Consider the following 144,179-nt stretch of genomic DNA (forward strand, 5'->3'; position numbering starts at 1 on the left):
GAAATAAAAATATAAAATAATATAAAATATATCTTACTTATATTTATAATTATCTTAAAGTATATTTATTAATTTAGAATTATTTTAAATTAATTAAATCAAAATTAAATTATTACATAAAATTTCAAAAGATTAAAAGTTATCTAAATTTAAATCTTCAAAATAAAATTTTAATATATTAAAAATTAATTTAAATGAAAATTTAAAAAATTGATATATTAATTAAAAAAGTAGTTGGATAAATTAAAATATCAGCGAACAAATAACACAATTTAGACATGTGATTAGGAGAAGAAAATGAGTGACTTTTGACAAAATTAATAAATAAATTAAGAAGTATTAACGTTCTACAAGTTTGAAATGTGTGCACTATGTTTGGGCTCTGCATTAGCGGACTTTGTGATGATGACGGTGGGATATGGGATCATGCCATAACTCTAGCAAGTAGAATATGATTTTGAAATCTAAAACACCTTTCAAATTTATGCAATTTCTCTGTTTTGATCAAATATTTTTTTGTCGTTCTAAAAACTTTCATTAAATTTACAGGAAAATAGTGCTTACAAAATATGTCTCAATGACCCCCTTTCTCTCATTCTGACTAGACTTGTTGAGATTGGGGGCCAAAGGATACCACTGACAACATCATATCAAGGAGGGGGGTGGAGAAGGAGTACAGGAGGAGATGCAAAGTAACTAGCATGATCATGCTTATGAAAATCAATATGTTCCACTTGTTCTTCTAGGTTGTGAAGGTGGTCATTTGTGCGACAATGGCTACAACAGAGACTATCCAATTGTTCCAATATTTCATTATGACTATGTTGAATAGCATTTATATAAGCCACTAACTCATTGCAGTCTTCATACATGTGGTCCCTGAGAATATCCATATTAATTTGGATGTTTTCGAAGTTGTTCTGATATGGATTCCATGGTTGTTGGAGCCACAATACGACCTGAGGAACGAGCAGGAGAAAGAGACAACTCGCCCTCAGGTTCCATGCTGGCCGAGTTCCCGTAGGAAAAGCTATGGCTCGATGTTGGATGACCCAAATTGCGTCGTTGACCCCCCTGGCGATGAGTCCAGCCTCATTGGTGAGGCATTGCGTGATCTGCGTATATTGATGAGTAGCTGGAAAGCGGGGTCGTGAAGAAACCTTCCAAAAACTTGCAAGGAGAGGGACATTCACCCGAACCAAAATAAAAATAATCTAAACTAAGACACATCTGAACCCAAGCACAGCGGACTCTGGACCAGGGTGTCCAAGCTTCCCTTGAGGCTAAAGAACTACCTAGGATAGATGAAGCCTGCCAATCTACTAATGCTATGAGAAAAACGACATTTCCCCAAGCAGTCAAAGAGCCTATCCCAGTGAGACCCAGCCCAAATAGACACCAATGCAGGCAATAACAATTACTAGAAGAGATGTAACATTATACTCAACATCTAAACTGAAATCCAAGTCTGTACGATTTGCCATTGAGAATATAGTAGTAAATGAGCAGATACAGCTCATAAATGTAGTTGGTTATATTTTACATGATCCCTTTTGGAGGACTGCGCGGGAATGGCGGACTGAAACCTCTGATCGACCTCCCTCGAGCCTCTGCCCTCGCCCCCAGGCTCCGCCTGGTCGGGCCTCTGCAGCTTCCTTGAACTCTTTGCTCAGCGCGGACCCCACCTCTGGGGTCACGGCCGCCTGTCGTTTTTCCCTTCTTGTCGTTCTCTGCGGGCCTGCAATGGCAGGATCCGCCTCCCCTCCCCCTGCTTCAAAGAACCCAGAGGTTATCTTTGCCTCTCTCCTGTCAGAGCATCCGGATGCCAGACCCCGCCCCTCATTATCAAAGTTCATTAAAAAGTTGGATGAGATCCTTGAGGTGATCCTACCTCCTTCCCTCCCAAGGAAATCGGCAATAGCTTTATCAGAAAGAAGTCTTGTTGGTCAGTTCACGGGACTCTGGCCATCTCCAAGAACTGTCCAAAAATGGGTGGAGCGCAACTGGAGCACAATGATCCAAGGAAAGATCGCCATCAGATTCTGTGGGCGAGGATACTTCACCTTCCTGTTTGAGACTAAAGAAGATCGGCATCTCATCTTCCGCAATGGACCTTACTTCATGGACACAAGAGGTCTTTACCTGAACAAATGGACCCCGGATTTCGATCCGGAGATGGACATCCCCAACGCGGTCCCAGTCTGGGTGCGCCTCCCTCATTTGCCTCTGCACTGCTGGGGGGACGAATCGGTCAAAGCAATTGGCAATGCAGTTGGAAAATACATAGACAGATCGGAACCAAGGGAGAATATGCATGCATGTGCAAGGATCTGCGTTGAAGTTGATCTTGGCAAAGGATTGCTAGAAGCCATTAAGATAAAGGTGGACCAATGGATGCACATCCAGCAGCTGGACTACGAACAGCTGCCCTTCAAATGCAAGGTATGTCACAAGTATGGTCATTTTTCCAATAGATGTAGCAAGTTAAAAGTAAATGAAGTAGAACATAATGAGGAAAATGCAGAAGCACCATGGGAACAAGTCAAAAGGAAAAAGTCCTCCTCTAATCCGGGCTCTAGCGCCACAGCCCCTCCGGCAACAAACCAACCTAACCCTCCTCCTCCTCCCTCCTCAGCATTTCCCTCCTCCTCCTCCCTCCTCAGCATTTCCCTCCTCCTCCAACCCCTTCGAATCTCTAGCAGCTGAAGCTCCGCCCTCCCCTCCGCAATCTCCTCGCCCAGTCTCTCCGTGCTCCAACCCTCCTCCCTCCCCCCCTCCTACCATCGAAAGAATCCTCACTAGAAACAAAGCAAAAGAAGCCAACCAGCCTTCAGATCCTCCGAGAAAAGTTGGTCGAAAATCGAATAAAGAGCTAAGGGACGAAACAGCAGCCAAAGAGATGGCAACCGGCACCCAACAACCCTTGGATTCATTCCTAGGCAAGCTAAAAGGAAGCGGCGAAAAGGCCAAGGAGAAATCAGGATCCCACCCCACAACTGGTAAATAATGAACTTGGTCTCTTGGAATTGTAGGGGGATCGGCTCTTCCTTAAAGATGAAAGCAATCAAGGACCTTATAAATCAGGAACAGCCAGACATTCTCCTAATCCAGGAGACCAAAACCACCGAGCAGGACTTTCTAATCCAAACCCAACGATTCAAAAACTACACAGGCATCTCAAAAGGTTCAGACGGGGCCTCAAGAGGTATAGGAACATTATGGAACAAATACAAGTGGGAACTCATCAATTCCCAGCTATGCAACTGGTGGATCAGAACAGATCTAAGGAATAAAAGCAACCAAGAAGTTTATCACATCTATAATATATATGCACCTAACCACTACAGAGACAAAGCCAGCTGCTGGAACTCGATAGAAGCGGATCTCACCACTATCCATAGCAGCAGGATAATACTGGGGGGAGATTTGAATCTAATTAGGCAGGTGGAAGAAAAATATGGCGGGAACTACCATGCAGACCCATCGAGAGACAAGTTAGAAGCCATCATTCAGCTCTTCAACTTGATAGACACTCCTCTGTCGAATGGCAAATATACTTGGACCAATAAGAGAACAGGATCACACAATATAAAAGAGAGGTTGGACAGGATCCTAATACAGGAAGGTGTAGCAACTAATTTCCAAGCAATCAGGAGCCGCATTGTTCATGGCACAGCTTCGAATCATAAGGCCGTGGTCCTCACCTTGGACAAAGGAATAAACTTAGGCCCTCTTCCTTTCAAATATAACAAAGCCTGGGACTCCCATGAGGACTTTTGCACCCTTGTACGAAATCAGTGGGCAAATGAAGTACTAGGCTCGCCACATTTCGTATGGGAAACAAAGATAAAACATCTCAGGACAGCCATAAAGCAATGGGCGAAGGAGAAAGCAACCTCTGAAAGGAAAAAGAAAACAGAATTGTTAACAGAGATGGAGAGCTGGCACAAAGAAAAAGAGCAGATGCAATACACAGCAGAAGATCTAGAGAAGGAAAAAAACTTGTACAAAGAGCTGTATAGGCAAAACCGCGTGGAAGAAGAGGAGCAAAGAATGAAATCCCGCTGCTTATGGTTGAAAGCTGGGGATAAAAATACCTCTTTCTTCCACAATAATGTCAAAATTAGAAGAGCCAGCAATCAGATAGACAAAATAGAAGTGGAAGGGAGGGAGTTGAAGGAGCAAGAAGACATAAAAAACGCAGCATTTCATCACTTCAAGGCTCTTCTTTCGGCAGATCCCCAACAATATGACAGCGCTGCATTCCTAAGTGTAATAGAGAACAAAATAACAGAGGAACACAATAACAAGTTGGAGCAAGAACCTACAGCAGAAGAAATCAAAGAAGCCATCTTCAACATGCAGCAAGATAAGGCCCCGGGACCGGACGGTTTTACAGTTGCATTTTACAGGCAGCATTGGGAAACTATAAAGAAAGATTTTGTGAGAATGGTAAAAAATGCATTTAGAAAACATAAGTTGGGGGACAACACCAAGTCTTCGCATATAGCCTTGATTCCCAAGCAAGCAAACCCCAAATCTTTCGATAGGTTCCGGCCCATATCGCTCTGCAATGTTTCATACAAGACCATAACAAAAATACTTGCCAACAGGCTAAAGAACTATCTTCCTCTTCTAATTTCAGAGAACCAGGGCGGCTTTGTCCCAAAGAGGCATATCATTGATAATGTTATTCTAATCCAGGAAGCCATCCATAGTAGCCACAATAGAGGAGAACGTGGAATGATCATCAAACTAGAGATGGCCAATGCATTTGACCGAGTGGACCACTCCTTCTTAAGTGCAGTCCTAAAAAAATTTGGCTTTTCCTCCAACTTTGTTAGCATCATCAGCGAGTGTATCTCCAACCCCTGGACCGCCCCGCTGATCAATGGTCGCCCCAGCAATTTCTTCAGAAGTTCCAGGGGGCTAAGGCAAGGGTGCCCCCTCTCCCCCTTTCTTTACATTATCATGGCGGAGACTCTGAGTGTTCATCTAGAAAATCTTCGAATCAAAAAAGAAATCACAGGCATTCGCATTGAAAGAGGAATAAAGGAGATAAATCATTCGCTATTCGCGGATGACACTTTACTAATTGGGGGAGCCTCCAGTCTGATGGCTAGAAGGTTCAAAAGAGTTCTGGATGCATTCCTTCAAGCTTCCGGAGGCAAACTCAACAACAGAAAATGTAAACTGTACACTTGGAACGTGCCCTATCAGACACAGCAAAGAATAGCCCAAATTTTGGACATTACATTTCAAAAAAATTGGAGCTCATTTCCTTACTTGGGTCTGCCCCTGGCAAAGAACCACATCAAAGCAGAGGTTTGGACAAATCACATTGAAAAAATGAAAGGCCTTCTCTTGAGCTGGGGCGCCTCTTGGCTTAACCTAGCTGGCAGAACCATCCTCATAAAGTCTGTCCTTTCAGGTCTCCCAATTTACCAATATGCGGTCATTATGGCACCTGCAAGTATCCACAAACATATGGAGCTCATAATGAGAAGTTTTCTCTGGCAGGGAGGTAAACAGGACACAAAGAAATTCAGCCTTGTCAACTGGGAACAAGTCACCCTTCCTTATGAAAAAGGTGGTCTCTCCATAAAAATTCCAGGCCTTTCCAACCAGGCATTGGGGCTCAAACTGATCTGGAGGATCCTCACAGGAAATGGCTCATGGTGGGTGGAGACAATAAAAAGGAAATATCTTAGAGGTCCAAACTCCAACATTCTCAATGAACCAATAGCAGACAGGCCATGCACTCCGATGTGGCGCCTCATTAAGAAAGTCTTGGCCCACTTCAGAGAAAATGTCTCCAAACTCCCAGGCAATGGAAAGAACATCAAAATATGGTCTGACAGAATAATGAACTCTAATCCCAGAAACCTACTCCAAGAGCTCAGGCCCCTGCAAGATTGGATGGAGGAAAGAAAGATAATCACCCTGTACGATATATCTCTGTGGAACCAAAATAGATGGCTTGCCTGGAAAGATCTGCAACTCCCTCTGGATCTCAAAGAGCTCTGGCTCACACTAAAGCTGTCACTCTCTGGATCAGCACCAATCAACAAGGAGAATGAAGACAGACACATCTGGGACACTAGTGGAGGGCCCTTCTCAGTAAAAGAAGGATATAAATCTTTACAAAATTCAAACCCTGCACCAAAATGGAACCTCCATACAGCTGCCTGGAAGACAGAATGCCTCCCAAAAGTAAAACACTTCAATTGGACCCTTTTAAAAGGGAAAATCCTCACAGCTGAGAATCTGCGAAAGAGAGGAATTCAAGGCCCTTCGATCTGCTATTTCTGCCGATCAGAGGAGGAGTCTATCCAGCACTCCTTCCTTCTCTGCCCCTTCGCTAAAAATTGTTGGAAACAGTTAACAAGGCCCTTGGATACTCGGGGAATCCCCGACCAGATGCACAATCTTCAGAAGAACTGGAAGAAGGATTTCCCTTACTCTAGAAAAGGCAAGAATAATCTCATTAGAGTGTGGAAGTGCATCCCTCCTACCCTATGCTGGAATCTATGGCTAGCTAGGAACAATCACGTCTTTAACAACAAAACGCCTAAACTAGTCAATGTCATAGCAAAAACAATTGCTAACATCTCTGAAGCTGTCAGCGCTAACTTCATAGCCCCTCCAGACCAGACGAGCTGGGCACAAGAGGAAAGGGATTGGTATAGTAAATTCAACATCAGCCACTCTCAGAGTCCTCCCCCCCAGAACAAAGCACACTAGAAGCCTTCCAACTGGAAACTCGGGGGAACTAAAGAAGAGGTAAGCCAATGGATCTTCAAACAAAATCGCCCCCTTCTATTCTTTGATGGCGCCTCAAAGAGCAACCCCGGAGAAGCAGGAGCAGGAGGCATAATTAAAGACCATAAGGGGATTTCCATCTGTAGTTATGAATGGGGACTTGGACAGGCATCGAACAACATAGCTGAAGCCTACAGCCTATTCCTAGGCACTGAAATCCTCTCCAGACTGGGACTAAGGAACGCCATCATTATTGGGGACTCGGCCATCATCATCTCAGCTATGAGCACAGACAAAGAATTCAACAAAGCAGGCCTCAACAACATAAGGAAGAGAATTATCGACAACATCAGAAATCTGGGCGAAGTAACCTTTAGGCACGTCCTAAGAGAAAATAACGCAGAGGCGGATTCCTTAGCCAGCAAGGCAGTTAACAGGCAGCAAGGACAGGTTTGCGAGAATGAGAGAATATATGAAAGGGCGATACCATAAGAAATCAAATAGCCAGACAGCACACAAGAACAGCGTCCTCGGAATCTGTCATATCAGCAATCACTTCATCGGTCTCTCATCCTTCGTTTCTCCTTTCCCCCTCACTCCGTCGTCTTTCTCCCCTCCCATCGATCCCAGAACAATGCACTCTCATTCCTCTAGTGATCTCCCCTCTGACTCATCAGGCAGTCATCATTTCAGCCCATCTGGAGAGCGCACTTCGAACCTGAAGCAAGATTTGCTCCCTCATCTCAGATTCCGCTCTGCCCGAGATCGATACCCTATTGATCCTTCATTCCTCCTGCTTTATCCTCTCGATAGTCCAAATCGGTACTATACTACTCTGAACAGGTCCCCAATCCCGTTCCATGCCATATCAGTCATCCTTTCACATGAGTCTCAGATTCTCTCTGCAGATATTCTCTGCATCGACTCTCTGTTTCAACGCCTCGACATCCATCCCGTGTGCAGCAAGATCTTATTCGAAGATCTCAATCACTTCATGAGCAGATCATCACAGACCTGGCTCAAGCAAGGGGGGGCACCTCATCAAACTATATATAGAAGCTCGGATCAAAGCGATCACGCACACTTCACCGTTTCTGGGCTCCTTCAGTGCGAAATTCTCAGGCGTCGACATTCTCCTGAAGTGGATCGCTCCCATCGAAAGCGTGTCCAGCGCTCCTTGATCGAGGTAATCTCTGTTTTAGTAATTTTTGTGTGCAATTCCACTAACAGTTGGATTAACAGGGGCAGCAGAGCTCCTCAGGTCTCCTTGGTCCTCTCCGGCCCTCCCTGTGCATCTCCGCCATCCTCACTTCTGACTTATTCACTCCCACTCACAGCTCTCCCCTCTGGTTTCCCTCTCCCATCTGATCTCGGCTCGCCTCCACATTCACAAATTCCCCAGCATCAAGTAGCCCGGATGGCAGACCAACAGGGTCAGACTTCTGCTCAAGACAAGGCCAACAATCCCCTTGACAAGATCTTCAACAATAAGGATTGCACCATGTGCAAAACCCACACTCTCATGATCAATCGCCTGACTAAGCAACTCAATGAGTTGAAGGAAGATTATCAGGCAGACAGGAATTCGAAGCGCAAGAAGTTGGAGAAAAGAAAGGCTGAGATTGAAACGCTGAAGGAAAGATGCAGCCATTTGGAGGAGGCCATCGAGCACATCCGCTCCCTAACTCAGAGCTACCAAGCAGAGGCTTCAACTAAAGCCAGCTTCAGGAAAGACCCGCTTCCTGATGATTCCGCCACTCAAAAACTTCCATAAAGGTTATGCATTGTAAATTTTGCTGGATAGGTGGCTCCTTCGTTAGGCAATACAGTCGTCTTCATTTTGCTTTCTGTTTAACTAAGAGAAGCAACGAGGAAACTGGGTCTGCGAACCCGCTTTTGATCCTCAGCTCTCAGATCTATTTCCCTTATGTACTAGAACTCTGTTTTGTTGGCTTTTATAATACATAAGTACCCGATTCCGTAAAAAAAAAAACAATTACTAGAAGACATAATACAACAATCTTGAAGCAACTAAACACCAGAGACAACTTTCAGCAAGAAACCAGTGGCGGGACACCCACAAGAACCCAATAATTGAGCCCTCCAACTGAAGCTATGAGCGGGGTAATAGATAGAAGTTATGGACACAATTACCTTTTTCCTCACGGCGGAAGAGAGCTCCAGGGGCCTGTTGCTCCAAATTGTATGATGATGGTGGGGCTTCCAGACAGAGGTGTGGAGCTGACCCAAAACACCGTCCAAGGAGGTTCCCGGATCCCAAATGCAGGATTGAAGGCCAAATTCAAACCAAACCAAGGTATATCGGGCTTCCACTTCACTTCTCATCCAAGGCCATGACCCCAACGAGTTTCCATGGACCTTGTCTCTCACACTGCAATACTCCACCCTACCCAAATTCATTGCCCATAATTCCAAACTGGAGAGGAATGCTTACTTTCCCTTTAATAAAATTGATGCATTAGTTGTAAGGATCATCACGAGAATGGAGTAAATGAAGGCACAATTCATAAACAGTAACATAATGATCGTGTGGAGGAGGGGGGATCCCTTAGGGCCTCTCCTGTGCCAAGTGTTCACTTAGTTGTTCACCCCCAGTGGGGGGTCTGTTTTGATCATTTTAACAAAGAATGGTAATGGGTATGGGAAAATTTTGGTTGTATTTGATGGGTACATTACTTTGCGATGGGTAATTTGACTGTCAAATTCCATCCGAATGTTATCCCAAATCTTCTCCCATGCTTCTCTGTGTATCTTCAATAAAATATTAAGGTGCATCCATAATCAACATTTTTATTGTTGTTTTATGCACAAAACTATATGCACACAATTCACCTATACAAAGAAGCAATGACATGCCACCACATGACTCTTGTTACGTCGAAGGTGTCTACTATGCGGGATTGGGATGAGCAAACATTGTTCACCCCAACCAATAAGAGGCCCTCAATTTCGTCCTCCTCGCACCTATTTAAATTTGACACGTGGCTATTTTCACATTACTCTTGTTCCTATTCATTTTCTTCTCTTTACGGAAGGTCCTTACGTTGACTTCAGGTTTGAAGGTGCTAACGACCACAAGCTTCTACAACAGGCGATGTTGCATGTTTTTGATACTCCGATTGCTCTATTCCTTGGGTTTTTATAAGGCCTCTCAGTTAACTAGGAATGCACACCTGGACAAAGAATAAAGTTACTAAACTTTGATATACATGAAGTAGTCATTTGGCTCATTAGCAAGCTTGGGAAATGCTTTTTCATATTCTACGTGCATAGAAATTGACACTCCCATTTCAATGTCTGCTTACATTTTCATGGGGTGCTTACTTTATCTGGAAGCTAGCTACATAGAATTGTAGAAGATCCTTTGCTCCTATAATCAAATGTCAGTCCTTTAAGCATCATAATGTTGTAGCATGTAGCTCAGTGGCAAAGAAACCCAATGACCAGGAGGCAAACCCTAGGTTGATTCCTATGCTGTTCAATTTTCATTGAGAATAAAAACCGGGTGCTAAGGTGGATTGATAGTGGCTAAGAAGTCTCAACCCAAAAGTGGCTTGAAGCAGGGTTTTAGAGATAGAAAATCACAACTTCATGTTGAAACCGTAAAGGACGCCCATCATGAAATGGTCACATAACTCAGTGACAGAGCAACCCACCAGGTTTGGGTTTGGATTACAAATTCACTTCCTTTTTTTTTGGTTGGAAATTGCTTCAAAGAGCGTACATGAGGTTGGGAGCTGCATCCCACGAAACATATGGAGTCCCTTCAGCTTCAATGCCAAATCTTGGACTAATTATTGTCCATGGATTGTGGAGTATACGCACCAAGCCTAATCCCTTTTTGAAAAAAAAATCCTTTAAAATCGAGTAGGCCATGGCGCGAATAGAGATTTAAAGGACGACCTAATACTCTGTCAATCCCAACTATGAACCATAGTTACAAAACTTGAGTAATGTTTCTATGCAAAATGGCTCTTTTTCTCGTATTTGTGCTATATAAATTGATGAAATAGGCCACCACAATTTTCATCAGGCTCGCAAGTAAAACACACGAACATGTGAAAAACTAGAGCTAATAGTCACAGGTCATCTTTGACCCATGGGGGTAATTAGAGCAAAACACACTGCCATCAACTTAGACACCAGTAACAAGGCAATTCCACTTGATTTCTTAGCCTTGTTCTGTGGCTAGTGATTGAACCAAGAACACATTGGAAATTCAAGTATATTTCACCACACAGACATTTTAGATACATCAAAAGGAAACATCACCTCTCAAAATTCAGGAAGAACTCCTACGTCAGGAAGTGTTGCAATAATCTTCCAAGTCCAAACTGCCTCCAACAATTCTTTGGAAACATATCAACTGAATTGAGACACCTCTTTGGAGGCTGACTTGGACTGTAGTCACGAGTTTGACTCATGAGTAAGACACTGAAGCGAAAAAAGTTCCTTCTTCAGATTAATTACTCCAGAAGACTTGGAATATAAAGATATCCATGAGGATACAAATATTATATATTAAATGTGTTAATAAGATTGATGATACAATGAGAACGAGAGGCTTACTTATATACCAAGCAAGTGTCTCTTCATGGAGATTCATGTCTCATTTAGACGTGACTCTTCAACCTAATTACTAATTAACTAATCATTATTTATGATTATTATCATGTACATTATTTCCTATATATTTATTCATAACATTGCCTTCCTCCTAAAAAAGCTTTGTCCTCAAAGCTTGTTAATGAAAAAGGCTTGATCTCTTTTTCGGCTTCGAATGTCTTTCTATATTGGAATTGTCATCTTTGTCGATACATGTTGATATGATCCTATAAGTGACAAACAAAATTATTGCATTGAGAAAGGATTAGACCATCCTAGATTAATCTTATGTGGAAAATTCTGATCACTGAAATTTTCTAACAACTTGTCATCATAAGACTGGATTGAGGTTACATCATTATTCTCTGGAACATCAGTTTGTTGTTTATGTTCTGAATGGTCCCAATACGTAGCATGGTTGAGTTGTCTACTCTCATGATTTGGATGTCGATAGGGAACTTTTTTGGTTTGACTTTCCCTTATTGAGTGTGTGATTTTTTTTATTATTTACTTCTGGTGACGACGTTGTTGAGTTGGTTATAGAACCTTCACTTGGGGTGTTTATCATCTGAACTACAACATCTAAGTGTGTTTTTTCTTCAACTAGTTTGCATTCTTATTGAGTTATGGTATTCACTGGATCAGTATTCGTTCCCTTATCTTCAACTTGGACTATTACGACGAGAGATTTCAATACTTCTTCTTGAGTAAATTGTTCCCACTTGTCTTTTAGTGCTTCCTTATCATCCTTAAGTTTCTTAATTTGAGTGAGTAGATTTTGATTATGGTTTCTCAGACGTAAGAGTTCTTTGGTTTCTGATTCATCACCCTTATTTTCAATGTTTTGACTTTTGACTTTTTCATCTTTTAGATCTCTGATTTGTTCTAATAAATTTTTATTAAGGTTCTTTAAACGCAAGGTTTCCTCTTCTTGTTTTGATAAGTGCTTCTTGAGTTCTTTCTTTGTGACTGTAGTCTTCTTCACTTGTGCTAGTAATTTTTCGACGTGGTCCTTGAGGCGAGAAATTTCTTCGTCTTTTTCTATTATTTTTTGTAATGCATATCCATAAGATTTTTATGTTCATGTTGTAACGCTTTCTTGTTTCGCTGAAGTTTGGCTATTTTTCCATTCTCTTGATCTTCTAGCTGCACTTTCTCGGTAGACTGTATTACATCGTTTTGTAGGAGCAATGATGGACGTTCAACTTGCACTTTGGATTCCATTTTTTTTTCTCCTCATTAAATCTACATGTTGTCGCTTAAATATTGCCATTAATTGTCTTATATCTCTTGCAATTAAGTTTTTTTGTTCATTACATTATAAGAAATAATGTAAATGATAATAATGAGAATGAGAGGCTTGCTTATATACCAAGCATGTGTCTCTTCATGGAGAGTCATGTCTCATTTAGACATGACTCTTCAACCTAATTACTAATTAACTAATCAGTATTTATGATTATTATCATTTACATTATTTTACATTATTTCCTATAATGTAATAAACAAAAGCAATTAATTGCAAGAGATATATGACAATTAATGGCAATATTTAAGCGACAACAAGCAGATTTTAATGAGGAGAAAAAAATGGAATCCAAATTGCAAGTTGAACGTCCATCATCACTCCTACAAAACGATGTAATCCAGTGTACCGAGAAAGTGTAGCTAGAAGATCAAGAGAATGGAAAAATAGCCAAACTTCAACGAAACAAGAAAGCGTTACAACACGAACATAAAAATCTTGCGGATATGCATTACAAAGAAATAATGGAAACATTGAAAACAAGGGTGATGACAAGGGTGGTTTCTTCTCAATACCATGGACCAAAACCACTTAGGACCAATACCTTGGACCAATACCATGGATCACAATAGCATGGACCAAATACTTCGGACCAAAAACTTAGTTTTCCAAGGAATACGCGCTTTTCCTTCTGTGAAAGTGCATGTGTATGTATACGCGACTTGTATACAATGAACCTGCGTGTATACACAACTTGGTCAATGGTGAACCTACGTATACCTTTCTTTCTTCATTCTGTGAAGACTGATCTATAATTCTTTGTTGTTTACCTGCTATACTGTGATCTTTCATCTGAGTGAGTTGCCATCAAGGACAATACCTGTATCATAATGCCAACAATCTCCCCCTTTGGACTTGATGGCAACAACCACACCAAGTCACTCTCCCCCTTTGACATCAAGGGCAAAGGGTCATGCTCCCCCTGAGTACATGTTGAATTCTCTGATATGCTGAAGTGTACTGATTGAGCTCCCATGATCGAGTCCATGCTCCCCCTGAGCACAAGCAAAGTCTGCAAAAAGATTTTCTAAAAGAAGAACATGACTCTATACCAATGACCTTCCTATCACCAATGATTCATATATACATCCATCTCCCAACCAAGTGGGGATATATCAAATTTGACGCATCCACCCAACCAAGTGGGGATATACCAATTGTTTATACATGACAAAAACAAGAAACATTACATCATCCATCCCATGCAGTGGGGTTACAAATTAGGTCTTTTCATGACCTTTACATATGCATGACATATATAATAGAGACCAAATATCTTAAACAAGACCATGATAGTCATCAGTAACTATCATATGATCTGTATCATCAGCATCATCTGTCAACAGCATCCAGACCAGCAACCTGTATATGTCCATCATTAGTTCCCAAAATATCATCAACCTGTATCAAAGTATGTCAGCATATATCAAATCATCCTTTTGATCACATCAAGATCAACTTGCTTCATTCCCTTATTATAACCTTCCATGAATCAACTAAGAATATGTCATATCTCCAAGTGGTAGCACAAAATCATGCACATATGTATGTGAAAACACCATAGACATCATTATCAGGAACTGCATGATCTTTCCATAAGAACCTTCATTATATCATCACTAGGGAACATCCCACATCATCAACCATGATAATCAACATATGTGAGTATCAACCTATCATCATAAAGTAAGAACTCATCATCATTGATTAGGTACCAAAGACTTCTAGACATAATGCCAACAATGCTTTATTAGAAGCATACCATGTTCTCCCCCTGAACCTGTTCCACCTGTTCACTGTCAGATCTGATCATTGCATATGTCAGTAAGAGATATCAAAGGATCATCATCAATCAGATATATATCAAGTTATCAACAACTTTATGAGGCCCAATATATTTCCACATGTTATCAACAGATTGTAACCATCATCAAACAGAGCAGATAATTGACAGAACCATAACAAACCCCTTTTTCTTGAGTCTGTCCCATTGCTTTTCTTCAAACCAACATATACATGACTGTGTCCACAAAAACCCACGTATGTACATGACTACGCTTCATGAAACTCGTGTATAACAAGATTTCTCTAAAAAATAGAATTTAAAAGCAGGATGATGCAACAACTACTCCCAGCTTTTATCTGAGATATTCAAATGTCTCTCTGGGCAGTGGTTTAGTGAATATATCAGCAACTTGTTCTTTGGAGGGAACATAATCCAATTTGACCTTTTGTTCAAGCACTTGTTCACGTAGAAAATGATTTTTGATGGGTATGTGCTTGGACTTGGAGTGCATGACTGGATTCTTTGAAATACTGATGGCACTTGTATTATCACACAGAATGGAGATGGGTGGAGTACATGTGATCTGAATGTCTAGCAAGGTTTGCATCATCCAAAGTAGTTGTGTGCAGCAAGGTGCAACAGCCATGTATTCTGCTTCAGTCGTAGATAATGAAATTGAACTTTGTTTCTTGCCAAACCAAGACATTAACTTGGAATCCATATAGAATGAACCACCACTAGTGATTTTTCTGTCATCAACACTTCCTGTCCAATCTGCATCTGTATATCCATGAAGTGTAAGATCTGTATCTCTAGGATACCATAAACCAAAGTTTTGTGTTCCTTGAAGATATTTGAAAATCCTTTTGACTGCCTGAAGGTGTGATTCCTTTGGATTTTCTTGGAATCTTCTAACTATTCCTACTGCATGCATGATGTTAGGTCGGGTACCTGTTAGATAAAGCATACTCCCAATCATGGATCTGTAAGTTGGTTGATGTACTATTGTTGATTCATCATTTGAGCTGAGACTGCATCCTGTTACCATTGGGGTACATACTGGTTTAGAATCTTCCATGCCGTACTTTTTCAAGATCTGTTTGAGATATTTGGTTTGTGAAAGAAAAATACCATCTTTATTTTGTTGAACTTGTAGACCAAGAAAATAGGTAAGCTCACCAAACAAGGACATTTCAAATTCTTGCTGCATTACTGAAGAAAAATTTTGACTCATGGATTCTTCATTGCTACCAAAAATGATATCATCAACATAAACAACAATTATTAGCAATTTATCAGTGTTAATCTTTGTATATAGATTACTATCTGTTGACCCCTTTGAAAAACCTTGTTGGTGGAGATATTTGTCAAGACGGTAATACCAGGCCCTTGGAGCCTGATTTAGACCATAACGAGCCTTTCTGAGTCTGCATACAAGTTTTGCATCATTTCCAAGAATGAATCCTTCTGGTTGTTCAATATAGACTTCTTCTTCTAAGTCTCCATTAAGAAAGGCAGATTTTACATCCATTTGGTATACTTTGAATTTCTGAAAACTAGAAAGAGCAAGAAACATCCTTATGGCTTCAAGTCTAGCAACAGGTGAAAAAGTTTCTTCGATATCTGTACCTTCTTGTTGAGCATATTCTTTATAAACAAGTCTAGCCTTATTTCTAATAACTTCTCCATTTTCGTTCAGCTTGTTTTTGGATATCCATTTAGTTCCTATGATATTCTTATCATGAGGTCTAGGAACTAATTCCCAAGTATTATTCTTTTCAATTTGCTCAAGTTCTTCATTCATGGCCTTGACCCAACATTCATCTTTGCATGCTTCATTTACATTTTGAGGTTCAGTGGAAGATAGTAATGCTAGATAGATTGAAGCTTCTGTAATAGTTCTTCTTGTCTGCACACTTGCCTCTTTCTCCCCTAAAATTTGAGTTTCTAGATGATTTTTCTGAACATACCTGGATGGAGTCTTTTCTTCTACCGTTATCTCTTCTTCTGGTGCTTCATTGGTTTCTTCTTCAGAATTAGTGTGATTTGATGTGGGAAGATAATACTCATCTTCTTCATTGTCATAATCTTCGGTTTTTATTAGTTTTGGATTTTTGCATGCTTCATCAACCACAACATCAATACTTTCAATAATTTTCCCAAGTATTTTATTATAACATTTATATCCTTTACTTCGGGAAGAGTAACCAAGAAGAATGCCTTCATCTGCTCTAGGTTCAAACTTACCAAGTTTTTCATGAGTCCTTTTGATGTAACATTTGTTTCTAAAAACTTTGAAGTATTTTACATTAGGAGTCTTACCATACCAAAGTTCATGTGGAGTTTGAATGCTGTTTACCCGAACATTTTCTTGGTTGAGAATAGTGACGGCGGAAAATGCAGCTTCTCCCCAGAAGGTTGTAGGAGTTCTAGATTCATCTAGCATAGCTCAAGCTATTTGTTGAACAATTATGTTTATTCTTTCTACCACTCCATTTTGCTGAGGAGTCCTTGCGGTGGAGAACTGCCTTTTTATTCCATGTTGTTCACAAAAGTCAAAGAACTCATCTGAGGTAAATTCCCCTCCTCGATCATATCTGAGGCATTTGATTTTGCGATCTGATCCATTTTCAACCAAAGCTTTGAAGGCTTTGAATTTTTCAAATGCTTCATCTTTATGCTTTAGAAGACCTATCCAACACATTCTGGAAAAATCATCAATGAACAATATAAAGTATTCTTCTCCACGAGGTGACTTTTTCCTTGATGGTCCACATAAATCAGTATGAACAAGTTCAAGAGGCTTACTAGCTGACCCTCCTTTTTCAAGAAGTGAGATCTAGTTTGCTTACCGAATTGACATGATTTGCATATTGTATTTTCAAAAATGTTGATATCAAGAAGATCACGAACAGCCTGGAATCTGCATGCTTTTCTTATTTGAGAAAAGCTTAGATGCCCCAATCTTCTGTGCCATAGCCAATTTTCATCATTTTTGCTTAGATAGCATTGTTGTTGTCCTCCCTTGAGTATGTATAAGTTGTTTGGAGTTCTTGTACCTTTGATCACAGTTTCTCCTGTATCAAGCTCACAAACAACACATCCGTTTGATCGAAATACCACTTCATTTCCTTGATCACACATTTGACTGACACTCAACAGGTTATGCTTTAGACCATCAACATACATAACATTCCCAACTTTAACCTTTTCTTTCAAGAAAATAGAGCCTTTACCTTTTATGACAGCAGGAGTGTCGTTTCCAAATGAGACATTCTTTTCCTTTTCTAAGGCATTATATGAGTGAAGTTTTTCTTTGTCACATGTCATGTGTTTTGAGCATCCACTGTCGATGTACCACTGATTTTCTTGTCCTTCTGCATACAAGGCTATACCACATCTTTCTATTTGCGGTTATTTCTTTCTCCATATTTTTGGATTTAATGGAGTTTGCTCCTTTTGAGATATTTGCCGAAATTTACTCCTGCATTTAGATTCTTCATGGCTGAAGTTGTTACAGATTGAGCATTCTATTTCATTTTCAAGAAGAGAAAAGTTATTGTAGGAACTTTTCTTGATCCCTGTCACATTCCTTTGATTTCGTGCTTCTCTAGTCATGATGGTCTTGTAAGCAACACATTGAGCAGCTTTGTGTCCAAAGTTATGACATGAAAAACATTGACCATTAAAGAAGTTCCTGCGATTATCGAATCTATTGACCTGGTGATTGTAGTTTCTATTGATATTCATATTTGAAGCAAATTGAGTATGATTTACTTGAGGTTGGTTGTGGCTTCTGTTCATCCTTGAAGTAAATTGAGCCTGATTTACCTGGTGATATGCTTTATGCCTTTGTTGACAATTGTCATACTGTTCACTGTTCTTTGCTGCATCAAGATAGCTTTTAGTGGAGGTTGATGGCTTCTGTGATTGAGATGTTTCTTCAGTATATCCAAGATCTGTCTTTATCAGAGGATAATTTTGCACTTTGATAATTTCATTTAAGGTTTCTGATCCTTTAGCAAATCTAAGATTGAGAGTTTTTGTTTTCTCAAGATCCTTTCTTAGATCCACATTTTCACATTCTAATTTTTCATTGTGTTTTTCTCTTTCAGCAAGTTGGTATGTCAAGATATCTATAATCATATTCTTTTCTTCTAAACAGATCTTGAGTTTAGAGATTTCTTCATAAAGGTCATCTTCATCTAAACATCCCAAAAATTATCATCTTCATAAGCCATCAAAAGTCTATAATCATTACAATTTTCATCTTCATCACTATTTGATAAACCATCGCTATCTTCATGAGTATAGTAGCTGTTTTTACTTACACTTTTGTTTTCTATTACATTTTGCAGATTCCTTCCCTTTATCATATTTATCTTTATGAGGGCATTTGGCAACATAATGACCGACTCTACCACAAGCAAAACATTTGAAAGGTAGTTTACCCCTGAATCTTCCGGAACCCCGTTGAAGCTTCTTGACAAAGTTTACTTCATCTTCTTCTTCTGAAATATGTCCTGATTCATTGAGTTCTTCTTTTCCTTTTTCTGAAGCTTTAAATGCGACTTCTCTCATATCTGATGGGCCTCCTTTTCTCATCTCAAAGGCAGTTAAGATTCCGTGAAGCTGTGTCATAGTAATAGTCTGTAGATCCTATTTTTCTTCTATGGCAGATACTTTTGATTCAAATTTAGCAGACAAGGATCTTAAAACTTTCTCAACTAAGGTAACTTCCTTTATCTCTTCACCCAGATTCTTCATACAACCACATCTATACGTAAGAAGTAACTAGCTATACTTTCATCATTGTGCATCTTAAGAGTTTCATATTGAATTCTGAGAGTTTGTAGTTTAGCACGTTTTACCTCAGAGTCTCCTTCGTAGCTTAGAACGATTTTGTCCCATATTTCTTTGGCTGATTTGAGCTGCATAACTTTGACAAACTCTGATTGTGATAGACTTCCCAATAATGTATTGACAGCTTTGGCTTTAATTTCATATTACTTTTTACCTGTCGTATCTATAGGAATTGTTGATGGAAATGTATATCCTCCTTCCACGATTTCCCAGACATCTGTTCCAAGTGATTGAAGATAGGTTGTGGTTCTTATCTTCCAATAAACAAAGTTGCTCCCATCAAAGATTGGCGGTCTGATGGATCCCCTGCTTTCTTGATTACTCATGATGATGGATCTTCCTTCAAGCGATCAAGCTTCTTCTGAAGGACCTGCTCTGATACCAATTGTTGGAAATAATACTGGGGGGGGTGAATCAGTATTATCAGATCAATAATTTAATTTTCAAAACAGATTTGTATACGCTACTTCAGCTAAGTGAACTAGTGTGTATACACAACTGTACTTAAGGCAACCAACGTATATGTAGATATCTTTTGATTTACCCAATTTATCATGCATTTAACTTTAACCAGTATATCAGGAATTCATTAGACAGTGAAATAAAAGCAGAATAAAGCATCACACATAAGCAACACACATGAACACCAAGATATAAGGTGGAAACCCAATGTGGGTGAAAACTACCTACTATTGTCGTCTCTGTCTTCTTTTAATAATAAGAAAATCTGTTTACAATTTTTGTACTGGTGCAGACTTATACCAGTATGCAGGCTTCTACCTGCAAAAGGTTACAACCTTTCTCGTTCTCCAACTTCACCTAGAAGGGAGCTACAACCCCCTAGCTCTTGTACTAGCTGATATGTTTGTTAATACGTAGGCGCCGACCTACAGAAGGCTATGACCTTCTCTCTTCCTCTAGGGACCACATTTCATAAATTTCCAGACTCGATCCATCAACAACATCATTCAATCATCAAATACATCTGCATCAACCAATCACCTTTTGAACCAACCACAACCGAATCAATCATTCACTTAGACAACCCATCAATCTGATCATTCATAATACTATCACCAGAATATAGTAACCAGAACCCAGAACTCTGCAACAGTAAAGAGAAACAATTGAAACATATTTTATAAGGTATATGCTACTTCCATGTGTCGAACCTGCGTGTACACGCGCTTTTCTCAAAGCCAACCAGCGTATACATCTGTAAATATTAATTCATAATTCTGCAGCTATTCCAGACTTTAGTTATACCCAGATCATAATATTTACAAAACAACACATGCGTCAGTATACAAATCTAGAATAAACATGATCAAACCATATAAAGATAATTCGTTCCAAGCCTTAAAATCTCGATCTATCATAAGATCTTATTCTCCATCAATCACTAAGGTTCATCCCTGGTTCAGATCAAGCAAAGCACCATAACCCAATAACCTGCATATTAGATCTCACACTTCATCAGATATTCGATACTTGCACACCTTGGCCTAATGATCTTCCCCTCCTTTTATAATCTTAGGCCTTTCTCAATACCATGGACCAAAACCACTTAGGACCAATACCTTGGACCAAATACCTTGGACCAATACCATGGAGCACAATACCATGGACCAAATACTTTGGACCAAAAACTTAGTTTTCCAAGGTATATGCGCTTTTCCTTCTATGAAAGTGCATGTGTACGTATACACGACTTGTATACAATGAACCTGCATGTATATGCAGCTTGGTTAATGGTGAACCTGCGTATACCTCTCTTTCTTCATTCTTTGAAGACTGATCTGTAATTCTTTGCTATTTACCTGCTATACTGTGATCTTTCATTTGAGTGAGTTGCCATCAAGGACAATACCTGTATCATAATGCCAACACTTAGAGGATCATATCAACATGTATCGACAAAGATGACAGTTCCGAGACAGAAAGACATTCGAAGTCGAAAAAGACATCAAGTATTTTCATTAACAAGCTTTGAGGACAAAGCTTTTTGAGGAGGAAGGCAATGTTATGAATAAATATATAGGAAATAATGTAAAATAGTGTAAATGATAATAATCATAAATAATGATTAGTTAATTAGTATTAACTAATCATTATTCATGATTATTATCATTTACATTATTTCCTATATATTTATTCATAATAGGCACATCTCAAACTCACAAGTCAAACATTATTTATAATAACTTAGTTAGCTTGATTCACATGTTAAATTTGTTTTTCTGTAAGGGATTCACATTAAAGAGGATTTTACAAAATCAAGTGTGTATGCCGTCTAGAATACTAAATTGACTTGGAAATCTTGATTGGCAGGTTAAACTTGCTTTTATGTAAGGGATTCACAATAAACAAGATTTCACAAAATAAAAAGCATATACCATCTAGAATACATGGAATTTCGTAGTATGTGATATCCTCTTTGTACTTTAAAATGAAGGCAAAAAAACATTACTCTACTTATTTATTAATTCCCCAAGTTAACTTCGAAGTTAAGATTGGAATCTTCCATGCTAATAATCTCAATATTTTCTTAGAGACTTGTCATTATTGTACGCTCTAGAGTCATGATCACATGAATTCCACTAATTCACAAGTGGGTCAACCTTTTTCTAAGTGATTTCTTGTAGACTTTTTAGCAAGAATTCTAGTAATTCACATATAATTAGTAGACCCTTTTCTAAGTGTTTCATAGTGGACTTTGCTGCAAAAATTATATGCCAAATCTAAGAGGTCCACAACTTGCTCTAGGGCTCAATCCCTTGAAACATCGAGAGAGGAAAGTGCTTTCCTGTGTGCTTCGCTACAAAGATTCAAATATTAGGCAATCATGATTCCTAACAAAAGCTTGAGGATTATGCATATACCCTATTTTAAGAATTTGATTTTAGGGATTCCAAAATTTATGAAATAAGCTTGCAAATTATTTTCCTAAAAGAAATATATGATATTCTAGGCATTTCATTTTGAAAAGCAATTAATATGACGAGACTTACTTTTTTGCAAGTTTTCTTAAATTTTCTTCACTATATGATTGATTAGAGGGTGCCAATTATCTAAGGCTTAAGCTTTCCATTGCCATTTTAAGTCTACAATAGGGAGGTTGGCTCCACCTAACAATTTAACATTCATGAATATGCTAAGGCGTAAAAAAAAGATGTTTAGTGGTTTGCCATGACTCTGAAATAGTTAGGCATTTTATTCAAAACTGTATGCTTTTTTTAGCTTTTGAAGTATATAATGTTGTCGAAAAAATTACCTTTGTTGTTCAATAGAAGCTAGATGGTTTAGTAAAGGGAACCAACCACCGAATTATCTTCCATAGAATCATGGTCTTCTATATAAGTAGGAGTGCAAATCAATTATTAATACATTGTTACAATTGTTCTACGACATTTATGTTAGTGTAACTTTCTTCTTAAATTTAACCTCCTGCTACACTTTTTAGAAGATATGTAGAAACTCAAATTTTAATTGTATTTCATAGTCCATATATTTACATATCCCCACTCCTCCTTTGGCGTTCTTGTTCACCTTTCGGTGCAATTGCTAGTTATAGTTGTTTGGGTTGAGTTTGATTTTATTCAAATGACATATTATTATAGTTGTTTGAGTTGAGGTTTATATGATGATGATGGCGATTAATGTCCATCAAGACCAATGTGGTCTATCAGACCTTAAGAAAGAAAGAGATTGATTGACACCCTTTAATATTTTATTTTTGTGATTAAAAAGAAGAGAAAGAAGCGTTCCTAAATCACTATAGTTTTGTTGACTTAACGAGTCAAGAAGGTTGGCAGTGTGGCAAAAGATTTGGAAATGAGAATGCATGTGAGTAAGAGCCAGTCAATCCAAGATAGAGTGTTTTTCATATAAGAGTGGAGTGAAGTCACTAGAAATCATTTAAAAAATATTGGAGAATTTGTTGGTTGAAATTAAGGAATTGGTATAAAGTGTTGTTAAAATTTGAGTTTATATTTAAATGAGTGTAAATTTTGTTGTGTGTTGAAAAGGTTGTTTGACTTTTTGGATTACTTATTGTTATTTTTTTATAAATTGAATTTCACATAAATTATCTAATTATTATTTTTTAATTATAAATCGAATTTAACATAAATGATCTAATTATTATTTTTTAATTATAAATTGAATTTAACATAAATTATTTAATCATTTAACTATGGTGAATGTGAAATTTGGTAATATTTTAAAATTATTTATTTTAAAAAACTAGGTTATAAAATAAATTAATAAATAAATTTATATCACTATATAAAAAAATTGAAATTTAGAAATATTTTAGAACAAAATATATATATTTTTAAATTTATTTATAAAATAATTTAATAAATACATTCATATAGTTGTATAAAATAATTTAACATAAATAATTTAATCGTTTAACTATGTAATGAATTTGAAATCCAGTAATAATGTTGAAATTGATTTAAAATGAATTGAATTAATTAAAATCAAGTGAAATTTTAAAATATCATTCTATAATAGGCACAATTTTAATAAATTTTTTTTTTCAAAGCCATGTTCATATTGTAATAACAAATATTTATATTAGATATCGTAATGCTAAGATTATTTTCTTTTGCCCGCCATCTTGGAGTTCATAGGAGAGATACTTAAGTAGAGAGTCAAAAACTAACAAAATTAAATCAATGTTCAAGACTAACAAAGCCCCAAAACAATGGTTGTTGTATTAGGGGAACCAACAACAAGAGTCAAAATGAGTAATTGTATTGAACTCCAAAATTTAAGACAATATGAAGCACACACTAAATAGAGAGTCAAAGAGAAACATGTCTATGGCGGTAACGTCTAGTTGGAATTTGACATGAGAAACCCCTGTAGCTAATCGTGAAGATGCATATGCGTATTTGTACAATCCAATCACAACGATAACTTCCTGGTGAGGGGTTTGAAGCCTGAGCGGAGCCGCGCCGCGATAGCAACCAGTTATCACTTTCACCCCATGGAGGACCAACCAATCACTTGCAGGTGCGAAAGCCAATCCTATTTTTAGCAGATTATAGGGCTTTCCATTTTCGAGCCTCTCCACTTTCTCTAGTCTGCATGGCCCTTTCTACATTCGCTCGCCACGTACCTTCCCAGACTATTGCCTCCATTCCGAGTTTTTTGCTTGCACCACAGCGTCCTACAGGTGGCAGCTAAAAGACTATACACTTTCACTTTGCCTGTTTTACAAGCTTTTCGGTTTGCAAGCTCTTCATCCCCGCGCACTCTGATGCGGGGAGTCTGTATCTCCTACTAGCTTTGAACTTCCCTTAGTTTTTTCTTGAGAGCCTGGTTTATTTTCCTGGTACTGGGGCCGCTAAATTTCAGTGAATGTACCAAGCACTTCTCACGGGCTCAGGTCCTCTGGGCACTATCGCGGCGTTTATCTCCCTCGGCTCTCGCTCTATAAGAAGGTTAGTATATTTTCCCCGATTTAAAAAATATAAAGATTTGGATGTGTGCTTTTATAAATTCTGTTGCAGTGATGTTTTTTCAATGGAAATGAGATAGCACAGAAAAATGAAGTTTCATATATTTGCAGAAGACTGAGAATAGTGACTATTTTTAAGCTTTATATATTCTATGATACAATCATGTGATGGACTATCTAATAGTTTTCTAATCGGGGTATAGCTAAAGACATAGAGCTATAAATCTTTCACCTCCCATGTCCTGGTTTGATATTTTTGATCGTCTATGGTCGTCTTTAGAATACATCACAAAACACTTTATGGTATATAGACCTTGCACTGACGTTCGCCTAAAGATTGGCCACTAGTGGTGCATTTTCGGGATTGTTTGCTATTGCATTGTCTGCCCGGAGGTCTCCTCTTGACTGTAATTTTCTTCGTTTCGAACCTTTGTTGGTTTTTCCATCGCCGGGCTTTCAAATTCAGATCATTTTCCGTCGACCTGACGTGGCTCCGATTAGCTGTTTTTCAATTTTCTATCCGCCGTAGTGCTTCCTTTACTCTACCTGCCTACCCTTCTGGGCGAAAGGACATCCTCGAATGCCACCCCCGACCTTCTATTAACTTTTTTTGGTCCTTGCCTAAGATTTTTCGCCTCTTTCTAATTAAGCCTGGAGAATTCTAGGCTTCCCAATACAATCTTCTAGGATTCTGTATGTACTTCTGGGTCTTTGCTTAGATTTTTCCTTTTATCGGAGCACAATCAAGATCCCGAGGTGGCTCTTTTCGGATAAGGTTTTTAATTCGGCATGCTTTGATCGTGTTTCATCCTCTCCCTCAATCCTCGATGCAGTTGACCTTTTATTGCTGAATGGATATCCTCCACGCGGAATCCGACACGTCGGATATGGTTAGGGCAGCTTTGGAAGCTGAAGCCAAATATTGTGGTTCTTTGAAGGCACCTGAATGGCATTCCAGGCTGGCAGAGCATATCCAGTCTTCCCATCTTGCTTCTGATCTGAATTTGGAATCGCCCGCTGCTCCCCGCCGCAAGCACAATCATCGCCCTGCTAAAATTACTCCCCCCCCCTCGGCCATTTGTTTGGATGGTGTTAAGCTAGCGGACCGTATAGCTAGCTTGCAATCACGGGCCCTGATTGGAAAGTGGCACTTCCCAGATATGGACGATAACCAGATCCGGAAATGGCTGGGTGCTCGATGGGGTCCTCTCATTGGGTACACACCCACCATTGTCTGTTTAATGCGTGACTGGTATAGTTTTCATTTTTTGAAGGCCAAAGACCTCAACATCATTTGGAAACTCCCATGGGTTCATGGACAGAGTTATTTGGCTCTTCACAGGTGGTACATAGGTTTCGACCCCCTCCACAACACCCCTCAGAATAATTTCATTTGGGTCAAATTACCTGCGCTGCCTATCGAACTGTGGACGAAGGAAACACTTTCCTTCATTGGCAATGCAATCGGGAGATTTGTCTACGTTGATCCTGGATGCCTAGGAGCAAAAGATAAGAGGGTTGCTTGGCTTCTGATTGAAAAGGATTACAGGGGCGGTTTTCCGGATCGCATCGACCTGATTTGGGGCAATTTAACTGCCTGTCAAAGACTGGACTACTGGGGCGTTCCTTTTAGGTGCGCTCAGTGTCATAGAACGGGACATTTAAAGGAAAAATGTCCTCGGGTGTTTCAAGGTAAGGCTTGGAAAAAGGTCTATAAGGTGAAAAACAATGCCAATGTCTCTGCTGTGTCTCCCAATTATGATAACAGTGAATTTTGAAATTTCAAAGAAGTATCACCTTCTGCTGCTTTTCCCTCTCAATCTTGTTATCATATTTTCCCATCTTCTCCTAAACACATGGGGGACCTAAACCATTGCCCTTCTCTATCACCCAGGTATCACAAATCTACCATCATTCCTATTTTGAGATCGAATTTCGTGGGGAATTTTAAAGCGGTATGTGACTTTTCTCCCCTGCATCCCCCTCCTGAACCATCTCACGATATCTCGATTGCCTCTCTCCCTCCTTTGCCCAAAGATTGCTCCCCATCCCTAAAGGAAGGAAACATCCACATCATCCCCTCATCTTCCCCGTCACCTTTGAGACCTGATCATTCCCCTATTGATCTTGACAATTCCCCCCCCATACACTCCTCTCTGAATCGCTCGGTTTCCAAAGGTAAAGCCCCCATGAGCTACATATCCCCCCCTTTCTCTCCTCTTCCATCCCCTACCAACTCCATTGGCAGCGACCTGGACATGCTGCTTCAGAAGAATTCGCTCCACTTACTTCCCCTGACTATCCATAAACCCCGTAGATCTTCTTCTCCTATCATCAGTCCAAATTCTGCCAATAATATTACTGTTCGCCGGAAAAACAATAGGGGAAGTAGACATTTTAGGGGCCGCAAAGGATCTCGGAACCTGGACTTTCAAGACTCCTCCCTTATTGATATTCCCATTTCTAACTTCTCTAGAACCAGGCCTCTTAGAGCAGAATTGCCCGAGAATAGTATCAAATGATGAATATGTTATCCATCAACATAAGGGGGCTAGGAGCAAACCCCAAGTATATTGCTCTAAAAAATTTATTTTTCTCATCTTCATACAGGTTGATTTTAATTCAGGAAACAATGCATAACAGTCAGGACACTATCTCATTCTTCAGGAGAATGTTTCCATCCTGGTATATAGCGGCAACGGAGGCATCGGGCCTCTCTGGAGGACTAGCGGTGATATGGGATCCGAGATGGATCTCTGCAAGAACTTTCAGATGCCTTGGGGGAATCTTGATCACTGCTAAATTTAGAGGATGTGCTGACAAGATTCATATATTGAATGTCTATGCACCTTACAAGGATTGAGCTTCCTATTGGGAATATTTCATTACCTCTGGTATCTTGGAGAATGAAGTGCTCCTCATCGCGGGAGATCTTAACTGCACAATGGGACCAGATGAAGTTTGGGGGAAGGGGAAAAAAACTGACTCTATTGGGGAAAAAATTAAGGAAGAAATGTTGCAATACAACTATGTAGACATCTGTCCGAAATCTTTGTCCCCCACTTGGGACAACGGTCGCTTGGGTGAAGCCTATATTGCTAAAAGGCTGGACAGATTCATCATGCATGAACAACTGATGGAGAAACATGGTATCCCGAGCTCTCACACTCTCCCTGTTTTTATTTCGGACCATAGGCCGGTCTCTCTACAATGGATGAGTTCAAAATCATGGAAAAGTTACCCATTCAAGTTCAACAGGTATTGGCTAGAAGAAGAAGCATTTAACAACATGGTTCGGGAATTTTGGATGGTGAACAATTTTACAACAGAAGCCTCTCCATCGGAGTACTTGATTGGCAAAATGAGCAATCTTAAATCCAAAGTGAAGGAATGGCAAATTCAGAAAAAACGATCAAATTGTGTTGAATTGAAGAAGATTGAAAAAGAACTAGCTGATATAGCAGATGGTATGACTTCCCATTCCATTCCATGGAGCACTCGGGCACGGATATGGGAACTTGGAAATAAGAAACAGAGTATACTAAAGATTGAAGAGATCTCATGGCGGCTCAAAAGCCGAGCAACTTGGCTGAAGGAGGGTGATAAGAACACAAAGTTCTTTCACCGATTTGCAAGCAAAAGAAGAGTTTCAAATTCTATTTGGCAAATAAAAAATGAAGAGGGAGATCATCTGTTCTCCCAAGAAGACATATCCAAAGAAGCTGTCAACCATTTTAAAAAAGCTTATAAACGAGAGACTAATAGGGAGATAAATGATATCTTATGGGGCATAGATCCTTTTCCAAGAATGTTCAATGATGAAGATAATGAAAGAATATTTGCTGTTGTAACGGAGGAGGAATTACTCTCTGTAATGAGATCATTTAAGAAGGACAAATGTCTCGGCCCAGATGGCTGGACCATAGACATTTTCATCCATTTATTTGATATTATGAAAAAAGACATCTTGGGGATGGTGGAAGAGACCAGAATCCAAGGGAGAATACATCAAAATATTTCATCCACCTATATAGCATTGATTCCGAAAAGAAAGGACTCCTTTTCTTTTGCAGACTACAGGCCGATTTCTTTATGCAATGTCATCTATAAAATCATTTCTAAAATTATAGCAGAGAGAATCTGAGGAAATTTATCAGTCCATATCACAAAAGAACAGCATGGGTTCCTAAGTGGCAGAAACATTCTAGAAGCTGTGGCCATAGCTCAGGAAGTTTTGCATTCTATGCAAACAAAAAATATTGGGGTTGCTATTCTTAAAATTGATTTTAAAAAAGCCTATGACTGCCTAGACTGGAGCTATCTCAGATGTTTACTTATCAAAATTGGGCTAAATGACCTATGCACAAAATGGATCATGGCGTGTGTGGAAGGAGTCAATTACGCGATTCTCATTAATGGATTTCCTACAACTTTTTTTCTGGCTGAAAGGGGTCTCCGTCAGGGGTGCTCATTATCTCCAATTTTATTCATCTTGGTCATGGATACCCTTAGTCTTCACATCAAAAGAGCGGTTGTTGCCGGAAAAATTGGCCCCCTTTCCATCTCCAGAGGTAACTTTCTTACGCACAACTTATTTGTGGATGACATTCTTCTGTTTGCTAGGCTTTGCAGACATACTTGGCAGATAATGCATGAGATAATAAATTTATTTCAAAAGGCGACTGGCCTATATGTCAACGAAGGTAAATCCACATTTCATTATGGTAAGGTTAAAGAAGAGGAGATGGAATATATCTCACAGCTATTTAACATTCAGGCTGTTTCCATAAAAGAGGGGCTAAAATATTTGGGGTATCATCTTAAACCCACGGGATATAATATTTCGGACTGGTCATGGATCATTGACAGATTTTATAAGAGAATATCAGGGTGGGAATTTAAATGCTTATCGCTTGCTGGCAGAATGATTTTAACACAGTCGGTTCTTGCTCAAATCAGTGTATATTGGGCGCATCTGTATTACATTCCATCGGCTATAGTTAATAAGTTGAACAACTTAATGGCAACCTTCATCTAGGGTGGAAACAAGGAAAAGAGAAAATTCCATCTTACTAAATTGGAAAACATCTCCCTCCCAAAAAAAAAGGGAGGCTGGGGCATCATGAATCTGCGCCTCTTTGGCAGGGCTCTACTGTGCAAATCATTGTGGCGGGCGGTTTTTGGAAAAAGCTTATGGAGTCAAGCTATTAAAATGAAATACCTTGGGAATAATGATATTTACTATTGGTACATGAACAATTTTAAATGGCCCTCTCAAGGTTCGGCGATTTGGAGAAGTTTTCAAAAGATTCTTCCTTTTTTCTGCAAGAACTTCATATGGAAATTTCAAACTGGTAACAACATCCTTATAGGTGTTGATGCCATCAAGGGAGTAGAAATGGACCCAATAATCGCCTCACAGCTTCTTTCGCTCCTCCACCAAGAAGGTTTTTTCTACTAGGCACAAGTAATTGAAGGATGGAAGAATGCCATTCCATTATGGAAAACATACAGAGAACTGGGCCTAGAAGGTGAAATGGCTGCCCAATGGAATAGAATTATTTGCAATATGAGGAATGCAAGTTTTTATAAAACTGAGGATAGAGATTGCATTGAATGGCAGTAAAAGAAAGGCAGGTCCCTTATATTAGTAAGAGACATATATCTCTCATTGATAGAATAGCAAAGAGAAACCTCCGGGAAAATCTTTCCACACTCTCTATGGAAGGTAAGCTGCCCGCTAAAAATCATTATGTTTTCGTGGCTTGTATATCATAATAAAAATCTCACTTGGACAAATTTACAGAAAAGGAGCTGGTAGGGACCAGCCATATGCATGATCTATCTTGCCAACACAGAAGATAATTTGCACATTTTTTTAAATTGCCCACAATCTCAGTGTTTGTGGATGCAATTGGCTTCATATTTTAGCTTTCCTGCAATTTCACATCCTTCCATAACATAAGCATATGAATGGTGGGGTTCACAAAAATCTATCTGGCGTCCCATTCCATTAATCGTTATCTGGTTCATATGGAAGTGGAGAAACAAAAGAATCTTCCAAAACAACAAGGAGACTTTTGGTCGTATTATGGATAAGGTTATTCCTTATTACTTCTCCATTCTTCAAATCATGCCCCAACAGAAAAATCAACAGATGGCTGCCTCTGACTACCAGCAACTCTTCTTCCCAAGGGCTCACTTTGACGGTGCGACAAAAGATGGCATTTGCGCTTGTGGTGTTTACATTGGTATTTCAAATGATCTCCAATACTTCATATACTGGAATGGTGGCAAAGGGACAAATAACAAGGCAGAGGCCATGGCCCTGCATGGTCTGCTTTTATTCTGTACTTTCATGGATATTGGACCTATAAATGTATATGGTGACTCGCAAATAATCATAGAACATGTGAAAGGCAAACATGACAGCCTTACAGGATGGCTAGACAGGATTGCATCTCTATGGAAGCCTGCGACTTTCCCTATCTCACATATAAAGCGCAATCAAAATGAGCAAGCGGATGTACTCTCAAAGAAAGGAATGCATTCTCCATATGGTAAGTGGCACCTGAGCATCTCTATGGACCCCTGTACATATGTTATACAACCCTTCTCTATGCCCGGCATATAAAGTCAACAATATCCGGTATGCTATAAGCTCCTTATTTTCTGGATAATATCTCAGATCTACAGGTATTCTACATATACCGAATATTTTTTTAAATTAGCTATGATGATATGAATATATGAGGTCCAAAAATTTTGTATATGTATAAATGAAAGATGAACTGATGAAATATGCACAGAATAGGATGCCATATTCGGGAAAAAAGCCCACCATTTTCTGTATATTCAGAACTATTTTTGAACATTATATAAATACTATACTACTTTTTCTTCTGAAAAAAAAGGGTCTAGTTGGAATAGTAAGAAATGAATGAAAACTATATGGAACTAAAGCATCAAGGTGACATCGAAGTATCCCAATTGATACACTATTCCTCAACTTTCATTGGGAGAGGAATTCGAGAGCTAAAAAAGAAAACACATCTCAAACGTGGCTAGCCCATGATCTCCTAGTTCATCTAGCTTATACAAAAGATTGATGTAAAACTCTCTTTTATTAAAATAATAACTAAATTTTAATTATGTACAAAAATGTTATTAGGTTTATGTAAAGATTTATAAATAAAACAATAATTATTTTATTACATAATTAATTTTCCTTTTACATATTAAATATATATCTTTTTACAATAAAGTTTAAAAAGGCAAGAAATAGAATTTAAAAAACACTTATTTTCAAATAGCTAAAATCCATAACATAAAGATAATTCATTATTTTTGTAGTTTTCATTCATTTTCTCAAAAAAACAGATTAAATCCATAATTCAAGGGATTAAGTGATCCCAATCTATCTAAGGAAAATTAAGTCGGTTGGCCACCTTACAACATTATAAACCATCCAAAAGTATACAAATTTAAAATTATATAACAAAATCATATATAACTAAATATCTTGAAAACCTTCTAAAATCTAAATACGTAAACCAAAATATCATAATTTGCAGATTCTTCATCTAAATATAACAATTAAGATTTAAAACGTGCCGAGGCTCAAAGCTAGCCATTATAAATAATTTTTTTTTTATAAATTTTTATTGATAATACAATGCATGCACAATTTATTTTTAATTAATTAAAAGCATTTAAAATATCTGGGGTCAAAGACAGACGGAGAACACTAAGTGTGTATATGTTCGTATAAATAAGAAGGAAAAGGGTGAGCGAGCGGAGGGTTTTCGACGAAATAGTGGAATGCGTATTGATATGGCTAAGAGTTCTCTCTGCAATTCTCAGAAACCCTGGCAGATAATTAAGCTCAACGCTGCTACTGTTAGCGTCAGTTACCTTGGTGGTAGCCAAGAACAAGAAGCGCAAGTAGTATCTAGAGCAACAGAAGCCGTGGATTCACACGGCCGTCATTTGACAGTGCCTTTCAGTCTGTTCACCTCTGCATCATCTCAGATTTGAGCCCAGTCTTAATTACCTGGTAAGGTTAAATGCATCCCCCTACACTATTAAAATTAACCAAATAACACAGAAGAACAGTGCGACTCACGTGTTTAATTCCCAGGTTCGTTCAATTCGTCAAACAGGTAGACTATGGAGCTATTCATTCCTTGTTTCAGTATTTTATGTGGAGATAATAGGAATGAATGCATGTGTTTCCTCTGGTGGAACTCGCTTGGTTTTTTTCTAATATTTCTGAATTATTTGATGGGTTTTTAGTGGAATTATGTTTTTGTATTATTTTTTTCTTTCAAATTCATAAATATTCCATGGAGTTATTCCCGCAACCCTTTTTGTGTTTTATGAAACACCACAGTGGGTGATGCGTAGTTGCGAGTAGTTTAAATAATTTTAACAGTAACATCACATATATATCTGCCTAGGGGATCGATTTACTAAGTGATGATGTGGATCCATTATAACGGAATCTAAAACTTTCATCTAAAGATATATAATAGGCACACTACAAATCTAGTAGAATTTAGCTTGATCAACTCTTGGTAGACTTAAATGCTTTTTTGTTTTGATCTGGTTGGAGTTATGATCCCCAATTCTATATTATCATGGTAAACCCGTCCCCACTTTACTTTAAAGCTGGGGCTGTTAAGCCAGCCAATTCATACACATAATTTGGGCACCATGCCTGGCGGTGTTTTGAACCCAGGTCATTATTGTGGCTACGCCCTCTCTCAACCCCTAGATGGAAGCTCCACGGAGAGCTTGATCATTCATTTTCAATATCTTGTTTTTTAATATTTGTCCATGTATTTTCACAATTCTTCATCTGGCCAAACCATTTATGCTCTGTCATGTTGATTATGTAGCTATATATATATATATATTTTAATATTAGGCTTGATTTCTTGGTCTTTGTTCAATGTAGTTTATGGCTCTTCTGAATTAACCTTTTCCTCACTTATAAGCTGAAGGATGCTTTTACAAAGTTGGCACAGACATATCCATATCTTCTGTTTTCTTCTCCTTATCTTTTGGATTGGGTTCAGTTTCAGCTTAAGTGGAAGCTCGCTTTTACTCGACTTATTGTTTCTTAGGCTGACATCTGAGAATTGTCTGCCCAATTGTTTCTCAATGCTTTTGTTCATTTCCTCATCTGTTTGTAAAATTCAAGTGGGTTGTCATCCTTTAACTGTCCTTCGAAGTTTTTGCCATCCTTCCTTGATATCTTCCAGTTGGTTCTATATGGCTTTAATGCATCTTGTTTCTTTCTTGTTGGGCTATTTCTTGATTTGTTTCCACATTCAAAACAAGGTCTACATTTCAAGGGAGTGTTTTTGTAGTTTACTGTCTACTTCTTAACATGATCAAGGAGTTTTAAGTTAAGAGAAGCTGGTAACCCCTCCATTTTCAGATCGATTATGACATATTTAGCTATCCTTTTATCATTTGTATCTTTGAAAACTTTCAGCAGTTTTCTTGAGGTATTGTTTGTGCTTTCAAAGAGTGATGCTTCGCTAGAATGCCAAAGATAAGTTTGGCAGGCTTACTGAAACATAGGTTGCCAAGGAGGAGTTTTCCAGTGAATCAAAGCTTGCTTAGTATTATCTATCCTGCCCAAATGATCCATGAACCTCAAAATGATCCATCAGCCTCCTTTGAATACATTATCCCCCACTGTTAAATCAAGAAAAACACCATGAAGTTTTCTCGGGTTAGCATGGTTACCTTTGTTGCGTCTTAGCTACATTCTTTTACACAGAACCCACAAAATAAGACATAGGGGATGTGCAAATATATAAATTTCATCTATATATATGAAATAAAAATTATTAAAATTACAGAAACAATCAGATATGCAGACATAAGGAAATACATCAATCACATGTTGGGACACTTTATTGATCTTTTGGGACACATTTCTGACATATCAAACACATATGAACACATTTTTGAAATTTTTTGGTGCCCAGAGTGTTGTATATGTAGGGGTAGGTGGTGCTGGACTGTTTGAGACATGTCAGACATGCAAGCTTGCATGCCCAGGAATCCAGGTGTCCAACATGTGGATTTCTGGGGATTTTGATTTGTTGATATCTAACTTTTATGGCTTTTAATAAGCAGACCTCACTCACATGATTTTGCATTACGTGGTTTTGCTCTAGTTGATGATGCCATCTTAGATGGTGTTGGGTTCAAAACAACTGTGGATTCTTCTACTTACTGAAAAATGACCTTAACTTTAAGTGTGGCGAATGCTTCCACTTTAACTCTTCTTGAGAAAATTTTTGGTAACTCTTTATGGTCATAAGAAATCTGGAGAGTAAATTTAAGTCTCTCTCCCCTTCGATGCCATAGGATTTGTTGTAGTTTGTTGGGAGCTAAGTATGCTCATGAGGGTAGGGTATGGTCAAAACATAGCCTAATGCTTGACATATCCATATTTATCAATTAGGCTTTAACCTTCAAGGTGCTAGATCCCATTATTTCTACCTCTTGAATGTCCAGCATTAGGCCTATCAGCCTACTGAACTGCCATATTGCTTGCAAAAGCCTCTAAGCTTTTTAGGTAGCCTTGCAACTCATTTGGATGCCCACATGGTTTGGGAAATTGTTGGCTTGCTTTTGCCATGTTTTGGTCCCACCTTAAAAAAACCCCTTTGCAATACTTGTCATGCCTTTTTTTTCATTTCTTTTTGGTAAAGTAAAAATCTATTTAAGGATTGAAGAGAAACATCATAGCAGTTTATGGTTTAACTTGTTCTGCCACTTAGGAAACCAAACCAGTGACAAAACCATAAATTTTCCAACATCCAAAGAAATTTGAAAGTTCATCAAAGAAACAAAGAAACTATACCGCAGAGCTGGAAAGCTTGATCTATCAACTAACTTAGAAATAAAAAATCAACAAAAGTAACTTAGAAAAGTAAAATGATTAGGAATTGTCATCTGGATTTGAAAGAGTTTGAAGCATCCATTGCTATTGACTCCTTGCTACTGCCAGGAGAACATCTAGGATCTTGGGGAAAGGCCTAGATGTTCTTCAATATGACTTAGATGCCTGACCTAGTTTATTTGCCAAGAAACTCGGCAAATAAGCTGAGCCATTTTATTAAATTATGAACTGTAAGGAGTACATATAGCAAGGAACAAGTGCACCCTGGCTTGCATAAGCAAGCTGGAGCAAACCCAGGAGGAAGAGATGACACCAAGAGCTAGGAAACTTCGGCCCAATATTCTTCTATGCAGACCCCAAAAATTGACAACTGCTTCTGTACTAGAAATGCTGAGAATAACCCTCTATGGTGCCCAGAATTGTTTGAGAATGCAGTTGCAGCTTCTCCCAAAAATACTTGACCAAACCCAGAAAGGAATCTGCTCTAGACTAACCACCTTGAAAACCTTCAAAATGGTGCCAATTACCAACAACTGCTAGTTGGAAAGAGACACTTGTTTGAACCCTCTAGAGTGCTCAAAAAATTCTACCAAATTAATCTTATGCTCTCCTCAACAAACTCAGAAAAACCCAAAAAGGGTTTAGTCGAATTTTGCCGCTCCAAAATCACCCCCAAATTCTATCGGCTCCTCCACTGTCAGAAATTTACGACCCATAGGAAAATGGCCTTTGCTACTCCTCAAAATGGCTGAGAAATTTCCCTTAGTCCACCTCTTCGCACCCAACTCAATTCAGTCCCAAATTCCACAACAAAACCTCCCCACAAATTAGCTCCACCAAAAATTGCACAGTCCAGGCCAATTATTGCGCAAGCCTCTGCAAAGGAATTTTGACCTAGGCAATACACACTCCCCACACCTGCAACCTCTCCAAAAATCTGCTATAAGTTGGTTAGGGAATAGTTTTGCAAAGGTTCAGCTCTCACATCCTCGGAATATCCTCCCACAAAATTGCGTCTCTCTTCTTTTGCGTCTAGGCGGAAGCTAAGACAATTCATACCACCTGTGACCGGTCCCCCAAGCCAAGAAGTTGTGACAATACCTCCCTAGGGTGACATTCGTGGTCCACCGAAGAAGAGGGTGAGATTTCCCCTTGGAAACCTTTGGTGCTAAACAACACTTGTGACTCAACTGAACAACTTGAGCAACAATGTGTAAATGGTCAAGTTATCAAAAGGTACCCAATGTTGCCTTCAACCCTCTATTTATAATTGTCGCCTCACCTTTCCTTGTGGGTCCCTCAACCAAATATTTTGACCTCCTTCCCACAAAATTGATTTTTCCTCCAAGGGGTGCATATTCCTTGAGGGGTGGCCCCACATTCCACTAAGATTGAAATTTTTGGTTTCTCTTAGTCCCATGTACCAAAAATGTCCCTAATGCCCACATTACAAAATTGTGTTATGCTTAGTACTTCCCTAATAAACTTCGTTAATCTCGTTAAATAAAAAATCAAAATTGGTGATATCACAGTCCTCCCCGCCAAAAAATGCTTGTCCTCAAGCAATCCCTGATCCCCACTGTCACTGCTAAATATGCCAAGGTCTGAGATGCGCCACTGAATCGTCCCTGACCTCTACACTGTCCGGTCATGAAGGAATCCCTCATTACTAGGATCCCAAGCCATCATGTCCAACATGAAGCTCCTCTTGCTCCACTCACTATCTTGCCAGGTATAAGTGCCAGAAGTCCTCCGCATACCATCAATGAGTAGGGAATCTTGATAATGTGGCACTATGCCCAACTCCTCATGAAGCGGCCCTACCAAGTAGTCCATCTCATACACTCCAAGAGTAAACTCTTGAAGATACCACCCAATCCTTGCAGAGATAAAGTCTCTCTCACAAGGGCTTCTCCAGACATCATCCCACCATGCTAATGAAGTTACCCACGCCATCAATGGCTCACTAAAGCCCAATGGAAGATCTGAATGATCTCCCCATGTAGTAGCCAACTCATCCCTAAAGGTCGTTGAGTTGTGAAGTACTGTGATGCTCGGGTCCCCTGCTAGTCTCAGAAGGGTGCCACCATGCTGGCGCTGCGCCACTCTGACTATGACATACTCCCCATCATGCGCAAACTGTACCCTCCTCTCCTGGGACTTGATGGCGAAAAATTTGTGAAGGCCAAGCTCATCCTGCCCAGGAATCTCCATGATGCTAATGTCTACCCATCCACTGCCAATCTCGGTCCTGAGCAAAAAAAAGATAAATCTTCCTCGCCATACAGTGGAGGTCTTAGTGATCCCCAATGTATCAAACCCAAGGTGAACTAGATCACCCTCTGCCATGACTCTGAACATCACAAATTGGAGTGACCTGTTAGCTGACTGAATCCTCGGACCCCATAACCAGATTTGCTGCGACATAGTGCTGATGACTGTTGGAACACTCCTTTTCCACGTCTATGCTCTCTGTATGTAGTCAATGTATAGACTCCACATGTCATGTATCAATCGGGTGAACTCAAAATTGCCCCGCGCCTTCCATACCACATTGTAAAATTTGTGATCCTGCGTCCTGAAAGCGCACTCTAATACTGCCTGGAGTCCAAACATTTGCCTGTAGACAAGTTCTACCATCCACTGCACCTCATGCTCATATAATGCTTGACACTGTTTCGTTGAAAGTGTATCATGCAACTCCCTCACAAGCACCTCCCCAATGTTGAAATTTGGTACCAGAGGACAGGTGGTTCCCTAAGGCTTTGATCTTTGGCCTAGTGAAAAGTGTCCAAAAAGAATTTAATTTTTCTCCTAAAATGACTTTATAATTTTTATAAAGTCAAATCTAATTTAAAAGTGACTTTAAGTGATAAAGTTACTAAAGTCTAATTTTAAAGTGACTTTAATAAAGTCAATGTAAAATTAAAAAAGAAAAGTGACTTTGGAAATAAATGACTAAGTGGGTCTTTATTAAAGTGGTGTGAATTAAAAAAATAGAAAGTGAGATTTAAATGAGCATTTAATCTCAGCCCTAGATCTCAATCTATTTCAGCCATTGGATTTAGGGATTATCCAAAAGTCACTTAGGGTTAGATTAAGGGAGGAAAAGGAGGAAAAGGTTATTCAATTATTTCATGAGCAGATTGAGAGAAGGAGAGCAAGAGAGCAAGGGAGATTTCTGGACAGTGAGGAGAAGGAGTTTCAACAAGTCCGTACAGCGGAGTTTCAGCAAGTCGGAGTTTCAGCAAGTCTGTACAACGGAGTTTTAGCAAGTTCGTACAGCTGAGTTTCAGTAAGTCGAGGGCAAAAATCCGTACAGTTGTACTGCTATTTTTTCGAGGAGGCAGTACAACATTTATTGCTGTTCTGTTTTGCTGTTTGCAAGTTTTCCCAGTTGGCTGCGAGGCACGGAAAACGAGATAAGTTGTAAAAATTTGCTTGCTGATTTTTTGCTGAATATTTCTCACTGTAAAAAGCATTTTTCAGAAATAAGAAGGAGCTTTCGAACTGGTTTTCCCCAAGAGTTGTAGGGGGTTTTTCCAGGGTCACCTTGACCAAAAATCATTGTGTTTAAATGAGTTAAATGGCTGTTTGTATGTGCTGATTTTTATATTTCTGCATTTTCCAGCATTCTGTAAAATTTCTAGAATTTGTGTTTTCAACAAAATTTATTTTCCAGTTGTTTAATGTATGGATATGGGCAAGGGCATTTAACTATTTTGGAGAAATAAGGTGAAACTGAAATCGGGGTGGGAAATGAGAAATTTTTACATGGTATCAGAGCTTGAGTGTTGAAGTGCAGTTTGGGACAGCAAGGAAGAAAATTACAGCATGCTGATTTTTCACTCAGAAAATTCCAGCAAGCTGATTTTTCACAAACATCAGTTTTATTTTTACTACAACAGTGTTATTTTTCAGTTTTAGGACAACAGGATGTCATTGGGATTGAGGGTGGAGGATAGGTTGGATGGGCATAGCAATTACAACGTTTGGAAGGAGAGAATGCAGAGTATCTTTGAGGAGGCAGAAGTCTGGGACATCATGGTGCATACCACACAGAACCCTGTTGTTGTGCCTACTGATGCTACTCAGTTGGCTGAGTATAATAAAAAGAACAACAAGGGTAAGAGACTGATTCTAGACGGAGTCAAAGACCATTGCATTCCTCATGTGAGAGGAAAGAGAAATGCCCATGAGATGTGGACAGCATTGTCCAATCTCTACCAGAGTACCAATGAGAACTGAAAAATGGTCCTGAAGGAGAAGCTGAAGACCATTAAGATGGGTAATGATAGTGCAGCTGGATATCTCACAAAGATTACTAATGTGAGAGATGAGTTGGCAGGAGTGGGAGAGGTCATTCCACCCACTGAGTTGGTGAGGATTGCAGTGAATGGCCTCCCCTGTTCATGGATGAACTTCGCTGATGGGGTTTGTGCACGTGAGACCCTTCCCACATGGGAGAGGTTTTGGGATGATTGCATTCAGACAGAGATCAGGAAAGGTCAGCTTGGGGCAGCCAAGCCAGTTGAGCAGGATGAGGATGTAGCACTAGTGGCAGGAGGCAAGAAAGGCAAAGGGAAGAAGCAGGCTTCCACAAGCAATGGTGGGGGCAAAGGCAAAGGTAAAGGCAAACAGGGTAACAAACAAAAGGACTATTCCAAAGTGAAGTTTAGGAATTGTCAAAAGATGGGACACTATGCAGTTGTGTGTCCGGAGAAGAAGAAGAAGAAGGGGAAGAACCAGAGCATGGCAACTTCAGCAGAGGTTGAGGACTTTGTAGACCGTTTTGACCGGGAGTTTGCATCACTGCGTATGAGTCCTCTAGTGCAGGATCACCTGCCACACAGGTCCAGAGGGAGCATGCTTTTCCCTCGATTAGCGGAGCATCTTCGGGTATTTGGTATGTGGACAATGGGGCTTCACGTCACATGACAGGAGTCTGTGAGTACTTCTCAGAGCTTTCAGAGAGTGGCATTGATATAGAGGTAGTACTTGGTGATGACAGAGTTGTTAGAGCAGTCAGGGTGGGGACACTGACATTTCAGAGGGAGTCCAAACCTCCCTTGAAGGTGTCAGATGTTCTTTATGTGCCAGGGATGAGGAAGAACCTCATATCTGTATCAGCTTTAGATGATAGATGATATGAGGTACTGTTGAGGGGAGGACAGGTGTTGATGTATCCTAGGGGCACTCCAGCTGATTCAGCTAGAGTGATAGGTGTACGCCATGCAAAGGTGTACAAGTTTGCATTCCAGCCCCTTTTGGTATTGAGCAGTAGTACCGACAGCAGAGCTAGCAGTTCTGAGCTGTGTGAGATTTGACACCGCAGGATGGGGCATATGTATCATGGAGCCTTGAGGACCTTGCGGGAGATCACTACAGGTGTGCCAGATTTCAGTACTGATCACTTTGATACTTGCAGAGGATGTGAGATGGGTATGTTTGCCAAATCCCCTTTCCCAACAGTGACAGCAGAGCGACTAGGATTCTTGATTTGCTTCATTCTGATGTGAGCGGTCGGATGTCTCATGTTTCCTTGAGTGGATATGAGTACTATGTTTTATTCATTGATGATCACTCCAGGAAGACCTGGATTTATTTCTTGAAGACCAAGAGTGAGGTCTTCAAGCGGTTTTAGGAGTTTAGAGCTCTTGTGGAGACACAGACAGGTTGGAAGATCAAGTCCCTGAGGTCGGACAATGGAGGAGAGTACACCCTTGGAGAGTTTGTTGACTATTGTGCGAAGGCAGGCATTAGGAGGGAGTTCACTGTTCCTTACAACCCCTAGCAGAATGGGGTTGCGGAGAGGAAGAACAGATCCATCGTAGGGGCTGCCAAAGCCATGTTACATGATTAGGGGTTGCCATTGTTCTTGTGCGCAGAGGCCTGCAACACAACTGTTTATTTGCAGAACAGGAGCCCGCATCGTGCCTTGGGGCACATGACTTCGGAGGAGGCTTTTTCTAGGAAGAAGCCTGATATTGGTCATCTTCGTATCTTTGGGTGCATTACATACTCCTACATACCCAAGGAGAAGAGGACCAAATTAGAGCCCACCGCAGAGAAGGGTATCTTTGTGGGCTACAGTGAGACCTCAAAGGCCTTTCGGATTTACATTCCTGCACAGAGGAAAGTTGTTGTCAGACGGGATGTGAAGTTCGAGGAGGACAGGGCCTTTAGGAGGTCAGGGAGTTAGAGTATCTGGATCAGCCAGACCCTCAGCAGCAGTTGAGTCAGTCGCAGGGATCTAGTGGGCAGGGATCAGGAGGATCCGGAGGTACATCTATGAGGATGTTAGGTCCGTCAGTGAGCAGTGGCTTGCCGAGCCAGAGGGGTGTTGCTCCGGGCAGCATGCAGAGCAGTTCACAGATCAGTTCACTAGGGAGTCCACTGATGGACAGTTCACACGGTATCTCAGCTTCTACAGGTTTAGGTGCAGGCAGGAGGATAGCAGACAGACAGTCAGGAGTTCAGGGTCCTGATGATGATGATGAGGAGGAGTTTCATTCTCCTACGGGAGAAGTGCGCTCATGGAAGAGGAAGCCCAAGTGGCTTTAGGACACCTTGAGAAATGCCACATCCGTTGCTGAGCCTAAGAGGCCAGTCAGAGAGAGTAGACCACCTGAGAGGTTTTGTAGTTATATGGCAATGACTACCAACATCCTTTACTCTGAGCCTTTTAGCTATGAGGAGGCAGCTAGCCAGCAGGTCTGGAGAGAGGCCATGCAGGAGGAGTATTCTTCTATCATGAAGAATGATGTTTGGGAGGTGGTGCCGAGGCCTGAGGGCAAATCCGTGGTTACTTCTAGATGGCTTTACAAGGTAAAGCATGCTGCAGATGGCAGCATTGAGAAATTCAAAGCGAGGTTTGTGGGTAGAGGGTTCTCCCAGGTAGAGGGAGTTGATTATGAGGAGACCTTCGCTCCCGTGGCTCGATATACTTTGATCCGCTCCATTATATCGATAGCAGTAGAGATGGGTTGGAAGATCCACCAGATGGATGTGAAGATTGCATTTCTGAATGGCTTCATACAGGAGGAGGTGTACATTGAGCAGCCACAGGGCTTTGAGGTGCATGGGAAGGAGTCCCATGTGTGCAGACTGAAGAAGGCGCTTTATGGCCTGAAGCAAGCTCCCAGAGCTTGGTACTCCATGATAGATACATACTTGCAGGGGATGGGTTTCACAAAGAGTGAGGCAGATCTGAACCTTTACTTTATTGTGATAGGTGAGGAGCCTCTCATTCTGGTGCTGTATGTGGATGACTTGGTCATTACAGGTGCAGAGAGACTCATAGAGCATTGCAAGAGAGATCTTGCGACGGAGTTTGAGATGAAGGACATCGGCTTGATGCATTACTTTTTGGGTTTGGAGGTGTGGCAGGAGGAGGGGCATTTCTTCCTGGGGCAGGGGAAGTATATTGTGGACATCCTTGGCAGATTCCACATGGAGGACTGTAAACCCATGTCGACACCGATGATTACCAACTGGAAGAAGCTTCATGCTTTGGATTCCGAGTTGGTGGATCCCACATTGTACAGGCAACTGATTGGTTCCTTGATGTATTTGGTCAACACTAGACCAAATATTTGTTTTGTAGTCAACACGATGAGTCAGTTTATGTGTGAGCCTAGGAAGGTTCACTGGGTGGCTGCAAAACACATTTTGCGGTACTTGCAGGGGACAGTGGATTATGGTCTGGACTAGAGGCAGGGGGATGGAGTGAGATTGGCAGGCTATATTGATTCTGATTGGGCAGGTTGTGCTTCTGATAGGAAGAGCACTTCAGGGTGCTGTTTTGGGTTGGGTTCGGCAGTAGTGTCATGGTTCAACCGGAAGCAGTAGTCAATAGCATTGAGTTCAACGGAAGCAGAGTATATGGTAGCTAGTCTAGCTAGTTGTAAGGCCATCTGGCTTTGCAAGATGTTGTTTGGCTTATTTGGTCAGCCGTTGAGACTTTCAATGATTTACTGTGATAATCAGAGTTGCATTAAACTCATGGAGAATCCACTTTTTCATGACAGGTCAAAGCATATCGGGATCAAATATCATTTCATCAGAGATTGTGTTCAGAAGGGCATTGTGAAGCTTGAGTATATTCCCACTGATGAGCAGGTTGCAGATATTCTTACCAAAGCCTTACCACGGGGCAAGCATGACTACTTCAGAGACAAGATGGGTGTGGTGAGGAACACCTTCCTCGGTAAGAAGGAGTGTTGAAATTTGGTACCGGAGGACAGGTGGTTTCCTAGGGCTTTGATCTTTGGCCTAGAGAAAAGTGTCCAAAAAGAATTTAATTTTTCTCCTAAAGTGACTTTATAATTTTTATAAAGTCAAATCTAATTTAAAAGTGACTTTAAGTGATAAAGTTACTAAAGTCTAATTTTAAAGTGACTTTAATAAAGTCAATGTAAAATTAGAAAGGAAAAGTGACTTTGGAAATAAATGACTAAGTGGATCTTTATTAAAGTGGGTGAATTAAAAAATAGAAAGTGAGATTTAAATGAGCATTTAGTCTCAGCCCTAGATCTCAATCTATTTCAGCCATTGGATTTAGGGATTACCCAAAAGTCACTTAGGGTTAGATTAAGGGGGAACAAGGAGGAAAAGGTCATTCAATTCTTTCATGAGCAGATTGAGAGAAGGAGAGCAAGAGAGAAAGGGAGATTTCTGGACAATGAGGAGAAGGAGTTTCAGCAAGTCCGTACAGTGGAGTTTCAACAAGGCGGAGTTTCAACAAGTCGGAGTTTCAGCAAGTCGGAGTTTCAGCAAGTCCGTACAGCGGAGTTTCAGCAAGTTGGAGTTTCAGCAAGTCCGTACAGCGGAGTTTCAGCAAGTCCGTACAATTGAGTTTCAGCAAGTCGAGGGCAGAAATTCGTACAGCTGTACTGTTATTTTTTCAAGGAGGTCATACAACATTTATTGCTGTTCTGTTTTGCTGTTTGCAAGTTTTCCCAGTTGGCTGTGAGGCACGGAAAACGAGATAAGTTGTAAAAATTTGCTTGCTGATTTTTTGCTGAATATTTCTCACTGTAAAAAGCATTTTTCAGAAATAAGGAGCTCTCGAACTGGTTTTCCCCAAGAGTTGTAGGGGGTTTTTCCAGGGTCAATTTGACAAAAAATCACTGTGTTTAAATGAGTTAAATGGCTGTTTGTATGTGCTGATTTTTATATTTCTGCATTTTCCAGCATTCTATAAAATTTCCAGAATTTGTGTTTTCAACAAAATTTATTCTCCAGTTGTTGAATGTATGGATATGGGAAAGGGCATTTAACTATTTTGGAGAAATAAGGTGAAACTGAAAACCGGGGTGGGAAATGAGAAATTTTTACACCCAAGTGTGAGCCAAGTGGTGGAACATATTCTACCTCGACACTAAACCACGCCATCCCTAAGCTTGTATGTGTTGGCTCTTGCACCCACCAAATGTCTCAATTGGAGAGTCTTCCTCCTGCCAATGACACATTGTGTCTCATCCAATTGCCTAGGGTGAGCCTCCCATTTCTTGCTGCTTGTACTAAGAGCATCAAAGGGCAACAACCAAATACCTTGCGACTGTAAGCAATACTGGAGAGTAATGGGTGGGTAGGTCCCCAAGGGTATGGCAAAGAGTCTGTTGGGATACTGAAGAGTAATCCTATGGACGTCCCTCTCTTCGCCTCAGATTTGCTGATAACCCAATCGAAAACTTGTCTGCGCTGAACATGTCGTCCCCAGATGCTCAACAACGTCCTCATCAGTCTAGGGTGAGCTGCTCCTGATGTTAAATCTAACGTCCTTGCCGATAAGTCTCCGTGGAGGCAATGCTCCAAGAGCCCATTGTGCCGCACCTATGTCACTGCATACCACCAAGTATCCCTATACTTAATGCGATGTGAGCCACTCCTCCTACTCCATAACGCAATCCAACACACTACGACACACCACAATGCACTTCCATGTCCACCTGCCAACCACTGCTCAACGATAAATGCTCCTACACATCCCTGGATGTCATGGCCTAAAGCTGTGACAGTATGCTTTGGCTGACACCCGACTGACATCATTACCTCCACAATCACATCATCATATCCTCCTATGAATGGATCTCCATAATCTCGGATAAGTGGACCTCCCCTCTTGATTCTCCTTGAGAGATCTACCATGCGAATCTTCCTATGTACATGTGGGGGTGTCCCTAAGGTGCTGCTCCTCGGTGACCATTGTGCCCCTTATATCCATGGGAAATCCTCCTCTCTGTACAAGGAACTATCTGGTGGCTTGTCGATGCCACCTCCTCTGACAACCTCCTACCAAGGTACACTGATCGTCCTATGCCCCCACACACGGCCATCATGCCAAGACATCTCATGGAGTCTGTCTGCTCCTTTGTCAGCTCGACCTGTCACGGGTGCTGACCATAACTCTGGTGGGAATATGAAAATGGTGGGTGATTCCAATCACTGGATCCACCATCCTGCTACTACCATGACTAACCCAATCCATGGAGTGGTAGGGAGTCCCACTTGGGTCCCAACAATGATCTGGCCCTCGAGCCCCTCTGGAAAACCATGACCCCTGCTGAACTTTGCTCTCGACCATGGATGTATCCAAAAACCTAGTCAACCCTATTAGGTACCAACTCAATACCTTGTACCACCCAACCTCATGAGAGGGATCAAATGTAAGAGTCCCCAAGTACGTAGCAAGTCCATCATGCGAGTGTTGCTCCCTACGCAACTCATGTCGCCTCGTCTCACTGGCCCGGTCATCATATACAACTTGTCTAGGTAATCCAGCCAATCTCCCTCTAATGTGCAGAGGTAACCTAACCCTACTATAGGTCCCATCTATGTAAGCCTGAAGAGAGTTACTGACTGGAAGTATTGCATTTTTGTTGGCTTCCTGCGCATCCATTTGTTCCTTGTCGATGGCAGGTCCGACAAATGGTTGCCCATCCTCTACCATGGGCATAACAGGAGTCCCGAGCTGTTCCTCCACAAGTAGCTCATCGAGGTCTCCAACAGTGGTGACTCCTGTGCCACACTCGGTACATCGATGTGCCCCTCGCCATCCTGCGTGTCCTCCTGCTCAACTTCCTCCTCCAGCTTTTGACATCTAAAGCTTGGTCTCCACAAGCAGAAATTCCTCCTGGTCTCATCCTTTAATTGCGCACCTCTACATGATGATCCGACCCTTGGACTGTACTTCTCCTTCTCTTGTTCATCCAAGGAATGAGGCATGGTAGGATGGTCAGACTGGCCATACATGTGTGTGTTGTACCATTGGGATGCACGTGTATGTGCTTGGCTTCTGTGCTAGTTATGTACCAGTTGTTGCATCCCCTCTAGAATCTGCTGGTTCTGCCTCACTAATTGTTGGCTATACCTCATCAAATCCTCCATGATCTTGCTAGCCCCCCCCCCCCAACACAACTGGCCAAGATCATGCTCTGACAACACTGTAATATTCCAACTTGAAATTTACAGCTAATAACAAACACATAAGCTAGGCTATAACAAATAAAATCACAAATATGCATGCACCATCAAAAACACCAAGAAACTGGGCAAATAAGCTGAGCCATTTTATTAAATTATGAATTGTAAGGAGTACATATAGCAAGGAACAAGTGCACTCGGGCTTGCATAAGCAAGCTGGAGCAAACCCAGGTGGAAGAGATGACCCCAAGAGCTAGGAAACTTCGACCCAATATTCTTCTGCGCAGACACAAAAATTGGCAACTGCTGTTGCACTAGAAATGCTGAGAATGACCCTCTATGGTGCCCGGAATCGCTTGAGAATGCAACTGTAGCTTCTCCCAAAAATACTTGACCAAACCCAAAGAGGAATTTGCTCCAGACCAACCACCCTGAAAACCCACAAAATGGTGCCAATTACCAACAACTACTGGTTGGAAAGAGACATCTGTTTAAGCCTTCTACAGTGCTCAGAAAATTGTACCAAATTAATCTTAGGCTTTCCTCCACAAACCAAGAAAAACCCAGAAAGAGTTTAGTCGAATTTTGCCGCTCCAAAATCACCCCCAAATTCTATGGGCTCCTCCACTACCAGAAATTTATGGCCCACAGGAAAATGGCATCTGCTACTCCTCAAAATGGCTGAGAAATTTCCCTTAGTCCACTTCCTCACACCCCCGCTCAATTCAACCCCAAATTCCACAACCAAACCTCCCCACAAATTAGCTCCACTAAGAACTGTGCAGTCTAGGCCAATTATTGCTTAAGGCTTTGCAAGGGAATTTTGACCCGGGCAATACACACTCCCCACACCTGCAATCTCTCCGGAAATCTGCGATAAATTGATTAGGGAATAGTTCTGCAAAGGCTCAACTCTCACACCCTTGGAATATCCTCCCACAAAACTATGTGGTTCTTCGTCTGCGTCCAGGTTGAAGCTAAGGCAATTCGTACCACCTATGACTAGTCCCCCAAGCCAATAAGTTGTGACAATACCTCCCTAGGGTGGCACTCATGGTCCACCAAAGAAGAGGGTGAGATTTCCCCTTTGAAACCTCTGATGCTAAACAACACTTGTGACTTAGCTAAACAATTTGAGCAACAATGTGTAAATGGTCAAATTATCAAAATGTACCCAATGTTGCCTTCAACCCTCTATTTATAATTGCCACCTCACCTTTCCTTGTGGGTCTTGTTAGCCACCATTTTGTGGTTGATATTCCTAGGAGAATTTTTTCTCCAAGATGGTCCTCGGCCGGTAGTCAACTGCCCCTTACAGCGACCAACTAACTCGTTGTGCCACTTCTTTGCCACTTGAGCCAACCATGTGGCCCTTCACCTATCTGTCATGATCTAATGTTTGAAGGTGGGCCTCCCGAACCTAAAGGTATGCCTTGTCATTTGGTAATTGAGTATGGTAGTTTGCTTATCATGGACACTTCTGGGCATGGATTAATGGGGGGATTTGGCAGAAAGAATGGTCTAGGTTTGTGCTTTTGTCCCCTAGACCCCTTTTTGGGTATTAACCTTGGATTCTAGTCCCGTGGGATCCATTTTATTGACCATTTGGCTTTAGGGATGGTATTTCATGGGAAACCCTGATTTTGGTTGCATTGTCCTGCTCCCTTATCCGCATATATCACCCCCTTTCCACTCATTATTACCCCATTCATCATGTCTCGCACTTGGGTCCATATTTCTCCACTGGGTCCACATAAGGCTAACTCTCCCCTTCCACTTGCCCACACCTTGGGTGAGGCTTGGAATGATGCCTTGGAGGTTGATGCAACTAAAAAGAAAAGCAAAAGCGAAATTGGCCACATTCAACAAGAAAACGTACCACAAAATGAAAAAGATGGTCAGGACAAACACATTTAGCACGTGGGAAAAAGCCAACACATGAGCTCTACCCCATCATCATGGCCATCACCCTGGTTCCTACAGGTTCTATGAGCCTCCTTCATCATATATGAATCTAAGATTGTCCCAACCCCTGGTGGGCAATGAACCACCTTACCTTAAAAGGGTGTATTCACTGCTATATCTTACACATCATGCTCTTACCGTTTGAGCCCCTAGCAGTTAATTAAAGAAAAATCATAAAAGGGCAAAAGGCATATAAAGAAGGGTGGAAAAATCAAGGCCGGGCACCTCATGTACCCCGATTGTTCCCTCCTAATCATTATATACCCAAGTGTGGGCTTCCCTTCTACTAGCTACCCTTGTACCTAGCGTGTGGCCCAGGGCTGCCCCTTTTCATCCTCTACTCCATTCACCTCTTTATCACATACCACCACCTTCTAAAGGATGTGCCTTGGACATATTATCCCCTTTAAAAGTAGAAACCACCTAATGGGATACTTGGTTAACCCCATTTGGAGTTTGGATACATTAGCACATGCCAAAGCCCATTATGAATGGGCAGACCATTATGAAGTCCCCACCTGTGGTCCATGGTTTGTAAGTTGTTTTACTTGATTTATTTGATGATTTGTTGTACTGGAAGGCTAGGGGACGCATTGGATCTTATGCAGGATTGTAGGTGGTCTCTATCTTGGGTTTGTTCTCCCTATACTGTGTCCTAACCCCCTAGAGGGCTACATTGGCACATGTAGGGTGTGTGTTGAGAGCCATGGGCCACCACAATAGTAGACATCACTCCATGGATCCCCAGAGATGTTCAAAGATTGTTCGAGATTCACCTATTGGACGAGGAAGATGCACGTGGTTCATGTTTGCCCAGCCAGCCCCACAGATGTACCATGCACTTGGTAGTTGACCTAGGACTTGTAGGATGGTGTGGCATCACCTACACCATCATCTGAGCCCTTACAGAGGGTCCATAGACATCTTCGACTTACTTGGAGACCCATGAGGTCACTTGTGTGCTCTCACAACCGTTGGGAGCACCACAAGTTTATTATGTGGAGAACAATGGGCCAACCCCTTGTCCATTACTTTTGGAAATCCAACTCATCATTTTGGCACTTATGGACTTCATGAGGCCTCTTAGAGAGCCCAACGACATGCATTATTGATCATTTGCCCTCTTGGGAGGCTTATTATTTTGTTTGTGAGCTAGTTTGGTGAGTTTGTCACCAATAGATAGTTATTTGCACATTATTTTAGTTGGTGGGCTAATGTAGGCTCAAATTAGGTAATTCGAACTCCTAATGAGTGTATAAATAGGAGAGACATGAATTCATTTGTATCATCACTTTGGATTGGATCTCTCTTCTCTTTAGAGAATTTCACACTTTTTTGGGATGAAGAGTTGGAGCATGGATGAATTATGATGTTTGGATTGGAGTATTTTATCTTGGAGCTTCTTTATTGTCAAATTGTTTATGGTCGAATATGTTCTATTACATGTAAGTACACACTTTTAATGCTATTCTTGTTTTACTTTTGTCATATGCATTGAATGAGATTTTTGCTATAATAGGGCTAATTGCTGCATTGCATAATTGCAAATTTGTGGAATTATTGTTTTTATATAGCATCTCTCAATGTTTGGGCCATGTATGTGAATGAAATCTCCTACGGATAATTCCACTGGGGAATTTATCTTGATAAGCCATCTCTTTTGTCAAATTAGTTGTAGAAGACATGAAAACATGCATATTTTTACATAAATCAAGATAGATATGGCATCCATTGTACATCAATGATTAATTATTCCAGCATCTAGAATCTAGATTTCTCTTCTTTGGTCTAGCCTTTGCCTCTACTTCAATTCTATAGGGATATTAGTCAACATTGCCTAATTTTGATCAAACAACTTAATCCAAGCCTTATAATATGGTAGAAAAAGCTTAACATGCCTGATCAATGATTTTGAATTGAGTGAATGGTACATAATTGCTAAGGTCATGACAAAGGAGTTCAACAATCAACAACACCAACACTGGGGTACATATAGGGCTTGGTGCTTTTGATTAAATGCCAATCACATGCCCTCATACATGATATAATCCAATGAAACGCCACAATCCCATTGATCCTGAAAACTGTTAAGTTCGTTGAATTTTGGATGGGACGTGAAATTCTATTTTCTCCATATGAAGTCTGATGAGGTTGGAACCACTCTCAAACATTCTGAGTCATTTCATGGTAATGTTAAAAGTTTAAGTAAAAGGGTGGAAATGAAAGATAAAGGAAAATGTCACTTTTATTTTAAGAATTTAACATTACCATTAGGGAGTATCTAGGAAGCGTCTAGGGAGCATCAAGGGGCACCTTGGGAGTATTCGAAAAGTGTAGTTCCTCACATAAAAGTTCGAAATAAAAAAAAAAAAAAAAAAAGCCTCGAGGAACCGTCCACCTTCTCTCGGATCCGTTCGTGGTCCATGGTGGATACACGCCCGAACCTCCACAAATTTGCACCCGATCCTTTCCGGATATGCAAATCGGGCAGCGGGAACTGCGGATCGGGCCCCCACGGATCCAATTTTCCATGAATCACCAAGAAAAGGCGGAACCGTGGATCCGAAATTGGTGGTGGATTCGTATGGAACAAGGTTATGTCTCTAGATCCTTGGGTGGGGGGGGAATGGTTCCTACATCATTGCTCTTGTGCTAAACAACACTTGTAGATTTGGCTTCAGCTCAAGTGTGCTAGTCTAAGACAATTCTCAAATATTCACGAATGACCAAAATGAGTGCCTCTTCCTCTTTTTGTCAAAGAGCCTCCAAAATGCTCATGTGGGCCGCATTTCTCTATGGGTGGCCCCCATTTACCACTAGTGGCTCGATTTTCCTCATCCATACTCTAACGTTTGGGCTTCACTTTAATAAAAAATTCATGTGGGGCCTCTAAACCCACATTTACTAAGTGCTAGTGTGAATTTATACAAAACTAGGCAAAATTTGATATTTCCCCTTAGCAATGTTGCTAAGTGGGAATATCACAGACTTTGGTCCGCTTTCTTATAAAGGGAATATAATTAGAAAGGAAAAAAATAGATTACGTACCATTTCAAAACCTCTGTCTAAAATATGAAATGGCTTTTGTTGATTTTTTAGTAGCTTAGGAGGTACTCCAAGCCCTAGGGTTTAGGGTTTGTAGGGCAAAGCGCCACAAGGGTCACTTGTGGGCTTGAAACCCAAGGTTGGGGTTTTTGCACCCATCGTAGTTTGGGCCAACATTCTGACATGTGATGGATGAGGATGATTGCTCTTGTCGAGACGAATCTGACGCAACGAAGATCATCTGTTTCCGAGTTGTAGGAATGGAGTTGTGAATTTTTGAAGTTTAGAAGTGTGTTTTGCACATGTATGGTCAAGTCAGCTTGGTGATTATAAGCCACATGACAGTTGTTCAAGCCCTATGCAACGAAGATCATCTGTTTCCGAGTTGTAGAAATGGAGTTGTGAATTTTTGAAGTTTAGAAGTGTGTTTTGCACATGTATGGTCAAGTCGGCTTGGTGATGATAAGCCACATGACAGTTGTTCAAGCCCTATGTTGGACGTTTTGAGGAGCCCTTGTATTTGGTATAAATACAAGGTGATGGAGTGTTATTTCACTCATCCAAAAGTCCAACACAAGCATAAGAAGAGGTCGTTGGAGGAAAGAACAGACTTCTGTCTAAGCCGCAGCAATGAGAAAGACCAGCGTGGAAGAAGAGGCTGTTTGGGCTTCCTTTTGGTAACCGAATTGCAGGGAAGGAGGGCCGAGGTACAGGGGTAAAATCTGGAAGGTTTGAGGGCTGTTTCATGAGGGGACTGTCCCGAAACAAGGCTGCCGCAGACCTGTAGGTGAAGATCTAGGGCAGCCGCAGACCTGTAGGTGAAGATCTAGGGCAACCACAGAGAATTGAAGGAGGGCCGAGGGTTGTTTGAGGGCTAGAACAGCCCAGACTTGCAGCAAACCACCTCGGACCCTCAAGGAAGGATAGCCGCAGTCTTGAGGAGGAAATCTGGGCAGAATTTAAGGGCTGAAGTGACTGTGGGTTTGCCCTAACCAGGCTAGGTTGACTGCAGAAAATCAGACCTCAAACAGTGAGCTGAAGGTATGTACTTTGGTGCATTCTTGTAGGTGTTGGATCCGTGTTTTGGATCAGTTTGTTTAGAAGCCTGTGGGAGCCATTTGGAGGACCTTTTGTGATGGTCAAAAGTCTATCCTAAGAGCAGATCTTGCATTGGATGTATTGGGCATCATTGGTTTGTTGGAGGGCAACATGTTGATAGCCTAAAGTAGCTCTAGAGCAGCATACACGAAGGATATTGGTTGTTGTGGGATTGGGTGAAGTTTGGAGCCTAATGTGCAGCACTTTGATGGACAAAAGTGACTGCTAGATTGGCGGATTGGAGCTCAGGTATTGGCCAGCCTAGAGAGCAGATTGGATGAGCCCGTGTTCATTGTAGTAGACGTGACTTGCAGCAGCGATAGGAGGAAGCCCTCTTGGAGACTCTATGCGTTGTTCTTTGATGGACTAAGGGGCAGCTATAGAGCAGATCGGGAGCAAAGGACTGGCAGGACAAGATACGACATTGAGGCTGCAGCGAAATTGTCATTGTATCTTGTATACCATAGACTGTTGTATTATTCAGATTGGTTTAATATAATGAAGATTGGGTTGTACATTATTGTACAATATTTTGTTAAAAATTGTGTATACTTGTCCATATATGATTTACTGCTTTATATTTTGGTAGCGTCAGAGATTCTAAGATTCTGTCTTAGACCCAAGATCGTGGAAATTCAACAACTTTAACGGTTTAACCTATTGTACGAGTAAATTTAGTTTGAAAATAAGTTGTTCAAAGGTTGCTGCAAACTTTCCTTGGGTGCCCATTTTAAGAATCCTTTTATCCCCTTCATACACCAAAAATTGAAAAGTGCTATTTGGCATGCCTCAGCAAAAAAAGGTGCCCTTCCGGTTGGAAATATCTTCACATTGACTAGGATTATCCAGTAAGTTGGTTTCTCCTCCAAATATCTATTTGAGTCTGGAATATTCAGAGGATCCTATTGGGCTCTCATTTTTCTGCTTTTGTGTTTAGTTTATATATTCATAAAACTGATCAGTGTTTTTGGATACTAGAAACAGTAAGACTTGGTTTTTTTCTTGTATTTTTTGCTTAAGGCACCACGTCATTTGTTAGAATTGTCACTCTCATTAATATCTATGAGCCATTAATACTTGTAGTCAAATGTAATGTTAGATGTTGCGGTTAGGTGGTTAAACCGCCTTAACCACTTGGGGATATTATAAATTTGTACTAAGACATGCTGTGTGAGTGAGAGATGTATTGTTGCAACATTAGTAATAAAATATAACTCGTCTTCTTTCTCCACCATTGTGCATAAATGTTTGTGCTCTCATTTTCTTACATGGTATCAGAGCAACATACTGATTCTCAGTTCTGGAGTCAAATGATTGTTTGGGACTGAGCTTGAAAGATGAAGGAAAGAGAGGGTTGAACTACATCAGGCGAATTATGGCGTATGCATATATTTTAAATTTTTATAAGGTAAACTATAGAGAGTAATTTTTTTTTCAAGTTGGCAAAGAGACTAAAACATATAAGAATGACAAAGGAAGGGTTGGAAAAGAGCATATCCCAAGGATCCAATGACACAGGAAGACGATTGCTGATTACAGAACACAGCAAGCACACAGAAGAGGAGGTAGCTGCCATAACCCAACTGTTAACAGAGAAATAGGCAGAGATGCTGATGAGAGGTGACACAGCAGAATGATGTAAAAGTCACACTAGACTGATGGATTCAGAATTACTCAAGTAGGAGACAGAAATCTGAGCTCAGAGGCATACAACCGGAAAAATCCCTTGATTTTCGAAGAGGCATACCTGCACAGCACCCATGCAATCACAAAGTGCAAAACCCATAGTGTATACAGAGCAAAGAAACTCTTCTGTGACAGGTCAAAATTCGCGCAGGGAGGAAAACTGATCATGAGTTTTTCTGAGACAGTTTGACATATGCATGAGTCTGATGTTTTCTTCTTGAAAATATTCTAGACCCTAATTTCTGCAGCAGAATGCAGGTAGAGAGAATGAGAAACTCGTGGGGTGGAAAAGACAGACCCGAGGGTTGACACAGCTGATGAGTAGGAGAATCATGCAGCCCAGTATACACATTTTTGTTGCAGGGAGCAGCCCCAAAAGGTTGCAGAGCAGAAAACAAGAAAAAATGTGCGTGACAAACAATTTGCAGGAAAATCTTGCTCTGAAATGTGTCAGATAACCTGAATTTCGAATGTGATTTTCAGCAGGAAAAAATTCATGCACCAGACAGAACAGATGCAATTCTGTGACATAGTTTAAAACTGTGGATTTGGTCAGAAATTACTCTTTAATCGAAAAAAATGATGCATATTATGGATTGTTAGATAATTGTCACAATCATTAAGAAAAAGCAAAATATTCAACCCAAACTTGCACAGAAAAGTATTCCAGACATGCTGCAATAAACAACCTTTCTACCCTGTAATCTAAATTTTATGCTACCCCGAGGAAGTAAGCCAGAGAGAAAAAAATGAAGGAAACGAATTATAATAAAAACCAGTCAATTTAGAATGCTACTTTTAGCTGCTAAGAGTCTTTAGACAATGGGTACTATGGAAATATGCTCAGTTTATTGAGTAGCTAGGGGAGTCAAATCATACCTTCAATGAAAGAGGGTTGTGGCAATCTCATAGTAAGATATTGTCCGAGGGAATTGGATGGAAATCTACCTTCAAAGAAAGGGCTATGCTTGTCAGCTGGGATGCCAAGAAAGTCCCAGGTCTGAAGGAGTTGTTACATCGAAGATACATCACACGTTCAGTTGACTCTTCAAGAAAACTGGCAGGCACTGTGGTTGGTTTCCTAGCTGACCTAGTGGATGGGAGCTAACCGATATGTGATCTTCACAACAGTTATTATTGTAAAATTCATGAATTATAAAATTTTGAACGCGTGTATTGAGAAGGGTTAAAACCTCAGAAGCATTATTTCATTAATATTTATTAGTCATCAATACTTGTGATACATTGTAATGTTATACAGGTGACCAGTGCAATGTTAGGTGGTTAACCAAACAGGGTATTATAAATTTGTAATGAGACATGGTGTGTTAGTGTGAGATATGGATTGTTGCAACATTAGAAATACAATACATATCTGATTCTCTCTTCACCATTGTACATAAATTTTTGTACTGCATTTTCTAACTTCATTTACTATCTTGGTGTGCTGTATTACTAGTTATTCATGTATCCTGTGTGGCAATATATTATAATATTTCTCAAAATGCTCCATAGGTTTGGAATTGCTGAATGATTATAGAAGACACCTGATAAGAAGGCATTTACCGTTCTCTATTTGTGTCTGTCAAGAAGTTGAAATGTTCTCATTATAGAAATAAAGTCAATTAATTTATTACAAAGATAAATATATGGTCTGAAGATGTCAGTCTTATCCCTACATTGCATTTCCCAATATTTCAAAGAATATTTTTGAGAGACAGCTATCTGTGAGCATTCCATGCAACTATATTGTATATTTCTTATGGGTTTCCTTGGTCAGAATGTGATTCAAACCTTTATTCAGCTTTTTCATCATGTTTGGCTTAGTTTGTGAAGTTAAAAAAAACATAGCTACAGGATGTTTTCATGTCTTTCTTTTGGCTGTAAGTGGTTCTTTATCATTTGCACTCCTGTCTATATATTGCACCATGTGGAAACTATTTCATTCATGGGTGTCCTTGTACTGCATTCAATGTGTTGAAGCATTCACCATTAGTGGAGTGATGCTTCAACAATATAGACCACTTTGTGCCTCTTTGTCTTTTCCTTATGGTTAAGTTGTGCTTTATACATGTTGAAATGATATATGCAAGAATGGTCAAACAAACATGATATTTACAACTTTGTCTATTTGTTGTTTATATGCTTATTAGTTAGCATACTAAACAAGTTTTAAAGGTCCTAGTTTTATGCACTCTGTTCTAGCATTGGAATTGTAACTTTAATAACTTTTTGGGCATGGACTTTTCAGAATTATAGACAGAAAATATGGGGGATGTAATAGATCTAAATGGAGATGGAGGTGTGCTGAAAACCATAGTAAGGTCAGCTAAGCCAGGTGCTATGCAGCCAACTGAAGATCTTCCAAATGTCGATGGTACGAGTCTTGTAATTTTAGGATATATTTTTATGTGTATTCCATTGTGGTTGGTTGGACTTGAATTTATTAGAGATTATGTTTTTGTTTATTTCATTCTAAAAGATGCTTTTTGATTGAGTATATAATTATGATTTTACATGGAATAATCTTTTGGTTATGTTCTTAATGGCTCTAACCTTATTTGCCACTGGAAGAAATCTCTCTATGGTCTTAAGCAAGTGTTCGGGGCTTGGCATGCAAAAATGGATAGCCTTCTTCTTGACATTGGCTATTCTTGATCTCATTATGACCCTAATGTCCATACCAAGAATGTAGGAAACCATCTCATAATACTTATTTTTATGTTGATGACCTTATTCTCACTAGTAGGATCCCCAACATTTAAACCATGTGAAATCCAAGTCTTAAGAAGAAATTTGAAATGATAGACTTAGGTTATTTGCATTATTTCCTTGGCCTTCAAGTATTGCAGAATGAGGAAAGAATTTCCCTTCCTAGTCTATGTATTCATGTCTTCTTCGTTGCTTTCACATGGAAGATTTCAAGTTTGGCCCTTTCTCCCTTCCAATCTGGAGTCAAAGTTGCTACCATGTGTAAAAAATGATACTTTGATATATTCAGGACATATTTCAGTGTGGGATACATCATAGTTTTAGGGGGGGGGGGTCTCTCCTTTGTTGGTTGGTTTCATTGATTCCAATTGATTGGTGACTTTAATGATCAAAAGTCTACTGCAAGTTAAGTTTTTAGTCTTTGTTCCAGATTTGTCACTTGGGCTTTTGGAAGAAACAACAATCTCTTGCTCTTTCTTAGCATAAGCAGAGAATTGAGCAATATTTAATGCAAGTCAAGAAGCTTTGTGGCTTCTACATATCCTTTCAGAGTTTGGATTCTAGCAACAACCATCGACCACACTTTGGTGTGATAACTAGAGTTTTGTCAAGCTTACTAAATATCCAACTCAACATCATCGTAGTAAACACATTGAGCTACACATGCACCTTATCAAAAATATTATTCATGATTGCATTTTGAAAGTTATCTTTTGTCCTATAGATGAATAAGTTGTAGACATTTTCACAAATTTTCTTATGGAAGCGAAGTTTTTGAAACATCGGTGTATGTTAGGTGTAATGTACCGGTTTATAATTTTACTAATTTTCTCGGGAAATTGCTTAAAAATTTCTACCATAAATTTCTCCAAGCAATTGCAAAACAAGAACCATGAAATTGCGACAAAAATAAAATAACATTTCCAAATAAACCCATAAATGCCACAATTGTAAATAACACAAGAAATGGAGAATTGAGCAACTTTATTTATTTACTGGAGCAATTACATACAAATCTCTCGATAGAAATAGCTGCAGTGATGGCCACAAAAGATCTGCTGCAATAATAAATCGGGCCTCCAAAATAGAACTGGAAATCAATAAGCTGTGCCTGTGAATTACTGCCCAGAAATTCTACTTCTGCTACTTGGTGGGGTGAATTGTGATTTATGCCCTCAAATCTGCTCCAAAATTTCTGCAAAATTAATTGGAGGCTTCTCTCACCAAAATCTACCAAACCCAGAAAAATATTGGGCTAATTCCAGCTGACCCTGAAAGCCCCAAAAAGTGCGAATCACCCATAGAATATTGTTGCTAACACTGCCGCTGTTGGAGAAGAATTGGAATTTCCGCCCTCGAAAATACTCAGAAAGTTATGAAAATTTAACCCGGAGCTCCTCACACCAAACCCATAAAAACCCAGAAATGGTTTGGCTTAACTCCAAGCCAAAATCAAACCCACAATGTGATGGAAACTGCCCAACTAACTAACAATACGCCCTACAATAAGAATGCACGATTCTGGCCCGAATATTGCCTAGAAAATTCTATAAAATTAGCTATAGGCTCCTCACACCCAAACCAACAAAACCCATAAATCATTTGGGCTAATTTCAGCTGACCCAAAATGCCCAAAATAGAGCAAATTTCCAGCTACACAGTTTTGTGCCCAACCAGAGAGGAATTGTTGAGAAATCATGAAACTCTCCGGCAAATGGCTGAGAGATTGTAGACAAATATCCTCTGGCAAATAGCTATCACTCCCAATTAAAAACTCCTGAGAGATTGTAGACAAATATCCTCTGGCAAATAGCTATCACTCCCAATTAAAAACTCCCGGCAAATACCAACACCAAACACCAACAAAAACTCTGTTCTCCAACCCCTGCGCAAGCTCTATAAGAGAAAATTTGGCCCAGCCAAAAGATACAGGAACAACTCTGAAAAATGGTGCCAAACTCCTCTAACCAGTAGAAAATCTCTTGCAAATACTCGGAAGGTGTAATAGAAAGGTGCTACTCCAAATGACCTCTGGGGTTTGTCTTCTGCGCTAGAAATAACAAATTTCTGTGTGAATTTTCTACAATAAACTCCAATGGAAGTCCTGAAATAGACTCTCCTAAAGCTTCACTAGGGAGACATATGAAGTTCTTTGAAGATAGAGGTGGAATTTCCGCCTGGAATTCCCATGTGCTAAGCAATACTGGTTGTCTTGGCTGAACAACTCAAGAGAACTCAAGTTTAGTTCCTTCTCCTTTTATAATTCTTCATGGAACCTCCCTCTAGCTTCTAGATCTCTCTTTTTCCTCATTATTTTATTGGTGGGGGTCTATTTTCCACTTTTTGCCTCCCCATTTGAATAAAATAATAATTTGCCGCCATTCAATAAAATAACAATTTCCGCTTTTCTCAAGGGATTGTTTGGAGCATACATAGAACATAATTCCTACCCAGTTCCAAAAAGCAGATTGACTATACAACATCCAACAAACAAACCTTACCTGTTGTCTATAATTGGAGCTATCCAAGGAGCTAGGCTATAGATTTTCCACCTCATCCTTCCTCATGGGAAGTGTATCGATATGCCCTTTGTTGATCGATGTGCAACAACAATCCAAGTTGGAATTCACTATTTTTAACTTATACTTAAAAAACAGGATTTAGGATTAAGAGTGGAGTTGTTGTGATGATTAAGAGCATGCCTTGGATACTCCAAAGAGCCTAACACAATGTATGAATTGAATTGTTAGTTATGGGCTAGAGGACATTAATTATTGTTTCTTTGTTAAACTTATTATGTTGGACATATAGTCACTATCGTTGTGGACATGATTGAATTATGATGTTGATTAAGTTAAGCATTATGATTAATTTTTTGTAGGAGTATATTTCCCATTAATTGTTGGCTTATCGAGTTTGGAGCCCTCATGGTAGAGATGATGTATACATCCTTGGTATTTCCATGTGATGGTATAGATTGTGATATGATTGTTAGCCCTAACATTCGATTAGTATAGCTAGGATTGTTGTATTAGAGTATTTTGTAGAAGTCACATGATTCACAACAACTTGGACTATGCCACTGGTTGAACACTGCTAGGAATAGGTGTGAGGGACATGCTAGATAAATGGACAAGTATCCGGAAACCCTAATAAGTTGGAGTTGACCTGTAATATGTCTTAGTTGTCTTTGAGATGCATTTGGTGCTTGATAATGATAATAGACATCCTTAACTCTTTGCTTTCGTGTGAATTTTGGGAGTTCTAATCTCAAAATTTTTAATGGAAAATATTGTTTCAATCATCATGCACACCCTAAATGATTGCAAATTTTGTGAGGTTGACCTAAAGTGCTTAAGAAATTGTCCTCTTGAAATTATGTGCATTAATCCTTTTGTTCATGAAATAAGAAAACTTATTGTTTGTTTTATGGAATTCTATTCTACTTTCCTTAGCTACTACATTTTTTGAACTCCATTTATAAAATTCAAAATTCAATGAAGTATATACATTTTGTAACAAATTCATTTAAGTTTGCCGAAATTGTGGAGTTGAATAAAATTGAATAAGATCTGAACTTAAGCATGTGAGAATTCCTTGAATGCAACAATTGGAATTTAATCTTCTAAGTGAACACAATTTATTTGTCTTCTGTTAGTTATTAACTGCAAATAATGATTAAATAGCTGATGCATTCTTCACCATAAAAACTCTACGGAAATTAAAAAAATCTGGAATTGAGAAATAGATGCACACACTAAAAATGACACTGTTATTTTTGGACAATTGTCCCTGGAAAAACCTTGAAGGGAAAACCAAAGCAATAGATGAGGTTTTTATTATTATGCATCTATTTGAGAGTACATCAATTGGATGCCTTTTACTAGCAATCCTTCGACAAATATTGATCACAACTGGTGAAATAAACTGGAGATCCAAGATATCCATCTACTATTGAATCTGGTTGTGTCCCAACAACTCGCACTGTCTCAGGCTATCCGCACAGCCTCTGGGAAATGTACATTGTTTCTCAAGATAAACTTGTACAACCCTAAATCTGCCTCCAGGTGAGATGTCCAACCTCCCTCTGCTTGTAGAAATGACTCACTTTGCCTCTGGGACCTTTAGCTAACAACTGGCAACTGAAACAAGCCTCTTCAGGCAACTTGCATTAGGGTTTTTGGCTATTTGCACCACTCTGTATGACCTCTTCTACAGATAATTCAATCTCCTCTTTCCTGCCTCCGGAGGTTGAAAATACTAAGGAAATCCTCCTCTGAAATCTCTGCCTGCTCCCTCTCTCCGATACTTTTCCTAGCTTAAACTGTGTCTTGCTGAATATCTACAACTAGGTAGTCGAATTGCTCAACTGATATTGAGATACCTCTCGCCAAGCCCTCGACTTGCTCTTATAATCTTTTGTTGGGCAAACAACAACCAAGATCTAATTCGGATCAATGGCTTAGATCATTGTGACTCCATCAATAGAAGTCTCTAGAGCAAAATCGAATTACCTTAATTAGTTAACTTTAATCTAACTTAGAAAATAATCAAATTATTGGCTAATTAATTTAATTAATGCATTTTTCAGTCTTATCTCGTCAAACCTTTTTTGGGTTTTGGAGATCTTGTGTTTCTTAGCCTCTTAGACATCATAGAGCCTAAGTCACGGGACATGTCCCCCAAGGTCATGTGTCCCTTATTTCACGTGCTGGACATGGAATATGGCCTAAAACGTGTCCAACGAGGTTTTGATCGTGTCCTCCAATCAAGACACGCGTGTTCGATGTGGCGAAAACGTGCCCTAGCGTTTTTTCCTCTTAGGACGTGTCCCACGAAAAATATTAGATTGGGCATAGAAGAAGAGGTTGGGGTAGAGTCAGATGGCAGTGGCAGTGATGGTGATTATGACATGGAGGAGGACATGGACTATTGATAGAGTGATGAGTCGTGGACTCGTGGCTAGTGAGTCATGACCAGTACCACTAACGATAGTGACGAGCTATGATATTCCTACTTATTTTGTATCTACTCTTTTGCATTTTCTAGTGGCATTCCCTCAGTATCTATGTAATACATTTTGATTTTGACGACCTAATGGAAAATATGCATTTTATGGTTTTAATATCGAAGCTCTAAATTTCTAGTTAGTAGTTTCTAATGTGCTTGTAGCCTTGTACAATTGTTAAATAGGTCAATAAGTTTAACATGAAGATTCAAGAATGAACACTGAACTGTGAACAATGAACCATTGAACATCATTGATGTAGTAAATTAATAAGCTAATACTATATTTCATTGTTTCAGTAATTTAATATCGTTCAAGAACTATATTTCAGTATTATATATATATATATATATTTAATAAATATATATAAAACGTGTCCCTCGTGTCCTGTTTTTGAGGCCATTGTATCTCGTGTCGAATACTCGTATTTACGTGTCATCCGTGTCTCGTGTCCTCGTGTCATGTGACTTAGCATAGAGCCTAGAACACCTATCTGTTGCTACCTTAAACTCCAAAAACTAACATTCCCTTTTAGCGAGGAAGGTGTTCTCCACTATACCCATCTGTTCTTTGAAATAGATGAACTTGGCTCTCCCTAGAGCCTTCGTGAGTATATCAACCACTTGTTGGTTTGTGGGAACATGCTATTGCCCAACTGATCCACATTGTTGTGTCTGACCTCCTTCCTTCACATTTTCAAACTGATTTGGCTCCCTGTCATTGGAAATCATTATGAAAAATAGTCATTGAACCAACATGTGCTTCCACTGCACTACTCACACAACTAATGCCCGATGCTACCTTTGCGTTGCTGCTATCACTGCATTGCTGCTGCAACTACTGCAATAGTGAGTTTCGATCTCCCTCTGAATAAGATCTGGGAAATCTCTTCCAACAAATCAACTCAACATCCTCCCTACTACACACACTCCTGCCTAGTGGACTATACAATACTGCTATTGGGAAACTTGTTCCATCTCCGAAAACTCTCTTCGGAAACTCCTTACTACTTGCACTCTTGCTTGCAACATGCATTGGCTAACTCGACTACATAGCATTGCCATTGGGGAGCTTGTTCTTGCCTCTTTTGCTGGAAATATTAGCCTCACTTCTTGATTGGAATGTTGGAAACCTACTTTGGCTAGAAACTCTCTCCTGAACTGCGCCTACTACTTGCAACTAGCCAATTTGTACTGCAACCTCAATCACACGAATTTTCAGCAATTCGCACTTGCCACTGGAAACTCGATCTCTCACTGATCCATTGAGTCTCTGCAACTGGCTCTGCACTTGTCTCTTGAGTCTTTGACTGCAACTAGCACTGCACTGTCTACTAAGCACCTTATTGTGCCCAACTGACTTTGCAATTGTCTCTCAAATATTTGACTAGAACTAGCTGTTGATTTGTGGTAGTATCGGATGTGCTCTAGCCTTGAAATTTGGAGGAGAGGCTAAGGCACATGAGATCTCCAAGACTCAGAAATCGTTTTGAGAAATTCCATTTGGATGTGGAGTTAGTAAAATAATTAATATATTTTGGGTTCCTAATTCTAAACTTAGGAAGATAAAAATATTAATTGGTATTAATAAAGATAAGGATGGGAAGCTTCTAAGAGACAAGGATCAAGTCTGTTTTAATCATAGCCATTGATTAGGGACTTAATCTTGGTTGTTGATTCATCAATAGGAAAGGTATAAGAGAAGACTTTAGGGTCATTTGGAGACACACCAGCAGATACTCAGTATCCCAAGGAAAATCGATTCTCAGAGAGAAGGAGATCGATTTCAGAGGGAGAGTTGCAGGGTGGAGGAAGAGGGGGATGAGCAACAGTCAGGGAGCTCAGAAGAAGTGACACCGGGACTCTGAGAGACAACAAAGAGGGAGACGCAGCTCAAAGAGATGCAGGGATGACGCAGAGAGGGACCAGAGCTACGCAGAGCCACGCAAAATGATTCAGGGCTGACGTAGTGGAGAAAGGGAGCTCTCTAGGTTGTCAGAAAGTCTCGGAGAAAAGTCTCAGGTGTTTTCTCCCAATGTCAATGTAATTTTTTCTGTAAAAATGATTGTTGCTGAAGATTAATAAAACTCTCCTCTGTTGTACCAGTTTTCCCACATTGGGTTTTTCTGGGGACAATTGTCCAAAAATAACTGTGTTGATGTGATTGATTCTTGTGCATATATTTGTTTCTGTATAATGATGTGATATTTGTAGTAGAATTTATTTTAATATTTACTGAAGGGATTTCATAAATAACTTATTGGGAATAATAAGTAGGTGAAATAAATTAGTTGCTGTAGTAATAGAATTTCTGTTTAGAATTTTTCACATGGTATTAGAGCAAAGATTTAGCGATAGGAAGGGAAAATCAATTATGGGTCAAGAGCATGATGCAGAGCCATCCACTCGAGACTCGTGCAAATTTTCAGAAGAATGCACAAGAGAAACAAACTACGATTATTCTATATTGGCTTCCAGATTGGAAGAAGTTGCTTGCGTAGCAAGCTCTGCCTCCTCAGAGGTTTGGTATATAGATAGTGGAGCTTCCTGGCATATGACAAGAATCCGAGAATGTTTTTCAGATTATCAGGAAGAAAGAATGAATTTTCAGATCACCATGGGGAATAAGGCAAAGTGTACTCCAGTAGGGAAAGGTACTATAGTTTTTCAAACAGAAACAGGAGAGCGGTTCCGAGCTACCAATGTGCTGCATGTGCCAGGACTGGGGATGAACTTACTTTCTGTATCTCAACTTCAAAACAAGGGCTATGACGTTTTCTTCATTAAGGAGAAAGTATATGTCAAACACCCGAGTTGGAAAAAGAAGGTTTGGATTGGAATTAGAAGTAACAGGTTGTACAGATTACAGCTAGAATCACTAATGGCACTGATAGGCAGTAATGGAGACAAAGATTTGAATGAACTATAGCACAAAAGGATGGGACATTTGCACCATGGGGCCCTGAGAATTCTCAGAAAAATTGTAATACGAGTTCCAGATCTTAATACTGAATGAGATGATGTATGTAGAGGGTGTGCTCTGGGCAAGTATGCCAAAGCAGCGTTTCCAAGAAGTAACAATAGGGCCAAGAATGTACTAGGATTGATACACACAGACATCTGTGGACCGATGTCCACAAAAGCTCTTAGTGGTGCCGAATACTTCGTCACCTTCGTCGATGACCATTCTAGGAAGACTTGGATCTATTTTCTGAAAACCAAAGATGAGGTTTTCGGTCAATTCAAAGAGTTTAAGGCTCTAGTGGAGAATCTGACAGGAAAGAAGATAAAAGTGTTGCGCTCAGACAATATGTTGACAATGACTTAAATGATTTTTGCGCTAGGGATGGCATCAGAAGAGAGTGGACAATTCCCTTTCGGAGTAGAATGGAGTAGCAGAAAGGAAGAACAGGGCTATTGTGGAAGCAACTAGGGCTATGTTGTATGATCAGGATATGCCAAAATTCCTGTGGGCAGAAGCATGCAGCACGACAGTCTATGTCCAGAATAGAACTCCTCATAGGGCATTGGGCAAGATTACTCCAGAAAAGGTCTTCACTGGGAAGACACCTGAAGTTAGTCATTTCAGGATATTTGGGAGTTTAGCATATTATCGTATACCTGAGGAGAAGAGGAAGAAGTTAGATCAAACTGCAGAGAAATGATATCTTGTGGGATATAGCGAGAATGCTAAGGCATATAGAGTCTATCTTCCAGGGAGCAGGAAGGTAGTAGTTCAGCGAGATGTAAAGTTCATGGAGGATAGAGCTTTCAGAAAATCTCGAGAAATGCCTTCCGAGGAGCAGTCAAAAGATGAGCCGTTGGTCAAACCACTTCAACCAGCGGAAGCTAGTACTAGAAATTCTCCTTCAGAACAGGAGGAATCACAGGAAGAGGAAGAGTTGACAGATGTGCCTACTACTAGAGGAAGAACGAGCCGAGAACTCCGACAAATTCTATGGGATGCAGAAGAATTCATTGGTGCACCCAGGAACAGTAAAAGGGAGCGAAGACAGCCAGACAGATACCAGGCCTTAGTAGCTCAGGTTGGGGAACCCTCCAGTTTTCAGGAGGCCGTTCAACATCAAGTATGGGTGGATGCGATGGTGGAGGAATACAACTCTATAATGGTGAATGATGTCTAGGAAGTGGTGCCTAGGCCTCAGGACAGATTAGTGGTAGGTTTGAGATGGATCCATAAGATCAAATATGCTGCAGACAACAATGTGGAGAAATACAAAGCCAGGTTTGTGGCTAAGGGGTATGCTTAGAAGGAAATAATAGACTATGAAGAAACCTTCGCCCCAGTAGCCAGGTATACATCTATTAGAACCGTGATATCTCTTGCAGCTCAGATGGGGTGGGAGATTCATCAGATGGATGTCAAGATGACATTCTTGAACGGGGTAATAGAAGAGGAAGTATACATTGAACAGCCAGAAGGCTTTGAGACACATGAGAAGAAATCTCATGTATGCAGATTAAAGAAAGCCTTGTATGGGCTTAAACAGGCACCTAGAGCATGGTATGGTCGAATTGATGGCTACTTGCAGAAGATGGGGTTCATCAAGAGTGATGCAGATCCCAATCTCTACTATCTGGTTGTAGAGAATGAGCCTCTAGTCCTAGTATTATATGTGGATGATCTCTTCTTGACAGGATCATCCAGGCTCATCGAGGATTACAAGAAGAATCTAGCCACAGAATTCGTCATGAAGGATTTAGGAAATATGCATTATTTCCAGTGGTTGGAAGTTTGGCAGCAGAAGGGTGAGATCTTCCTTGGGCAAGGGAGATATGCTACATAAATCTTGAAGAGATTCAGGATGCAAGACTGTAGGCCTATGACTACTCCAATGATCTGTTGAAATTTGGTACCAGAGGACAGGTGGTTCCCTAAGGCTTTGATCTTTGGCCTAGGGAAAAGTGTCCAAAAGAATTTAATTTATCTCCTAAAGTAACTTTATAATTTTTATAAAGTTAAATCTAATTTGAAAGTGACTTTAAGTGATAAAGTTACTAAGTCTAATTTTAAAGTGACTTTATAAAGTCAATGAAAAATTAGAAAGGAAAAGTGACTTTGGAAATAAATGACTAAGTGGGTCTTTATTAAAGTGGGGTGAATTAAAAAATAGAAAGTGAGATTTAAATGAGCATTTAATCTCAGCCATTGATCTAAATCTATTTCAGCCATTGGATTTAGGGATCACCCAAAAGTCATTTAGGGTTGGGTTAAGGGAGGAAAATGAGGAAAAAGATCATTCATTCTTTCATGAGCAGATTGGGAGAAGGAGAGCAAGAGAGCAAAGGAGATTTCTGGACAAGGAGGAGAAAGAGGCAGCAGTTTGGCACACATACCAAGGCAGCACTTCAGCAAATCCGTACAGCTCAAAGAACAAGCAGAAAAAGGCAGATTTAGTGAGCAAAACAGTGAAAAAATTGATTTTCAGCACGAATATCGAGGAGGCGATTTTCTGCACGAATTTCGAGGTCTGTCCGTACAAGTCCGTACGGCCGTCCGTACAGTCCGTACGGTCCGTACAGCTCGTACAACCATTTTCCAGATTGTCTGTTAGCTGAAAAACAGATAAGTTTGCTTGCTGGAAAAATTTCTGTTTTGCTGAAATTTTTTTTCTCTGTAAAAGGCATTTTCCAGAAATAAAGAAGAGCTCTCAAACTGGTTTTCCCCAAGAGTTGTAGGGGGTTTTTCCAGGGTCAAGTTGACCAAAAATCACCGAGTTTAAATGTGTTTTAATGGCTGTTTTAATTGCTGATTTTTTATTTCTGCAATTTCCAGCACTCTGAAAAATTTCCAGAATTTGTGTTTTCAGCAATATTTATTTTTTCAGTCTGTTAAATGTATGGCTATGGGAATGGGCATTTAACTACATGGGAGAAATAAGGTGAAACTGAAAACCGGGGTGGGAAAACAGAAAATTTTACATGGTATCAAAGCTTGAGTGCTGAAGGGCAGTTTGGGACAACAAAAGGAAAAAAATACAGCCGCTGATTTTTTCACTCAGAAAATTCCAGCAAGCTGATTTTTCATAAACAACAGTTTTATCTTTACCACAGCAGTGCTATTTTTCAGTTTTAGGACAGCAAGATGTCATTGGGATTGAGGGTGGAGGATAGGTTGGATGGGCATGCAAATTACAGCGTTTGGAAGGAGAGAATGCAGAGTATCTTTGAGGAGGCAGAAGTCTGGGATATCATGGTGCATACAGCACAACACCCTGTTGTTGTGCCTACTGATGCAACTCAGTTGACAGCTTATAATAAAAAGAACAACAAGGGTAAGAGGTTGATTCTAGACGGAATCAAAGACCATTGCATTCCTCATGTGAGAGGAAAGAGCAATGCCCATGAGATGTGGACAACATTGTCCAATCTCTACCAGAGTACCAATGAGAACCGGAAGATGGTCCTGAAGGAGAAGCTGAAGAACATTAAGATGGGGAATGATAGTGCAGCTGGATATCTCACGAAGATTACCAATGTGAGAGATGAGTTGGTAGCGATTGGAGAGGCCATTCCATCCACTGAGTTGGTGCGTATTGCAGTGAATGGCCTCCCCCGTTCATGGTTGAACTTTGCTGATGGAGTTTGTGCACGTGAGACCCTTCCCACATGGGAGAGGTTTTGGGATGATTGCATTCAGACAGAGATCAGGAAAGGACAGCTTGGGGCAGCCAAGCCAGTTGAGCAGGATGAGGACGTAGCACTGGTGGCAGGAGGCAAGAAAGGCAAAGGGAAGAAGCAGGCTTCCACAAGCGGTGGTGGAGGCAAAGACAAAGGTAAAGGTAAACAGGGTAACTCACAGAAGGAATATTCCAAAGTGAAGTGTTGGAATTGTCAGAAGATGGGACACTATGCAGTTGTGTGTCCGGAGAAGAAGAAGAAGAAGGGGAAGAACCAGGATGTGGCAGCTTCAGCTGAGATTGAGGACTTTGCAGGTCGTTTTGACCGGGAGTTTGCGTTCATTGCATGTGAGTCCTCTAGTGCAGGATCACCTGCCACACAGGTTCAGAGGGAGCATGCTTTTCCCTCGATTAGCGGAGCATCTACAGGTATCTGGTATGTGGACAGTGGGGCTTCACGCCACATGACAGGAGTCCGGGAGTACTTCTCAGAGCTTTCAGAGAGTGGCACTAATATTAAGGTAGTACTCGGTGATGACAGAGTTGTTAGAGCAGTCGGGGTGGGTACACTGACATTTCAGAGGGAGTCCAGACCTCCCTTGAAAGTGTCAGATGTTCTTTATGTGCCAGGGATGAGGAAGAACCTCATATCCGTCTCAGCTTTGGAGGACAGAGGATATGAGTTATTGTTCAGGGGAGGACAGGTGTTGATGTATCCCAGGGGCACTCCAGCTGATTCAGCGAGAGTGATAGGTGTACGCCATGCAAAGGTGTACAAGTTTGCATTCCAGCCCCTTTTGGCATTGAGCAGTAGTACCGACAGCAGAGCTAGCAGTTCTGAGCTGTGTGAGATTTGGCACCGCAGGATGGGGCACATGTCTCATGGAGCCTTGAGGACATTGCGGGAGATCACTACAGGTGTGCCAGATTTCAGTACTGATCACCATGATACTTGCAGAGGTTGTGCGATGGGCAAGTTTGCCAAATCCCCTTTTCCCAGCAGTGACAGCAGAGCGACTGGGATACTTGATTTGATTCATTCTGATGTGAGCGGTCGGATGTCTCATGTTTCCTTGAGTGGATATGAGTACTATGTTTTATTCATTGATGATCACTCCAGGAGGACCTGGATTTATTTCTTGAAGACCAAGAGTGAGGTCTTCAAGCGGTTTCAGGAGTTCAGAGCTCTTGTGGAGACACAGACAGGTCGGAAGATCAAGTCCCTGAGGTCGGACAATGGAGGAGAGTACACCCTTGGAGAGTTTGTTGACTATTGTGCGGAGGCAGGCATTAGGAGGGAGTTCACTGTTCCTTACAACCCCCAGCAGAACGGGGTTGCAGAGAGGAAGAACAGATCCATCATAGGGGCTGCTAAAGCCATGTTACATGATCAGGGGTTGCCATTGTTCTTGTGGGCAGAGGCCTGCAACACAGCTGTTTACTTGCAGAACAGGAGTCCGCATCGTGCCTTGGGGCACATGACTCCGGAGGAGGCTTTCTCTGGGAAGAAGCCTGATCTTGGTCATCTTCATATCTTTGGATGCATTACATACTCCTATATACCCAAGGAGAAGAGGACCAAACTAGAGCCCACCGCAGAGAAGGGTATCTTTGTGGGCTACAGTGAGACCTCAAAGGCCTTTCGGATTTACATTCCTGCACAGAGGAGAGTTGTTGTCAGACGGGATGTGAAGTTCAAGGAGGACAGGGTCTTTAGGAGGTCACGGGAGGGATCAGTCAGACCCTCAGCAACAGTTGAGTCAGTCGCAGGGATCCAGTGGGCAGGGATCAGGAGGATCTGGAGGTACATCTATGAGGATGTCAGGTCCATCAGTGAGCAGTGGCTCGCCGAGCCAGAGGGGTGGTGCTCCGGGCAGCATGCAGAGCAGTTCACAGAGCAGTTCACTAGGGAGTCCACTGATGGACAGTTCACACGGTACCTCAGCTTCTACAGGTTCAGGTGCAGGCAGGAGGACAGCAGACAGACAGTCAGGAGTTCAGGCTACTGATGGTGATGAGGAGGAGGAGTTTCATTCTCCTATGGGAGAAGCATGCTCAGGGAAGAGGAAGCCCAAGTGGCTTCAGGACACCTTTAGAGATGCCACATCTGTTGCTGAGCCGAAGAGGCCGGTCAGAGAGAGTAGACCACCTGAGAGGTTTTGTAGTTATATGGCGATGGTTACCAGCATCCTTGACTCTGAGCCTTCTAGCTATGAGGAGGCAGCTAGCCAGCAGGTCTGGAGAGAGGCCATGCAGGAGGAGTATTCTTCTATCATGAAGAATGATGTTTGGGAGGTGGTGCCGAGGCGTGAGGGCAAATCCGTGGTTACTTCCAGATGGCTTTACAAGGTAAAGCATGCTGCAGATGGCAGCATTGAGAAATTCAAAGCGAGGTTTGTGGCTAGAGGGTTCTCCCAGGTAGAGGGAGTTGATTATGAGGAGACCTTCGCTCCCGTGGCTCGATATACTTCGATCCGCTCCATTATATCGATAGCAGCAGAGATGGGTTGGAAGATCCACCAGATGGATGTGAAGACCGCATTTCTCAATGGCTTCATACAGGAGGAGGTGTACATTGAGCAGCCACAGGGCTTTGAGGTGCATGGGAAGGAGTCCCATGTGTGCAGATTGAAGAAGGCCCTTTATGGCCTGAAGCAAGCTCCCAGAGCTTGGTACTCCAGGATAGATGCATACTTGCAGGGGATGGGTTTCACAAAGAGTGAGGCAGATCCGAACCTTTACTTTATTGTGATTGGTGAGGAGCCTCTCATTCTGGTGCTGTATGTGGATGACTTGATCATTACAGGTGCAGAGAGACTCATAGAGCACTGCAAGAGAGATCTTGCGGCGGAGTTTGAGATGAAGGACATCGGCTTGATGCATTACTTTTTGGGTTTGGAGGTGTGGCAGGAGGAGGGGCATTTCTTTTTGGGTTCCTAAGTCTAAACTTAGGAAAATAAAAATATTAACAGGTATTAATAAAGATAAGGATGGGAAGCTTCTAAGAGATGAGGATCAAGTTTGTTTTAATCTTAGTCGTTGATTAGGGACTTAATCTCGGTCATTGATTCATCAATAGGAAAAGTATAAGAGAAGACTTGAGGGTCATTTGGACACACCAACTGATACTCAGTACCCCAAGGAAAATCAATTCTCAGAGAGAAGCAGATCGATTTCAGAGGGATAGTTGCAGGGTGGAGGAAGAGGGGGGATGAGTTGCAGTTAGGGAGCTCAGAAGAAGTGACGCAGGACTCTGAGAGACAACATAGAGGGACTAGAGCCATGTAGAATGACGCAAGGTTGACGCAGTAGAGAAAGGGAGCTCTCCAGGTTGTCAGAAAGTCTTAGGTGTTTTCTCCCAGTGTCAATGTAAATTTTTTTGTAAAAGCGATTGTTGCTGAAGATTAATAAAACCCTCCTCTACTGCAACGGTTTTCCCGCATTGGGTTTTTCCGGGGACAATTGTCCAAAAAAACTGTGTTGATGTGATTGATTCTTGTGTGTATATTTGTTTCTGTATAATGATGTGATATCTGCAGTAGAATTTATTTTAATATTTACTGGAGGGATTTCATATATAACTTATTGGGAATAATAAGTAGGTGAAATAAATTAGTTGCTGTAGTAATAGAATTTATGTTTAGAAATTTTCACACTAGCTTTGCACTATTCCTCAAGAATCTGACTGTGCCTTGTTGACACTTAAATCCTCCTGCTACTTTACTATTGTGGGCTCCCATAGCAAGGGTACTGATCCATATGAGGAATACACAACAACTGGAATGATCAACTGATTAAGCCCTCCTTGGCTAGATCTAAATCTCTTGTTGCTCTTCCCTCAGATTGTGCCCAATCTCGCATAATGGAGTATCATTCTCCTCCTCCATCTGAGGATAATGCTGCAAATATAGCGAACTCATCCTCCAATCTAGCGAACAGGTCATCAATCTATGCCGATGTTGCGGTCTGTTTCCCTTCTTGTCCTTCTTTCTCTTCGGACATTGGGTGACATAGTGACCAAACTCACCACATCCAAAGCACTTGACCTTCAACAGGTCCTTCTTCTTCTTCTCTCCCATTGATTCTTGTCCCTGACTGGGACCCATCTTTTCTTTCCCCTTTTCTTCAAGGGCTAAGGGCTATATTTTCCTCCTCCTTTTCAACCTTAGGTCCTTTATTACTATTGTTGGTAGCATCATTGTGAGGTTGAGCCTTAGCTTCTCTTAAGTGAAGTCACTCCATAAGCGCTCCCAACCAGGAAGTGTGTCTCGCCCATAAATCACTTGGACGAATGTACGCCACTCCTTGGTGAGCCCGTTGAGTGTTGTGCACACCAACTCACTATCTGCTGGTTTTTCACCAACAACAAGAAGTTCATCTTTGACCGTTTGAATCCTAGTGAGATAGGATGTAACGCTTTCTGCATCTTGACCATTCTCAACTTCTCCTTGATAATCATCTTTTGATTCTCAGATGGATCCTCGTACAACTTCACGAGAACATCCCACATGTCCTTTGTTGTATTTTTGTTTGCAATATGTGGGACGATATGATCCTGAATTTCGTCAAGGACCATCTGCTTGGCTTTGGCCATCTCCTTCTTGTAGGTTGCTAATTGTCATGGATCTATTGGGTCAACCATTATTGCGGTCACAAATTCCTTCAAACTGTGCTTATCCAATACGAATTGCATTCTAGCCTTCCAGACGCCAAAGTTAGAGGCCCCGCCTAATCTGTCTCTATCTCTGAGTCCTGATGCAGCCGTTTTTGCGAAACTTAATTAAACTGGAGAACTATATGCTCGAAATATCTTTCTCCTTCTAGTAACTTACTCAACCTTCTTCCTACTACTCGTACTCCTCACTGGAATGCGTAGATTTGCATTTGGATAATTCAGACTCGCCTCTGGTGTCCTTCCCAAAATTCGCATTGCCTGCTATTCCTCCTCTGGGCAAGTCACTCTATCTCTGGATGTCCTTTTTCGGTCTTGACACACGCACTATTAACCCTGAAATACACACTGGCTGAACTGGCAAGTGTTGAAAAATGTGGAACTAGTTTCGGTCTTCATAAATATGAAATGTACTTTTGATTCTTGTATATTGTAAAATGAAAGAAAAAATATTATTATTGTTTTTGTAGTATGGGTTTCATGCTGAAGGTCTTTTATTTTAGAGGTCAAGCATCGATTGAGTGCTTCTAGGGTTTGTCCTAGGTCAAGAAGTCAAAAGAGTCATTGTCATAAGTTGAAGACCCCATTGGGCACATTGTAACTTGTAAAGAAAATCAATATTTGTCATTAAAAGTGTCAAAATACCCTCCAAGACCAAGTCAGTGTGTCAGTTGGGAAGTCGACCTATTTTGAGGAGCCATGTCCACCTTAAGAAGCCTATATAAAGGCGGGAACTCGACCTCCTTGGAACACATTCATCTCTCACTTATTCAAGTGAAGGAGGATGAAGAAGGCAACAAATAAGGGAGAGAACGAAGAAGATTTGGGCTAAATCTCTCTCACACATGTGAAGAAGGAAGGTAGGGTTTGCTGCTTCAAGGTCAAAATTCTCTATCTATTGGAAGAGAATACAATTGTTGGAAGGACTCAGTAGGTCACCTTCTAGCCCTAGACAAGGAAGCAAAGCAAGCAAAGTTGCTGGGAGGCTTGGGAAGACTAAATTCAATCACACGTGTGGAGGCAACAACAGTTGCTGGGGGCCGAAAATTTCAGACCTGTAGCAGAGGCCAAAATTCTGAAGCTGGGAGGTGGAAGTTGTGCTATTGGAAGATATTTGACTGGGTTTGACTTGTATAAAGGAAGCACATCATTCGGAAGGGTTGGACTTGGTTTTGGAGGGTATTAGTCTTGGTCTAGAGGTCTTGGAATTCGTCAATTGAAGAATCTATCTGAAGAGGAGATTTGCGGGTTTTCCTCTCAGGTGGAGAGGTTTTGGTCCTGGCTTGCAACCTAAATTTTGTGTTCTTGTGTACTATTGTTCTTCTTGTTTTGGTTGCTGCTTGATTTATATACAAACATAATAATAAGTGAAGAAGCTAATAAGTAAGAAAAAGTAAAAAGACATCACAAGCAGTGATCAACAAAAGAGAAATCATCTTAACTATTTCCTTGTAGGTTTCTCAACATGGTATTAGAGCTAAGGTTGGCTAAGGGCATTATGAAGATCTCTACTACATTGAAGAAGTTCCTAAAGAAGTGTGCAAAGGTGTCAAGTCAACTCAAGAAGGGCAACGAAGAAGTATGGGATCTCCTATTTTCTTATAATAAGGAAGTGACCAAGACATCTATAAAGGATGAAGGATTGTTCTTAGCACTCACTAGCACATGTCAAGATGCGAATATTTGGGTGATCGATAGTGGAGCATCATGGCATATGATTGGTCAACACAAGCAATTGAAGACATTATCAAAAGGGAAGTCCTCTTACTCCGTAGAACTTGGTGATAATAAAAGCTACCCTGTGAGAGGAATTGGATCAACTTTGATTGAGCTAGAAAATGGAGGAAACATTCATCTCAACAATATCTTATTTGTTCCAGGTTTGCACAAAAATTTACTTTCCATTTCATGCTTAGAAGACAAGGGTGATCAAGTTGCATTCATTGATGGAAAGGTTGTAGTATGGGGTAAAAACTCAAGCATAGAAGATGCTAGAATGATTGGGATTTATGAAGGAAGACTCTATAGATTGATAACTCCCCTCACTCAAGCTTTGGTTCACATTGAAGTTAGCCCATGTGAACTTTGGCATAGAAGATTTGGTCATCTCCACTACAAAATCTTACCAACCCTAAATACCATAGTAAATGGCATCCCTGAACTAAAAGAAGATCATGAAGGAGTTTGCAAGGGATGTGCATTGGGTAAGAACACCAAGAGACCATTTGGAAGCAGTGCTTCAAGGTCAAAAGAAATTTTGTATCTTATTCATTCTGATGTTTGTGGTCCTATGACTCCAAAGTCACTTGGAGGTCATCTATATTATGTCACATTTATAGATGACCACTCCAGGAAAACTTGGGTTTACTTAATGAAATCCAAGGATGAAGTATTTATCAAATTTCAAGAATTCAAAGCTGAAGTAGAGAAACTTATAAAAAGGAGAATCAAGATATTAAGGTCTAATAATGGAGGATAATATACATCAAAAGAACCTATAGCCTCCTGTAAGGAGTTTGGGATTAAGAGGGAGCTGATAGTCCCATATAATCCCGAGCAAAATGGAGTTGCAGAACGAAAGAATTGGCCCATTGAAGAAAGTGTAAAAGCTATGATACATGATCAAGATCTGCTGAAATTTCTGTGGGGTGAAGCTATGAAGACATCTGTATACATTCGAAATCAAAGTGCCCACAGGTCACTAGATAACTTGACTCCTGAAGAAGTATTCAGTGGGAAGAAACCAAGCGTAGATCATCTCCGAAGTTTTGGATGTCTTGTCTATGTTCATATACCAAAGGACAAGAGAAAGAAGTTGGATCCTGTTACCCACCATTTTGTGGGTGATATCCCTAAGAGAAATTTTTTCTCCAAGATGGTCCTCAGCTTGCAGCCAACAGCCCCTTGCAGCCACCAACTAGCTCATTGTGCCGTTTCTCTGCAACCTGAGCTAGCCATGTGGTCCCTCACCCATCTGTCATGATCGTATGTTTGAAGATGGGCCTCCCGAATGTAAAGGTACGCCTTGTCATTTGTAATTGAGTATTGTAGTTTACTTATCATGGGATACTTTTGGGCATGGCTTAATGGGGGGATTCAACGGAAAGAGTGGGCAGGTCTGTGCTCTTGTTCTCTAGAGTTCTTTTTGGATGTTAACTTTGGACCCGAAATGGGAACCGATACGAAATGCGACCTACCCAAATTTTGGAAACGGGAAAACGCGAATATATATATATATATATATATATATATATATATATATATTAGGACATTTAAGAAATATGTGCAATCAAAAAGCATATATGATACATTCTAATTTATTACATTATGATAAAATTGTCAATTGTCAATGCATAAACTATAAGTCTCTAAATTTACTTCACATTTACTCATGAATGATCACATAATGAAAATAGAAATATCCAAAATCAGCCACGAGAAATTTCTAATTTCTTGTCTCGTGCTTGATTGGGAGTCTCCTCCTACATAGTCAAACAACCTTAGTGCTCTTGATTAAATACAAGTTTCATACCCTGGTACCCTACATGCTCTTCATTATTGGGAGTCTCCCCTGCATAGAGGGCTTGGTTCTCTTGATTAAATACAAGTTCCATACCCTAGTACATGATAAAATCCAATGGAAACATCGCAATCCCCCCAATCCTGAAATCCTAAAAAACAGATAAGTATGCTGGATTTTGAGTGAGATCTAAATTCTACTTTCTCCATATGAAATCCAATGAGGGCGAAACCACTCTCAAACATCCTGAGTCATTTCATGGTAATGTTAAAAATTTAAGTAAAAATGATAAAAAATGATGAAAATGAAAAATAAAGGAGAATATCACTTTTACTTTAAGAATTTAACATTACCATGAATTGCATATGCCTCAAACTTCTTGATGAACTGCATATCAACACTAGGGCAAAAGTTCACTTTTATAACTTTAGATTGGCATCTAGAAGCAACTAGAAGTCACTAGGATAACCTAAAAAGAAATTAGAAAACAAATTAAAAAAATAAATAAAAAAAAACACAAGTAAAACGCTAAAACGTGAGTTGTACGGCCCTAAAACGCTTTTCAGGTCGTACTGGCCACGTTTTAGTTTCGTGAAACGTGGTAGTACGGCCTGAAATGCGTTTCAAGGCCGTACCACATGCGTTTCAGCGTTTTGTACTTGTTTCCATACGGAAACGCCCCCTTGCCCTACGTTTCCTGCAACATAGCTTTAGGGATGGTACTTAATGGGAAACCCTGATTTTGGTTGCATGGTCCCGCTCCCTCATCCATATATATTACACCCCTTTCACTCATTATAACTCCATTCATCATTTCTCCCACCTGGGTCTGCATTCCTCTATTGGGTCCACATAGCGTTAGCATTCCCCTTCCCCTTGCCCACACCTTGGGTCAGGCTTGGAATGATGCCTCGGAGGTTGAAATTGGCCACATGCAACAGGAAAATGTACCACAATTTGCAAAAGATGGTCGGGACAAACACATTTAGCACATGGGCAAAATCCAATACTTGAGCTCTACCCCATCATCATGGCCATCACCCTAGTTCCTATAGGCCCTAGATGAGCCCTGTTTTGTCAGTTAGGAACCCATGGTTGTTCCAACCCTTGGTGGGCAATGAACTGCCCTACCTTAAAAGGGGTGTCCACTACTGTATCTCACACATCATGCTCTTACCCTTTGAGCCCTGAGCAATTAATTAAAGAAAAATCATAAAAGGCAAAAGACATATAAAGAAGGGTGGAAAAATCAAGGCCGGGGCACTTCATGTACCATGATTGCTCCCTCCTATACATTATATACCAAGTGTGGGCTTCCCTTTTACTAACTACCCTTGTACGCCAACATGTGGCCCAGGGATGCCCCTTTTCATTCCCTACTCCATTCATCTTTTTACCACATGCCACCACCTTTCAAATGATGTACCTTGGACATATTATCTCCTTTAGAAGTAGAAACCGCCTAATAGGATGCTTGATTAACCCCATTTGGAGCTTGGAGACATTAGCACATGCCAAAACCCATTATGGAAGGGCATGCCATTATGAAGTCCCCACATATTGTCCATGATTTGTAAGCTCTTTTACTCGATTTCCTTGATGACTTGTACTGGAAGGCTAGGGGACGCATTGGATTTTATGCAAGATTGCAGGTGGTCTCCATCTTGGGTTTGGTCTCCCTATACGGGGTCTTAACCCTCCAGAGGCCTACATTGGCACGTGTAGGGTGTGTTGAAAGCCACGAGCCTCCACAACAGTAGACAACGCTTCATTGATCCCCAGAGATGTTCAGAGATTGCTTGAGATTCATCTACTGGACAAGGAAGATGCACTTGGTTCACCTTTGCCTAGCCAACCCCACAGTTGTACCATGCACTTGGCAGATAACCTAGGACTTGCATGTTGATGTGACATCACTTACACCATCATCTGAGCCCTTACATATGGTCTACAGGCATCTTCAACTCACTTGGAGACCCATGAGGTCATTTGTGTGCCCTCACAGCCATTGGGAGCACCACAGGTTTAGTATGTGGAGAACAAGGGGCCAACCCCTTGTCCATTACTTTTGGAAGTCCAATTCATCATTTTGGCACTTATGGATTTCATCAGGCCTCTTAGAGAGCCCAACAACATGCATTATTGATTATTCGACCTCTTGAGAGGCTTGCTATCTTGTTTATGAGCTAGTTTGGTGGGCTTGTCACCAAAAGTCAGTTATTTGCACATTATTTTATTTGATGGGCTAATGTAGGCTCAAATTAGGTAATTCAAACTCCTAATGAGTGTATAAATAGGAGAGACATGAATTCATTTTGTATCATCACTTGGACTGGATCATTCTCTCTCTTGATAATTTAAAATTTCCTTCTTGGTGGACGAAATTGGAGCATGGATGAATTTTGATGGTTGGATTGCGCTTTCTTATCTTGGAGCTTCTTAATTCGAAAATGTATTGATGGTTGGATATATTCTCTTACATTAAGTACAATTTTGATGCTATTTTCTTTTACTTTGTCCCATGATCATACATTGATGATGGGATTTTCGCTACTTTAGGGCTAATTGCTGCATGCATTTGCTGCTTCATTGTGGAATTATGTTTCTATATAGCATATCTCTATGTATGGGCCATGTTTGTTGAATGAATTTTCCTAGAGATCAAAATTATCTTGATAAGCCATCTTGATTTGCAAACGAAGTATAAATGCTTTAAGGTCACTTTCTTTTTTGCCTTAATGCTAAACAAAGTTTCCCATAAAGCCTCCTTGAGTTGGAAACGAGATTGAATTTATTAATTCTTCTTGACTCCATATCCCCAAAGGAATTAGACACTGATCCACCATAAGGTGATCACCTTAAAACCTTTTTTTCTTCACTTTTCCCCTTTTTTCTAGGTCTAGCCACATTGGGCCACCTAGGGCATCATTTTCCCGACAAAGTAGCCATAGAAAAAGTTCGATCTTTTGGCCTCTACTGCACTGGTGTGTCCTCAAGGTCTCATCCATATTTGAAATTCCGACGGTGGGATTGCCAGATATCCCAACCCTACCCCTGAGACCAAACTTTGCCCTGGTGTTCCCTAGGCTAGTACCTCATAGGATCAATTTGACACTTCTAAGTGGAAACTCTTGTTTTGATCCTTTCCCCTTCCTTGTTTAGGTTAAGATTATCATTGGTTGCTAAACTCCCTCCCCTTAACATAACCTGGGTCCACTTGGTCCCGTGTGGTCCCATACCTTTGAAAGGTTAATTCTTCAAAAACCACTTGTGAAACCAAGTTCAATAAGGATTTTAGGGTTTTGGAAGCTCCTTTACAATTCACACTCCTTGAACCTAGCCCTTAAATCCTCAGCCTCTTATCCTAGAAAGCTTTTTACCTTGCTAAGAAGCAAGCAAGTCCCATTCTTGAGCCTCCCCTTAGGAAAGGGTCCCCGAGATCACTTCACAACCATCTTAGTTGATCTATCCTTTATAAGTGATTCTTTATATAGGGTCTCCTCCCATCTGTGAAAGTCCATAAAAAGTAGGAAGCTTTCACCGCAGACTTGCCTTTAATGCGGATATCAGATCTTTCTTCTTTGATATCATTTACAAGAGCTGGAACCCTAGATGGGGTTGCGTCACAGAAATACAAGAGAGATTTATGCAGTAACCCTCATTGATATTATGATTATTAGTGCAATTGTTACAATGAGATTCACCTCTCTTATAAAGACTTTGAGAGGTCTTATTTATCCAAAACCATGAAAGCTAATAATGATGGAAATCCTAGCTTTTATAGCCTAAGTAACTAGGGCGACTTTATTACACAGGTAAGCCTTATATTCTAACAGTTATACTCTTGTGAGTGTTTACCAGATGAGATCAGCTATTTCTCGTCTTTTCATCCTTTCATCTCTAATTCATCAATCAATATCTGCATGAGGTCTTATCGAAGTGTATCTACTTACCAAGTATGAATAGCATTTGTTTTGCCCAAAGTCCATGAGGTGTTATGAAGGTACATGATGCTACTTGCTTTTGATTTGACAGAAAGGCAGAAACAATATGTAAAGACAAATACAAATCATGGTTGACAGCAAAATCTAGAATATCTGTTAGATGCAATTTGGGCTTGGACATTAAGAAACAAGAATAAGAATATAATCTGCTTGTGATAAAACTGACAATGTTTTCAGTTGTGGGTGGATTGCCAGAAGAAAGTATGACTTTTGTCCTAATATGGATCATAGCCTGGAAAACTGTTATTATACTTCTTATGTTTTTTGCAATTCTAATCTATTAAGGCATTTCCTTTAAATGTAGGTGCCATTATGAAAGTGGAACAATGTAAATATGCTTCTCATTTTAGAGAGTAGTTATGGTGTTTTGCATGACATTCACTTTGGTTGTTTTCATGCAGTACATTATGAGGGCACCCTTGCAGATACTGGTGAGGTATTTGATACTACCCGTGAAGACAATACTCTCTTCTCATTTGAGTTGGGCAAGGGCACAGTAATCAAGGCTTGGGATATAGCTGTTAAAACCATGAAGGTAGTCAAGTGTTTGTATGCTTCACACCCTTTTAAGTTTTATTTGAATTTGTCCGCAACTTACATGATTCTTGTTGTACTTAAAGCTCACATGCGATTGTCTACTGCTTCAAGGTTGGTGAGGTTGCAAGAATTACTTGCAAACCTGAATATGCTTATGGAAGTGCTGGTTCTCCTCCAGATATTCCAGAAAAGTAATATATATTCCTGTGTAACGATTTTAAATCTTGCAATTTGGATTTACTGTTCGATAATTGGCAGCAATTAAATGAAATATAACTCTCTTATTTGGTTAGTTATATTTTAGTTTCACTCTTCATGTTCTTTTCTGTTAGTGCAACACTCATTTTTGAGGTGGAGTTGGTAGCATGCAAACCACGGAAAGGTTCAACTTTCGGCAGTGTTTCAGATGAGAAGGCCAGACTAGAGTAAGTTTAATGTTCTGCCTATCTTGCCTGGCCTATGGGCTATATAAAGTGCTGAATGCTTACCACTCAGTTAAGAGAGGTATGTAGATTATCATGGCTGAATATAATCTCAATATCTCTGGCAGGGAGCTGAAGAAACAGAGAGAAATTGCTGCAGCTAGCAAAGAAGAAGAAAAGAAACGCAGGGAGGAAGCCAAAGCAACAGCGGCTGCTCGTGTTCAAGCAAAATTGGAGGCAAAGAAAGGGCAAGGTAGAGGGAAAGGGAAAAGCAAGGGAAAATGATAGACTAGCTCTACAAAGCCCTAGGGTGATGGACTTCATTTCTTTTGCATTAAGATGAAGTTATAAATATAAACTTCAATATATTATTTTTTGGTTTGCTTCTCACTTGATTAAAAACCTAAAAGGTCCATCTAAATTTTTGTTTTTTGGATGATATGTTTGTGCAATGTAACTGTTTACACTTCTCGGTTTTTGCTTATATTCTCAACTTTGTACGTAATCATACTTTTTACATGTTCCTGTGTTACGTGTGTTTGTTTTCGAATCAGGCATTCAACCTTCACCAAGTAAGAAAGATGCAACAAACTTTCAGTGGGTATATATTTACTTAACAGGTGGCTTAATAAATGATCCTATTTTGTCGGGTGCAATTATGTAATGAAAATACTACAATTCAAGGGTTTTCCATTAGGAAGGGTGGACCCCTCCCTTAGTATTCCAGTCTCTTAGCCTGACCTTAACATTGAATGGATTGTCTTGGCATGTGAGCTATTATAGTGTACCATGACTATAATAATCCATATTAATTAAAATTCTCCTATTTGATTGGGTGTAATTATGTAATGAAAGAACTTTAGTTTTTCCCGTTTAGGAGGATGGCCCCTACCTTTCATAATCCACTCCACTCTCAGCCTAATTTAACATTGAATAGAATGTTTTGGCATGTGAATTATTATATTGGTCCATGACTACAATAATCAATATTAATTAGAGTAAGGAATAGAGTACATAATATATATTCGAAAGAATCTTTGTTAGATCTTACAGTGGCTTCTCTACACTAATTTCATTTCTATAAACATTCTAATACTCCCCTTCAACCTGTTTTCCTTACAAAGAAATACTCTGCAGAGAATCCCAGGGTAAGTTGGTAACTGGTGGACAGCGGATAAATTGGTAGTCACAGAAGTGGCTGGTAACTCTAAAGGAAATGGTAGGAATGCATCCTGTGACCTCCCTTGGTATTTTGCTCATTTGTGGATAGTGTTGAACCAACCAAGCTTTCCCTTGCAGCTACTCCCCAACAACTCCTCAAAATAGTACAAAATAAATCTAAAATTTGTCACAAGTTCACACTACAAAAAATAGTTTGATAAAAATTGCTAACTGCACGCCAACCCCATTCATACTGTCTCAAAAGAATGGAACTAATTTCGTTCAGCATGGAGGAACATAGGTCATCATCATCACTATATTTATTTGACAGTGTCAAAAAAACCAACGGAGCTTTCTTTGTGGCTGTTCCCCTTCAACTTACAATTGTACAAAATAATTCCCAAATTTTCACAAGTTCACACTACAAATGGTAGTTTGATAAAAATTGCAAACTGCATGCCAACCCCATTCATACCATCTTCAAAGAGTGGAACTAATTTGGTTCAACATGGAGGAACATGGGTCATCATCATCACTATATTTATTTGACTGAGAAAATGGCTTAGTCTGCTTAGAATATGATGGCTTCAAGCTTTAGTTATTCAACTCCAAAAGCATGCCAGTCTTTATTTGAATGTATTTTGAGCTTCACAATCTTGCAGAGATTGCAATCTTCTGCTTGATACCCTTTTTGTGGCAAACTTCCCCATGCAACGACATCGCAAGACTGGACCAAAAAGTGAATGCAGTCGACTCTCATCATATTGAAATTTACAATGGAATTCATATAGGCAATTTGAAATTTGTCTAAAAATCACGTGGAAAAGGAGCATTCTACTGATTAAGTCCTTTGTCTGCTATGATACATGACCGATACCATGAAAAGCAAAGATTCCGTACATGCAATCATCCTTACATGAGAATTTTTCCGAGTGTACGAGCAGATGCCTATGGGCAGTTGGGAATTTATCATTCAAATCCTAAATCTTCTGCGTTTGAGTTCAGAGTCTCCGTGGCAAGGTTGATTCCCTGAACATTCTATCTTTCATTAACATGGTGGAGTCACAAATTTTCAATTGGGTAACTAATCCTTGGGCTTTAAAATTTTGTCCTTGCAGATAGAATCCTTCGAGTACTCCCCCTTTCGTCAACTTGATGAAATTAAGAGTCGATCACTCTTGCCCTTTTAATATCAAGTTGTAGAGTCTAAGATAAGAGTGCAAGTCAGACCTGTTTTGTCGAGAGAAACCACATGTTTAGTTATGTTAAGATTGCTTTGAGATGCCCCACCAAATAATGGTGTGATGGTCGAGGATTTAAATTTGTGAACATTGTGTTTATTCTTGATCTGAGTTAGATTATTGAATCTAATTGTCAGGTTGCATAAGCTCAGAAGAGCGAAAAACCTTGTCAAGACTGTGGGGTAGGTATAGTTGTTCAACTTTACAAGTTGAAAGGCAAGATTGTGGGTCAAATTAACGTGTCTTGATGAGGAACTAACTTGTAAATCTAATTGTAAATCTTGTGTAGATTGTGGGGTAGGTCCAATTGTTTAGGGTTTACAAGTTCGAAGGCAATATTGTGGGCCAAACTAACATCTCTCCAGGAACTAGTAAAAACCTACAACCTTAAGTTGACAAAATGGATTATCCTGCAATCCTAGGTTAGTGTGATTGACATCTTGTAACCATGGGTTTTGGGTCTAACATGTCTTTGCAATGACAAAGTGGGGAATTTGTTGGGACAATTGTATTAGCAATGACAAAGTGGAAATTTCGTTGAGCGAGTGTCAAGTATAACCTGCAACAATAGGTTGTGGGTCAAACTAATTCTCATGAGGTGGAACTAACTTGTAAATATAAGGTTTTATAAAAACTCGCAAGAGCTAGAAATCTCGTGAAGATTGTGGGGGTAGGCACGCGAAACTAACTTGTAAATCTAATTGTCAGGTTTCATAAACTCATAAGAGCTAGAAATCTCGTGAAGGGGTAGGCATAGTCGTTCAAGATTTACAACTTGAAAGGCAAGATTGTGGTTTCAAGTAACTTTTCTCTCGATGAGCTAGTAAAAACCTAAAATTTTAAGTTGATAGAATGGATTATTCTACAATCCTAGGTTAGTGCAATTGACATCTTTGTGGGACCAACATGTCTCTACAATGCCAAAGTGGAGAATTTGTTGGATAAAGTGTCAATTTTCATTCTTTTAGTGATAGGTTGTTAGAAAGTGCATTTGCAAGGACAAAGTGGAAATTTTGTTGAGCAAGTGTCAAGTTCCATTATTGCAACTATAGGTTGTGGAACGAACATAATTTTATAATCCAAATTTGCTGGAGCACCATACTTCGCAACATTATGTTGCATGCCTACAAAATAAATGTCAACAGAAATAAAACAACATTATGTTGCATGCCGACAAAATAAATGTCAACAGAAATAAAACGGATAACAACTATATGTTGCAGAACAAGATTGCAATGTAAGGTCGTAGGCCTGCTAAAGTCAAGGAGCTCAACCACAAAAGATGAGTAACTAGAAAATAATTCCATTTATCAACAAAATCCTGTATACATGTATGGATTGTAACAAGAAGTGGGGAATGGGAAGATGCAAGTGTAAAAATTGTGGTGTTGTAGTCAAAGATTTGTTTATAGTATATTTCTTGTGTAAATTCTTATCTGCATGTATGTCCTGTTTATTTATTGTATATTGCTTGTGTAAATCCTTGTATACATGTATGGCTTGTTTTTCTTGACATATTATAGTTGTGAATTCGTTTTCATTGACCAAGAAAAAGCCCAAGAACAAAAACGTGGGAATGCAAATTTTGAATATGATGCATATACAAAGAAATCTGATGTAAAAGATACATGGAAGGGTTACTTTAGTCCTCAATTTGTTTTTCTTGACCAATAAAAAGCCCAGGGAAAAAAAGTGAATGAAAATTTTGAATATGATGGATATACAAAGAGAGATCTGATGTAAAAGATACCTGGAAGGGTTACTCTAGTCCTCAAGCTTTAGAGAGAGCTTTCCATCGGGTAGGACATATTATAATCTTAAACATGACATTATATGACGCATATTGTGACCTATGTTATAGTTATTTGGCTAGTAAGACCATGGTTTTGTAATTGAAAAACATATATCTATGGTGATAGGTCCTCGTTATTCCATTGTCTCATTATGCAAGGCTTTTGGTATAAAATAATATTTGTTAATTGAGTTAAATAAAATGCTAGGGTAGATGGTAACTTGGACCACAACTTGGGCTTCTCTCTCTCTCTCATATGTTTACACATGCACATAAAAGACTTCCTCAATGGTTTTGCATTTATTGGATGAAAGAAACCAAATTATAAATCACTTACAAATGGGAAATTATAGAATTGTGTATTCAGAGTGAAATCAAGCTCTAGATTGGATTTGAGATGAACAAAAGGTATTGACCAAATTTCCCCTATTGCTGGTGGATTTTAACCCTAGTTTTTGGACATAAGGAGCAAACTACAAGTTGTTCAGGGTGGCGATTTCTATTGTTTACCATACAAACTCAATGTTGTAAATTGTAATATATGTTTACCATATAACTCAATGCTGAAATAAATATCATGAGTTAGGAAGCATAACTAGTTTTATAATTGGTATAACTCTAAGCTAAATTATACTAAAGAATAAACATATCTTGGCACACACAAACATAATAGAGGCATAACATCCATTTGCACTAATTCATAATAATGAATAAATATATTCACTTTTGTTGAAGGAAACCAAACAATGCAAAGAGATATGGTTAGTGATGATAAAGCTAATTAATGTATTATTCTATTCTATTATAACTCTTGCTATGTAATCATGGTAGTAAGTGTATAATAGTCAGGACACTATCATGCCATTTTGGTCCACGAGACAAAAACATATAAGCATACAATAAATCATCATTCAAAGACACGTAGAAAGATTAGAATTACATGAATCCATAAAATACCTAATAAAAATCGTTTAGGCGTGTGAATGGATTGCAACCCAAGTATGTACCTTGGATAAAGAGCATGAAGGTAAAAAATTTGATGTTCTTTATGAATTGGTGTAATCAATCCACTAATGAACTTATTCCCCTACTTGGTGTTAATTTTTCTTATCTTAGCAAGCCTACAATTAGTTATGAGTAGATTTGTGTCTTTTGAACAAAAGCACCAGCTAGGGTATTAGCCAAATAAATTTAGCATAAAGCAAATAATACCAATCTTGATCACAAAAATGACAGATTCTGTTCAATTAGAGTTCATTAAGTTCTGAATTTATTTGGGTCCCCTTCTTGGGAAAATGGCCCAAGTAAGGAATTTCATACGACATTGGATCTAATCCAGCTGATCAAACACTCCTTGGTTGATCTAGATCTCCTTGTTGCCCCTTCCTCGAACCCAACACGCTATTTAATAAGTGTCTCTCAGTCTTGTGTTGTTGTATGGTGTCTTCTCACTCTTCTTAGCCTTGCTTTTATAACTTTACATTGAGTTAAATCCCTAACCCTAATATCCAAAATGATATATTAAAAATTGACAACTTAGGGATGATTTTCCTTAAAATCTCATTTCTAGCGATTCTCGAGTGACTTTCTAAAAATAGAAAGTCATCTCTATCATTTCAAGTATGACTTTCCAAAAATAGTAAATCACCTTGCATCAATTTGTAATGAAGTATGGTAGAGGGAAAATCACCTAACTTATCATGAATCAATCATAATAGTTCATTTTTGACTTAATCATCAATATTATTAATATTATCATCCTTTATGATACTATGATATTATTATTAAAAGGAATTACATGTCACCTTACCTTCATCACCTCAATCACTTCACACGTCTCTCTTTGATGACTCACATGGCACTATGTAACTCACTCTTTCTTAGAGACATTAAAAGACATGACATATTTCTCTTACACTCATTAAAGACATATCATAAAATATTCCTCTTACGCTCTCTTTAATGCATATGTTAAACTTTCCTTAACTACTCTGCATTTCTCTCTTTAATGGCATGAGTTACACTCCCCTAAATGGCATATGTTACTCTGCTTCAAGGTATGTGTATTGCTCCTCCTTTATGACAAGAATTAGTTGCTCCACCTATATATGTGTCTCATGTCTTCTCACATGACCACTACTACTTGCACATTGTGAAAGAAGAGTTCGAACTTGTGAGAGAGCGTGGGAGAAACTTGAAGAAGATTGTGAGAGAGATAGACCTAGAGAGTAAGAGCAAAACATGGTGAGCCAAGGTTGATTAAGTGCTTCAATGTTTCAATGTTGATTTAGAAGAAGGGAAGGTTGATTCAGTGTTTGCATTTGTTACTGCTACCACTGATCTTCATGCTACAACTTGGTTCAGATCTGGGTGAACTTACTCATTTTCCTAATCTCCCATTGTACTATGTATCTTTGTTGAACAATTGATATCTAATACAATAAGAATTTGGTTGGGTTTTCCCCTTATGGGTTTTGCCCTAGTTATTGGACCTAAATTCTTTGTCTCATTTTGTTCTTGGCTGTCTTCTATTGTGCATTTGGTTTATTTTCTATCTACAATTGCTTAACTAATATTGCAACAGAAAGAATTTGGAATAAGTAATTGTTTCAACATAGAACATTAGAATTTCAATTTGATTGACAGTCGAGATTAGATCTCGCCTCATATGAGACCAAGGGTTGAGATTAAAACATAATCAATAAAGTAATTTACTTTACTTTTCCCAAGTTTACTTTGGCTCAATAAACTAACATAATAACTATGTGCTTTTCCTGAGTTAGACTTATGCTAAGTTCCAAAAACAACTTGCTTGCACTAGAGCAAGTATCTAATGACATTGTGGGCAACTTATACACGCTTAAACACTTAGGCCTATGTAGAAGGACTCGCACGGGTTACAAACATTAACACTCCCTCAATGCCACATGGAACTAACTTTGATCTAGGATTCGCTGCCTTGGCTTCTCCCTTTGAACTGTAAACCTTCACTGCACTATGGTATGGAAACATCCTAGAAATATTATTGTCCTTATCATGATTCCTAGAAGCTTCTAACTCATGAACATTTCGTAAGGTCATCTCATACCAAGAGACATATACTTGGGAGGAATCTATTGACTACTCTCCCCCCTTTGAACATGAAGGTCGACTCCCTTTGAGTTGCTCAACTTTTGGAGTAGTGTTATCAAAACCAAATCGGATTGCACTGAACTGACTGGTCTGATGGTTTTAGAGGGAAAACCAATCCGAAATGGTGTCAATGATTGGAAAAGGTCGGTCGATACCAAACTGACTTGTTTTCATCGAATCAATTGGTTTAGTATTGAACTCAATGCTTTTGTAGAAGGTTACCAAAGACCGTTTGAACACAAAATTTTTTAAAGCAATAATTTATGAGCAGGGAAGCCTACTGTTCTTTCATTTTCATCATTTTACTTAAATTTTTAACATTACTATGAATTGACTCAGGGTGTTTGAGAGTCGTTTTGACTTCATTGCGTTTCATTTGGAGAAAGTAAAATTTTAGATCCCACTCAAAATCTAACGGACTTAACAATTTTTTAAGATTTCAGGATAGGGGGGATTGCAACACTCCCATTGGATTTTGTTATGTATGAGGGTATGGAACTAACATTTAATTAAGAACACTAAGCCCTCTGTGTACCTAAATGTTCGTGACATTGATTGTTGAACTCCTATATCATGACCTTCCAAAAATGTACCCTTCACTCAAATAGAATCTTGACTTGACATGCTACTTTTTTTCTATCTTATTTTAATCCTTAGAGGGTGATATTGATGATGAAGATCTCATATAGGCAATTATTTTGATAATATGTACGTATTTGTTGTAACATGATTTTTTTTGGATGCTAGAGGTCATCTAGGGCTTGTTTGTTGATGTATTTTTGGTTTAGAGATGGATTGCACTCGATGTTATTTTGGTTATGTGCACCCTTAAATGCTATGTAAATGAGAACTTTCGTTTATTTATATATAAATGATTTGGATTCGAATGTATGAACATGAATATTTATATTTTTTTCCTTTAAAATTTGAATATTTTGTGTGTTTTTGATTGACAAGTTTTTTGGTCTAATTTTTTTACTGATTCCAATCTAGTTCTCATCAGTGCCCGTTTTAGGGGGTTTACTGGTTCGATTAACGGTTCAGTTATGTTAACATTGCTTTAGAGCTACTTGCTCCTTGTTCTCTATCACTTCTTTGCTTTGTGCCTTTGCTTAAATAAACTGTCCCCTTTGCCAATATATGTTGCTCTCTCTAACTCTTAAAACATGTCACTCATTAGAGTCGGATCCACTAGATCTAATCAATACCTTCCCATTTTGGAAAACAACACAAAACCCATTCTTCTCCATCATGGACACTGAGAGCGAACTCCACCTAAGTTTTGACACCCACAACACATCCTTCACTTCCATCCTGCCTCTTGACTTGAGTTGGAATATCATTGTTCCAACCCCTTTAAGTGAATGTTTGGCATCATCACCAAAATGCACATGCAGTTCTGAGTCCCACTTGGTCAGGTTGTTGAAGTCATCTCATGCCCCTGTCATATGCCTTGTGGCTCCGCTATCTAGCACACACACTAGTAATGTGCCCAAGGTAAGGTAAAAACAAATATGAATTCTATATCGAACTTCCTGGAAAACTCCTCTTGAGCTTTTGTCGATGCAATTACAACTGCCTGCATGCCCTTTCCTCTTTTCTTCCTCTTCGGAGACTATGAAGCATAATGTCCAATTTTATGACAGGTGAAACACTTGACCTTAGTTAAGTCCTCCTTCTTCTTAAACTATGAGGTTGACTCTTCACCCTTTGTGCTCGATCCTTTGCTCCTCATTGCCTGAGTAGCAAGAGAAAGGTTCTCTTCATCTCCACTCTTCTACTATCCTCCATATAGGGACTTCTCCCAAAGTTCCTTTTGGGTGAAGTCATCCCACAGTCTATTCCAATTTGGTAGATTTTCTCTTGCTAGAAAGCTTGTTACAAAGAGAGCACATGGTTTTGAGAACCTGCTCAGGGTTGTTCTTACAAGCTCATCATCTAGCAAGGCTACCCCAACAACTCCAAGCTCATCTCGAACTTTTTGACCCTGGTGAGGTATGTAGCCATGATGTTTGATTCAACCATCTTGGTATTCATGAGCTTCTCCGTCAACACCATTTTCTGATTTTGATTGTCACTCTGATACAGACTTATTGAAGCGGTCCACATCTCAAAGGCGCTATCCTTCTTTGATATGTGAGGGACCACATGATCCTTCACCCATCCATGATGATACATCTAGCCTTTACGTCTTTGAACTCATGAGTTTCCAGAGTTGTAGTGTTTTAAGGAGTTGTAATCTTGGTGGTTGTAAACTACCATAGGTTGTTCTCCTTAAAAACCAATGTTATCCTCTCCTTCCATGGAGTGAAGTTGTAAGCCCCATCTAACTTGTGCTCAAACCTTAGATTGGTTGATGCCATCCAAAAATTGGAAAAAAATTCACTGAAACTGTACTCACACCTTGAATGGTACGGTCTCTCTCTCCCCCTCTAAGGGCTAGCCTCTGCGAATCATACTAGTATTGCTGTCTCTTTTGCCAAACTCTCGTGGACCCGACCATGCCTCTGGCTTGTTTCTCGACTACTTGGTGGCTATTGTGGCTGGATTTTCCTTCGGTCATGTGCCTTTCCTGACCACACTTACTATGGCTTGTGCACTCGGTTGTCGGTTCACTGTCCACTCAATCGCTGAGCCCCACATCCACAACTTTGCAGGGAAACTTTGTTAGCTACCACCCTACTAGTCACATCTAGCAGTCTAAATGCAAGCTTCACTGCTCAACAACTTACATGGTGGTTGGCCCCTTTAATTTGTCGCCTATTGCATCTAAAACCCTCTGCATCACACTCATACAATGTGGACCTCTTGCTTGACCCACTTCAATTGATGTCCTTCGACCAATGTTGCTCCCTCCACTGATCTTTCTCTATGAGTGTGGCCTCTTTGTCGTTTTGTGACTGTTGAGCTTCCTTTTTCCGACCTGTGCCTTGCCCTTGTCGGTCCCTTTTCCTGACTCGCCACATGCTGTTCTCGTCCTGCTACGTCCCGACTCCTCTGCTTCCTATGGCCTTGTTTTCTTGTTGGGTGTGTTGTGGCCTCGACCAATGCATTGTCTTCTTGCATTTTCCTGTTGGGGACTAATCAGTGTGATGTCGTTTCTCTGCCCTCTATGCCTTCCCCAAAAGCCACCCTCGTTCAAACTTCCTTTCCAATGCACATAGCCCCAACCTGCTTTGCGTCCTTGTCGATGATTTGTGTTTGGTGCTCTAGTGCTACCGCTGCCTGACCTTTTTCGTACACTAGTCTTTAAGCAACTTTCTATGTGCTTTGTTCTGGTGGTTGTGGACCGACAACCTAGTTTGTTGCCACCACCATTATTTTTTTGTTTTTTATCTTTTTTATTTATTTATTTAAATTTAAAAAATATCTCGACTATACTCAGCCCAAGGCCCCTTTCTTGTGATTATTTTATTATTGTTATTTTAAATATATATTTTATTTATTTAACGCAACCCAAATTTTCAGCCCTCCCCAAAATATTATTGCTTTATGGCACTCTACAATTGATTTTTTTGGCCTTTATTTTTTTTTCCCACTCATATGATTGCAACCAAACTTGGCCCCAACAATTTAGAGGAATCAACAACTATGTTAGTTTCATACTTGCATGAGACATTGTTAATTCCAACTGCTACTACTATAACCTCTAGGTACCTACATACACCCCTTCCATAGACGCAAGTTAATCCCAAGGATTTGAACTTAGGATCTCATAGTTTACACAATACTTCATAACACAACCATTGCCAATTCAACTGCCCTTGGAGGCTTCATCACCCATAGTTAAGAGTCATTTGGAGGGTCTATTTTAACACTTATGGTTCTTTCTTAACATGTCTTAGGGGTGTTCCTTTTCTTTTATGATTTGTAATTAATTATAATAATGAATTATCGACAAGTGACCTATAATCTAATACACCTATTTGCATTAATGACAATTGAAATTTGTCACTTGGTTAGTGTTCACGTTCAAATATGGCGACAATGTGATTTAAACAAAATTCATGGATAAACTTCACCATATAGTTTGATAAAATAGATGTCGTTAAGCTAGTGACAATTTTTTTTTAATAATTATAATTAGCAATTAATTATATTTTTTTTATTATTAATAAAACTAATATAATTAATAATTAGCCGATAAAATATTGTTTATTATTATGTTTATATAGCCCTGATTGGAAGATTTATATTAAATAAAAGTTGCAATAAATCTAGTAGTAGGGGTACATCCATTTTATTTATTTATTTTTTCACCGAAAAAAAATAAACAAAAAAGTAGAGTTCTAATTTATAACTATCTACCATAAACAACTTCATATACAACATTGTCCAAAAATACCTAGTAGTTAACTTTTACCAAAAAAAGGCCTAGAATCTTGATTATTTTATAAAATATATATACTTAGCAAAAGGAGGAATGTTAGTTGGAATCTTTGTCCACTACTACCTTGATTGGATCCAACACCTGCTTAATTAATTTCACATTCTCTAGAAGGTGAAATATGATATATTCCATAAGCATCCCAAAGTTTGAATTAACAAATTGCACTTGATTCGAATTTCTAGATTTCTACCTTTTGACAGGTTGACCGCCATGTTCCACAGTTCACTTTAATCTACCTCAAATGCATTTAGTTGATCCCTCTATTACATCAATGTTCCCCATTATAATTTCAATCTATAAATTTACATTGTTTTCTTGTTCCTTAATTTTCTCCATGATTGTGTGAATCAAGCTACAATTTCCTTCGATCACCTCTTCAGGTCTCCTTAGAGTGCACATGATCTCCTCACATTCCTTATAGTCCATCTAAAAAGAGCAAAGGTATAGGTTGCAAAGTCGGGTATGATAAACACAAAATTTAGGACTGCAAATCTTAAATAGAAAAGGTTAAATATTTAGGAACCAAGGCAAGAGATAATGGTTGATGAGAGGAAACATATATAACATGGCCAAGGTGAAAATTAGATAGGGTAGACACAATTGTGTCCCTTGACAAGAGAAAACCAAAGGAGAAAAACTACTTATAACACAAACAAAACTTGTTCCTTAAATGAGAGGCATCAATTACCACTATCGGAGGGTCATAAATGAACAAAAAGTCACCCAAATCAAAATATTCTTGAGGGAGTGATATAATTTCTATCATAAATATGATCAAATCCCTAAATAAATGAGGCAAACTAAACTCTTCAAAGACAAGACTGGAAAACCAACAAGAGCATTCCAATGTCTTTGTTGAGATTGCCAACTTACCCAAAAAGTCTAGAAGGTATAGCATTGAAGCCATCAAATAGATGCCTAGACTAAAAACCATAAGACATGACCTTGAATTAGTAGTTCAGTAACCTCACATGGAAAATTCCAATCACATTGCCATAATTCCATAATGGTTGTGCCAAATACCATCTGCTAGTCCATAAACATGCAAAGAGGTGATATAAAGCATGTAGCCAGAAGGGAACAATCACTTCTCATAAGTCATTCTTTTGTGTGATTTGCGATCCTTGCAATGGTCCATGTGCCATTTCAAGTGTGATTTACATGGTATTTCTTCATTAATTCAAGGGATAGTTTGGTAATACTCCTTGCTATTAATGATGATACTCCCCTCATTTCTAAATATTGCTTGGTGACAAAACAATCCAAAACAACATTATTTTGTCACAAGACATGATAATTTTTCACTATTATTTGAGTGAATACATTTGACCATATAATTATAATAACTAATTTGTTATAAGTGTCACTATTATTAATTAATTGTTAATTAAACATACTATTTTAATTAATTAAAAATAATATATATATATATATCTATATATATATAACTAATTTGTTATAAGTGTCACTATTATTAATTAAACATACTATTTTAATTAATTAAAAATAATATATATATATATATATATATATATATATATATATATGATAAAATAACGACTATGTTAGTCTTGTACTTAGGTGGCAGGTTCGGTTCCAATTGCTACCACTATAACGTCTAGGTGCTTATGCATGCCCCTTCCACAGGCACATGTGAATCAGGGGATTTGAACCTCGAACCTCCTTGCACATAACACTTTATTTTCACGACCATTACCAATTGAGCTTCCCTCGGGGGCTATTAAAAATAATATTTATTAATAAATATTTTTAACTCGTAAGATTTTTATTTTTAGAGAAAAAAATCTTATATCCATGAGGTTGAATAAACATGTTTTGGTCCTATATCAAGACTATCCTAGGCTTTATAAAGAGTTCATTTTGCATTCTATGTAAAAAAAAGGACAAATTAACTATAAAAAAATAGCTTCCACTCTACTAGGCATTTGACAAAATGGCCCTAATAGCTTCTTTTACAGATACATTACCATAGAATATGAAAACTCTCAAAAGTACATTCTTTGCTCTCATAAAATATAATTAAAATTGGAATTCCATTTCCTCAAATTCCACTCCATCTACATATAAAAATAGGCAAATGCCCAAATAGGAATATAGAGAACTTCCTTGGAAATCTCATTTGCTTGCATATTGAGTTCCATATAAATGTGGTTGAAGGAGAGAAATTCAAAGAACTATTGAGAATCCTCAATATCTTGTAAGAGTCGACCCCTGCACACATTTTCCATTATAATCGCCTTGAGAGCCCAATCACTAACAAGAGAATGTTAGTTTCTTGTATCTGTCAAAATGAAAATGCCATCTTCATGAAGGGAACATAAGAGGGACTCAGAAAGACAACACTCCTCCTTGGCCCCATCTAAGGATGCATACCATTTTTTAGCTTGCAATTGCTTCTAATTTTCCAAATAGTCTATAGACCCATTGGGGGAAGCTATCACCAACGATTTGCAAACAATAGAGAATTTTGCAGATTTACTAAGAAGTTTATACTAGTCTTCAATAAACATATTTTCGAAGTACTTGGGTTTCATAACTTTGCCCTAGAGGGTCAAATTATGGTTGATCCTCCAAAGGTTTTTGGCTACCAAGGAGAGTGCTAAAAATTAGATGCTTTTTTATTCCCCATCCCCCAAATTTTTTAGAAAAGCCACCCAACTCCATTTGACTTGGGGATGGCTCTGGAGAGTTTTGAGCTCGACCATAGGAATTTAAAACTTAACTTTTCTTATCTTTTAAAGAATTACTTTTTGGTACCACCTCAATAGGTGTCCAATACACATGAATGATCTCTAAGACCAATTTAAGTAGAGTCAAGTAAATCTAGATCCTTTAGAGGGAATAGAAGGGATTCCTTAATCCGCTTAATCCGCTTGAGTGATACTTCCAAGTTATGATAAGGAATGACATGAATTCTCAAAATTGATTTCCATGCTCACCATTAAACCTTAAATGTCAAATCCTAAGAGGTCCCTTGCATGAAAAATAACACATCATCTATAAATAGTAGATGAGATATGGACTCTTGTTATGATACCTTGATTCCTTGTAACCTACCTTGAGACCTGGCTTTGTGCATTAACCTACTAAGGGATTTTGCTTTTAAAAGGTTTTCCCTCAAGAGATCATAGAATCCTAAGAAGAATTCCACTCTGAGTCCATTTGGCCTTGGGCTCTTGCCTTTATGTATGGAGGATAGGGCCTCTAATACCTTATAATTTGAAACTTATTCCTCAAAAGTCTTGTTCATATCATTGAGAAAATTACTCCCATAATTTATTGAATCGAGCTTCCATTCTATTCCTTGAAGAGAGACTAAAAATGATGAACTCCTTCTACCATATTCTTTAACAAGTGAACCATTAATTCATTTGATGTCCTAATCTCCCATATCATGTCTAGATTTTTCTTGTAGTTAGCATTGTTATAGGCCATTTTGTCATATCTGGTCAATAGGCCTACAAACTGGATCCATCAACATCCATGAACATCTTGTCATCACCCCTACACAAATACCTAAGCATGGCTCTCTTAAATCCCTGCGTTTCTGACCTTTACTGCTTCATTTCAGTTCTTTTAAGGCCCAACGCACCTTGGCCCCATAGGGACTTGCTTTGAGTGGCAAGTTGCTCAATTCCGCACCTGCTCTGATCAGAGTAGGTTTTCCCTTGTTGCGGGTGCGTTGATCAAGAAATTTCAGGAAAAATAAAAAGAATCATGAAGCTTCCTCTTCCTGAAGCTTCGCGGAGTTGTTACAACCATTTTACTTAGATAAGAACTTTGAATCCTATCTCCCCTACCTTGGAGTGTTCACCTTCTTTTCCTTTGAGCTCATCCTCCCATCAAGAGTGGATCTCAAACCTAGATTGGTAAATGGATAAGAATTTCCAAACTACCATCCTCTCCTATCTATTCACTGCCATCCACAACCTAGAGGTTGGATTTTGGAGATTAATCATACCTTTAAGTTGCTGCTTTGATCATAAGAGAGACATCATTCCCATGCTATAGGGTGGCTTTGAGGTGTACATTGTGGCAAGGAAGGACAAATCAACTTGGGAGGTTCTATACAAGATCAACTTCCACTTTTGGTTGTAAACTATCTCCCTTCCATTTTAATACAAAGAGTATACTGTTTTCCTACATGTGTTATGTTATGTGTATGTACATGTGTTTCATTGCTACGCTGATCCATTGAATTGAATGATTGGATAATGCTACATAGATGTTGTATATCTTTGGCTCGTGTTGTTTGTTTGTGCAGGTTCTAATTATAGCGATTGGAGTGGATAAGCCAAGAGGAGGGAAGAGCTTGTGACAGATCACAAGTAAGTCATCTTTCCGTTCTCCAATTCTTCTAAGGAAAACTTTTTAGTATTTGATTTCTATTGTTCTAGATCAGGCCACTAGGTCTAGGGAAGATACCTATGTCCGCAATCATAAACTCCGTATAACAAGCATATTGGTGAATTTTTTTTCGTATTGTTATCTCCTTCCTTAACCAAAATGGCACAACTCTTCATCTACCATGAGATTTATTCCTTTTCCAAAATAGAGTGACAAATGGATTCCAAAGAGTGAAGCTAGAATATGTTGTCACATGATAAATAAACTATTTCCATGTCTACATATAATCTATCAATATTATATTATGCATCTTTCAACAAGGCGCGTGACCTTTCCTTGAAAGAAATACTTGATTGCTTGTCACAACTTCGATACAGGCGATATTTTCAGCATGTAACCAAGCAAAATATGGGTTTGAGAGGAAAAGAATCTATGAAAATGTTAGAAAATGATAAAAACGACATGATCGAAGCTTCACGACAACTTATTGCAAATTTACCTAGTAAAAATAAACGTCGTGTGTAACCTGTAGTTGCAAAACTAGCTACACAACAATAAGAAAATAGTGAATAGTAAATGAGAAAACAACTAACAATAAATATGTAACAGTAAGATAAATAAAATAAATGAAGATTTGAAATGACATTAACTAGTGCAACCACTGTAATAAAATGCTTAGCTAACTTGTAAGAAAGAGTTGTTCATAAAAACCTTCTAATTAACCATCCATGATTGCTATGAAATGGTAACTTTTAGAAATGCTACAAAAACAAATAAAAACATGATACTAACAAAAATTATAGGAGGGCCCTAGAGCTCTTGGGGTGGCCCAACTAAAGGATGCTCAAAGTCCCTTATAGGAAAGCCAAACTAGGAGCTAAAATAGAACACCACTTCCATTAATTGAGGAACTATTTTCATATTTAAACATGATTACAAAACTTGCTTGGAAATACAAATCTGGTCTTTCGTCCTATTCTTCACAATGTTCTCGAAATCTCTATTGGGCTACTTGAGATTATTATTTATACAAGGAGTGGGGAGCAACCACCTTGAGAGGAGGACTACATTTCCCCCCAAAAATTGCTAGAAAAGGGGATCTTTCTCCTAATCCACCTCACAACAACAAGAAGGGGCATTAAATTCCCTTTTCCATCAGAGTTAAGGCTCTTCGACAATAGGGAACAAGTCCCAAGAATATCTCTAGTGCTGGATCTATTGAAATATGTGCAATATCTCTTCAAATAATGCACAATACACATGTTAATGCACATAAAATCTGAAAACCCTCATTGACTCTCCTAAGAACCCATTAAGCTAGGAGAATGTATCATTGAGTGCAAAAGGTGGGGTTTAAAATAGTTTTTATGTTATTAGGAGAGGATTTATGGGCCTTATGATTTACCTATTTTGGAGGCCCATCACTTGCTCCAAGGGCCCTCACAATAGTTTATTTTGTTCCTTTCCTAAAGTCCATCATTTCCATTGTTGAGCCTTCACTAAGCGAGATTTCCTCCCAACCTGGTTGACTGAGAGGCATCCATTGCAAGGCCCCTAGACATTGACAAGTCTTCTTTAAGCTTAGCACATAAAATATGAAAACCATCATTGACTCTCCTAAGAACCCATTAAGCTAGGAGAATGTATCATTAAGTGCAAAAGGTGGGTTTAAAATAGTTTTTTATGTTATTAGGAGTGGATTTATGGGCCTTATGATTTACCTATTTTGGAGGCCCATCACTTGCTCCAAGGGCCCTCACAATAGTTTATTTTGTTCCTTTCCTAAAGTCCATCATTTCCATTGCTGAGCCTTCACTAAGCGATATTTCCTCCCAACCTGGTTCACTGAGAGGCCAACAATGAAGGTTTGTTCTATAAAATCAGTGGAGGGCAAGGTATAATTACCCAAACCCTCTGAATTGCTATTAGAACATGATTTGGGTCAAAATATATTGACCATTTTTGGAGAACTAGTCCCATAGGCCCCCAATTCCAATCCTGACCCAAAATAAGATCAATTCCCACTTCAAGAGAGAATTTTAAACAAATAAGTAATACATAAAAAATAATAATTAATTATAATGGTTAATTATTTTAAATTAATTAAAAATAATATTTTAAATACAATTTAGACTAATTATAATTAGAGAAAAATTGCTATATTATTACCTTCATATCCATTGCATTATACTTTTAATAATTAACATAAATCCATATTAATTATCATAAATATCTAACTTATGAGACTGTAGAGTTCCATAACTATTTTGTTTTGACACCCTTTTTCCTCCATTTTCCTCTTTTCATCATCGTTATCAACTCACTAAAAGCAGTAAAACCATAGATCTTGATAAGGTAAAAACTCTCATATGTCTTATTTTTCATATTTGTTAATGTGCTTTATTATTATGTTAAAGATTGCATTGGCTACAAAATTAACATGCTTCTGCAACTATTTTACAAATTTGCAGCGATCTCCATGGTTTGCAGGGTTCTGGTGCACCAACGAAGCAAGGAAGCACATGGGCGGTTGAGGATCGATATCTCCTCCTATTCGCTTGAGCCAATTCATTGAAGGAATCACATAGTGGTGCAGTCAAATGCACGGGTCAAACACGTAGCAACAAAAGTCTGAATGCATCACATTTCTCTGATTTTCTTTCCAAATAACAAATCATCGAGATAATGCTTTTACTGTTTAAGTTTCAAATTTGAATAAGGATTGATTAAAAGACTTGTAGGCGTAGAAGTCTCAAACTGTTGAGCACACATTTTATATATAAATATGTATCCTTTATAAAGGATAACAAAGAAGTAATAGTTAATCTCTGAAGAAATTGTGTGAAACAAACCTTTGTTCTCATATTGAATTAAAGTTACCTTTTTGTTATTCGATGCATATTTGAGTGTGATTTACACCTACTGTATGCAGAGGGCCCCTGCAGACAGTCGAGGTTAAGTTTATTTCATTTTATCGCTTTCCGTTATTGCATTGTCATTTCGTTCTAGCTTAGTTTCCTTACTTCACTATTTCATCATTTTGTTATAACTCAGTTAAATCTCGTTATTTCATTTGCACTTGAATTTATTCACAGTCGTTTAATGGTTTAGTTTCTTCAATGTTTTTTCACTTAATTACAGTCAGTGTTAAAATATTGTTTTCATGCTTTTAGAATCAAAACTTGTATATACTCTGTAGTTAGCATTAGAAAATTACCTTCATGCTTTTTAGAATCAGAATTTGTATATACTTTTCAGGCAACTTTTAAATGATCATTTTCTTGCTCTTAGAATCATTTGAATTTCAATACTCTATTTTATTGTAGTAAGGTGTTTAGGATAGGTTCATAATTTTAGAATGATTAACATAAGATGTTTTAGCACAATACTCAATATAGATATGACTTGGTAGATTAGTCTAACAATAACTCAACTTCTACTCATTAATTTGTTAAAATCTAACTCTAATCTAATGCTTACAAATAGGAACTTGGATAAGAATGAAAATCCACAAAACAAATATAACCATCATCTTACAAACTGAAAGAAAGACTTCCAGCATATATAGTGCACTTGCACTTCATAAGTTTACCAACTCCGACTGATAATTTATGCTTGCAATTTAAGAACATTAAACTGACGAAACATTTTAGTGCCGTTGCCGAGGAAGTGTAAATAGAAGTCTTACAAAAAAAATTCAAATAAAAACATGATATGCATAGGGAAAGAGACTCTAGAGGTAGGTTTATAAGTTGAGGAAGAAGTCTAATTCCTTCATCATCACTCACTCCACCATGACCACGTAGTGCCACACCACCCACACAAACTCAAATTCCAGCAATAGCAGGACAATATAGACTTCCTAAAGTCTTGAGATCTGAAATCCAATTGAGATCTGAAATCCAACCTAAAGATTCACCAACTTCATCAACAGAAGTTGTAGTCGAAGTAGATCCTACATTCCCAACAACAAGAATAATTTTCCTATCTTCAACTGGAGAACAACTTCTAGCTCAAGAGTTGGAAGTTCCTATTGAAGAAGAGGAAGAAGAAACCTACTTCAAACCATTGATAGAGGAACCAGAAGAACTAGAAGAAAAGCTAGATAATCCTGTTGTAGAACCAAATATTTATTCTAAGGAATCTGTCATGGCTGAAGAGGGAGGAGGAGGAAATATAGGGGGTGGAAGAGGAGGTGGTAGAGGTAGAGGAAGAAGATATCCAGAACCTTTTAGATTCCCTATCCTTGATGAGGATACAACATTAAAAATGAAAAACATATAGCCTTTTATCTTCCCTAATTTTCATGGAATAAAAAGTGAAGAACCAGAGACATTTCTCTTTGAATTTGAAGTATTATGTAGATCATATGATTATCTATATGATGCTCAAAAACTAAAATTGTTCCTTGCCACCTTAAAGGATTCAACATTAAAATGGTTTATGAGTTTAGGAACGAATTCTATAAGAACATGGGGACAAATGAAAGAAGCATTCTTGGAGAAATACAAGGATTATTGTATGCCTCATAGCATTAAAGATGTAGTCTTTAAAATGGTACAAAAAGAAGATGAAAATCTTGAAGATTTTGTCGAAATATTTGTTTATAATATCAAAAGGGAAAAAATGAATAATCTGGATGAGGAAACTTTGAAAGCTCTCTTACTAAAATCCATTAAAGATGAGTGGATTGATCTTCTCAATCTAATGGGAAAATGTGATATTTCTCAGTTACCATTTGCAGATATTTGTGATCTATGTGTACATATTTCAAGAGGTAAAGCAAGAACATGGAAAAGTCCAAGGGATCCTCTTTTATCAAGAGTAAATAAATATGCAGCTGAGACAGTAAGTAGGGAAGAATTAGGTAGTTTGCTTGATAATTTTAAGACATATATTTTAGGGAGTCTCAGTGAGAAAATTGACACCCTTAAAATATAGAACAAGTAGAAAGTTGAAAATGTTGCATTATCCATCTTTTGTCCTAGGTGTAGAAAGAAACATGCTCTGAGATAATGTCCTTTAGATTTAAAAAGCATAGAAACCTGTGTTATATGTGCGGAAAATCATGATACAAAAGATTGTCCCTCTATAACAGGTCTTAAGGTTGTGTTTAGTGAAGAAGAAATGCCAAATCAGGCAGACCCTCTTTATTTTATTGCCAAAAGAACATGGAAAAATCCTCAAATATATCAAATCAAGGCTTTAATCCTCAACAATTTGCACAATCTTCACAAAATAATTTGAATCCACCTATGCCATGGCAACCTTGGGCTCAACCACAAGCTTGAAATCAAGGATGGAAAAATCCTTACGGAAGATGTTCTCAATATCAACAATATCCGCCACCTTATCCAAAATTTCCACCACAATACTTCCCTCAACCCAACCAATTACCTCAAACTCAAGCTCAAAATGCAAATCCACAACTTTCTTTTCCATTTCCACAAAGACCAAATCAATTACCCGTTCAACCACTTCCAAATCCAAACAATAAAACTTCACAACCTATTTACAACTTAGAAGGACAAAATCCTCAAACTTATATGATAACTCCATTAGATTTGAATAATGTTCAATTAAGGTTCGGTAGAGTATTAGAAAGGAAGAAACCATTTTTTGTTATTAAGGAAACATAAAAGAATTCCCAAAAAGATAATAATGACTTTGAAGAAGAGATTTCCCTTCCTCAGAAAGAAAATATTGAAACAAAAAAAAATCCTATACATTTTAATAATACTCCTATTATAGAACAACCTTTAGTATCTGTCTCAAGACCACCTTTTCCTGAAAGGTTGAAAATTGATAAAGGAGTAGAAAAACAAATCATATTTCCTGATTATGATATGTTAGATGAATTGAAAAATGTCTGTATAAAAATTCCTTTATTACAAGCAATAAAAGAAATACTGATTTTTTGAAAAAACAATTAAGGAATTGAGTACTCAAGGATCATGAAGAAAAAGAAAAGAAATAAAAAGAATTCAACTAGTCGGGAGAATTGCAGATATCATGGTGGGAAAGACAACAATTCAAAAATATTTAGATCTAGGAAGCCCCATTGTGAAAACACACATCAGTGGAACTGAAATATCAAACGCACTGATTTATCTAGGAGCAGCCATAAACATAATGAGCAAACAAGCTATGGATAAATTGAAGCTTCATAATCTTCAATCCACGCCAACATTGTTACAATTAACAGATAGATCTATAATTAAACCTAATGGTGTGTTAGAAGATATATATGTATCCTTAGATTCTTGGGAATATCCTGTTGATTTCATGATTTTAACACCCAAGAATAATTTAAGAGGACATCCATTAATTCTAGGAAGGCCATGGTTAGCTAAAACTGATGCTTTTATCAGTTGTAGATCAAGGGACATGTTTATCTTAGATGGAAGCTCGACAAATAAATTTACATTGTACCCACCTGCAAAAACAATGATAGGAGCATAAAATGAAGAATGGATAGATGATGATAATGATATACAACCAATTTTCACTATTGCATAAATAAATGAAGATGATCAAATTTTAAATTCGATAGAAAATAATGAAACCTCTTTATATTGTGATAATAGTCATAATTTTCAAGAACAATGTAATATTGAATATCTATCATCCAGACAAATGAATTTACATTCTATGGAAAAATTTGGAAACTCTTCAATAGAAATTTTCCGAGGGAAAATTTTGAACATCATTGAAATGCTGGAAGAATTACAGACAAAGAAACTGGTAGAAATATTGCAAAAAAACTCTTCTACATACGCATGGGAATGCACTGATATGAAAGGAATTAATCCTAAAACTTGCATGCATCATATTTATATTGAAGAAAATGTTGGACCATCGACAACCACAAAGAAGAATGAATCCAAACTTAAAGGAAATTGTCAAAGACGAATTGTAGAAATTGTTAAATGTAAATTTCATTTATCCAATATCAGACAGTCAATGGGTTTCACCCCTAGTAAGCGTTCCTAAAAAAAATGGAAAATGGAAAGTATGTATTGATTACAGGAATTGAATAAAGCTACTTTGAAAGATCATTTTCCACTTTCTTTCATATATCAAGTTTTAGACATATTAGCAGGGAAAAAATATTTCTCATTCTTGGATGGTTTTAGTGGGTATAATCAAATTCATGTAGCACCTGAAGATCAAGACAAAACCACATTCACCTGTCCATGGGGGACTTATGCTTACCGAGTACTTCCTTTTGGATTATGCAATGCCCCAACAACATTCCAAAGAGAAGTATTAGGAATTTTCTCTGATCTTATTCATGATTGTGTGGAAGTGTATATGGATGATTTTACAGTTTATGGAAATTCTTTTGAGGAAGCACTTGAAAATTTAAAAAAAGTTCTCATAAGATGCAAAGAAGAAAATCTTTCATTAAGTCATGAGAATTTTTTTATGATGTTTAATGAAGGAGTTGTTTTAGGTCACCATATTTTAGGAAATGGAATTAAGGTAGACTCATCTAAGGTAGAAATTATCTCCAAATTATTAGTCCCAAGTTGTCAACAAGATGTTAGGAGTTTTCTTAGTTTTACTGGATATTATAGAAGATTCATAGAAAACTTTACAAATATTGCATCTCTACTCTTCAAATTACTTACCGAAGACTGTTAATTCAGTTGGAACTTTGATTGTCAAAAGGCCTTTGAAACTTTCAAAAGGAAGATCTATGAAGCACCTATCTTGAAAGGACATAATTGGAAATTGCCTTTTCATATATCAATTGATGCTTCAGAAACAACTCTAAGAGTTGTGTTAGGACAAAACGATCTCACTCCTTATGCCATTTATTATACCAATAAAAATTTAACTTTTGCAGAGCTAAATTATATTGTAACTGAAAATGAGTTTTTAGCTGTCATTCATGCCATTAATAAATTCAGACATTACATCACTGGCTATGAAAATTTCATTCATACGGACCATTTTTCCATTATATATTTAATGAACAAACCAATTACTAATGGTAGAGTAACAAGATGACTATTAATGTTACAAGAATTTAACATCCCCATTCTGGACCGACAAGGAAAACATAACACAATTGCTGACTTTTTATCTAGAATTCAAAATGATAACAATGATACACCTGTAGAGGATAAATTTCTTGATGAGTATCTTTTTGCAGTATCTACTAAATCACCTTGGTTTGCAGATATTTCTAATTATTTGGTTACAGGGAAGTTACCCTCCTATTTGTTTCCTAGAGAAAAGAGAAGAATAATCCAAACAAGTGCATCTTATTCATGGATAAATGAAGAATTATACAAGACATGACCAGATCTCATCATTCGAAGGTGTGTAAGAGAAGATGAAATACCTGAGATACTTAAAGAATGCCATGATGAACCATGTGGAGGTTATTTTGTTGACAAAATAGCTTCTTATAAAGTCCTTCACTTAGGATATTATTGACCTTCCCTTTTTAAGGATGCCAAGGAATATGTTAAGAGGTATGATATTTGTCAAAGAATGGGGAAACCTATTCCTTCAAATGAAATGCCACTACAACCTCAGGTACTCATTGAACCTTTTGAAAAATGGGCTTTCGATTTTGTTGGACCAATTAATCCATCTTCAAAACAAAACAAAAAAAATTCTTGTATGCACTGATTATGTTATTAAATGGGTAGAAGCTAAAGCACTTTCTTTTGCTACTAAAAATGTTGTAGTTTCATTTCTTGTTGAGGATGTTTTTACTCATTTTGGTGTCCCAAGAGAAATTGTAACAGATCAAGGAAAGTAATTTACATCCAGAGTAGTGCAAAATATGGTGGAAGAATATAAAATCAAGCAGTGGAAATCTATTCCATACCATCCACGAGAAAATGGACAAGTAGAGTCTACCAACAAAGTGATTGAAGCAATCCTCACCAAGATAGTTCACTTGCACAAAAGGGATTGGGAAGAAAATCTTCCAGAAGCTTTATGGGCCTACCATACCACATGGAGAAGAACTGCAGGACATACTCCCTATGAACTTGATTATGGGAAGAAAGTCCTATGTCCAATTGAGTTCCAGATTCAGACCTATAAGACAACAATCAAGTTGGGACTGGACTTATCAGAAGCACAAAAGAAAAGAATGGGACAACTCAACGAGCTTGATGAAATAAGACAAGATGCTATCCGGAAGACTAGTTCAGTCCAACAACAGTGATCTAGATGGCATGATAAATACATCAAAGAAATAAAATTTCAGCCAGGACACTGGGCATTACTCTTTGATTTAAAGTTCAAAAATTTCCAAGGAAAATTTCAAACTCACTGGCTTGGGCCTTATGAGATTGGAAATATTTTTGATAATGGAGCAGTCTGAATTAGGATTATTGACTAAGAAAAAGTTCCTCTCTTAGTGAATGGACATCGACTCAAGATCTATCATAAGCCAATGACAAAGGAGGAATTTGTAAAGATTTTCCAAAACAAATCTGATTTGAAGTTGGTCAAGAAGAATTCTTCTTCTTCTCCATCTTAATTTTTTTTTTTTCATAAAAAAAAAAATCTAAAATAAATAAATAAATTGTATAAACATGAAAACCAACAATTGTTGGCATGTTTATACAGAAAATTCAAGGTGAAAACCAAGAATTCTTGACATCTTAAATTTTCTTTGTATTCCATTTTCTAGAGTTCCATTTTCTTGCATCCCTTTCTTTTAAAAAAAATAAATGGCTATAGAATTGTTGATTTTCCGCAACTCTAATAAATTTTTGTGGCCAATTTGACAAAAACTTTTGATGATACAATTGAAGGAATGATTGATTCCCTCCATTGCAAAGTACCTGAAGACAACATAAAAAAATGGCAACCAAAGGTTAGCAAGCAAAAAATTCAAAGGTATGCAACTCTTTAATTTAATAATAGGGATCAAAGCATTGCATATATGAATTATATAGACATGGTACTACGAAAATAAAAAACATTATTGCTATTTAAGCCTTTGTCATGCTCTACCTTTTCATCTAGTCCTGATGATGAACCACACTTGTTGGTTCGAAACACGTTTCCAAAAATTTCTCTTATGTGATTTCTACTAAAATACTTTGCTTAGTGTCATTTCAAATTGAGTATAATATGTCATTCACTCCCTGTCATCGTAACTCATATTCCGACTCACATCCCGATCCATTGATCTGATCACCAAAATCATAAACATGAATGCTCTTAACGGGTTAGATTCTGCCACACTCCCTTATATCCTCACTACCTACGCTCTCATTATTTCATCACTCACGCTCTCGGCCTTTTCGTTCTAAAAACCCTCTCAAGCTGTCCTACCCTATCAAACAAAACAATTTTTGAAACGAAGATTCTCGGCCATGGGAGTGATAATCAGAACAGAGCCAACAGGGAAGAAATTTTTGGAGGGGTATCTACAGACAAAATATCTGCAGACAAGATATTGTGCTTGATATTGTGCTTGATGTATTGAAGATATTGTGCTTGATATTGTGCTTGATTCTATTGAATATATTGTGCTTGATTCTTTGCAGAGTATCGACTCTCCTTGGGAAGAAATTCCTGAGGATTCCCCTCCTGAAGGAAGTCCCTGGCCTGATTTGGAAAATCAAATGAAGAAACCCTTAATCAGAACATCCCTATCCTTGATATGGCTAATATTCCTCAACCGGGTGGAAACCAACTCCCACCTCCTCCAAGAGCACTACCTCCTTGGCTCACTCAAGATGCCGTGGCGATACCTAGGCAACAACATCCCTTACCCAAGAATGCAGAAAAGGTACTGCCTAAATTCGACCCTGGGCGGGGAGACACCGCTGAAAACCACATCAACTCGTTCTTCCTGGCTGTACGCATGTTGGGGGTAGCTGATGAAGATATAGTTTGTCGCCTATTCCCTTTTACCCTGATTGGTGCAGCTTCCACATGGTACTTTAGCCTGAGAACAGGATCAATCACTTCGTGGGTTACCTTTCAGCAGGCCTTTTTAGACAAGTATGGTGATGACAAAACCCCTGCGGCCTTAGTTCTAGAACTATCCTATTTGAAAATGGAAACCAAAGAAAAGGTCAAGGATTTTAACATCCGGTTCAACACCCTGTTCAACAGAATCCCAGCCACCGCTAGACCTACTGAGGAGATGCTCATGGAATTCTACATCATTGCTCTCCCTGTTCCTACTGCGATGTGGGTTAAGAGGAGTAATGCACGAACCTTACAAGGTGCTATCGATGAAGCAGTAAAGGTCGAGAATGAAATGCCTAGTCTCACAACATGCCACCCTACAACTAGAGAAAATAAAGCCTCTCAGGCATCCAAGAAGAATAATGGAAATGATAACAAGGGGGCTGAAACTAAAGAAAAGAACACCATAAATGTGGAAGAATGCATCAGATCATTAAGAAACTAACAAACACAATCATTGATATGAAAAGGAATCATGGAGAGAGTACTAGTGGTAGTGGAGGAGACTATAACAACATAAATCCCTTCAAGCCTTTCTATCGTAAGAAAACAAAAGGTGGTCATGGTCAACTTGCGCTGCTTGCTCCACCCAATGAAGGGGATTTAAATATGGAAGAGCTGGCTCTTATTGGGTCGCTCCTTAACAAAGAAGAACCTGTAGTGGAGCTGGAACTAGAACAAGAAAATGAGGAAGAATATCAAGTAGAAGAGCCCGTGGACGAAGAATCTCAGATCAATGTACTGTGGGATTTCTATACAAATGAGAGTGATGATGACCAAGGAGACAGTATGGCAGAAATCCACACTAATGAAATCCACACACGAAGCAAGGGGCCACTGGCAGGTGTGATGAAGCCTGGAGATCAGACTAAGAAAGATGTCTGCCCTGTGAAAGCCCCTGCTCCCAAAGTTCCTGTTGAGAAGGGTAGACCAAGTGGCCAGTCCAAGAATACCCCTGTTGCAAACCATCCAGAGAAAGAAAATGCATCTCCCACTGCAACGAAGGCTACTCAAGATGGTAAACTCCCACCTAAGAATGGAAAAACCGGTATGTTTACTCTGCCCTATCTTGTTTATAACATTTATTACAATATTGTGGATGATCTCAAGAAATCTAAGGCTAATATCACATACTTTGATTTGTTGAAATTAACGCAGCAAAGATATTTTCTCTTGAAAGCTATGAATGAGCGGAACTGTAAAACTCCTACCATCCCGAGCAGCCAAACCCAGAAGTCAGTCTCCAGACTTGTTAGTACTCCCAGCACAGCCTAAAAGCCAATAGCCATGGAAGCTACCCTATCAAAAATGAATTAAAAATCCCAAGATGTCAGTGCAGCCATGATAGGAAGGAAATCTAAATCCATGACCCCCCCTTTCCTAATCACTTTTGAAATCTTTAACATGAACGTACACAACTGCTTGGTAGATTCAGGTGCCTCGTCCACTGTGATGCCTTACGTTGTTGCTAAAAGACTTCATGCGATACCTGAGAAAACTGGAACTCGAATCATGCAATTAGACAGGATAAATGTGAAAGTGATTTGGGAATTGAAAGATGTATTGATTCAGATGACTGCTAAGCCTCAATACACACAAGTCATAGATATAGTGATAGTCGATATACTTGAGGCTTATGGAATGCTGCTTAGTAGGGATTGGTCAGCAAAACTGAATGGATACTTCTCAACTGATTGGTCCCATCTCTTGCTGCCTCAGAAGGGGAAAGGTGATATGTTGAGAGTTGATCGGGAGAGATACATGAAGTATGTAGTGACAGAGCTACACGGTCCCAACGAACATGTAATGTTTACCAACTCTATCCTTGGGAATTATAGTTTCAAGGTTTATGCCACAGAGACCTGTTTTGGAGAATTCCATGTAGAAACAGTTGAAGAAACTTTGACATACACACAGTTGGAAATTCCCTCCCATAATCCAACTGATGAACTATCCTGTATTATAGTAGATGATAGGACTAATTTCTTAGATAGTAGTTCAATTGATGTAACATTAGACTCTAATTTTTGGACACTCTATTTTAATGGTTCTAACTGCCTTGAAGGTACAGGTGCTGGGAGCATTCTTATGGACCCACAAGGGAACCAACATTCAATGGCCAGCTGATTGGAGTCCGCGTGCACCAACGACATGGCAGAATACAGAGGCTTGCTACAGGGCTTGAAAAGGGCCCTTGATATGAAGGTGAGAAATCTCAAAGCTTCTGGTGACTCACAGATAATCGTGGACCAGGTGAGGGAAAGGATACATCACAATTCACCATACTTGGAAAGATACCAACATGAGGTATGGAGTTTAATCAACAGTTTTGATTCTTCTAATATCATACACATACCTCGATGGCAAAACCAAAATGCTGATTTGATGGCTAGTATGGATGCTAAACTTTCGCCTGATTTTAGATTAAAGAAGAACAAATGTTATGTTGAATTAATTTTTAGACCATCTGTGCCTGATAACATCTCAAATTGGCAGGTGTTCGAAGATGACAAGCTTATGAATGGGAGTAAAGAGGAGGCTAAGCCCTACCAACGGAAGCTTCGAAAGATGCATCCAAGCCCAAGACTATTGGTGAAGAAAGAGTTTAACAAAAAACTGGATGCCGAAATCATCTCTCTGGTCCTGCACACCCCCTAGGTAGTCGATCTCATGCGAGTAAGAAAGAAAATTGGGAACGTCAGGCTATGTATCGATTTCAGAAACCTGAACCAACCATCCCAGAAAGATAGCTATCCTGTCCCTCCTATAGAACACATTCTCCAGTGCGTTTCTGGGTCTGAAATGTTGTCCCTATTAGATGTGTTCTCAGGATATAATCAAGCATTGGTGTCTAATGGAGATCAGCTTAAGACAACATTCCAACACTTATGGTTGAGCCAATTCCAAGTTGGGAAAAAATTGGTTAAGGAACTTACAGATTGAAAACTTTGCAGGGAGAAACTGAAAAACTCCCTGTTGGTGGCCAACATCTGAAGAGATACTTCCAGTAGCCACCACATGGTGGTTACCTCTTGAGTAGATTAGAGTTCATTTCATTTTTCTCTTAGTTTATTTGTATTTTTGTCTTTTCCTTTTTGTTTTCTGCAAAGTTTATTTTCCTACTGTTTTGAATTATAGTCCTTTTTCAGCCAACTGACTTCGGCCCTCCCATCCTGTTCTCACTCTTCTTAGATTTTCCCTCATGCATCGCCTCCAGCTTTTCCCTTCCTCATTAACCTGCTGATGATTTCGTTGTTTCTGAATCCATCATTACCTTGCAAATCAAACAAATTTTCAATAAGCCCATGAGAACTTGAAAATCAGTGGTAGAATGCAAACCGAAACCCCTCATTGGCATCTGTTGGGAACTATGTGAGATCTGTTGATAACTTGGATATCTGGAGCATGTAGGGGCATCTTTATAAAACAAAAAAAATGTGTAACTACAGCTGGACTGGTGGGGAGGAACACTGCATCTTAACTAAATCCCACTCAGACCTAGCCTTTACTTTCCTATAAGGTTTACAGTCATTCTCTAGTGGTCCCATACACCACACTAAATTGTCCAATACCTGTTATCTACAAGTAAACCTCCTTTCATGGGCTAAGCTCACTGTCATATACCCTGTGGCAAATCTAATTGTGCTCTAGTCCTTGTGCCTGAAACTGGAAGGACTTATTTAAAAGAAAATGAAATGTCAAGTCCTTATGCCAATCTAGAAGGATAGGTTGTTTGGGAAGCCGGTTAGAGTAAGGATTGTTGCTAGGCTCAGAGTACCGGTTGATACAGCAAGCCCAACCTTGCTTAAGCAGTTTAAAAATATGGCATGATCCATGATTGCGCCCCATTCAATCATATGAAAATATAGCACTAAAATTCTCATATAAAGTGCAGATAAACATATCTACATCAAGTTTGATGAACAATAAAGAGCTGAGGTACACACCTAAATAGGTATTGACAGACCAGTGATGGCCCCAAAAGGATTTTTGAAAGTAGGAAACAGGTAAAGGAAGGTTAATAAATCCCATAACACTGCCATTGGAGAATGCCTGTCAAAATCCTATCAGTAAGTAGAAGCTATTTGTCTCTATCCCACCTGAAGCAACTGATGTTGAAGTGGAACCCATGCTTGTCCATCTATATAGTTTGCATTTCAAGTTTATCTTAACACCCTGATGTTTTATTGATCTGAGGATTATTTGGAAACAGAGATAACTGGTTCACCCAACGGTTCGCCATTTGTTGTGGCCACAACTACCACCCTATTAAAACATGCTCTGATAGCAAATTTTTGAATGGGTCCCCTAGAAGTTTGATCTTTCATCTTTCAGAATGATCTGTTTTATTACAGGGATGTTAACTCTTTGCCGAGTCAAATTTTCAATGCCTGATGGCTAAGCCATTGAATAAACCTCTGTTGCTTGGTTCATTCCTGACACAGCCTAGCCCTTTATTCACTCCCTTCATCGGGACCTTTTAATCTTCACAAACATGCGTGGTACATGTATGCCTGCACAAAAAATCACCCCCACCCTTATTATAATCATTTGTATGCTTAACCCACGAAATCTTCCATCGTGTCCTTATTTCCATCATGACTCTTTATAACGGGAATACACATAACATTCCTTTTCGCTTATCGCATGCAACATAAGCGCGCAACACGTACCATGAGGCACTAGACCCGACAATGTTATAAACCATAATTCATATATTTCGGGTCCGAAAGCCCCCATCGCATATCGCAATCGGCGAGGCCCCAGGCCTATATATATATGGCACATCGTTATACCTCAGACCCGCCGATGATTATAGAACCTGGCATATAATATCTCAAATCCGGCCTATACGGCCGGACGCGGGTTTTCCCATATACCCTTGTGTTTTCAGAAAAACATGGAAATCAGGATTTTTCAAAGGGAAGGTTTACAAGGCGGACGCGCCAAGATTATCAACTGCAACATATACATTATCGGGTCCGGAACCAATCGCATATCGCAATCGGCGGGGCCCTAGGCCTGAGCATATTGCGGTATGCGATATGGCGGACCCGCCGATCCGACTAAATGTAATATATATGCTATTGGGTCCGCCCTTTCCCCATCGCAAATCGCTATTGGCGGGGTTTAGCTCTCATGCATAAGGTGCGACACCATACATCGGACCCGCCGATGATTATAGGCTCTGATATATAATTTTTGAAATCCACTGTACGGCCGAACGCGGGTTTTTCCCGTATTTTCCTATGTATTCGATACAATGCCATAGTCGGGTTTTTCAAAGGGAAAGCCCATTAAAGCGATGCGATGCGATATGGCGGACCCGATAGGGTATAGGTTCCTGCCTATAGTATTTCAAGTCCAGATTTTGGATGCAACCCTGTGTTTTGCGAGGACTTTCAGTGTAAATCAGATTTTCACCTACAAGACCAAATCAATGCGTAGATTAAAGACCAGGGGCCGATTCTTTCACGATTGTTGCTCTTGATGTTATAAATGCTTCATGAATGCAAAATTTGTGTTTTTAAGCATTTTTTATCATATCTATATATGTGTAACTGATGTTGGCCATCTCTGCAGGTGAGGACCGAGAGAAGGCAAGTGAAACCTAAGGATGGATGCATAAGTTTCAAGTTTGACTCCAAATAAAAGATGCATGCGCAGATCCGAAGAGTTTACCCTTGCGGATATGTTTATTTGAAGATTGGGCTCTATGGCGTGGCGGTCATATGTCCAGATGTTGCCTATATATTCCTAAAGCGAAACCGCCCTAGATTGCATCATGAAGAGATGACACACAGTCATCCTCTCTAATCAATAACCATTCAGTTCCCAGGAAATGAAGCGCTCTAATGACAGGAAACGCCCTCTACGTGTCAACAGTGACACCGACTGTCTTCCTCTGTTTATTCTGATTGGTATAATGAAGGAAGGAGAGGGAAGGCGAAGGGTGAAAAGGGAAGACCGAGAGTCATTTCCAGGGGCATAAATATTCCCTCCGGAGAAGAAATAGAGGCTTTTGGTTTGAGAAGAACAACTTTGATTATTGTGAATAAAAAGGGACTGTTTAGCTCAATAAAGGGCCGATGTTTTAGATTGATTTTCCTCTTCTTTATATGTTAAGAATCAGAATGTTGTTGTGAGCATAAATATGAATGTGATTTGTGTTTGTGCCCATTGATGACTTACAGTTTATGATTAGCTTTGGTTGTTTGAATGTGAATTTTCATCATAGTTAATTCATGAGCAGTACTTGATTTGAAACTATGTTAAACATCAGTTGCAAGCCTTAATTCCATAAAAGGAATGTGTATTCCTGTATGAGTGATTGGATTGCAATTTAATTGATGCAGCCTTGTTCTTATGTGAACCAATGATTGATTCATTTAGACTTGGGATTCATATATGATGTTTAACCTCTCTTTCGTCATGCTCCTGTAGGATAGATTAGGATAGCTAGAACTAGATTAGAGTAGTTAGAAGTAGTGTAGATAGGATTTAATACTTAGATGTTAGCTGTTTTATTTTTGTTGATTTAATTGAAGTCTTCCACCCGGAAGCAATCTATCAATGCATTTAACAGTTTACGGGGTCCCTTAAAACCCATTGGAACTAGCCATTCCAAACGAGAGTAGGTCTAATTGGGGCTTGCAATCGGGATAGTTCCCCTTGTTGGTATAGCGAACATTTTCCGTGTCAACGACTTGAAAGGAACAAAGCTTAAGGAATTATCACAAGTAAAGTTACTGAACCATATGATTAAGTAGGAAAGGAGAAGTTTCATGAAGATGACATCTTAGAAAAAGCATCATCTTTGACTCTGTTAGGGATCATTTAATTCCTTATATTATTGAGCATAAAACCTCATTAGATAAATTTTGAGGTCTAAAATGGGCCTCCTAAGAAATATTATAAAATAATAGCGGGAATAATAAAATAAGATTAGAACAACTCATCAAGTTTTGGCGGGAAAATTAAAAATCCCATATTTTCAACTCGTATTTTCAACTTATCTCCCTACGATTTTACTCAAGTTTTGCGCTGGAGCACTCGTTGGATGTGAAATTTAATTTTACATCCAAGGAGTACCCATGTTGCATACTTTTAATGGACCCTACTACACAAAAAATGTGAAATACATGAAAAAACTTGATTGCAAGCATGCTTTTTCATGTAGTAGGGTCCATTGAAAGTTTGCAACATGGGTGCTCCTTGGATGAAAAATTAAATTATACATCTAATGAGTGCTCTCGCTCGAAATTTGAGTAAAAATTTATGGAGATAAGTTGAAAATACAAGTTGAAAAAGTAGTTTTTATCTTTTTTCTTTTTTAGTCCAAAAGTGGTGAATCATCCCCAATGATTGACATCATCATATTGAATCCTATTGGTTCTTATAAAGTTGATTTTTGTTGTACATTTTTGTTTTGAGGCCCATTTTTTACTTCAAAAGTTCTCTAATGCCAAGGCCATCTATGATGCCATTTTTGGGCTATGCACTATCAACAATGTAAACCAATCCATCAATCTAAGGGGTAACTTCATAATATCAAGATGTCAAAAAATGATACAGAGGAATCTCACTTCATCAGGATTACTTTAGTAAGAGATCAACTCAAGGTCATTGATGAAGAAATCCCCAACGAAGAATTAGTAGTTGTTGCCTTGGGTGGTTTACCTAGATCTCGAGTTTATTTTTCATCAAGTATAAGTGTAAGGGAAAATGCTCCATTTTTTGACAAACTATATGATGTCTATACTCAAGAGGAATCAAGAATCTATTTCAGAGATCCTATTGAAGAACCAAATGAGGTAGCCTTTACAACCCATGTTAATATTAATAAGAAGAGTCCTAATTTTGGAAAGTTTCAAAGAAGTTCTTGTAAAAGACAAGGTTCTAGATCTACTCCAAGAAAGGAATCTACTTCACATAGAATACCTTCTCCTCCCTCTGGACATATAATAGATATAAAAAATCTAACAAATGTTCAATGTTTTTGTTATCAAGCTTATGGTGACTATTAAGCCCATTTTCCTCAAAGGAATAGAAGAGATGACTATAAAAAGAATGATGATTGTAAAGAAGAGGAAGGCATCATGCTTCCGCTACTCAACTAAATGAGCCATATTCAAAGAGGAGGCATAGGAGACATGATTTTGATTCTGAATACTAATTTTATTCTACTTTTGCAAGTTCCATTGAAAGTCATGATGAAATTTGGTTAGTGGATAGTGGTACCTCTAGGCACATGAGTAGAAATCATGAACATCTATTTGAATGAATCAAGCCCCTCACGAAGAAAGAGAACCTGTTGAATCTCCAAAATCTCATGTACCTAACAACGTAGAAAGAGATCTGTGTGGCTAGAAAATACATTGAAGGAAGTAAGGACATGTTGCTACTCGTGGAACTTTCAGGGAAATCAAAAAGAAAAATAAGTATCCAGGTTATACAACCTTGATGTGTAAGATCATTATGTCCAAGCCATCCTCCTTGTTTGGTGTGGAGCCTGATTATCTTTCTGATTCAGAGGTCTTGTTTCAGCTAGGTGTATACCCCAAGAAGACTGTACACCCCTCCACACAGGGGGGAGATGTCCCCCTCGACTGGGGGTTTTGGGGCTAGTGGGCCCCCAAAGCTAAAAATGGATGAAAAATTGCCTTGTAAAATATTGTAATTCCGTAGTCAATCCGGGTCGTTCATTAGGAAGATGATCTGATGGTAGAAGTTATGTTAATTTAGGGTTTTTTTCCCAAGAAGACAACCCTCAGTTTATATGAGGGAATTGTATTGCATTTGTGGATTATTATTCTGAGAGAGAAAGAGAGAGGAGACTATGTGAGAGAGAATAGGAAATTACAACGGATATGATGTAGGTTGTATCTCTTCATTTTGTTGGATAATATAAAAAGGACTTGATGTTTCTCCGTGGACGTAGCCTAAATTAGGTGAACCACATATATATGTGTCTCATTAACCTAAATATTTGATGTGTTCCATTTCTCCGTGATTTAATTTATAACAACTGGTATCAGAGCTGAAGGTCTATTTGGCTGATAAACTCATAGGAGAGAAGGATTCCTGGTCTGAGTGGGGGTAATGGCTGAAGATTGTAGGTTTAAGGTCGAGAAATTTAGCGGCCAAAAATACCAACCGTGGAAGATGTCGATGGAAGATTATATGTATCAGAAAGATCTGTACCTACCTTTGAGTGGAAAATAAAAAGAGCTAACGAGTATGATGGACGAAGAATGGGATCTTTTCGACATAAAGGCACTAGGAAAAATACGGCTACGTCTAGAAATGGTGGTGACATTCAACATTTCAAAGGAAATGACAAATTTAGAAGGTTTAATGATGACATTGACCAAACTATATGAAAAAACATCATCCTCAAATAAGGTATTTCTTATGAAGAGTCTATATAATATGAAGATGTCATAAGGTGGATCTGTTGTTGTTCATTTAAATGAATTTAACACGGTTACCGGTCAGTTATGTTTTGTAGGGATAAATTTTGATGATGAATTTAGAGCTTTGTTATTTATGTGCCCATTGCTAGAAAGTTGGAATGGATTAGTTATGGCTATTAGTAACTTTGTCTTTGAATCTAGTACTTTAAAGTTTGATGTTGTTGGTGCCATCCTTAGTGAGGAAATGTGACAGAAAAACTCCAATGAGACATCTAGTAATGCTTTGACCTTAGAGACTAGGGGAAGAAATATGGAAAGAGGAAGGAGCCTAGGAAATCGCTGTAAGTCAAGAAAAGGTAGATCCAAATCCAAATCAGGTATAGTCTGCTGGAAATGTGGGAAAAAAGGACACCTAAAGAAAGACTACAAATATCAAAAGGGAAAAGAAGGAGATGGACAACAAGAAAACAATCATGAAGCAAATGTGATAGGTGATGTGTTGCAAGATGCTTTGATTCTTTCATTAGAAAATATTATTGATGCCTGGGTGGTAGATTTAGGGGCTTCATTATATGCCACACCTGATAGGAAACATTTTCATGACTATGTTTAATAGATTTTGGACAGGTTCGTTTGGGTGACGATAAACCTTGTAAAATCATTGGAATGGGTAAGGTTTTTATAAAGCAAAAAAATGGAAACCAATGGATATTTAAGGAGGTAAGGCATGTTCTAGCTCTGAAGAAGAATATAATTTCAACATGGCAGTTAGGTGGTGAAGGTTGTATAACTACATTCACAAAAAAAACATGGGAGGTCATTAAAGGAGCCCTCGTAATAACAAAACGAGAAAAGGTTGGTACGTTGTATTTATGCAATGGTATTTCTAATTTTGTTAATGCTTTAACCTCCAGATGAGCATATACGACATTATGGCATCATAGGCTCAAGCACATGAGTGAGAAAGGGATGCAAATTCTTCACTCAAAAATTATTTTCCAGGTTTGAAGCATGCTAATTTGGAATTCTATGAAAATTGTGCTTATGGAAAACAAAAGAGTCATATTTCTCAGAGTTGAGAAGGAAAAGAAGAGAGAAAAATTAGAGCTTGTGCATACGGATGTATGGGGACCTGTTCAGGTATCATCTCTTGGTGGATCTTGCTATTATGTTACTTTTATTGATGATGCAAGTAGGAAAACTTGGATTTATTTTATTTGGAATAAATTTGATGTATTTGATACTTTCAAGAAATGGAAATCTTTGGTTGAGAATGAGATAGGAAATAAGTTGAAGTGTCTCAGATCAGACAAGGGAGGTGAAATCTACAACAAAGAATTTGATAACTACTATTTAGAGCTTGGAATTCATAGAGAGAAGACAGTTCTAAGAACACCACAGGAAAATGGTTTGTCAAAAAGGATTAACAAGACAATCACAAAGCGTTCAAGGTGCATGAGATTGCATATAGGCTTGTCCTTACAATTTTGGGTAGATTCTATAGATACTATTGTTTATCTAATAAACAGAGTGCCTTCAAGCTCCATGAATGGTGGTATTATAGAGGAGGCATGGATAGGTAAAAGGGCGAACTATTCATTTTTAAAGACTTTTTGGTTATGAAGTCTTTGTCCACCTCAATAAATAAAATAGAACAAAGTTTGAGGCAAAATCAAAGAAATGTACCTTTATTGGATATGGTGTTAATGCTTTTGGTTATCGCTTATATGATTATAAAAATCACAAAATCATTAGGAGTAGAGATGTCATATTCAATGAAAAGGACTTGTGTAAGGATCAAATGTAGGAAAAGAAACAGGAAAAGGAAAACAAAGAATACACAATGCATGATGAGATCAAATAAAAAGTAAAGGTGCCTAAAAATCATAATGATCAACAACCACAACAACAACAACAACAACACCAACCACAACAACAACATGTACCTAAAACTGTCAGGCCAGGAGCTAACTCCTCAAATGAATTATGTTTATTCATTAAGATTACTCATGGTTATATACATGAGGGAGTGACTCTTGGGTTTCTCCTCCTAATGACTCTTCATTTCCATTATTTACTATTTACATTATTTACAAGTGTTCGCCCAATCCCCGAGATTAGGTGTCAACATTCCCCCCCTTAATCTGAAGGGATGTTGGTGAGTCCAAGCATCGTTATGAATATTTCAAAATTTTCTCTCCAAGTGCTTTGGTGAAGATGTATGTAATCTTCTCATTAGTGGAACAATGACGTAGATGGATTGTCTTGGCCTCAACCTGATGTCGAATCAGATGGTATTTTGTATTTATGTGCTTCGTTTGATCATGGAACTTTGATTTCTTGGCCAAGTTTATTGCAAAGGTGTTATCAATCATGAGTAGAGTTGAATGTACTTGTTTTATCTGCAAATCTTCCAAAATTTTCTTGAGCCACACAATTTCTTTTGTTGCCTCAGTTGCTGCCACATATTTTTCCTATGTTATGGAATCTATTAGAACTGATTATTTTCGTGATCTCCAAGAGATAGCTCCTAATCCAAGACTGATAGCATAACCAGAAGTAGATACCTAAGTTTCTTTGTCTCCATCGAAGTCTAAATCAGAGTATCCAATCAAGCTGAAGTCGCCCACCTGTGTATACTTGAGTCCAAATTATTGGGTTCCCTTCGAGTACTTTAGAACTATTTTTGCAGTAGACCAATGTCCCTTACAAGGCTTTTGCATAAACCTGGAGAGGATTCCAACAACAAACGAAATGTTTGGTCTGGTAGTAGTCAGGTAGTTGATACTTCCTACAAGCTATCTATACTTTGTTGCATCCTCAAATTATTTTCCTTCAATGGATGTGAGATTTAAGTTTTGTTCCATTGGAGTAGTCAGAGGATTGCACTCAGCAATGCCAAACCTTTTCAACAGATCTCCAATGTAGTTCTTTTGAGAGAGGAATATAGACTTCAGATGTTGAGTTACTTCAATACCAAGATAGTAGTGAACATAGCCCAAGTCATTCATTTCAAAAACTTTCCTCAATTCCTTCTTTATGGATGCAATGTAGCTCTCATTGTTCCATGTCATCAAAAGATCATCTACATATAAAAGAAGATATACAACTATTTGGCCAACTTTCTTAACAAACAAAGTTGCATCATCAAGATCATAATGTTTGAAGTTGAGTTTCAGAAGATGCTCAGTTAACTTTTCATACTAGGCTCACGGTGCTTTCTTGAGGCCATACAAGGGTTTCAAAATTTTGCATACTTCATGTTCATGTCCCTTTACAACAAATCCTTTAGGATGGGACATAAAAACGTTATCTTCAGATCTCCATTCAAGAAAGTAGTTTTTACATCCATTTGATGGACTTTCCAACCATTCTGAGTTGCTAGGGAAAAGAGTGTTCGGATGGTAGCCCATTTTGCCGTGGGCGCAAAAGTTTCCTCATAATCGATCCCTTCCTTCTGTGCAAAACCATTTGCCACAACCCTAGCTTTGTGCTTTCCAAGTGAGCTATCGACTTTATACTTGTTCTTGTAGACCCACTTGTAGCCAATTGGTTTGCTTCCCAATGGAGGATCAACCAGCTTCCAAGTTCCATTCTTTATCAAGGCATCATACTCCTTTTGCATCGCTTCTTTCCATTCATCATGAGAAGCGACTTCTTTGAAGGAAGTTGGTTCAAAATCTGTAGACAAGTTCAATTCACAATCATAAGAAACATCCATATCAACAAGTGAATCAGAATCATCTACATCACCTCCATTTTGCCTGGTTGAATTTTTTATTCCTGTCTTTCAAACCTCATTAGGATGAACACTTTCAAGTGTCTTTTTCAACCACTTTGGGGGACCTTTCTGAGATGGTCCAGGTTTCTCATTCGATTGAGTTGGGACTGAATCAAGAGTAAGTCTCTCAATTCTGTCAATCACATCACTCAAAGTATCATCAGTGGTTGGAGTTTCATGTGGGGGAGAGAGTGCTTCAAAAGAAGATTCCACAGATTGATCTAGTATAGGAATCCCCCCTTCAAGATGTGGAATCTGATTATCAAATTCTTGAAATGATTTTCATTTCCAAATCTATCCAAGCGATAAAGTTTTTGCTCAACAACATTTTCAGCTTTGGAAGATCAAGAAAGATTACATCTCTAGATACAACAAACTTTTTATTAACTTCATCATAGAGACAATATGCTTTGGAGGTATTTGAATACCCCAAGAAGATACACTTACGACTCCTTGCACCAAGTTTGTTTCTATGTACTTTTGGTATCAAGGCATAACAGGTGGAACCAAAGACCCTGAGATGCTTTATCGAAGGAATGTGGGCACACCACATTTCATAAGGAGTCTTGTTTCTAATAGCATTAGATGGACATATATTCTTTACATATACAACACATAGAACTGCATTAGCCCAAAACATCAATTTTACATTCTTGAAAAACATCATGGAACGTATCATATTTAAGATTGTCCTATTCATTCTTTCAGCTACTCCATTCTGTTGGGGATTATAAGGCACAATTATTTGATGTTTGATCCCATGCTGACGAAGATAGTTTTCAAATTCATTTGAAGTGTATTCTTTTCCATTATCAGTGCGAATAGAGCCAATATGAGATTGTGCATAGTTTTCAATCCATGTATGAAAGTTCTTGAATGTTTAAAAAGCATCAGATTTGTTCTTCAATAAATAAACGCAACACATTCTAGTGTAGTCATCAATAAATGTCATCATATATTTATTTTAATTTGCAAAAGGAACATGCATTGGACCGCATAAATTTGAATAAATGAGTTCAAGTTTTCTATGTGCTCTGGTATGTGAATCATGAGAAAATTGTTTTCTATGCTTTCCTAGAATGCAAGCATCACATTTATTAAGTTTCCTAGGAATTGTAGGAAAACCAGTAACACCCTTTTTCTTCAACAAGTGAAGGTTGTCAAAGTTCAAGTGTCCAAATATAGCATGCCATAATATACTTGATGGAAATGTACCTTCATCATAATGAGAATTGTATGAGAAATTTTGTGCGCGAGCAGAGGTACCTTGCAACTTGAGAAGCCTATCTTCTTCTATTGCCGTCATGACAAGTGAGTGATCTGATGTTTTTCTCACCTCAACCTTGCCATCAAACATATGAATGGAGTGTCCTTGCTAGTGGATGTGGACCAAGGACAAAAATTTTCTCCTCAGCTATGGGAGATATAAAACATTATGCAAAAGAAAGTAGGGAAGACCAGGCAATTTGAACCTGATTGTGCCAAGCCCTGAAGGCTTTAGTTTTGATTTTTCTGCAAAGTATACTGCTCCATCAACATTGTCAGTAAATTCTTCAAAAAAATCTCTTCTAAAAGTCATGTGTCAAGTTGCTCCTGAATCAAGCAACCAATCATTTTTCCAAGAAGCAAGTGAAGCATTAAACAAGCCTTCATTTACTCCAATATTACAATGTGCCACAACATAGTGAGTGGATTCAGATGCTTTACCTTTCTCTTTGTCATTGGTTTTACCTTTGGGTTGATTTCTTTCCTGCTCAATTATGTCCCAAGGAAACTTGCATGTGGATGCATCATGTGATCCATCTCTATTGCAACATATGCAATGCAGATCAGAATTTTCTCCTTGAGAGTGTCTGCCCCTCCTGCCTCTGAAATTTATTCTTCCTCTGCCTCTTCGAACATCTCTTCCTCTGAAAGAATCTTGAGCATGATTCTTATCTCTATGTGCAAGATATGCAGCTTCTTCAAAACACTGAGGAGCCGTCTTTTTCCCAAAATCTTTCTCTCTCTCAACAAATTTATTTACAAGGGAGTCAAAGGTAATTTCTTTGAGGTTTCCATTTGCTTGCAATGACTCAAGATAATTTGAATAGGTGGGATAAAGTGCCTTGAAAAAAGATATCAAAGGAATGTCTAGTTCAACATTAGCGACTTTGATATCACACATAATAGATTTTACTTCTGATGCAAGAGCAAGAGGATCATCATTTTGTAATTCAAGGCTGAACAATTTAATCATCAATTGGACAACTTCAAGCGCATAATGTGAGTCATAGAGTTCAATTTTTGTAAGGCTTCAAAAGCATTCGAAAATGGTGAAATATGGTGACTCACCTCTTCATTTACAGATGCTGCAATCAAGGCATAGGCCTTGCTATTCTTGTTTTCCCAAATGGTTAATTCCTTGTCTGAGGTAGGCTTTGCTGGTTCATTATCTCATTCTCCTACACAAACTCCTTTCCACGGCTCATTGAAAATGAGAGTGTATTTGATCTTCCGAGACCACTCAGGATAGTTCTCCTTCCTAGTGAGAACCACTCCAATAATAGATATCAATGAATGCATTTTAAATTCTGTGTACTATGTAAAAAATGTACCCTGCTGGAAATATACTATAAAAAAATTGCACTTCTGGTGGAAAACTCTGTTTAACTTTGGAAAATAAATAGTGAGGGATAATATATTAGAGTTATTAACTAGGGGAGGGGTTATGTGGTGGAGGGGATATCTAAAATGGTGGAGTCAACATATGGGGAAGGTGTTTTATGGGGAAGGATTTATATACACCACAAGCTCTAGCCGACTAACAGGAGTGCGTATGGGAGGGGCGACTACGTATGAGAGCTGACTGGAGTGGAGAGGGCCAAGATAGTGTACAGAGGGAGGGCCGAATGTGCAACAGAGGGAGGGATGACTACATATGGGAGCCGACTAGAGTGGAGAGGGTTGAGACAGTGTGCAGAGGGAGGGCTGATTGTGGATCAGAGGGCCGATTGTGCAACAAAGGGCCGACTGTGTTATATAATACCACAATAGAAATTAAAAAGCACAAGAATTAAAAAACGAGAGAGGTGTTAACCAACAGGCGGTGTGGATATGATGGAGGGGGTGTATTATATAGGACCAAGAAGAGTGGAGATATCATGCATAGTGTATTGGTTGGTAATGGGCCTGCACAGTGGAGCGCGGGATATAATACATAGTGGAGTAGATTGGTAATGGGCCGCTAAATTAAAAAAACCATATGCAGTTATATATGGTATGGAGAAACTAGTGTGGTATCGAAGCATATACCATAAAAAATAGACATAACGCAATAAGAAATGGGTGGGATTAACTATGCATACAAAATGTTTATACACAACATTAAACACTTCGTTCAACACCGCGTTTCACAATACTTCAACACAACATAGCACTTCAACACAACCTACTATCATTCAATGTATGAGAAATATTACAAGGCATACCAACTGCGATAACATACCAAATGGCGTGCAATTCGATTTAAATGCATAGCATTCAACAACGTTCAACCTCCAGCACAACACCTCTGACACACATAATTTGATGCACTTCAATGCTTTAGGCAGAAGGTGTCAGTCATGCAATGGAAGAAGTCTCAATTATGCAAAATAGGCAGAATATAGGAAGACTAGGCAGAAGGGAGTTACAAGGGTAGAGAGAAGCCAAAAATGAAGCTGGCTCTGATACATGTCAGGCCAGGAGGTAACTCCTCAAATGAATTGTGTGTATTCATTAAGATTACTCATGGTTATATACATGAGGGAGTGACTCTTGGGTTTCACCTCCCGATGACTCTTCTTATTTACAAGTGTTCACCCAATCCCCATGATTAGATGTCAACCCAAACACCTGAAAGTCGTGTTAAAATATCTACTAGGATAAGTAGACCCCCTAAACAATACTCTCCTTAATTATATTATGTATTTTTGACTGATTATTGTGAACCAGAAAGATATGAAGAAGCAATGCAGGTAGAAACCAAGAAGAAGTGGGAGCAAGCCATTGAAGAAGAGATGGACTCCTTGATGCATAACCAAACTTGGGATTTAGTTAAGTTGCCTGCAGGAAAAACAACATTGTAGAATCAATAGGTTTATAGGTTGAAGGAAGAAGATGGAGGTAAATATAGGCATAAGGCTAGACTTGTGGTGAAGGGGTTTGCACAAAAGAAAGGTATAGACTTTGATGATTTTTTTTGTCCTGTTGTTAAAATTACTTCAATCAAAACTATTTTAAGTCTAGTGGCAACAAACGATTTGCAGCTTGAGTAGTTAGATGTAAAGACAAACTTTCTCCATGGGGATTTGGAGAAGAAATATATATGCAACAACCACAAGGTTATGAGGTCAAATGGAAGGAGAAATTAGTGTGAAAATTGAAGAAGAACTTGTGTGGCTTAAAACAGGTTCCAAGGTAGTGGTATCTAAAATTTGACATGTTTATGTATGAACAAGGTTATACTAGATGTCACTCTGACCATTGTGTTGATCTTAAAAAGAAAATGATGGAAGCTATATTATATTGCTATTGTATGTAGATGAAATGCTTGTTGCGGGATCTAACATGCAGGAAATAAATGTGATCAAAGGAAAATTGGAACATTCATTTGCGATGAAGCATTAGGGTGTTGCAAAACAAATCCTTGGTATGAGAAAAACTAGAGATGGAAAAAATCACAAATTAACATTGTCTAAGAGTGAGTACATATAAAAGGTGTTGGAAAGATTTAATATACAGAATGCAAAACTAGTTAGTACACCTTTGGCTAGTCATTTCAAACTAAGTAAGGAGATGTGTCTCAAGACTCAGGAAGAGATGAATTATATGTGTAAAGTTCCATATGCATCAATAGTTGGAAACTTAATGTATGCAATGGTTTGCACAAGGCCTGATATTGCACATGCAATGGGAGTTGTAAGAAATTATATGAACAATCCAAGAAAAGAGAATTGGATGGCAGTGAAGTGGAATCTCGGGTATTTGAGAGGTGCCACAAATCAAACATTATGCTTTGGTGGTTGAAACATTTCTCTATAGGGATATGTTGATGCAAATATGGCAGGTGACAGAGATAACAGAAGGAGCACCACAGGGTATGTGTTTACTGTAGTTGGAACAACTGTAAGTTGGGTTTCAAAATTACAAAACATTGTTGCACTTTCAACAATAAACGCAAAGTATGTTGCTGCTACAAAGGCTAGTAAAGAAATGATTTGGTTACAAACGTTTATGGATAAATTGGGCAAGAAGTAGGAGATGGGTAGGTTATACAATGAGAACCATAGTGCCATTCATCTTGCAAAGAATTCATCATTTCATTCCAAGACTAAACATATATAGCTCAAGTACCATTTCATACGATCAATTTTGGAAGATGGACAATTGAAGTTGGAAAAAATACACACTAGCCATAATCTTTTGGATATGTTAACAAAGGTTGTAACCAGAGAAAAACTTAGTTTCTACTCAGTTTCAATTAGTATTCAAGTATGATGATGAAGATGAGAAAAAACCAGGTCCAAAGTGAAAGCATTATCCAACAAGTGAAGCAGTGGTGGAGTTGCTATAATCCGTCTCCAACTGGGATATTGTTGGGTGTGGAGCTTGATTATCTTCCTAATTTAGAGATCTTGTTTTAGCCGGGTGTATACCCTAGTAAGATTGTACACCCCTCCACGCGGGGGGGGGGGACTTGTCCCCCTTCGTGGGGGTCTGGGGGCTAGTTGGCCCCTGACGGGGGTTCAGGAGAAACACCCCCAAAGCTAAAAATAGATGAAAAATTGCCTTGTAAAATATTATAATTTCATAGCCAATTTGGGTCATTCATTAGGTAGATGATATCACGTTAGAAGTTATGTTAATTTAGGGTTTTTTTCCCTAGAAGGCAACCCTCAATTTATATGAGGGAATTGTATTGCGACAATGGATTATTATTCTGAGCGATAAAGAGAGAGGAGACTGTGTGAGAGTGAAGAGGAAATTACATCAGATCTTCTTTAGGTTGTATCTCTTCTTTTTACCACATAATATAAAATTAAGGACTGTCTGTTTCTCCATGGACATAACCCAAATTATGTGAACGCATATACTGTGTCTCTCTTGTTTTATGTGTTTCTGTGTTTTTGTTTCTACAATATTTTATATGTTCCATTTCTTTATGATTTAATTTTATAACACTCCTATGAAGATGCTATTGAATAATAAGTATGGAAATATGTAATGACTGATGAATATCAATCCATATTGAAGAACAATGTTTTGGAAATCGTGCCAAAACCTGAAGGGAACTCCGTTGTGTCTTCAAAGTGAATCTACAAGATAAAGCATGCTACCAATAGAAGTGTTGAAAAATACATTTATGGCTTGTGGATTCTCCTAGAAAGAGGGAGAGGATTATGAAGACACCTTTGCTCCTGTTTCCAAGTATGCATCTATTAGATCTATTATTGCTCTTTCATATATTGCATGTTGGAAATTGCATCAAATGGATGTCAAAATTGATTTTCTGAATGGGGTCATTGAAGAAGAAATCTATGTTGAATAACCTCAAGGTTTTCAGGTCCATAATAGAGAGACACATGCTTGTAAATTGAAGAAGACCCTATATGGCCTGAAGTAGGCCCCTAGTGCATGGTACTCCCACATTGACAGTTATATGTTGAGTCTTGGTTTCAAGAAGAGCGATGTTGATCTGAACTTGTATTTCAAAGTTATTGAAGGTGAATCCCTGATATTGATATTGCATGTAGATGACTTGTTAGATATCATTTTTTTGGGATTCAACTACGTTAAGTAAGTCATTCATGTATGACCATTTCCATGAGAGGTAGCGGTAATTGACTAATTTCTCATGATTTTAGAATAGTCCACTTAGCAATCATTGCATCGGGTGATGCTCATAGGGGTGAAGAAGTGGGATTGAAACTAGTGAAATGAATCACATAGCGTCAATCATCACTTTTGGGGCTTGCATTCGGTAACCAGGACTTCCCGGGGGGTCACCCATCCCAGAGCGCCTCTGGCTCAAGCGCGCTTAACTATGGATTTTTCCCCACAATCAAGCCCACTTAGCTTGCTACCCCATTTGAAAAAACCTTAGCAAGTATTGTGCCTCATGAATGATTCAAGTAGAGTTCCCTTCACTCTTTTGAATTTTAAGTATTAAGTGGTTTTCGCAATGCATTATATTAGATATCATTTTTTGGGATTTAACTGCATTAAGTAAGTCATTCATGTATGACCATTTCCATGAGAGGTAGTCGTTATTGAATAATTTCTCATGATTTTGGAATAGTCCACTCATTACATCAGGTGATGCTCACAGGGGTGAAGAAGTGGGATTGAAACTAGTGAAATGAATCACATAGCGTCAATCATCACTTACAGGGCTTGCACTCGGTAACCATGACTTCTCAAGAGGTTACCCATCCCAGATCACCTTTGGATCAAGCACGCTTAACTATGAAGTTTTCCCCACAATCAAGCCCACTTAGCTTGCTACCCTATTTGTAAAAACCTTAGCAAGTATTGTGCCTCATGAACCACTCAAGTAGAGTTCCCTTCACTCTTTTGAATTTTAAGTATTAAGTGGTTTTCACAGTGCATTATATTAGATATCATTTTTTGGGATTCAACTTGTTTTTGACAGAAACCAAAGTATTTATTTTCCAATGTAAGAGGGAGCTAGTTTCTGAATTCGAGATGAAGGATCTTGGCCTCATGCATTACTATTTGGGATTGGAAATTTGGAAAATGCTTGATGGGATCTTTGTAGGCCAAGGAAAGTACATTGTTTTGATTCTTTAGAGATTTGGAATGATCAACTACAAGTCCATGGACACTACTATGGTGATTGATTTGAAGAAGATCCGAGGCAATGATTTTGATTTGATTGATCCAACTATGTATCACAAATTGATTGGCTCACTGAATTATCTTGTGAACACTAGGCCTACTATTTGTTATGTTGTTAATACATTGAGCCAATTTTTGGTTGAGCCTCGTCATGTACATTGGGTTGTAGCTAAACACATATGGACATACTTGTGAGGTACCATTGAGTATGTTTGATGTATGCTTCTAATGGAGGATGGAAATTGTATGGTTTCTCTAATGTTGATTGGGATGGTAGATCTAATGATAGAAAGAGAACCTATGGATATTGTTTTATCTTGGGCTCTGTTATCACTCACTTTTTTATCAGTCATGAGTTTCTTCAAATGCCAAATAGTAGTGAGTTTTGATGCTAAGTTTTGAGCCACAAAAGTTATCAGAGCTTAATCAAACCCTCTCCATTGCCTAGTTTTCGGAAAGAGCTTTCGAACAGTATATGGAAGTCCAAAAATGGACTCCTGGAGTAGAACTTAAATCATTTCGAAGATTAACCTTAGAAATCCCAACAAGCAAAGGAAGAAACACCAAAGGAGCAAGGCAAATCGCAGTCTCGCAGTACCGCGATCTCGCGATCCCATAGGTCACGCATCCTGCATATCGGTGATCCCGCAATCCCACATCCTGCATCTCGGCGACCCCGCAGTCACAACATTCCCACATCCTGCATGGCCTCCGCAATACCTGATGGGCCATCCTTAAGTAATTGCGGGGGGGAGAATCGTTGATAAATCAGGATCTTAGTGTTAAAGCGTTGGGGAGGCCGAAATCCGATTAACAAAGGAAATGCACGAAAAACAAGAGCGGGTGGCCCCCTTTCTCTCTCATCCATGTGGCGGTGCAGATGCTGACGTGGAAGATGACACGTGTCACTCAGTTTCAGCATTTTCAGGGGTCCTATGGGGCCATTTCCGAGTGAAACATGGTAGTGATGACATCACCCCAGGGTATCAGCGATCACGCAATTGCCACGCTGATGTTCCTTTCCGACTTGCGATTGCGATATGTGGGAAACCCTATCGGATGCGATATGTTTTAATGGTTCTACCTTAGGTGGATTTCATGTCTGGACTGTCGGCTTGTGCTATGGAAAAAGGTAAAAGGTCCCTCTCTCCTACAGTGCAATGGCGATGTCCTAGGTGGGCCTGATCCCGCAGATTGACAATTGCAATTGTCTAGGGGAGAAGCTTAAGGTAAAGCACGTAAAGCGTCCATATGTGGGATACTACGTAACAAAGGAGAAGCTCTACCCGCAGAGGTTTTAAGGGTCTCAACGCTTGAAGGCTAAGACCTTGGTTATATGAACAAAAAAGAGGAAAGAGGGGCTAAACTCAAAGGGGGCTAAGGAATTTCGAAACTTGTCGTTATGTAGTGATTGTAGGAGTAAAGGCCCCAATTACAGTAGGGCCCCAAGGGCACGATATAGAGCTTTAAAGGTGGATGGGTTGGCAGCTCCGACATTGAATAAAAGTAGTGCGCAGTGAGTAAATGACAGTATGGGAGGCCTAAGGAAGACTTCATGGCTCGACATGGAGTCTCACTCCTCTGCACAGTGAAGGACTGCCCAGACACACTCCATCCCTCCTCCACGGAACATGTTATTTGTGCAGTGAAGGCAAAAATGACAGAAGTCAGTCGAGCAATAGTGGAATTCATCTCGACAGGGACATGGCTTGATTAGGGGCCTCCACTGGAACAACAAGGGGACACCTCCTCCTTCATCTTTCCTTTTTCTCCTTCTTTTATTAGTTCTATAGTTAGCATTTATTTCCAAGAAAGGGAGTAGATCCCTATTGTAATCTTTTTAGGCAGCAGGAGCTATCACAAGCCGAGGCCGCTAGTACATTAGATAGTTGGCCTTTGGCTGAGATATTTTGTAATAGTAATTCCAGCTCCCCCTCTTCTTGTAAATAGGGGAAAGTAACATTATACGGGGGGTTCCATAATTTCTCACTTACTGGGTCTGAATTCTGAGATGCCACTTTGGTTCTATTTTTTGTTTCATGGGGGACTTCACTAATATCGCGCTGAATGTATGGAATGGTTATTTGGATCCTTTTAGAAAATGGTGTTTCCTTGTTGATTCCAAGCATGATTAATGTGCAACATGTTACTTTTGGTAATCTCATTTCATCTGTATTTTTCTTCCTTTGAAATAGTATAATGAATGCAGTTGGTTCCTCTTCAATATATTGATTTATCTTAGCTACTCATAGAAGACAGTACTTTTGCTTATCATAGACCTATATGTGTTATTTACTAGCATTGTAGTATCTGTAAAATTACAGATTTAGTTGTGCATTTGATTAGCCTGTAGGACCTGTATTAGTCTAGATCTATGTTAGCTTTCAGCAGAGAATGATACTGATGTCATGTTTGATCTGAAACCTTCTTTTGCACTCCTCTATTTCTATCATTTCACCAGAAAACCATGGTTTAGGATTCTGTGTTGTTTACAACCCTATCCATTGAATTCCACTTTCTACTGGAACATTGCTACCTAGGATTCTGTTTGTTACAACCCTATGCATCTATTTCCCTCCTTCCTCTCCTTCTCTCCACCATTACTACAACTTCAGTTTTAAGCTATCTCATTTTTGTGTGTCGGCCACTAGAAGAAGAAGTCATTTCTCTTTGAGATTGCCCCAATATACCCCCAGCATTTGGATCCATGAGTTGGCCTGAATCTACCTCATGAAGGCTTATTGAACCAAGCCCCTCCTTTTACCTTTTTTACGTGACAATTGGAGTGCTGAAAACCCCTCACAGATAATCTCTTAAGCACTCCTCTATTTAAGATGTCCTAGGCACTAGTCTACAATCAACCCAGAGGCTGTCTCTAGGAAGCTTTCTCTGTCCCCTGAAGCACTTGTGCCATAGGGTGCTAGATTTAGAACAACATATTTTTGGCGCCGTTTCTGGGGAACATATTAGAATATTTCTCCCTAGGTACGACAAAATTTTACATTTTCTCTGTTAGGTGAGCTAGGGAAGTGTGGGTTGAAGATCTCCCACCTTGGCGACTCCACTATCAATTTTATGGTAAACATCTTGGTGAATCCACTGTCCATTTATCTATTTGATCATCCTGGCTTTCAAGAAACCTCATACTCACTCTGATGCTACAGCAGCTGAAAACCTACCCCTACTTTTGAAGCTAACATTACTCATATAGGGAGGTTTTTGAGATGGACTTTCCTGCATTCCTGGCCAACAAATTTGCCCCACTGGATGTCTTTTATATTGCTGGTTATCCCAATCATGTCCCTGCATGTCATGAGTGGAATACCTATTTGCCTAGATTTAGCGGCAACACAGAGAGAAGACCTGACCAACACCTCAAATATTTTCACGAATGCATGGAGCAACAAGGTATTTTTCTTGAAGATGTACAAATGATGTTGTTCAAGTGGTCTTTAGATGACGATGCTAAATTTTGGTTTAAAATGATACCTCGTGGCAACATATCTTCTTTGAAATGTTTTCATACAAAATTCCATCAATATTTCAAAATATTTTATCCACCGAATGCTCTATTTGAAGTTCATTGCACACATTTTAATGATGAAGACATTCCCGAGGTCGAAGACCCTGCTGGAGATGTTTGCGGAGCTCCACTCCAAGAAAACACCTACTCGCACCAAGAGGCATCACCCGATGAGAAAGAAAGAGAGGAAGGAAACATCATTGAGCTGCCAACAAATCATCAGGGGTCTGATTTTGCCGAAATGGATGTTTCTCCTTCCTCTGATGAATACGACTTTGCTAGAGAGTCAAGTGATGCAAAGCCACAACGCTTCCAGTCATGGGAAGCTATGCAAGAAGAGGAAACCCACTAGGAGGTCAATAAAGAGGCCCCAGTCCATGATGCATATCTTTAACATGGAGAGCAGGAACAAGGATCTCCTCCTATTTATGATTCATATTATTCAGAGGAGGAAGAGATGGGCACAAAGGTATAGAAGGAGTTGTTTACTAGTAAGTGGGGGGAAAGCTCCCAACAAAAAGCTTTTCAAGAAGAGCCCAAAGCTGAATTGTTGCAGAAAGATTTTTGCCAAGAATTCTCAACAGACCCTCCAATCTATGACTCCTACATTTTAGAAAATGAAGAATTTGTTGCAAATTTCCAAGAGGGTTGGCCCATTGAAGAATGGGTAGTAAAAGACCAGCAACAAGTTTTTCTTGAAAAAGCTAAAGTGGAGGCGCTGGACAGTGTTTGTGGTTGCCCTGGCCAAGAGGATATTGGTCAACATACTACTCATGAAAAAGAGGCAGCTGCAAAATTTCACTGTCTGTTCCATGACCCTGTGGCTGAGTACATGAGCCTATTCTTAAGCCAACAACAGAGGTTATGCCAGCAACATGCATCAAACTTTTCATTTGCAGATTTTTCATGTTGCATGCCTGTTTTAATTTTTAATTTGCAGCAACATGAAAGCACTTGGTCCAACACCCAAATGTTGGCCTGACTCCATTGGAGGGTTGAACTCACCTAGGTGAATTTATCCCTGCGCATAAGTAGGAATGTACATAAATAAGCTCACCAACTAAGCATTTACTTTTCAATTGTTAGAATTTTTATTTCTGCATTTTAGATTGAGGAGGAAAGTCCCATGGAGATTTTGTTGATTACAAAGGTTCATTTATTACTGACTCCATGCCTAATGGTGAAGGATATTGGTCTACAGGTTCTCATCATCTTTCCAGCAAGGTATTGTCCCCAGTAGAAGCCAATGTTGTCACTCATTGCTTTATCAGTCATCAGTTGCTTCAAATGCCAAATAGAAGTGAGGTTTGATGCTAATTTTTGAGCCAAAAAAGATATCAGAGCTTAAGCACACCATTTCGATTTCCTAGTTCTCGGAAAGAGCTTTCCAACGGTATATGGAAGTCCAAAAATGGACTCCTGGAGCAAAAGTTAAAGCATTTTGAAGATTACCCTTGGAAAGCCTAACAAGCAAAGGAAAAAACACCAAAGGAGCAAGGAAAATCGCAGTCCCGCAGTATCGTGATCTCGCATTCCACAGGTCTCACATCCCATGATCCCGTAGTCCTGCATCCCGCATCTCGGCGACCCCACAATCACAACATTCCCACATCTCGCATGGCCCCCGTAATACCTGATGGACCATCCTTAAGGAATTGCAGGGGGGAGAATCGTCCATGAATTGGGGTCTTAGTGTTAAAGCGTCAAGGAGGCCAACATCCAATTAACAAAGGAAATGCATGAAAAACAGGAGCGGGTGGCCCCCTTTCTCTCTCCTCCACGTGGTATTACGAATGATGACATGGCAGATGAAACATGTCACTTAGTTTCAACGTTTCAGGAGTCCTATGGGGCCATTTCTGGGTGACATGTGTTACCACTCACAAGGTGACACATGGTAGTGATGACGTCACCCCGGGGCATCGACGATCGATGATCACGTGAAGTAAAGTTCATTCCCACGTCAATGTTCCTTCCCAGCCTGCGATTGCGATATGTGGGAAACCCTCCCAGATGCGATATGTTTTAATGGTTCTACCTCAGGAGGATTTCGTGTCCGGACTATCAGCCTGTGTTAGGGAAAAAGGTAAAAGGCCCCCCTCTCCTGCAGTGTGATGGCGATGTCTTAGGTGGGCCTGATCCCGCAGAACGAAAATCACAGTTGTCTAGGGGAGAAGCTTAAGGTAAAGCATGGTAAAGCGCCGATATGTAGGATTCCACGCAATAAAGTACAATCTCTCCCCGCAAAGGTTTTAAGGGTCTCAGCGCCTAAAGGCTAAGCCCTTGGTTATATGAAGAAAACAGAGGAAAGAGGGGCTAAATTCAAAGGGGGCTAAGGAATTTTGAAATTTGTTGTTCTGTAGCGTTTGCAGGAGTAAAGGCCCTAATTACAGCAGGGCCTTGAGAGAACAATACAGAGCTTTAAAGGTGGATGGGTCGGCAGCTCCAACATTGAATAAAAGTAGTGCGCAATGAGTAAATGACGGTATGGGAGGCCCAAGGAAGACTTGATGGCTCGACATGGAGTCTCGCTCCTGTGCATAGCGAAGGACTTCCCATACACACTCCATCCCTCCTCCACGGAACAGGTTATTCACGCAGTGAAGGAAAACATGATAGAAGTTGGCTGAGCAATAGTGAAATGCATCTCGGCAGGGATGTGGCTTGATCAGGGGCCTCCACTGGAACAACAAGGGGACACCTCCTCCTTCATCTTTCCTTTTTCTCCTTTTTTTATTATTTATGCAGTTAGCATTTATTTCCAAGAAAAGGAGTAGATCCCTATTGTAATCTTTTTAGGTAGTAGGATCTATCACAGGTCGAGGCCACTAGTACATCAGACAGTTGGCCTTTGGCTGAGATATTTTGTAATAGTAATTCCAACTCCCCCTCTTCTTATAAATAGGCGAAAGCAACATTATACCGGGGGGGGGGGTTCCAGAATTTCTCACCCACTGGTTCTGAATTCTGAGATGCCACTTTGGTTCTATTTGTTGTTTCATGGGGGACTTCACTGATATCGTGTTGAATGTATGGACTGCTTATTTGGACCCTTTGAGAAAATGTTGTTTCCCTATTGATTCCAAGCATGATTAATGTGAAACATGTTCCTCTCGGTAATATCATTTCATCTGTGTTTTTGTTCCTTTGAAATAGTATAATGAATGCAGTTGGTTCCTCTTCAATCTATGGATTTATCTTAGTTTCTCATAGAAGACAATACCTATTCTTATCACAGACCTATATGTGTTATTCACTAGCATTTCGGCACCTGTAAAATTACAGATTTACTTGGGCATTTGATTAACCTGTAGGACCTGTATTAGTCCAGATCTATGTTAGCTTTTGGCATAGAATGATACCCATGTCATGTTTGATCTGAAAACCTTCTTTTTCACTCCTCTATTTTTATCATTTCACCCGAAAACCATGGTTTAAGATTCTATGTTGTTTACATCCCTATCCGTCGAATTCCACTTTCTACTGGAACATGTCTGCTTAGGATTCTATTTGTTACAGCCCTATGCATCTATTTCCCTCCTTCCCCTCCTTCTCTCCACCATTACTACAACTTTAGTTTTTAGCTGTCCCATTTTCGTGTGTCGGCCACTAGAAGAAGAAGTCATTTCTCTTTGAGATTGCCATATTATACCCGCAGCATTTGGATCCATGAGTTGGCCTGAATCTACCTCATGAAGGCTTATTGAACGAAGCCTCTCCTTTTACCTTTTTTACATGACAATTGGATTGTTGAAAACCCCTCATAGATAATCTCTTAAGCACTCCTTTATTTAAGATGTCCTAGGAACTGGTTTACAATCAACCTAGAGGCTGTCTCTAGGAAGCTTTCTCTGTTTCTTGAAGCACTTATGCCATAGGGTGCTAGATTTAGCTACAATAGGCTTCGTTATGGTTTCTTGGTCTAGTAGAAAACAAATCTATATTGCTTTGAGTATAGCTGAAGCCAAATACATTGTTGCTAGTTCAACCTATTGTGAGGCTATATGGCTTCAAAAATTGTTCTTTAGTTTGTTTGATCAAATGTTGGAGCCGACCATCATATATTGTGATAATCAAAGTTGTGTAAAGCCCTATGATAACCCAATGTTCCATGATAGATCAAAGCATATCAAGATCAAATATCACTACATCTGGAATATTGTCCAAAGAGGAGTTGTGAGAATCGAATATGTTCCTATTGATAAGCAAGTTGCTAATGTATTGAAAAATCTATTGTCCCAGATGAAGTATGGTTATTTCAAATAACAACTTGGAGTTGTTAAGAACCCCTCTCTAAGAGAGAGGGAGCACTGATTACATAACATCATATTATGGACCATCTCCCATAGTGTATAAATTTGATAGAAATTGCAATTGCTCAAGATTTCAAACTGAAAAACAAGAGACACAATTCTACTCTACTGATTTGCAGAATGGAAAACACAATTTAGAACAACATGCATAAACGTGCATTAAGAAAAACCAAAAATACACAGTGATTTTAGGGGAACCCAATTGGGAAAAACCCCTCAAGCCTCTTTGCCTTAGTTAGTTGAATATAAAAACTATTACAGTTGCTAGCTCCAACTCTGAGCTCAACCTACAAAAGAATAATTATTCTCTCTGCTCAATGAGAAACTTTGGCCAACACTGAGCCAATTATTTTCTCAGCAAACCTCCTATTTCCTTGCACAAATCCTGAGGAAAGTAGCCCCTAAAAGATATGAATTTCCTCCGAATTGATTGCGCAATTCCCAAGGATTGATTTCCTGACTGATGCAACATATGTACACTCAAACTATTTACAATTGATGTTACATTGCCTTGTCATCTCCACTTTAGCTGAGGAATTCGAATTCCTTGCATGCATTATCTATTTTGGGATGATTGATGAGTTAACTGAGATATTTTTGAGTTATACTATTGTCACATTGCACAACTAATCTTCAACTAACTTTATCAATAGTTAGAGGCCAGTTAACTGAATACAATTGAAAATAAATGAACTGGATTACTGAAATTTATCAATCAGACAATCATAATTGAACTCCAAGCCTATAACTCGAATTTACTAAGCTAACTAAGTGACAAGAGCCATGTCACACTAGTTAACTACTTCCAAGTTTTCCTGTTGATGTGGAAATTCGATTTACTCAATTTGACTAAGGCTAAAGTCAAATTGAGCCTTTCTTGCTACATTTTTCAACACATCACATAATGAAATCCATTAACCCTCATCAACATTATATTGATTATATTTCATATCTACATGCATGTGTTGTGACATGATTACATGATCTAAATGGTGTAGGACATTTGTCACCTATGGGGGACAAAAGTGAATATGTCTATTTGAGAGAATTCCAGTTAGAGTGTAATAGTAAATATCCATGGAGGGTAACTACTAATATGAAGCAATTAATTATGATTCTTACATGATATCAATCTATGTGATATGTGTGATATTATTGCATGTGCACCATATAAGGAAAAGCCTTGCCAACTTGCTAACAAATGGGTGTGGGTTAGAACTATTGAGCCCTTAATGGAGGCATGGAATCCCAATTGAGGCATGGTGTCTCAACAGAGGCATGGAGTTTCTATTTGTAGAATATATGGAATGTAATGGTTGGGGGTGTGTAATAGGGGTATAAATCCCTACTCCCCAATAACTATGCCTTTTAGATTATGAACTAAGCCATGAAAGTTGAAGGGTTTCTAGAGATGAATTAAATAGGAGTTCAAAGTGACCACTTTGAGTGAGATCTTGAAAATATTAATATCATATTAAAACAATTTGAATTATTGATTAAAATAAAATAAATGGTCAAGAGAATAAAGGAAGCATTGACACCTCAAACAAAGAGGTGATGAATAATAAGGAATTATAAAATAAAATAAATAAGAAAAATGGGTATTTTTGCATGAAGGTCTTTGAGGTCACTAGCCTCACTTGAGTCTATAAATAAATAAGAAAATCCATGACTTTGGGAGTGGCGGGCAGTGGTGTTCTAGAGAGTACAATAATGTTACAAAAATTATGCCATCATAAATAACTTAACTAGAGTGGAATATATCATCATTAATCACGATGTTGCTAGTAGATAGTAAAAGCCATGTTGAGTATATTCTGTAGAGAGTACAATCAGTTTCAAGTGCATATGTAATTATATGTATTATCAAAGTTTTAATAAAATTAAAAATAAGAATATTTCTAGAGATATGAAATTTATATAAATATAAATAAAATTATTAAGAACTGGTATAAATCCATCTTAATTATAGGTCTACTAGGTGTTGAGAGAAATAATATTCTTGAGATGCAAACTTTCTTCAAATTTTGTACCTAATAAGATGTTTATGTCCTGAATAAGTTCTCTTGACACTTGGTAGATCCATGATTAAAATAAATTTACACTAATTACAAAATAAATTAAGTATTTATTAATTACCAAAAAACTCATAACTAAAATAAATTTACACTAATTAAAAAATAAATTAAGTATTTATTAATTACCAAAAAATCGTTATTCAAAAAATAATAATAAAATTGATTCATCATAAGGATGTTAATGAAATTCAATTGGTTTTTAAAGCACTATAAAAAAAAGGAATATTAAACTCTATATTGGAAATGGGGTGCAACAATTTCAAATCTTTAAAATTTAAAAATTATTTGGATAATTGTAATTTCATATACTCTAAATATTCTTCGTCTTAGTCTCAATCAAACGAACTGAAGTAACAGATTAGATAATGGATAGCCACATTTTTTAGTTGTTGGAGTTTTAATAAGAATTGTTTTGGTTCTCAATGTCATCACAGGTCTATTCGGGCTTCACATCCTTGGAACAACGGTTTTGTTCACGATCACATCTATTCCATTGCAAGATAAATTCACCTAAGACTGAAAATCTCTTAAGTTGTTCACAAGTTTCCCAAGTTGTTCACATCTCTGAAGTTGTTCACAAGTCTGCCAAGTTGTTCACAAACATCAATTAGATTAACAATTGATGTTTATTACATTGTCACAAACGATTCTCAGTTGATTCTAGAAAGATGACGAATAATAAATTTAAAGAATTCACACAAACAATATGTACCAGAAATCCAGGCAGAGATCCTGTACCAATTGGAAGTGTTGAAGGCCCTGTGAGATTTTTTTTGGAAGAATCTTGTCAGTGGGGTTTGGCATGTCTAGTATTATACAATTTCAGGAATGACATTTCACATCTAAGTAATACACAATGTGACAAATATTTCTTAATAAAGTTGCATTCTCAATCCTTCTATATGAGGCTCTAATTCTCTTTTCCACTTTGTAATCTATAGGAACTTTTCATACTTATGAGCATACAAGCACACATGTTGCCTTTGATTAATCCATAGATATAATCACACATAAAAAAGTTCAAAGAATGGTGTATATTGAATTAGGGTTTTGGTTACCAATCAAGGTTTGAAACCATTGGCGTTATTTTTTTCTAATCTTTCGTTTACGATGAGAACGAAAAAAAAATACCTGCAAACGATGGAGACTGACTTTTAGTTCTCTATTATTGAAATCCCTTCCTTCCACTTCATTCTTGTGATGTGCTCTATCGTCCTTTTCCTTGTTGATCATTTCTGTAGTGAGAGGAAACAATGGTGGGCACTTGTTCGGTATCAATTTTGGATGAGATGGAGTCCTTAGCAAACCTATGCCATCAAACTTTTCTAAAAAGGTCTATATATTATTTGTATGGTTTTAGATTTCTCTGTCCAATTAGGGGTTTGTTCTAACAATCAACTTTTCTATTTTGATTGGATAGATGTGATACCCATACAAAATCCTAATACATTAATTTATTTCATTATATAAAGCAAAACCAAATACATGAATATAACCCATGCAAATGATAATAATATTTATGTGGTAAATTATTATGAAAGTGTATTTTAGTTTGGGTAAAAAATAGCTTTTTAAAAGTCTCTTGAATGAATTTTATTTTTTAAGCTCATTAGTTGATTTAGGCATAGTTTCTTTAGGCTACTTTTAATAGGCATGGTGTTTAATTAAAAGTAGTCTCACACAATCTTTTAATATATTTTTATCGGCTCCTCGATGAGAGTGTACATCCAAATCACCACTTGGCAAGTGGGATGAGTACGGAGCATGTCCGACCTCCACGCACTCCATTAATCTTCCATGAAGAGCCATACATGCTCTAATTTCCTGCAGGCAGACACCCTACTCGCACACGTTGTTGATAAATACCCAAGGCATAGAGGGAAATTCTCTAGTTGTATGTTTTAGGCGATGAATTGGGAGGGTGCAGAGGGTAGTGGTACTCAGTATTCGAACACCCTGCCGAGGTCAAGGCAATGGGTGCGCAAAGCAACAGTTGTATGGGATAGCCCGGGGTGGCTTAGCACTAAGGCCAGGCATTGTCCATGGGATCCTAAAACGAGCAATAATGTTGGATCTCTTTGTCTTCCCACCTGGAACCTCTGCTCGAGGGATGAAGAGTTAGTGTCGATGACGGAGGAGGCACCTAGTCCTCAAGGTAAGCTAGTTTTTACCCCCTGCAATTTGTGTTTCAAGTGTTGGAGTGCCCAGCTATGCAATTGAGCTCATCTCGGGCTACGATATTGTTGGGGTGCTACTCCTTTTGACACTCAAAGATAAGGGGTTGTCCATAGTCGCACTACACCCTTGGAAATCACGAAGGTGAGTCTAAGAGCATGGTGTCAAACCGGTGGTGGGAATTCTTTGTGTCCAGGGGTTGGGGTGTTTTTATCGGCCAGTTTGGGTGTGGAGGAAAGCCCCACGCTTAGGCGCGCCTTGGGACTACAATCTCATGTCATCCACCAGGATTCTTGTGTTTGGTTGTATTGCATGGTGTTATATATCTCGGCGGTGGTTTTTCTGCAGGTTTGATTATTGGGTCATACATGTTCTTATGGTTCTTGTTTTCTATCCTCTCCCTTCCTCTGGTAGCCTCGGCTCGACAGCATTTCACATCAAAGGGGATTCCCTCGCCAAGGGGGGGGCAGGTAATCACCAGCATGCTAAGTGGTTGAACCCGGGAAATCAGTCACCCACGGACACATATGACAATCGGGAAATGAAGGAGGCAGTTTCTATCTCTCTAGCCTATTCCCCAGGCCATGTGATTGCTCCAGCCACCCTCGAGTCCATTGCGGCCTAGTTGTGTAACGTCCAGGTGAACATGGATATTTTGAGGGAGCATAGATATGAGGATCGTAATGCATTGGTAGCCTACATCAATGACATCTAATATAGTCAGAACAAAATTTTGGAACAACTGGACAGTCTTCGTCGCTAGCATCGACACACCAACAACCACCTCTGCAACTTGGAAGCGAGGGTGGAGCATATTGATTTTCACATGCATGAACACGTGGGCTACTTTTTTTCTCCTCCTGTCATTCTTCCCAACCCACCTCCTTAATATGTTGCCTCCTATTCAAGGTTCTCTTATGTTTTGTCTATGTATGCCAAGGCTAATAGGCCTATCGGAAATAAAGAATGTCATCGTTTGTCTATGTTTTCCTCCGAGTCTCAATCTCAACAAGTCTAGTCGGAATGAGGGAAAGGGGTCTGTTGAGATGAATATTGTACTCAACATCTCTTTTATAATCTAATGAAAGCATCTTGATTGACAAAAAAAAAACGTGTCTCTATCGGCGTATGTCAACCACATTTATAATGTGGTCGTGCTAGTTATAATTATCAAGTCCATGAATGTCATATGCTTGTCTTTATGTGCCAGAAAGGAAAAGAAAATAGTGGATTGATGGCATACCAATCATGGTACATGAAGCCCATGACTGTCATATTCTTTTCTTTATATGTCAATAAGATGCAAAAAATAGTGGATTAGTGGCATACAGATCATGGCACATTTAGAGACGTTTTTTCGATATGAGTTTTACGTATAATCATAATATATGTAATTAGTTACTAGCACAATCACATTCATAAATGTGGTTGATATACTCCGTAAGCTTATATCAATAATCTATCATTGTTAGTGAAAGAATACATAATTT

The 144,179-nt window shown here is 38.9% G+C and overlaps 1 protein-coding gene across 2 annotated transcripts; it reads left to right on the forward strand.

Annotated features, from left to right (window-relative positions):
• Positions 1-32,590: 32,590 nt before the first annotated feature.
• LOC149156581 (FKBP-like peptidyl-prolyl cis-trans isomerase family protein) lies at positions 32,591-82,963 on the forward strand. Of its 2 annotated transcripts, none has more exons than XM_089438312.1 (6): positions 32,591-32,956; positions 57,216-57,341; positions 81,922-82,055; positions 82,169-82,248; positions 82,390-82,482; positions 82,608-82,963. In XM_089438312.1, exons 2-6 carry the CDS (start codon positions 57,233-57,235, stop codon positions 82,762-82,764), a joined length of 573 nt encoding a protein of 190 aa, XP_089294438.1. In that variant the 5' UTR covers positions 32,591-32,956; positions 57,216-57,232; the 3' UTR covers positions 82,765-82,963. The 2 variants fall into 2 exon arrangements, with proteins under 2 accessions (XP_089294438.1, XP_089294437.1); XM_089438311.1 differs by having other exon boundaries at positions 32,594-32,872.
• The last annotated feature ends 61,216 nt before the right edge of the window (positions 82,964-144,179 follow it).

This window comes from Pinus tabuliformis, chromosome 9, assembly GCF_031772625.1.
Source record: "Pinus tabuliformis cultivar Carrire ecotype Pingquan chromosome 9, CPIR1, whole genome shotgun sequence".
NCBI lineage: Eukaryota > Viridiplantae > Streptophyta > Pinopsida > Pinales > Pinaceae > Pinus > Pinus tabuliformis.

Bases quoted from the DNA above. Each gene is read 5' to 3' on its own strand.
- LOC149156581 (XM_089438312.1), top strand. From the start codon at position 57,233: ATGGGGGATGTAATAGATCTAAATGGAGATGGAGGTGTGCTGAAAACC. The intron at 57,342-81,921 runs GTACGAGTCTTG...GTTTTCATGCAG, and splicing joins AGATCTTCCAAATGTCGATG to TACATTATGAGGGCACCCTT. The intron at 82,483-82,607 runs GTAAGTTTAATG...TATCTCTGGCAG, and splicing joins GATGAGAAGGCCAGACTAGA to GGAGCTGAAGAAACAGAGAG.